This window comes from Haliotis rubra, unplaced genomic scaffold, assembly GCF_003918875.1.
Source record: "Haliotis rubra isolate DU_JTF1 unplaced genomic scaffold, ASM391887v1 Scf1393, whole genome shotgun sequence".
NCBI lineage: Eukaryota > Metazoa > Mollusca > Gastropoda > Lepetellida > Haliotidae > Haliotis > Haliotis rubra.
The window spans coordinates 26884-171062 of record NW_025765329.1 but is presented as its reverse complement, the minus strand read 5'-3'; the positions used below and the strand labels follow the sequence as shown (position 1 = coordinate 171062).

At 42.9% G+C, this 144179-nt stretch overlaps 4 protein-coding genes across 5 annotated transcripts; 3 read left to right on the top strand and 1 right to left on the bottom strand.

The window, feature by feature from the left end:
• The first annotated feature begins 72502 nt into the window (after positions 1 to 72502).
• Positions 72503 to 91109, top strand: LOC124268591 (sex hormone-binding globulin-like). Its single transcript, XM_046703588.1, has 5 exons — positions 72503 to 73045; positions 83266 to 83369; positions 86194 to 86395; positions 89345 to 89491; positions 89829 to 91109. Exons 1-5 carry the CDS (start codon positions 72944 to 72946, stop codon positions 89925 to 89927), a joined length of 654 nt encoding a protein of 217 aa, XP_046559544.1. The 5' UTR covers positions 72503 to 72943; the 3' UTR covers positions 89928 to 91109.
• Positions 91110 to 100852: 9743 nt separating this feature from the next.
• Positions 100853 to 115336, bottom strand: LOC124268590 (probable D-lactate dehydrogenase, mitochondrial). Of its 2 annotated transcripts, none has more exons than XM_046703587.1 (12): positions 115145 to 115336; positions 112989 to 113104; positions 111736 to 111877; positions 108325 to 108466; positions 107798 to 107957; positions 106868 to 106973; positions 106487 to 106580; positions 105725 to 105853; positions 105071 to 105198; positions 104444 to 104534; positions 103434 to 103545; positions 100853 to 102187 (listed from the first exon to the last, which is right to left on the bottom strand). In XM_046703587.1, exons 1-12 carry the CDS (start codon positions 115229 to 115231, stop codon positions 102019 to 102021), a joined length of 1476 nt encoding a protein of 491 aa, XP_046559543.1. In that variant the 5' UTR covers positions 115232 to 115336; the 3' UTR covers positions 100853 to 102018. The 2 variants fall into 2 exon arrangements, with proteins under 2 accessions (XP_046559543.1, XP_046559542.1); XM_046703586.1 differs by lacking the exon at positions 103434 to 103545 and adding an exon at positions 103583 to 103694 and having other exon boundaries at positions 100854 to 102187; positions 115145 to 115335.
• Positions 115337 to 119086: 3750 nt separating this feature from the next.
• LOC124268594 (60S ribosomal protein L14-like) lies at positions 119087 to 120777 on the top strand (the record flags this gene model as incomplete). The annotated part of the gene is made up of 4 exons (XM_046703590.1): positions 119087 to 119251; positions 119712 to 119906; positions 120366 to 120419; positions 120667 to 120777. Coding segments are annotated over 4 exons (483 nt in total), but the record flags the coding sequence as incomplete, so codon positions are not given.
• Positions 120778 to 123275: 2498 nt separating this feature from the next.
• Positions 123276 to 126694, top strand: LOC124268592. Its single transcript, XM_046703589.1, has 4 exons — positions 123276 to 123454; positions 124208 to 124348; positions 125913 to 126032; positions 126396 to 126694. The coding sequence occupies exons 1-4, from the start codon at positions 123356 to 123358 to the stop codon at positions 126552 to 126554; spliced, it is 519 nt and encodes a 172-aa protein (XP_046559545.1). The 5' UTR covers positions 123276 to 123355; the 3' UTR covers positions 126555 to 126694.
• The last annotated feature ends 17485 nt before the right edge of the window (positions 126695 to 144179 follow it).

The following is a 144179-nucleotide window of genomic DNA, read 5'->3' as shown; positions in this document are numbered from 1 at the left end:
CAGGTTGCACCTGCATGCAGATCAGATCAGCGTGATACCTAGTTACATAGACAGGTGTGATCAGGTGGCACCTGCATGTAGATCAACATGAGACCTAGTTACAGCCGCAGACAGCTGTCACCAGGTTGCACCTGCATGTAGATGAACATGAGCCCCAGTACATACACACAACTGCGATCAGGTGGCACCTGCATGTAGATCAGCGTGATTCCCTGAAGTTTGCATAGGCAGCTGTGATCAGGTTGCACCTGCATGTAGATCAACATGAGCCTAGTACATACACACAGCTGATGAGGTGGCACCTGCATAGCAGATCAGCTTGATTCCTAGTTACATAGACAGCTGTGATCAGATGGCACCTGCATGTAGATCAGCGTGATACCTAGTTACAGAGACAGCTGTGACCAGATGGCACCTGCATGTAGATCAGCGTGATAACTAGTTACATAGACAACTGTGATCAGATGGCACCTGCATGTAGATCAGCGTGATACCTAGTTAAATAGACAGCTGTGATGAGGTGGCACCTGCATGTAGATCAACATCAGCCCTAGTTGCATATACAGCTGTGATGAGGTGGCAGCTGCATGTAGGTCAACATGAGCCCTAGTTACATATACAGCTGTAATCAGATGGCACCTGCATGTAGATCAACATGAGGCCTAGTTACATACACATCTGTGATCAGGTGGCACCTGCATGTAGATCAACATCAGCCCTAGTTACATACACAGCTGTGATCAGGTGGCACCTGCATGTAGATCAACATCAGCCCTAGTTGCATATACAGCTGTGATGAGGTGGCACCTGCATGTAGATCAACATGAGCTCTAGTTACATACACAGGTGTGATCAGATGGCACCTGCATGTAGATCAACATCAGCCCTAGTTACAGGGACAGCTGTGATCAGATGGCACCTGCAATGAGATCAACATGAGTCCTGTAGCTGCGTATACAGCTGTGATCAGGTGGCACCTGCATGTAGATCAGGCGTGATACCTAGTTACATGCACAGCCGTGATCAGATGGCACCTGCATGTAGATCAACATGAGTCCTAGTTGCATACACAGCTGTGATCAGATGGCACCTGCATGTAGATCAACACAGCCCTAGTTACATATTACACATCTGTGATCAGATGGCACCTGCATGTAGATCAACATGTGCCCTAGTTGCATATACCTTGTAGCTGTGATGAGGTGGCACCTGCATGTAGATCAACATGAGCCCTAGTTACATACACAGCTGTGATCAGATGGCACCTGCATGTAGATCAACATGGCCCTAGTTACATACAATAACTGTGATCAGATGGCACGCATGTAGATCAGCGTGATACCTAGTTACATACAGCTGTGATCAGATGACACCTGCATGTAGATCAACATGAGCCCTAGTTAGTTACATTACACTAACTGTGTCCAGGTTGCACCTGCATGTAGATCAACATGAGTCCTAGTTACATGGACAGCTGTGATCAGGTGGCACCTGCATGTGATCAGCGTGATACCCAGTTGCCATAGACAGGTGTGATCAGATGGCACCTGCATGTAGATCAACATGAGCCCTAGTTACATAGACAGGTGTGATGAGGTGGCACCTGCATGCAGATCAGCGTGATTCCTAGTTCAATGGACAACTGTGATCAGATGGCACCTGCATGCAGATCAACATGAGCCTCTAGTTGCATATTGCACAGCTGTGAGGAGGTGGTACCTGCATGTAGATCAACATCAGCCCTAGTTACATGGACAGGTGACAAGGTGGCACCTGCATGTAGATGAACATGAGCCTCTAGTTACATAGACAGCTGTGACCAGGTTGCACCTGCATTGCAGATCAGCGTGATACCTAGTTACATTAGACAGGTGTGATCAGGTGGCACCTGCATGTAGATCAACATGAGACCTAGTTACATAGACAGCTGTCACCAGGTTGCACCTGCATGTAGATGAACATGAGCCCTAGTACATACACAACTGCGATCAGGTGGCACCTGCATGTAGATCAGCGTGATTCCTAGTTACATAGGCAGCTGTGATCAGGTTGCACCTGCATGTAGATCAACATGAGCCCTAGTACATACACAGCTGTGATGAGGTGGCACCTGCATGTAGATCAGCTTGATTCCTAGTTACATAGACAGCTGTGATCAGATGGCACCTGCATGTAGATCAGCGTGATACCTAGTTACAGAGACAGCTGTGACCAGATGGCACCTGCATGTAGATCAGCGTGATAACTAGTTACATAGACAACTGTGATGAGGTGGCACCTGCATGTAGATCAACATGAGTCCTAGTTACATACACAGTTGGGATCAGATGGCACCTGCATTTAGATCAGCGTGATACCTAGTTACAGAGACAGCTGTGACCAGATGGCACCTGCATGTAGATCAGCGTGATACCGAAGTTACATAGACAGCTGTGATCAGATGGCACCTGCATGTAGATCAGCGTGATACCTAGTTACATAGACAGTTGTGATGAGGTTGCACCTGCATGTAGATCAACATCAGCCCTAGTTGCATATACAGCTGTGATGAGGTGGCAGCTACATGTAGGTCAACATGAGCCCTAGTTACATATACAGCTGTAATCAGATGGCACCTGCATGTAGATCAACATGAGGCCTAGTTACATACACATCTGTGATCAGGTGGCACCTGCATGTAGATCAACATCAGCCCTAGTTACATACACAGCTGTGATCAGGTGGCACCTGCATGTAGATCAACATCAGCCCTAGTTGCATATACAGCTGTGATGAGGTGGCACCTGCATGTAGATCAACATGAGCTCTAGTTACATACACAGGTGTGATCAGATGGCACCTGCATGTAGATCAACATCAGCCCTAGTTACAGGGACAGCTGTGATCAGATGGCACCTGCATGTAGATCAACATGAGTCCTAGTTGCATATACAGCTGTGATCAGGTGGCACCTGCATGTAGATCAGCGTGATACCTAGTTACATAGACAGCTGTGATCAGATGGCACCTGCATGTAGATCAACATGAGTCCTAGTTGCATACACAGCTGTGATCAGATGGCACCTGCATGTAGATCAACATGAGCCCTAGTTACATACACAGCTGTGATCAGATGGCACCTGCATGTAGATCAACATGAGCCCTAGTTGCATATACAGCTGTGATGAGGTGGCACCTGCATGTAGATCAGCGTGATACCTAGTTACATACACAGCTGTGATGAGGTGGCACCTGCATGTAGATCAACATGAGCCCTAGTTACATACACAGCTGTGATCAGATGGTACCTGCATGTAGATCAACATGAGCCCTAGTTGCATACACAGCTCTGATCAGATGGCACCTGCATGTAGATCAACATGAGCCCTAGTTGCATACACAGCTGTAATCAGGTGGCACCTGCATGTAGATGAACATGAGCCCTAGTACATATACAGCTGTGACCAGATGGCACCTCCATTACATGCTGCATGGCGATGCACAATGATTATGTGACCTGAAGACCTGAGCCAATCAGGTCATCATGGCTTTACCTGTACAACCATGACTCACCTGAGCGTTGCACATATTTGACAGGACAGCGTGACATGGATCTATTATTAGATGTTTCTCTTTCTGTTTAAAGTACAAGCAGTCAATGTGCTGACCTCTGAGGAGTGAACGTGTCTAATGTTGAGATATACTTCTCCTATGTCCACGGAACTTCTCACTTAACATACAACACTAATCACAATGATTCCCTTGCTCTCTTATAATTAGTAGACAGAGTGGAGACGTAATATGAATATTCATAGAGGAACTACGAGACATACACAGTGTATCGTGTCACCTGCAGTGTGATAGATATTAGTGCAGTGAATGATGAAATATCGCCCATGATACCCGGATCAAACACATCGCCATCGAGTAACCATCTATTTTTTCATTTCAGCCACCAACATCAAACATTGTTGTATACATTCTTTTGCCGGACAGTTCAAGGCAAAATGCTGCCAATTTTGTGGTGGTAACTCACTGAGATACCAAGCCGCAGTTTAATATAGATGCTCCGATCAGATACATTACTTCGAGGCTAGTGCTTTGGTTGAACGCCAGATGGGGTAACTTAGCCCAACGTGTGTGTGGTGTCACACAGTCATGGGATCGAACCAGCGACCTTCAGCTCTCTCGGGCATACGCCCCACCCACTACCCCAAACAGGCGATCCACACAATTCAAGTATCTTATGTATAGGGAATATGGGTAATATTGAACAAGTAAATAATTATGTAAGCACATCTTGGACCCAAAAATATGTTCGCGGTACCCCTGAATTCTAGACAAGCAAATAAGGCTTTGATTATGATGCTCGACTGTAGTTAACACCCTCCAATGGCAATTTAAAAAAGGATAGCAACTGATACAGTGAGAGAGTGAGTATGGTGTTAACCCTCTTTTAGCACTATTCCAGCAATATCACGGAGGGGACACCAGAGATGGCAACTGATACACTGAGAGAGTATGGTGTTAACCCTCTTTTAGCACTATTCCAGCAATATCACGGTGGGGACACCGGAGATGGTTACTGATACAGTGAGAGAGTGAGTATGGTGTTAACCCGCTTTTAGCACTATTCCAGCAATATCACGGCGGGATGGCAACACCAGAGAGATGGCAATTCCAGATACACGGAGAACTGATAGTGACTGAGAGTATGGTGTAAACCCGCTTTTAGCACTATTCCAGCAATATCACGGCGGGGACACCAGAGATGGCAACTGATACACTGAGAGAGTATGGTCTTAACCCGCTTTTAGCACTATTCCAGCAATATCACGGCGGGGACACCAGAGATGGCAACTGATACACTGAGAGAGTATGGTCTTAACCCGCTTTTAGCACTATTCCAGCAATATCACGGCAGGGACACCAGAGATGGCAACTGATACAGTGAGAGAGTGAGTATGGTGTTAACCCGCTTTTAGCACTATTCCAGCAATATCACGGTGGGGACACCAGAGATGGCAACTGGCAACTGATACAGTGAGAGTGAGCATGGTGTTAACCCGCTTTAGCGCTATTCCAGCAATATCACGGTGGGGACACCAGAGATGGCAACTGATACAGTGAGAGAGTGAGTATGGTGTTAACCAGCTTTTAGCACTATTCCAGCAATATCACGGTGGGGACACCAGAGATGGCAACTGATACAGTGAGAGAGTGAGTATGGTGTTAACCCGCTTTTAGCGCTATTCCAGCAATATCACGGTGGGGACACCAGAGATGGCAACTGATACAGTGAGAGAGTGAGTATGGTGTTAACCAGCTTTTAGCACTATTCCAGCAATATCACGGAGGGGACACCAGAGATGGCAATTGAAACAGTGAGAGAGTGAGTATGGTGTTAACCCTCTTTTAGCACTATTCCAGCAATATCACGGTGGGGACACCAGAGATGGCAACTGATACAGTGAGAGAGTGAGTATGGTGTAAACCCGCTTTTAGCACTATTCCAGCAATATCACGGCAGGGACACCAGAGATGGCATCTGAGACAGTGAGAGAGTATGGTCTTAACCCGCTTTTAGCACTATTCCAGGAATATTACGACGGGGACACCAGAGATGGCAACTGATACAGTGAGAGAGTGAGTATGGTGTTAACCCGCTTTTAGCACTATTCCAGCAATATCACGTCGGGCTTACCTGCCAGAGATTTCTGATTTTGTTCATCGAGTGTAAATCTAATTAAACAGATGTATAAGCATAAGAGCTATAGAATATTTCATGACTTCAAGAATGTCATATTTTCAATCTTGGCTACGTCACTCGTGAAAACATCTCATTTTTTCATGTCACACTTTACACAGATACATATAGTTCACAGGGGTTCGAATCACTGTTTGTAGAATAATATATAAAAATCAAAATCTAAAAATTTTGCAACCGTATATTGTTTTGTATGTTATGAGTAACTTATTTCAAATTTGAACGAAATCGGTGAAGAAATGGATTTTTTAGAAAATTCTCCCGCTACACTCATTACATAAAATATTTTTAATGTCCAAACAGTGATTTGAACCCCTGTGCATGGAATATCCTTTAGTTCTCCAAGAAATCGCTGCAATGACATTATATCACAATACTGTGCAGATCACTGTGATGTCATCGGTTTCCATGACGTCACAATTAAATTACTAAGCTCTCTTCAACAGAAGCTGTTTCACACTCAAGATTCCGCATTTGAGTGAACGAACAGGAGAGCTTGTGTGGACTCGTGTTGATATATTTCATATAAAAAGACAATGGGCTGAGATTGCTTTTGTGCATATGCCAAATAGTTCGAGGGTCTTTGTTAAGTTTACGTAATTATCCGTCAAATTGCAACAACATCTAAATTGGGACAAGTTCATCCTGTGTACGCCTTGCGTCACAAAGCGTAGTCTTTGAGCCAAGATTGTCGCAAACGATTTACTTAAAAATATTGGCTTCAGGAAAGGTTTAGAGTTATGAAACATGTCAGTCCAATAGGAGTAAAGTGACCTTTGACCCCATCCTACTATGACGTCACATAGAGACAGCTGTCATTTGCATGGAAGTCGTACAAGACGTACGAAACATAGATTATCGGAGACAGTTTAATACGCGTCATGGGTTGTTTTCAGTCAAGAGTCAAACCCAGACCGTTCGCCCGACTCCGGCAGTTCATTCGGGATCAAAAGGAACAACGCAGAGAGCGAAAGCGGCTGAAGGAGCTGAAAAGATTGAACGTTTTGACGGGGTCAGATCCTAGGAGCCCCACCCCTAGCCGTGTTGTTTCCACCCACAGTAGCCTGCAAGCATCTACCTCTCTGGACATTGCAAAGGAGGGAAGCATGCAGTCTCTCAGCGACAGCAGCGGCTGCAGCGATAGCTTCAGCAGCCTGGACGTGTTTGAGCAGGAGGTAGGATCAACATATCTACATGACACCGGGTATGGTGAAAGAACAAAAGCGTTTGGGATATTATTCTCTACATCCCATGTCGTCAATAGCGGTTGGTCAAGTCTGATAAGACTCATAAGTGAGTGAGTGAGTGGGTTTAGTTTTACGCCACACTCAGCAATATTCCAGCTATATGGCGGCGGTGTGTAAATAATCGAGTCTGGACCAAACAATCCAGTGATCAACAGTATGAACATCGATCTACGCAATATGAATACGATGACATGTGTCAACAAAGTCAGCGAGCCTGAACACCCGATCCCGTTAGTCGCCTCTTACGACAAGCATGGGTTACTGAAGATCAATTCCAACCCGGATCTTCTCTGGTCAAACACTCATGGAACATGGAACAAAAACACGAACACGTGTTAAGTTGAAAGCCGTCCGGTATAACAAATATTCACATAAACGCAAGGATGTCCGCTACTTTACCACTATGGAAAATCCTAAAAGAATATTATGTGGCTACAACATCGAGAAAAATAATCAAGTCGAACCAATAATGGAGCCCATGATCTCTTACGTTCCTGGCAGCGCTAAGGGAAGCAATTCTGCACACTAAATGCGGCACGCATGGTATTGTGGAAACAAACCGAGACACAATCAAGGCGAACAAGTTCTCAAACCCACAATAACGGCATTCAGATCGCCTTGTGGAAACAGCTTCTTAGCGTGTCACAAAAGTTGTTTTGTGAACAAGTCACATATATAATGTTATGAACTTAAAATTACACACAGGAATATATGCACACCACCACAGGATCAGTACATAATATTCAGCATTTAGTATATTTGGTGAAATGTATTTGAAGCAGACTTATTTGAAAACCACTGTATTTTTAAGTAAAAAATGAGCTCCACACGTTTATTCACACTTCGTTGAAACCTCAAACATTCTTAATAATATATATGACCGCAGCTGGACCCGGTACAACCCTTCTCCATCCCTCATTCCCAATACAGGAATATGTAATAGCTTTATCATGCATATTTTATAATACAGACAGGTAACGTTCTCGATGGAGATGACGATGAGGAGGAGGACGATGTTCATCCTTTAGCGCCCGCCATGACCGCGACGACACTCAGTGACGCTGATGACAACGATGAGAATGGTGAGTGGCATAAGTTCTTCTTTCCCAGTTATGTCTGTTTTTTTGCAGATGTACTTAAAAGTATGTGTGCCGATTGTGCGTGTCGAGTTGATCTATATATTTATAATATACACACATATATCAACGCATGAAGTATTCCATCCAGCCGTTCACCTTTACATGTTCCGTTGAGAGTTACTTGAGTGGATGCCATGGGTTTTACAAACACGACATTAGGATCATGACAAACATATACGCAGTATAAAGCCATACTGCCCAACAACAACAAAATACAAAAAAACCCCAGAAAAACGTAAAGACGCTGGTTTTTTGCTTTCCAAAATATTTCAGCTTGGCTGTTTACATGTAACGAAACGTGATACAAAATTATCTTATCCTGCAGGAGTTCGTACCCTGTCAATGCGGAAGTCTAGGTCTGATCAGATCGAAGTGGTCAACAGGGCCACTGCTGCAGCAGCTGCCCGCCAGAGGGCGCTCAACCGGGCCACGGTGTCCATCACTGCTACAGGCATCAGGAGCAGGCTGCCAACCATACCAGAGAACGAGATTCCGTGCTACGACGGCCCTGCACCCCTACCCCTACCCCTACCCCTACCCCTACCCCTACCCCTACCCCAACCACGCCCAACACAAGCATCTGCACGAATGAGGCCACATGACTTCTGCCTGCCGGCCTTCATCCCCTAGGCAAGGGGGAAAGGGTGGGAGAGGGTTGGCCAAGGGGAGTGACGGGGTGTGGTGGAGACGAGTTGTTAGCAGATTGGAATCATGTGACAAGTTATTCCAGGAGATAGTTCCAGGAACTATTCCAGGCTTAGAAGACCACAAGTAAATCCCCTCGGGTGTAAATGTACCACGTGTTTCTGGAGGATGCCTCAGTTACTGGAGCCAGCAAAGATAGTTCCTATGGGAACCGAATACTCTACAGCTTTTAACTCTTGGGTGGACTTCACACAGCTGTGAGCTGGGCAATATGTTACTGGCAAAGGACTTCACGCAGCTGTGAGCTGGGCAATATGTTACTGGCAAAGGACTTCACGCAGCTGTGAGCTGGGGAATGTATTATCCTAAGATGGCTTGGTGCAGCTGTGAGCTGGGAAATATATTACTGTAAACGGACTTCATACAGATGTGAGCTGGTAAATATACTACTGGGAAATGTATTACCCCCAAAGGGCTTGATGCAGCTGTGAGCTGAAGACTGTATTACCCTAAGAGGGCTTGATGCAGCTGTGAGATGGGGAATGTATTATCCCAAAAGGGCTTGGTGCAGCTATGAGCTGGGGAATGTATTACCCCAAGAGGGCTTGATGCAGCTGTGAGCTGTGGAATGTATTACCCCAAAGGGCTTGATGCAACTGTGTGCTGGGCAATATATTACTGTAAACGGACTTCATACAGATGTGAGCTGGTAAATTTACTACTGGGGAATGTATTACCCTCAGAGGGCTTGATGCAGCTGTGAGCTGGAGACTGTATTACCCTAAGAGGGCTTGATGCAGCTGTGAGCTGGAGACTGTATTACCCTAAGAGGGCTTGATGCAGCTGTGACCTGGGGAATGTATTACCCAAAGAGGGCTTGATGCAGCTGTGAGCAGTGGAATGTATTACTCCAAGAGGGCTTGATGCAGCTGTGAGATGGGGAATTTATTATCATAAGATGGCTTGGTGCAACTGTTAGCTGTGGAATGTATTACCCCAAAGGGCTTGATGCAATTGTGTGCTGGGAAATATATTACTGTAAACGGACTTCATACAGATGTGAGCTGGTAAATATACTACTGGGGAATGTATTACCCTCAGAGGGCTTGATGCAGCTGTGAGCTGGGGGAATGTATTATCCCAAGAGGGCTTGATGCAGCTGTGAGATGGGGAATGTATTATCCCCAAAGGGCTTGGTGCAGCTGTGAGCTGGGGAATGTATTACCCAAGAGGGCTTGATGCAGCTGTGAGATGGGGAATGTATTATCCCAAAAGGGCTTGGTGCAGCTGTGAGCTGGGGAATGTATTACCCAAGAGGGCTTGATGCAGCTGTGAGATGGGGAATGTATTATCCCAAAAGGGCTTGGTGCAGCTGTGAGCTGGGGAATGTATTATCCCAAGAGGGCTTGGTGCAGCTGTTAGCTGGGGAATGTATTACCCCAAGAGGGCTTGGTGCAGCTGTGAGATGGGGGAATGTATTACCCTCAGAGGGCTTGATGCAGCTGTGAGCTGAAGACTGTATTACCCTAAGAGGGCTTGATGCAGCTGTGAGATGGGGAATGTATTATCCCAAAAGGGCTTGGTGCAGCTATGAGCTGGGGAATGTATTACCCCAAGAGGGCTTGATGCAGCTGTGAGCTGTGGAATGTATTACCCCAAAGGGCTTGATGCAACTGTGTGCTGGGCAATATATTACTGTAAACGGACTTCATACAGATGTGAGCTGGTAAATTTACTACTGGGAATGTATTACCCTCAGAGGGCTTGATGCAGCTGTGAGCTGGAGACTGTATTACCCTAAGAGGGCTTGATGCAGCTGTGAGCTGGAGACTGTATTACCCTAAGAGGGCTTGATGCAGCTGTGACCTGGGGAATGTATTACCCCAAGAGGGCTTGATGCAGCTGTGAGCAGTGGAATGTATTACTCCAAGAGGGCTTGATGCAGCTGTGAGATGGGGAATTTATTATCATAAGATGGCTTGGTGCAACTGTTAGCTGTGGAATGTATGACCCCAAAGGGCTTGATGCAATTGTGTGCTGGGAAATATATTACTGTAAACGGACTTCATACAGATGTGAGCTGGTAAATATACTACTGGGGAATGTATTACCCTCAGAGGGCTTGATGCAGCTGTGAGCTGGGGGAATGTATTATCCCAAGAGGGCTTGATGCAGCTGTGAGATGGGGAATGTATTATCCCAAAAGGGCTTGGTGCAGCTGTGAGCTGGGGAATGTATTACCCAAGAGGGCTTGATGCAGCTGTGAGATGGGGAATGTATTATCCCAAAAGGGCTTGGTGCAGCTGTGAGCTGGGGAATGTATTACCCAAGAGGGCTTGATGCAGCTGTGAGATGGGGAATGTATTATCCCAAAGGGCTTGGTGCAGCTGTGAGCTGGGGAATGTATTATCCCAAGAGGGCTTGGTGCAGCTGTTAGCTGGGGAATGTATTACCCCAAGAGGGCTTGGTGCAGCTGTGAGATGGGGGAATGTATTACCCTCAGAGGGCTTGATGCAGCTGTGAGCTGGGGGAATGTATTATCCCAAGAGGGCTTGATGCAGCTGTGAGATGGGGAATGTATTATCCCAAAAGGGCTTGGTGCAGCTGTGAGCTGGGGAATGTATTACCCAAGAGGGCTTGATGCAGCTGTGAGATGGGGAATGTATTATCCCAAAAGGGCTTGGTGCAGCTGTGAGCTGGGGAATGTATTATCCCAAGAGGGCTTGGTGCAGCTGTTAGCTGGGGAATGTATTACCCCAAGAGGGCTTGGTGCAGCTGTGAGATGGGGAATGTATTACCCAAGAGGGCTTGATGCAACTGTGTGCTGGGGAATGTATTAACCCCAAGAGGGCTTTGTGCAGCTGTGAGCTGGGGAATGTATTACCCCTAGAGGGCTTGGTGCAGCTGTGAGCTGGGGAATGTATTACCCCAAGAGGGCTTGGTGCAGCTGTGAGCTGGGGAATGTATTACCCCAAGAGGGCTTGGTGCAGCTGTGAGCTGGGGAATGTATTACCCCAAGAGGGCTTGGTGCAGCTGTGAGCTGGGGAATGTATTACCCAAGAGGGCTTGATGCAGCTGTGTGATGGGGAATGTATTATCCCAAAAGGGCTTGGTGCAGCTGTGAGCTGGGGAATGTATTATCCCAAGAGGGCTTGGTGCAGCTGTTAGCTGGGGAATGTATTACCCCAAGAGGGCTTGGTGCAGCTGTGAGATGGGGAATGTATTACCCAAGAGGGCTTGATGCAACTGTGTGCTGGGGAATGTATTAACCCCAAGAGGGCTTTGTGCAGCTGTGAGCTGGGGAATGTATTACCCCTAGAGGGCTTGGTGCAGCTGTTAGCTGGGGAATGTATTACCCCAAGAGGGCTTTGTGCAGCTGTGAACTGGGGAATGTATTACCCAAGAGGGCTTGATGCAGCTGTGAGATGGGGAATGTATTATCCCAAAAGGGCTTGGTGCAGCTGTGAGCTGGGGAATGTATTACCCAAGAGGGCTTGATGCAGCTGTGAGATGGGGAATGTATTATCCCAAGAGGGCTTGGTGCAGCTGTTAGCTGGGGAATGTATTACCCCAAGAGGGCTTGGTGCAGCTGTGAGATGGGGAATGTATTACCCAAGAGGGCTTGATGCAACTGTGTGCTGGGGAATGTATTAACCCCAAGAGGGCTTTGTGCAGCTGTGAGCTGGGGAATGTATTACCCCTAGAGGGCTTGGTGCAGCTGTGAGCTGGGGAATGTATTACCCCAAGAGGGCTTGGTGCAGCTGTGAACTGGGGAATGTATTACCCCAAGAGGGCTTGATGCAATGTGATATGGGGAATGTATTACTGTAAACGGACTTCATACAGATGTGAGCTGGTAAATTTACTACTGGGGAATGTATTACCCTCAGAGGGCTTGATGCAGCTGTGAGCTGGAGACTGTATTACCCTAAGAGAGCTTGATGCAGCTGTGAGCTGGGGAATGTATTACCCCCAAGAGGGCTTTGTGCAGCTGTGAGCTACGGAATGTATTACCAAGAGGGCTTGGTGCAGCTGTGAACAGGGTAAACACCTTGGGTCATTCAGCTGTCGACTGGTGAGAATTAACTTCTGCAGATTAATGAGAACCTGCCAGAAGAAGAATACGAAATACCTGTATTCCATCGTTGCAATTATTGTCTTTGAAAAACAATAAAGTGAATATATACTCAGACGTGCATTTATGTTTTAGCTTGGGAAAATGTAACCGAGAACAACAGTATTGTCAGTTCGAGACTTTGAGGTGACGGCGATAGTAGATGCACGACAGAGGCCCGTTTTATGACAGATGGTGTTTAAACGCTTGTTCAAACTGTAAAACAGAAATGTATCAACCAGGAAGGTTATCACACCAATTTGTGGGGCCTGTTATATGAGCGGCTATTTTCACACCAGTAAAGACAAAGGTAATAACTAAAGTACTGTCGGAAATAGAAAAAAATATAATATGTGAAAGTGTGAAATATCTGTTAAACTAAGTTCGGCCTAACTACAGTCTCGGTGGTAGGGAGATAGGAAACGTAGATAAAAAGGACTTTACTGAGGAGAGATTAGTGCAGAAATGAGCAATGTGGGGGGTTTTCAAAGTCCAAGTCGACTTATTTGGAACAGACCTTGGCTTTATGCAAATTAGTGTGCGATGATATTGCATTACAAAGGACGCTTTTTAAATGCCCATTTTGAAATTAGACTTAGCTTCATTAGAAACGATAGCTGACGTACAAAATAATATTTTTACTTGTGAAACTCTTAAGGATGTAGCAACCATGGAGTCTCACTACCACTATAAAAACAAACAGACATGTGGGGTCGTCTCAAAAGCAAAACCAGGTCGGGTGGCACAGACGATGGTTGGGGTCGGGCTGGGGGATAGTGATATCAGCTAAGATAAGATAATCCTTTAGGGGAATTAAACTGGGGAAGTAACTTACCGATAATATCCAGTCCTGTCGATCTTCGGGTGGCCATGCTACCTATGTATCTTGAGACATTTAATACGCTGGCTGATTTAAGCCTTTCTATGGGCATCATACTGTTTTACATATCTCAACATAAACTTTATGAAAAAAGGACACGTTAGATGTTAATCAATATTTGAGACATATTCAACACACAAGAAAACGAATAGAATATCCTGGAGATGACCTCTTGTGCGTGTAGGCAGCACGTGCATTTCATGCACGGTGTGTCGACGGTTCGTCATCATACCTGGCCGAGCGACTTAAAATTGTCATCTATAGTCTGATCTATTGTTTTAAGCAGCTATTCGGGTTTTTTCCAAGTTTTGGCCGATTTTACGAGTAAACATGCTTTTCTGGATATCCTATTACGCATCCCACTGAACCTCCAGTTAGGCCGATGTGGGTTATTTCGACATATGCTATTTGCAATTGTGTAAATTTTAGGGATACAGAGCAGTAGCGTACCTGCCATTAGGCACTTTAGGTAGTGCCTACACCTAATTATTTTTTTTACATGTGGTATGTTATAGATGTGTTATATTTCGAGAACAGTCTCCGTTTCTATAAAAGATGGATAACTCTCATGCTATTTTGACGCCAATATGGCGTCTAGCACATCAAAAACAACTGACAAGTATTTTAAGATGTCATCCGTGAAAGATGATACTAATGACCTTGCTCCTCAGCCAGAGGAAAAGAAAGTGTCCGTTCCAGAGTCCCATGCACCACCATATTTAGATCCGGTCAATTATAGAAATGGTTTGGCTGTAATATAACCGCATATCAGTATGAATACACATATAAAGTATTACATTGCCTATATAGATACCCCTTGACTCAAGAGATTATTGGGTTCACTGGTGTGAGACAGATGTTGGTTGGTTGTTTAACGCCGCACCCAGCAATATTCCAGCTATATGGCGGCTGTCTGTAAAAAAGCGAGCCTGGGCCAGACAATCCAGTGATCAACAGCATGAGCTTCGATCTATGCAACTGGGATACGATCCCGTTAGTCGCCTATATATATACTCATGCCAATAATGGTTGTAAACCCTCCCCCACCCCACCCCCCCACACACACCTCACACCCCCACCCCTCTCCAATTAAAAAATTGAAGGGGGTGACAACCATTATTGGCATGAGTATATATAGGTTGCTGAAGGCCAATTCTAAGCCGGATCTTCATGAGAAGATCGGTCCATGAGGCAGACTATGTCGGGTTTAACAACGTTTCTGAAAACGGAGGTTCTAGTGAGTGGAGGGAGCCCATGTTACTATGGTTCTTTTTTTAACAAACTGTTATATTTAAAAGTGTTTCAGCTATACGTCAGTGAATGTCGTGACACTACCTGACAACTGACGCCTAGCATGGACTGCTACACCGAAGTGGGGAACAGGGATTTTATCATACAGGCGTTTCAACTCCATATTCCTTTCTCATTTGGCTATATCTTTATTCGAGCTTTTTCTTATTCATTTCATCATTATCATCACTGCCCTCCTCCTCTGATTAAGCTTTAAGCGAGATATAGTTTTTCATCCGTTCCATCCGTTTGGCTTGGCTGCTGTGTGTTGAAACTGGTCGACCAGAAAGCTGCGCGGAGTAACTTGGTTTGCTGCATGTCAGCATGCTACGACGGTGTGGATCGGTGCTCGGCGTATCGATCACTGTTTCAGACAGAGGTGTAACACTTAGTGACTTCACTTGATGTATACAGACTCACATGCTGCACTACCAGTCTCGCACCTGTCGTCCTGAGGGCCTTTCGGTGTAGTAACCTGAAAGGACAAACAGGTTCACGTTTTAAGATGTTTTCTCACTGAAAGTAAACCATTCTACCCTTATGTGTATATATAGATATGTATACTCTGCAAGAACATGAAATAGATGATATGCAATATAGTGAATGGACTGTACAAGATGTGACAGTCACATGGAACTCTGGGTAGGAAAGTGAGATAATGCATAATTGACAGGTTGAACCAACTATCAATTTCTGACTAGAATGGAACGTTTATACAATACAAAGACGCCACAGATGTGTTTAAAAGTTCCGTATGTTTAGATATTATTTCCGTTTTTGTATTTCGTTTGTTTGCTTTAAGTGGTTTTGTACGTGATGGTATGAGAACGACTGTGATTGGTCACCTTGAAGGGGTCATGGTCACCATACCCGGATGTAGTCCAGTTCAAGTGTAGACTCGGTCAACAGATTCCCGTTGTCTCACGGGATTTCGGCCGTGGAGATACGGGTGGTGCTACGGCAGTGCACTACTTCATCATAGTTGATGTGAACAATTTAAACCTTAAATGATTACGTTACATTTCGTCTTGGAACATCGCCATCTTCCTTATTTCCCGGCGTGACCACGTGAACTGTGGAGCTGGAGAGTTTGTACCAATGCTCCAAGGGACCGTTCATAATTTATGGATAGGGGAGTGATGATGATTTTAAGGAGGGTGTTGTCATTGATTTTGTACATGACATGCGGCTTCCCCATAAAAATCAACATCACCCCTACCCCCCAGCTATAAATTATAAACAGTCCCTACGCCATGCAAATTCCCACCCGACCCCTTCCCAGTCCTTGTCTCACAGTCTCATATAATGTCTGCATATTGCTTCTGTTATGATTAGACCCATGAAGATCCGGGTTAGAATTGATCTTCAGTAACCTATGCTTGTCGTAAAAGGCGACTAACGGGATCGGGTGGTCAGGCTCGCTGACTTGATTGACACATGTCATCGGTTCCCAATTGCGCAGATCGATGCTCATGCTGTTGATCACTGGATTGTTTGGTCCAGACTCGATTATTTACAGACCGCCGCCATATAGCTGGAATATTGTTGAGTGCAGCATAAAACTAAACACACTTACTCACTCTGCTATGATTAATGGAATCAGCTTTCAAACCAATGTGATACAACCTCGAAGATATTCTCTGTTCAAATAGGCCCTATCAATATATGTGTAGGTGGGAACGCTTTGCAAGCCCTTCCCAGAAACACAAATAAATATATCCAGAATAGAGTCTTCTTTGAGATCAAGTGGACCTAAGAATCTCATCACAGACTTTCAAGCACTTGCTTTTTACCTGAGACAAATTTACCCTCCTGTTTCTGTACTTCAGTGATCGACCTGTTCTCCAGTATGCCATCGATATCTGCCATAACAGTCAAACCGAAAGCACGCATGCGCAAATATGGTGTGCATTGCAAACGTGTTTCACTCCCACGATCTCTATGACGTCATAATTGTGGTAATTATTGACCAGTATTGTCAATATATGGCTAATAACGGGAAGTGTTTTGTTATTCATATCCCTATCAAAACCTCTTTGTCCTCATTAAAAGCATGGGGCATGTTTTGAACTGTCGGCATAGCGCCCGGTTCGATACTATTTCACCAGACTTGGTACACTCTGATAGTGACAGAAATTCCAGCTTTTATAACTGTTAAAGACATATTTACATTGTATCCTTATTTCTGTACGAGTGCAATGCAATTAAATTGTCTATACTGCGAGCCTTACATGCTGTTCATTATTTGTAACCTGTTTGTTTGTGTGTTGCTTCACGCAGTGGTTATTAATACCCTAAAGTCCGTGATTTAAATATATATCAGTTTGACAACACACGATGATCGATATCCAGTTATATAAGCATCTTCAAATCATTTTTGGAAGAATGGTAAGGTAAGTATACCGATGGTATGTTTCTATAAAACACGGCATCATGTAGGTTGTCTATCCCCCTGTATTTACATTCAAATACTAACTGCTGTTCCGAGGACAGGCAGGCCGCATCGTCCTCAAAAACCTTGGTGTTCAGTTAACGTATTGACAATGTTTCCTCCGTGGGGATGGTCTCCCACGCCGGGATATTGCTGGAATATTGCTAAAAGAGGCGTAAAGCTAAACTAACTCACTCACTCACTCCTCCGTAGGGATGAGACACCTCTGCAGTGGCGCATATTACTTATGAATGATGAATGTTACCAATGTTTTTAATGGTACCAAGTATTGGGGCCAGTACTTTATTTGCGTGGCGTCTACAACAATGTATAACTATGTCTCTACTGTATCTACTGTAGCTCTAATGCCGACCATTTCGAACCACCGGCAAACAGCTCCTGCAGCTCCTGTAAACGGTCATCCTTGCATAGATTTGAATCTGTTCACCGTCTGAAAACTGAAAAGAAGACCATGGTTCATACATGGACGGGGAGTAGACAACTTGCATAGACTTACATACTGTGAGTTCATACATGGACGAGGGACAGAAAACCTGCATAGACTTACATACTCTGAGTTCATATATGGACGATGAATAGACAACCTACATAGACTTACATGGACGAGGGACAGAAAACCTGCACAGACTTTCATACTCTGAGTTCATACATAGACGGGGAGTAGACAACTTACATAGACCTACATACGCTGAGTTCATACATGGACGGGGGGTAGACAACCTACATAGTCCTACATACTCTGAGTTCATACATAGACGGCGGGTAGACAACCTGCATAGTCCTACATACTCTGAGTTCATACATAGACGGCGGGTAGACAACCTGCATAGACCTACATACTCTGAGTTCATACATAGACGGGGAGTAGACAACCTACATAGTCCTACATACTCTGAGTTTATACATGGACGAGGGATAGACAACCTACATAGACTTACATACTCCGAGTTCATTCGTAGACGGGGGATAGACAACCTGAATAGACCTACATACTCTGAGTTCATACATGGAGGGGGGTAGACAACCTGCATAGACCTACATACTCTGAGTTCATACATAGACGAGGGATAGACAACCTGCATAGACCTACATACTCTGAGTTCATACATGGACGAGGGATAGACGACCTACATAGACTTACATACTCTGAGTTCATACATAGACGGGGGATAGACAACCTGAATAGACCTAGATACTCTGAGTTCATACATGGACGGGGGGTAGACAACCTGCATAGACCTACATACTCTGAGTTTATACATGGACGAGGGATAGACAACCTACATAGACTTACATACTCTGAGTTCATACATAGACGAGGGATAGACAACCTACATAGACTTACATACTCTGAGTTCATACATAGACGAGGGATAGACAACCTGCATAGACCTACATACTCTGAGTTCATACATAGACGAGGGATAGACAACCTACATAGACCTACATACTCTGAGTTCATACATAGACGGGGTTTAAATAACCTACACAGACCTACATACTCTGAGTTCATACATAGACGGGGGATAGACAACTTGCATAGACCTACATACTCTGAGTTCATACATGGACGAGGGATAGAAAACCTGCATAGACCTACATACTCTGAGTTCATACATAGGCGAGGGATAGCCAACCAACATAGACCTACATACTCTGAGTTCATACATAGACGGGGGATAGACAACCTGCTTAGACCTACATAGACTGAGTTCATACATAGACGAGGAGTAGACAACCTGCATAGACCTACATACTCTGAGTTCATACATAGACGAGGGATAGACAACCTACATAGACCTACATACTCTGAGTTCATACATGGACGAGGGTCAGCAAACCTGCATAGACCTACATACTCTGAGTTCATACATAGACGGGGGATAGAAAACCTGCATAGACCTACATACATTGAGTTCATACATAGGCGAGGAGTAGACAACCTGCATAGACCTACATACTCTGAGTTCATACATAGACGAGGGATAGACAACCTGCATAGACCTACATACTCTGAGTTCATACATAGACGAGGGATAGACAACCTGCATAGACCTACATACTCTGAGTTCATACACAGACGAGGGATAGACAACCTACATAGACCTACATACTCTAAGTTCATACGTAGACGGGGAATAGAAAGCCTGCATAGACCTACGTACACTGAGTTCATACATGGACGAGGAGTAGACAACCTGCGTAGACCTACATACTCTGAGTTCATACACAGACGAGGGATAGACAACCTACATATACTTACATACTCTGAGTTCATACGTAGACGGGGGATAGAGAACCTGCATAGACCTACATACTCTGAGTTCATACATAGACGAGGGATAGAGAACCTGCAAAGACCTAGATACTCTGAGTTCATACATAGACGGGGGATAGAAAACCTGCATAGACCTACATACTCTGAGTTCATACATGGAGGGGGGGTAGACAACCTGCATAGACCTACATACTCTGAGTTCATACATAGACGAGGGATAGACAACCTGCATAGACCTACATACTCTGAGTTCATACATGGACGAGGGATAGACGACCTACATAGACCTACATACTCTGAGTTCATACATAGACGGGGGATAGACAACCTGAATAGACCTAGATACTCTGAGTTCATACATGGACGGGGGGTAGACAACCTGCATAGACCTACATACTCTGAGTTTATACATGGACGAGGGATAGACAACCTACATAGACTTACATACTCTGAGTTCATACATAGACGAGGGATAGACAACCTACATAGACTTACATACTCTGAGTTCATACATAGACGAGGGATAGACAACCTGCATAGACCTACATACTCTGAGTTCATACATAGACGAGGGATAGACAACCTGCATAGACCTACATACTCTGAGTTCATACATGGACGAGGGATAGACAACCTACATAGACCTACATACTCTGAGTTCATACATAGACGAGGGATAGACAACCTGCATAGACCTAGATACTCTGAGTTCATACATGGACGAGGGATAGACAACCTACATAGACTTACATACTCTGAGTTCATACGTAGACGGGGGATAGAGAACCTGCATAGACCTACATACTCTGAGTTCATACATAGACGAGGGATAAACAACCTGCATAGACCTACATACTCTGAGTTCATACATAGACGAGGGATAGACAACCTGCATATGCCTACATACTCTGAGTTCATACGTAGACGGGGGATAGACAACCTGCTTAGACTTACATACTCTGAGTTCATACATAGACGAGGGATAGACAACCTACATAGACCTACATACTCTGAGTTCATACATAGACGGGGTTTAAACAATCTACACAGACCTACATACTCTGAGTTGATACATAGATGGGGGATACACAAACTGCATAGACCTACATACTCTGAGTTCATACATAGACGAGGGACAGAAAACCTGCATAGACCTAGATACTGTGAGTTCATACATAGACGAGGGATAGAGAACCTGCATAGACCTATATACTCTGAGTTCATACATAAACGAGGGATAGACAACCTACATAGACTTACATACTCTGAGTTCATACATAAACGAGGGATAGACAACTTACATAGACTTACATACTCTGAGTTCATACATAGACGAGGGATAGACAACCTGCATAGACCTACATACTCTGAGTTCATACATGGAGGAGGGACAGAAAACCTGCATAGACCTACATACTCTGAGTTCATACATAGACGAAGGATAGACAACCTGCATAGACCTACATACTCTGAGTGCATACATAGACGAGGGATAGACAACCTGCATAGACCTAGATACTCTGAGTTCATACATAGACGAGGGATAGACAACCTACATAGACCTACATACCCTGAGTTCATACATAGACGGGGTTTAAACAACCTACACAGACCTACATACTCTGAGTTCATACATAGACGGGGGATAGACAACCTGCATAGACCTACATACTCTGAGTTCAAACATGGACGAGGGACAGAAAACCTACATAGACTTACATACTCTGAGTTCATACATAGACGAGGGATAGACAACCTGCATAGACCTAGATACTCTGAGTTCATACATGGACGAGGGATAGACAACCTACATAGACTTACATACTCTGAGTTCATACGTAGACGGGGGATAGAGAACCTGCATAGACCTACATACTCTGAGTTCATACATAGACGAGGGATAGACAACCTGCATAGACCTACATACTCTGAGTTCATACATAGACGAGGGATAGACAACCTGCATATGCCTACATACTCTGAGTTCATACATGGACGAGGGATAGACAACCTACATAGACTTACATACTCTGAGCTCATACGTAGACGGGGGATAGAGAACCTGCATAGACCTACATACTCTGAGTTCATACATAGACGAGGGATAAACAACCTACATAGACCTACATACTCTGAGTTCATACATAGACGAGGGATAGACAACCTGCATAGACCTAGATACTCTGAGTTCATACATAGACGAGGGATAAACAACCTACATAGACCTACATACTCTGAGTTCATACATAGACGAGGGATAGACAACCTGCATAGACCTACATACTCTGAGTTCATACATGGACGAGGGATAGACAACCTACATAGACTTACATACTCTGAGTTCATACATAGACGAGGGATAGACAACCTGCATAGACCTAGATACTCTGAGTTCATACATGGACGAGGGATAGATAACCTACATAGACTTACATACTCTGAGTTCATACGTAGACGGGGGATAGAGAACCTGCATAGACCTACATACTCTGAGTTCATACATAGACGAGGGATAAACAACCTGCATAGACCTACATACTCTGAGTTCATACATAGACGAGGGATAGACAACCTGCATATGCCTACATACTCTGAGTTCATACATGGACGAGGGATAGACAACCTACATAGACTTACATACTCTGAGTTCATACATAGACGAGGGATAGACAACCTACATAGACCTACATACTCTGAGTTCATACATAGACGGGGTTTAAACAACCTACACAGACCTACATACTCTGAGTTCATACATAGACGAGGGACAGAAAACCTGCATAGACCTAGATACTCTGAGTTCAGACATGGACGAGGGATAGACAACCTGCATAGACCTACATACTCTGAGTTCATACGTAAACGAGTGACATGTACAACTTAGGCTACGTGAAATAAGGCCCTGCCCATGTCAGTTGAATAAGGGGAGGTTACTGGTATAGCATGACCAGAAATTATCTAGAATTTTAGGAATATGTTTAATTGGATTTCTAGTATAAACAACCTTGACCAGCTATCAAGTGTTTGGTTTCATTCAAGAGAGACAACTCCGTTAATCCTTTTCATTAGATTGTGAAGAGTTGTCCCCATTTGTTTACTTGCTAGCAGACGACATTTTCAGTGATCCTCAGTATGGACGATTTAGAGAAGAGGAAGTTGAGTTTAGGGTATTATAACAAGGACATCAGATCATCTCAAGTGATTTCAAGTAGAACAGGCATCCCTTTGTTCACTGTTTATCGTGTTTTGAAAAATACTGCAAATGGATATGGCACTGAGCACCAGGGAGGCGCAGGTAGGCCCAGAAAATTGACTGTCGGTGACAGGAGGCGGCTTGGTATTCTTGTTTCTATAAACAAATGAAGGAGTTTAGAAAACTTAAGACTGGATATGATTGATAGAGGAACTGTGGCTGTCTGTAAGGAGACAATTAGAACTGAGCTGCATCCAGTGGGTTGGCAGAAATGTCGAGGAATCCATCACCGATCATGAAACCTGAAGAAAAGGAGCGAAGGTTGAACTGGTGCTTACAGCATAGAAATTTTAACTGGGACAATGTGATTTTCTTAGATGAAAGTTCTGTGTGGCTATTTCCTAATACACTGAAATTCTGGACCAAACAAACTGAAAAACCTTTGTATCAGCGCCCAAAGTACAGTCCGAAATTTAACGTGTGGGGTGGCATATCTGTGTTAGGGGCAACGCCCCTCTGTGTATTTGAAGGGAATTTGAACAGTGAGCGGTACACAGATATTCTCGAGGGACATTTACTTCCATCTGATCTCGTGTTCTATGGAAATGTTTTGATTTTCCAGCAGGACAACGACCCAAAACATCGTTCAAAGAATTTACAGGCCTGGTTTCGGACCCAAAATATGACATTATTAGATTGGCCAAGTTATAGCCCTGACCTAAATCCAATAGAAAATGTTTGGGGACTTATGAAGGAAAGTGTCAATAAGAAAAATCTGACAAATATTGCTGAAATGAAAGAAGAGGTGGTCCGATATTGAGACAGCATGGACCACGACTTTCTAACTTCTTTGATCAGTAGTATATGCCCCGCCGCATTGAAGCCTGCATTGCTGCCCATGGTGACTTGAAAAAATACTAACTGTTCACCTGTCTTTGAATTTGGAGTTATCTTCTGCTAATATTCACATTAATACGTGAGTAAAGAGTGAAAAAAATATAAAATTTACAATCTTTAAATTCTCAATAATTTCTGGTTGTACTGTATAACTCAGTTCTTCAGAATCATGATGATTGTGCAGCTGGATAAATAACGTTTCTATCCCTCTCAACGATGACAGAGTCTAGGAGCTGTCTATGACACTTGCAACCAATCAAGTCGACAGCTCCTTGGTATGCGTTCTATCCATTTTCCCATGCTTAAATCACGCACACACAACACACAGCTCTCCTTCGTGCAATTACTTTGTGAAATATAACCTGTTTGTTGCCAAGTTCATTCATAAGTTTGCTCTTTCCAACATCAAGTCCAAGACAATAGGCTAAGGTTAACGCACCACGTGACCTTAGATCAGATGGAGTGTGTAAATGGTGCCTTGCTGGTCGTCACTCATCCCTCTATACAGATATAGGATCCTATTTAAATGGTTCGTACATGGCCTTGCCTCGACTTTCAATCATGCAGGTGCGGCTGTGGCAAGGTCTGTGTAGTAATATTACAGCAGAGACTTGCAGCACGTCGACGGCTGTCTGTTCATTAAGGTGTGGCTATAGATGGCAGGAAAAATGTTAGAACGTGGTGCTGGTGAAGCAAGAGGTTATCACAAGATAATGGCTAGCCCTTAGGCCGGAACTGTGTTAAGCAGAAAGTCGTATGTGCAAATTACTTCGCTGTTTGTTTCCCAAACCCCAAAATATGGCTATTGGGTTACCAAACCGTAGCACTATCAGAGTCAGAATCCTTAAATGTGTTGCATGGTAGCAAGCTTAAGATAATGTATGTCTTCGCGTTTTGTTCAGCGTTAAGGTGCATTCACAGTCCTTCGTAATTACTCTAATGGTAAAAAACAGATTGTTATGAATTCTTTTCGGCGTATATATATAAGGGGAATTGCTAAAAATGGATCTTCCAAGTATGAATCGTAATACACAATAATGGAACAATCATGGAATTCGAACCAGCGACCCGCCAATCAAGGTACGGCTAATAGGGGACGTAACCGTGTCCAACGACTAGTGAGTGAGTGAATTTAGTTTTACGCTGGACTCAGCAATATTCCAGCTATATGGCGGCGGTCTGTAAATAATCGAGTCTGGACCAGACAATCCAGTGATCAACAGTATGAGCATTGATCTACGCAATTGGGATACCATGACATGTGTCAACCAAGTCGACGAGCCTGACCACCCGATCCCGTTATTCGCCTCTTACGACAAACATGGATTGCTGAAGGCCAATTCTAACACGGATCTTCACGGGTCTCCAACGACTACTCACAACCACATGGGCTGATGAACTCAGCACATTCCATGTCCACAAAGTATTGAACATGGTAAAATGTAAGGTGTGACAGTATCGGAATACTGTGTACATAGAAGTGATGGTGAGATTCAGACGAACACACACACATCGTCATTAGGGAACGCGGTGTCCGCAGAGCCCTCCATGACAAGCATACATTGTAAGGCCATAACTGTCGTTATATTGTTTCAAGAGTGGTATTGCCGAATTATCAACACAAAATCTCTCTTCGAAATCCAAACACATGTACCATTACCGGTTTTACCCTAATGAGACAGAAATCATGTGACTTCTCTGTTACCGGGGGAGGTGGAGTAGCCTAGTGGTTAACGCTTTGGCTCGTCACGCCGAAGACCCGGGTTCGAATCCCCACATGGGTACAATGGGTTAAACGTAGGATTCCGGACAAAGTGAAAGCCCTTAGCCCATGAGTTGAGGATGGGTCGTATAAACTGTCGACCGGGTAATTGGGTGTCACCCTTCAATACAGAACGTGTTGTTTTATTCTTTGGTAGCACCTGGTATTGTGCCAATGGTCTCCGTCATAACGCTAAACACTACTATATTCACTCGCACAAAACGTGCATGCAAACATTGAATGTAGACACCACGCAAGAGCACCTTATCCACGTCACGTAACGCCGCGGACAATCAGAGCTAGTTTACAGGAGACAATCATTTCTGTCCTGGAAAGATGCAGATAACACTACAGACAGAGCCAGGTTACAGGAAACAATCAGTTTCATTAACCGTCTTTGCATTGTCATGTGGTATTGTAGAATGTTATATACACTTCAGATCTAGACTAACAACTAGTCTCTGAAATGAACATATTTTACTGAAAAAAGTTCATAGTTAAAAAAAATATATATATAATGAAAAGGAGCCCTGGAAGATGAGGAAATCTAGACTTGCCACATTTTCTAGACTTGTGTGGGCTTTCTTGGATATATTTGCTTCAGGGTCTGTACGACAGACTAACTTCAGATCATTCGTAAGCCCATAATAAACTATTGAGTTCTGATAGATCGTAATTAATGTTGTGAACGCCTTACGAATGACATCCTCGATAATCTCCAGGGTATACGTTACGATCACTCTCCACTATACCCTGGATGCATCCACGACTTGACCAGATGATTTTATTACCTCCCTTGGCTGGCTTTTTATCCAATCAGGTGTCTACGCTGGGAAGTTGAGCGAACCAATCACAACTCACTTTCGCTTCGTAAATTATCCAACCGTTTAAACTTGGCAACACAATTGATGCAGAGGTACTCTGAAAGAGGTGGAAAGAGTTCTTTTATATATTTTTGATAGTTTCAGATCTGTCAATTTTTCTGTAATATTTCCTCAAAAATCTGAGTGACAATGCGAACAATCCTTCGCGACTGCGACCGGTATCTTTGTTGACAATGGCAAGCTCGGATGTAACGGCGGCTTAGCTGATTGGCTACTGTGAGAATGCGGAGCCAGCGAAGGGAGGTAATATAATCATCGGGCCAAGCCGTGGATGCATCCAGGGTGTAGTGGAGAGTGATCGTAACGTATACCCTGGAGATTATCGAGGATGTACGAATGAGGGCCCAGGTAAATCCACGTGGAAAGGTTTAGGTGTGTTTGTACTTCAGATAAGTATGTTTTAATGTTATCTAAACAGCGCCTCCCCAGGTAAGTCACACCTGGTTCTGACGGAAGAGGTATATGACTAAAGAATACCTTGGACAAAAACATGTATGTTTATATAAGGAATATAGTCAAGAAAGCCCTGGTCTCCCGAGCTCTAAAATAACCGCACGGATTTAGTAAATATTTTGTTGGAATTGGTTTGTCAAAATAATTAAGGAAAGCAACAGTGAACACCCTAGTGACGCATCGAACATTAAACTTGGACAATAACACCTCAGTGGCGCCGCGAACACCAAACCGGCGCAGGGAACACCCTAGTGAAGCAGCGAACACTAAACCTGGACAATGACACCTTAGTGACGCAGCGAACACCAAATCGGCGCAGGGGACATCCTGGTGTCGCAGTGAACACCTTTGAAGTGGATAAGCGAACGCCCTCACGACCTCGTCCCATATGAGCTGATTCACCGTGGACTTACAGAACTGCCTTTTTGCTCTGTGTGAACACCTATCTCACTCACTCAATATGCCGATGCATAGTAACTGTTTCGACATTCAGGTGCATCGCAAAGATGCCAGTATAACTGTCTATGAATCAGGTCAACCGGTTCCGTGCAGACGGGTCGTGTGTGTAACAAGATCAGGTGTTTAATTGTGTTTAGTGGATCCGTTTTAACCGACAGGGCCGATTTGGAGCCTGCTGACAGATCATGTTCCACCTGTTGGCACACACACCAGTTTGTGCGTCGTTACATATATCACACCCACGCCTGTACCCACACTCTCGTGACAACCTTGTAATTAAGCTTCAGAAGAAAGCTCTCGTCCTTCCAAGTATCCTCTTCATATTAAGTCTTGTGTGTTTATTGTCCTTATTCTTCCTCTCACTTCACACGCCCACCGATATTCCGGTTAAACGTTCAGTGCTTTGCAATATGCTTGTAATATCGTGAAGAGACCAACTGACTTGGCGGAAAATGCCGACACGGGCCGAATGTCATGCCTGCTGTTTTGATTGATGGACACACTGGCAGATTCCAGTGGGTAGCAAGTACTCCAATAGCCGCTGTGGCGCTTGTGTTAAAGACTTTACATTTTATTGACTGACAGTGTCTTCAGAAACTTGACAGTTGACTGTGAAATTCATCTGAATGTTTGTTTGAAAACCACAGCTAACAGGCTATTTTGTATTTAGCTGGTAACTGAAACACAAACGGGTGTAGTTAAAGCATACAATTTCAAGAGTCTGAAATAAAATGTGAAGATATCCCTGGGCTTGAATAAAAAACACGTGTGATATAAGTATTGTCGCTACACTTTAAACATTGCAATTACTGTGGAGCTGAAACGTGCAAACACAGCCCTATCTCGCTGTTTCTGGGATATATTGCTGACAACGGCAGGAGTGAACTCACGGCACACAACCGAAGCAGATGAGTTTCATTGACAAACGATGTCACATTTTATGAATGGGACGTCTGTAGGTCACGTGACTAGGAAGGAACCATGACTGACCTTCAACAATGACTCCGTTTCGGCGACTTTTATCAATCTGTGTACGTTTCATTATGATACAGGTTAGTTTGTGGTGTTTCTCATCCCGCAGTGGCAGTAAATCCTTTCTAAATCCTCTATGATTCTGCTGCCGTAGAACGGAAGGTTGTGACTTAATGCCTGTATGTCAGTGCACCTGGCTGTTTGAACCTTGTAATTACAGGCATTTCCGTTTGAGGTGAGAGACAAGTCATGTTTCAACTTTGCACTGTTTTCAAGAGCAAGGCCTTGTCAGATGAGGTCATGTCATGTAACACAATAATCCTGGACGCACTTTGTGTCTATCAAAGACTCGACATAAACCTGGTTGATTAAACGCATCCGAGACAGACTTCAGGAAATATTGGAACGAACTCAAAACAACGTTGATATAATCTCCCCGAAGGCAGCCTTACTAGTTGGTATTATATATTTGAACGAGACAACAACCAGAGAAAGTAAAGTTTTCGTTTCATTGTATTGTTATATATCTTGTGGCGTGATGAGTCACTCTGTAGCAGGTGTGCACTGACTCATCCCTGGGATCAAGTCCTCAACTGCCGTCACGTTACTCGCACAGCTGGCTTTAATCGCACCTCTATTAGGCTAGGCTAACCGACTAAAGGCATATATCGGATATAAGCGCATCTATTCATTCACATATTGACACAGATATAAGATTCAGAGATTATTGCTGGATGAGTTGACACTGAGAATGTGTCAAATATGTTCACCTAAATACCAGCAAGAAGTGATTGTTTTTGACAAACCGTGTATTTTCCTTCCGATGTCTTTTAACATGATGCACTTTTGCCATCAGTTTGATATATTTTTAACAGGTGTTTTCATGGCAACCATATGAAATAACATCATGCACATGCATGTCCCTGTTGGGAAGAGCATGGCCACGTGAATCTTCTCTGCAGACAGAGGCAACTATATGAAATAACATCATGCACGTGCATTCGGGAAGAGCATGGCCACTTGAACCTTCTCTGCAGAGATAGCCATTGTCACATGTAACCAACATCTGTGATACATTCTACCAACCCCGAATGAGATTTTGCCCACTACGCACAACGGAGGAACTAATTGAGACATAACGACAATAGATTAAGTTTTAACGACGATATATCGGCCATGCATTTCTAGTAAAGCAATACGAAGACGTAACCCGACACTCACTACGGACAAGGAGCTATGCTTGCACACGTCTTGAAGATTCACGAAACGACAATAAAAGGATTTTTTTGACATGAACAGCTCATTAAACAGACATGTTGCAAGAAGTCCGTGATGTCGGTCGCTGGATTATGGTAATCAAAGACTAACTGTATTATTTTTCATCCCGAAAACTTCTTTCGAAATAAGAATACATAAAGTTTCAAATTTCAAATAATATATAACGTATTATTGTATGAAAAACGATTCCATGTCAAGTGCTTTTGAATCTCACAGAAAAGAGTCACTGTTACACACTTTATATAAAGCTGTATAAATGTAATGTTATTTGAAAATAGCAACATAATCGTCTGATCAATATTGCATAATAAAAGATCATTGACCCAAAGTATACCTGATAATAGGAGACGAGACCGCCGAGAGGGGAGGGGAAACACGGGAGAGGTAACATGGGAGGAGGTACACGGGAGTCATACACGGGAGGGGTAACATGGCAGGAGTAACACGGGAGGGGAAACATGGTAGGAGGAACACGGGAGGAGGAACACGGGAGTCATACACGGGAGGGGTAACATGGTAGGAGTAACACGGGAGGAGGTACACGGGAGGGGTAACATGGTAGGAGGAACACGGGAGGGGAAACATGGTAGGAGGAACACGGGAGGGGAAACACGGGAGAGGTAACATGGGAGGAGGAACACGGGAGGGATACACGGGAGGGGAAACATGGGAGGTGACACATGGGAGGAGGAACACGGGAGTCATACACGGGAGAGGTAACATGGTAGGACGAACACGGGAGTCATACACGGGAGGGGTAACACGGTAGGAGGTACACGGGAAGGGAAACATGGTAGGAGGTACACGGGAAGGGAAACATGGTAGGAGGTTCACGGGAGGGGTAACATGGTATGAGGAGCACGGGAGGGGAAACATGGGAGTGGTAACATGGTAGGAGGAACACGGGAGGTATGCACGGGAGGAGTAACATGGGGGGAGGAACACGGGAGGGATACACGGGAGGGGAAACATGGGAGAGGTAACATGGTAGGGGGAACATGGGAGGGATACACGGGAGGGGTAACATGATAGAAGGAACACGGGAGGGATACACGGGAGGGGTAACATGGTAGGAGCAACACGTGAGGGATACATGGGAGAGGTAACATGGGAGGAGGAACACGGGAGGGATACACGGGAGGGGAAACATGGTAGGAGGAACACGGGAGGGGAAACTCGGGAGAGATAACAGGAGAGATGGCAGGAAAAATGTTAGAACGTGGTGCTGGTGAAGCAAGAGGTTATCACAAGATAATGGCTAGCCCTTAGGCCGGAACTGTGTTAAGCAGAAAGTCGTATGTGCAAATTACTTCGCTGTTTGTTTCCCAAACCCCAAAATATGGCTATTGGGTTACCAAACCGTAGCAGGAGGTACACGGGAGAAGTAACATGGTAGGAGGAACACGGGAGGGGAAACACTGGAAGGGGTAACATGAGAGGGGAAACATGGTAGGAGGAACACAGGAGTCATACACGGGAGGGGTAACATTGGATAGGTAACATGGGAGGAGGAACACGGGAGGGATACACGGGAGGGGTAACATGGTAGGAGGAACACGGGAGGGGAAACATGGGAGAGGTAACATGGGAGGGGAAACATTGGAGGAGGAACACCGGAGTCATACACGAGAGGGGTAGCATTGGAGGAGGAACACGTGAGGGATACACGGGAGGGGTAACATGGTAGGAGGAACACGGGAGGGGTAACATGGGAGGGGAAACATGGGAGGAGGAACACGGGAGGGGTAACATGGGAGGAGGAACACGGGAGGGATACACGGGAGGGCTAACATGGTAGGAGGAACACGGGAGTCATACACGGGAGGGGTAACATGGGAGAGGTAACATGGTTGGAGGAACACGGGAGTCATACACGGGAGGGGCAACATAGGAGAGGTAACATGGTAGGAGGAACACGGGAGTCATACACGGGAGGGTAACACGGGAGAGGTAACATGGCAGGAGGAACACGGGAGTCACACACGGGAGGGGTAACATGGAAGAGGTAACATGGTAGGAGGAACACCGGAGTCATACACGGGAGGGGTAACATGGGAGAGGTAACATGGTAGGAGGAACACGGGAGTCATACACGGGAGTGGTAACATGGAAGAGGTAACATGGGAGGAGGAACACGATAGTCATACACGGGAGGGGTAACATGGAAGAGGTAACATGGTAGGAGGAACACGGGAGTCATACACGGGAGGGGTAACATGGAAGAGGTAACATGGTAGGAGGAACACGGGAGTCATACACGGGAGGGGTAACATGTGAGAGGTAACATGGGAGGAGGAACACGGGAGTCATACATGGGAGGGGTAACATGGTAAGAGGAACACGGGAGGGGAAACATGGTTGAGGTTACATGGGATGAGGAACACGGGAGGGGAAACACGGAAGGTGTTCCAAGGGACGGGCTGCATGGTAGGGGTAACACAGGAGGTGTAATAGGGGAGGGTTTAGGCAGGTGTAGCACGGGATGTGTCTGAGTTGATACACGCGAGGCTTGTTAGTCCAACTGAGGTAGCTTTACCGGTTGGTTCTGATCCTGTCGTGGGTGTTCTACCATTTCATCCCAGACATGTTCTACAGGAACGAGGTCTAGAGAAACAGTCGTAACATGGCAGTACATCAATATAACGATTGCTCCAAAACGCCTGTTACATCACGCGCAACATGTGGATGTTCATTATCCCACTGTAGTTACGTCCCTGCATTTACATGAAGGGAAGAACATCCGGACATCGTCCCCCTAGCGTGCCATGAACAAAGCTGTGTTCTCCTATCAGGTGTGGTGCAGGGCGATACCGTTACACTTCCTGCCTCAAACGGAAATGTTGAGTAATGGTGGTGTCCCTGTATAGTCTACCTAAACTCCAATACACCATTGAGCGTGTTCGAGTGATTAAGTATGGTTTTACGCCGCTTCATCGGATTTGGCACGATTTTCTCAACACTGTCAGAACTTATATAAACATAGATCAACCGTGATGTCAAACAAGTTAATTTCAGGACGTCATTTTGCTCCAAACAAGGACAAAAGCTGCAGGTGTTTCATCACCACCTCGTGGAACACGTGAGAGAGTGAATGAGTATGGTTTTATGCCCCTTTTAGCAATATTACAGCAATATCACGGCGGGGAACACCAGAAATGGGTTTCACACATTGTGGGGAATCGAACCCGGGTCTTCAGCGTGACGAGCAGAAGCTTTAACCACTAGGCTACCCCACCGCCCCCTCATGGAAGACGACTCTCGTAAACCAGAACTTCAAGGATAAATGATACAAAAATCCCAGTGAGTTGCACCATGTATGTTGTCATACCGACGTTCGCTATGTGCTTTTACCAAGGGGCATCGCTTCATTTAGATCGTTATGTAAGCCAGTTGGCCTAAAATCGGGAATAAATCCAGGGGCTTAAATGCAGCAAATCCCGGTAGACCGTAATGATAGCACAAACAAGCACAAAAACATTACAGTTTTCTTTCACAGAAAATGTTTTACATATGGGAGACACGAGTCATCAATAACTGTGGTACCCATAGACCTATCTATCTTAAAGTATTGATAGACAAATATTCCAAAACAGCAGACGACTTATGTGGACAAAAAGTCGAGATGGAGTTCCTTCAGATACGCGCTGGATGCAGGTGATGGTATATTCAATCGTATTCAAATATACTGAAATACCTTCAATGTGAATTATATGTAGACTTCATAATTTAAAGAACACACACTTTAGATTTCTATAGATTTTGGATTCGTTTAAGTAGAGTTGGCCTTAAGGTTCAAATCAGGCGATGACAGTGCTATAGCGTATCTACGAGCGTATGAAGAGAGTGGTTGAATAAGGTTTTATGCCGCTTTGAGCAATATTCCCCAGAGAGTGTGAAGTTTAGAGAATCAGCTGACTATTTGTGGAGCAGTTAGGTCATTTATTATTTATGGAGTTGGAGGTTGAGACTCATGGATTATTTATGGAGTAAGGAGTGGAGCAAGGTTGTAAGTTAGGGAGACTCATGATTATTTATATGGAGCAAGGTTGTAAGGAGACTCATGATTCTTTATGGAGCAAGGAGTGGAACAAGGTAAGTTAGGAGACTCATGATTCTTTATGGAGAGTCAAGGTTGAAGTTAGGGGAGACTCATTATTATTTATGGAGCAAGGAGTGGAGCAAGGTTGTAAGTTAGGAGACTCATGATTCTTTATGGAGCAAGGAGTGGAACAAGGTTGTAAGTTAGGGAGACTCATGATTCTTTATGGAGCAAGGAGTGGAGCAAGGTTGTAAGTTAGGGAGACTCATTATTATTTATGGAGCAAGGAGTGGAGCAAGGTTGTAAGTTAGGGAGACTCATGATTATTTATGGAGCAAGGAGTGGAGCAAGGTTGTAAGTTAGGAAGACTCATGATTATTCATTTATGAGGAGCTGTCAAAGGAAAATGGAAAACGTGAACCAAGAAAAATACGATAAAACCCGACTTGCCTATGCATATGGCCTTGACGTAGTGAGTTTCTATGAGGGGCTGGAATGGTCTCCTCAAGATCCAGGATAACACTTGCTGTGTGTTAGTAAATATTGTAATCGATTAGTTTTGATGATTGTAAACAGGAAAGAGACGGTCTGTTTTGTCGTCTGCCCAAATCATCCAAAGGCAGACGACTATTCCTTTTCCATTTTCCCTGGCCGTGAATGCCCTACCGACAGTGATCACCCTACTGACATCATGAACACCTTTCCTGCGACCTCTATCGCCACTGTCACCGCAATAACGTTACAGTGAACACAATCTTGCAAACCAGGAACACTACACACGCTCCGTGAACACCCCTCGAAACATCTTATATGACAGCAAACATTGTGCTGAGTCAGTGAAGTGTGCTGGGCCAAACAATGATGGTGTTAATGATAAACTATTTCATGTTCACATCAAAGACAGGAAGACAATCGTACATCTAACATAATAAAACAATTCCCGTAATGCTATGTTGTTTTGTGGCTAGAGTGTGGCGCACTGTTGCCGGTATGTGTTGTCAATGCCAGACGTTGCAGCAGCACGGCGGTGGTTGTTCCGACGGTAGCAGTGGTGGAATGTGTCATCTTGTTTGTGAATGCTTCAGTTTGTTCAATTATTTATAACAGAGACAACTGCGTCGTTACCTGTGTTCCTGCTGCCAGGCAGCTGTCAATGAGATCTCTGAACAACTGTGTGTGAGATGTGTTTACGTTTAACCTGCACTGTTTAAATTATAAAAACGGTATTCTAATACACACAATGCTGAAACACAACGAGTGAGTTCGTGAGGTACAAAGTGAATGTTGTTTTGAATTGTAAACATTCCTGTCACATTGAGGGGCGGTGGGGTAGCCCAGTGGTTAAAGCGTTCGCTCGTCACACCGAAGACCCGAGTTCGATTCCCCACATGAGAAACAATGAGTGAAGCCCATTTTTGGTGTCCAACTCGTCGATATTGCTGGAATATTGCGTAAAACCATACTAACCCACTCACTGTCAAATTGATTGAGTCTGTGCTAAAGATGATGAAGCAGGAAGCATGGGCGTATTTGAAAGGTAGTAGTTTGAGGATATGATGTCTGCTAGGCTGGTGGTCGCCTGGCAATATTGTCTGTTGAGAGAAAAGTCTCTGTAAGTCATGATTCCATTCGGGTTACAATAGTGGACAGTGCGGGTACTGTTCCACACGCTGTAGCTTAACACCGGCATTTCTGCAGCAATATCTCAACATTTCCATATCAATATCAGCGTTCCTATAGCGGAATCTCAACATTTCTGCTGCTGATACCAACACTATCAACAGCAGAATCCCCTCAGAAGATACCAAATCTATCGTCAACAAAATCCCAACATTTCTGCTGCTGATACCCACACTATCAACAGCAGAATCCCAACATTTCTGCAGAAGATACCAAATCTATCGTCAACAAAATCCCAATATTTCTGCTGCTGATACCCACACTATCAACAGCAGAATCCCAACATTTCTGCAGAAGATACCAAATCTATCGTCAACAAAATCCCAACATTTCTGCAGAAGATACCCACCCTATCAAAATCCCAACATTTCTGCAGATGATACCAAACCTATCGTCACCAAAATCCCAACATGTCTGCAGGAGATACCCACACTATCAACAGCAGAATCCCAACATTTCTCCAGCAGATACACTCTAAAGCAACAACAGAATCCTAATATTTCTGCTGCAGATAAGCACTCTATCAACAGCAGAATCCCAACATTTCTGCCGCAGATACCCACACTATCAACAGCAGAATCCCAACATTTCTGCAGAAGATACCAAATCTATCGTCAACAGAATCCCAACATTTCTTCAGAAGATACCAAAACCTAATGTCAACAAAATCCCAACATTTCTGCAGCAGATACCCACATTATCAACAGCAGAATCCCCGCAGAAGATACCAAATTTATCGTCAACAAAATCCCAACATTTCTGCTGCAGATACCCTCTCTAGCAACAACAGAATCCTAATACTTCTGCTACAGATAAGCACTCTATCAACAGCAGAATCCCAACATTTCTGCAGCAGATGACAAATCTATCTGCAGCAGAATAACGCCATTTTTGCAGCAGATACCAAATCTATCGCCAACACAATCCCAACATTTCTGCAGCAGACGCCAAATCTATCAACAACATAATCCCATAATTTCTGTTCCAGATGCAAAGTTCATCAAGAGCAGATTCCCAACAAATTCCGAAGCAGATACCCATTCTATCAGCAACAGAATTTGTCTTTCTGTATACATGTGCACGTAACACTAATCCTTTTGTCATAAAGGATAAAAAAGCAGCGTATTTCTGACACTGCATCCAAGGAAGTACTGTTATTGCGGATTCTGTTCTACCTGGCAAGGTACTTTGACTTTGTACTTCTGAAGGCAGACAACAAGCTCTGTCGCCCTCGCCAGGCATCAACACTATTAATTAATGATGCTACACCAAGTGGGGCAAACTACAGTGCATGTGTAGGAGAATCGGTCTTAATATCCTCAGGGTCTGACAGTTAGAAGTCGCCATGGGAATTACGCACAGGTGAAAATCACTTTGAAGTCCCCCCTGGAGATTTAAGAAAGGGACTATTCTCACTGTGTGCTGAATGATGTGTAAGAAGTGAATCAAGATGACGAATTTCAAAACAACTGTTGTAAAACCTGTATGTCATCTGTATGCTTGGGGTGGGATGGGGAGGTGGGACACTGGGATTGGTGCAACTGCCCTGGCCTCCTACAATGCATGATATATCACACATGTATCTAGAGTGTGGGAAGTAGGATGGTTCCAATACACGGGGGAAACATTCAGTTAAATGGATACATCGTCGCCGGTTTTGTCCCATCTTGTTGCTGAGATAGTGTAACGTAACGCTAATTCTATAAATGTCTCACAACCAACAGCACTATTTTCACAAGCAAATATCCTTATATACAATATTAAATAAAAAAAACAGATAATACATAGATGAGGGTGACAGTGGTTAAGCAGGAGGGCAGTATATTGAGGCTGTCGGTATATGCGGAATGGTGATGGGAAAAGGCGGTATATCAGGAATATTGATATGGATGGTGGCGGTATATGCGGAATGGTGATGGGAAAATGTAGTATATGAGGAATATTGATATGGATGGTGGCGGTATATGGGGGATGGTGATGTGGATGGTGGTGGTATATGGGGGATGTTGATGTGGAGGGTGGTGGTATATGGGGGATATTGATATGGATGGTGGCGGTATATGGGGGAGAGTGATGTGGAGGGTGGTGGTATATGAGGGATATTGATATGGATGGTGGCGGTATATGGGGGAGAGTGATGTGGAGGGTGGTGGTATATGAGGGATGTGATATGGATGGTGGTGGTATATGGGGGATGGTGATGTGGAGGGTGGTGGTATATGAGGGATATTGATATGGATGGTGGCGGTATTTTGGGGATGGTGATTTGGATGGTGGCGGTATATGGGGGATGGTGATGTGGAGGGTGGTGGTATATGAGGGATATTGATATGGATGGTGGTGGTATATGGGGGATGGTGATATGGTTGGTGGTGATATATGTTGGATGGTGATATGGATGGTGGCGGTATATGGGGGATGGTGATGTGGATGGTGGTGGTATATGAGGGATGGTGATGTGTGGAGGGTGGTGGTATATGGGGGATGGTGATATGGATGGTGGTGGTATATGAGGGATGGTGATGTGGAGGGTGGTGGTATATGAGGGATGGTGATGTGGAGGGTGGTGGTAATGAAGATTATAAGTCGGGGATGGCAATAAATCTATGATGGAAGCATGTTGGTAATGAAGATAAGTGGGAGATGGCGATATATCTGTGATGGAAGCATGTTGGTAATGAAGATAAGTGGGGGATGGCGATATATCTGTGATGGAAACATGTTGGTAATGAAGATAAGTGGGGGATGGCGATATATCTGTGATGGAAACATGGTGGTAATGAAAGGTGGGAGATGGCGATATCTCTGTGATGGAAGCATGTTGGTAATGAAGATAAGTGGGGGATGGCAATATATCTGTGATGGAAACATGTTGGTAATGAAGATAAGTCGGAGATGGCGATATCTCTGTGATGGAAACATGTTGGTAATGAAAGGTGGGAGATGGCGATATATCTGTGATGGATACATGTTGGTAATGAAGATAAGTGGGGGATGGCGATATATCTGTGATGGAAACATGTTGGTAATGAAGATAAGTGGGGAATGGCGATATATCTGTGATGGAAGCATGTTGATAATGAAAGGTGGGAGATGGCGATATATTTGTGATGGAAGCATGTTGGTAATGAAGATAAGTGGGGATGGCGATATATCTGTGATGGAAACATGTTGGTAATGAAGATAAGTGGGGGATGGCGATATATCTGTGATGGAAACATGTTGGTAATGAAGATAAGTGGGGGATGGCGATATATCTGTGATGGAAGCATGTTGATAATGAAGATAAGTGGGGGATGGCGATATATCTGTGATGGAAACATATTGATAATGAAAGGTGGGAGATGGCGATATATCTGTGATGGAAGCATGGTGGTAATGAAAGGTGGGAGATGGCGATATATCTGTGATGGAAACATGTTGGTAATGAAGATAAGTGGGGGATGGCGATATATCTGTGATGGAAACATGTTGGTAATGAAGATAAGTGGGGGATGGCGATATATCTGTGATGGAAACATATTGATAATGAAAGGTGGGAGATGGCGATATATCTGTGATGGAAGCATGTTGGTAATGAAGATAAGTGGGGGATGGCGATATATCTGTGATGGAAACATATTGATAATGAAAGGTGGGAGATGGCGATATATCTGTGATGGAAGCATGGTGGTAATGAAAGGTGGGAGATGGCGATATATCTGTGATGGAAACATGTTGGTAATGAAGATAAGTGGGGGATGGCGATATATCTGTGATGGAAACATGTTGGTAATGAAGATAAGTGGGGGATGGCGATATATCTGTGATGGAAACATATTGATAATGAAAGGTGGGAGATGGCGATATATCTGTGATGGAAGCATGTTGGTAATGAAGATAAGTGGGGGATGGCGATATATCTGTGATGGAAACATATTGATAATGAAAGGTGGGAGATGGCGATATATCTGTGATGGAAGCATGGTGGTAACAGAGGTGGGTGTGGGTTGGCGATATATCTGTGATGTAATAGAGGTGAGTGGGGGGTTTCGGTGTGTGTTTGGTTGACTGTTAGCATGAGTCCGGACTAAAGGCGGTTTCATTGTGCTAATTCACTGTCTACGTCTCTGTATTACATGGATGCCAAACTCAGACAGTGTGTACGGACTCATGCCATTCTGTGGTTTATCCCGTAATGCCTAGCGTCAGGTATAGTAACAACTATCGCATGTTGACGTCCTTCGGTATGAATCGAACTACCAACCTTGCCGGGAAGCATGCACTCTTCCACTCAGCATTGATGTCCACCACTACAGTCACAATGTACTGAACCTTTGGTGTACGTGGGACAGGTTCTGTGGTAACCCAACTAGATTTTCTTTGCATGTGCCAGATATGTCTGAGGCGTTATTGTTATTGGTCTCTGTCCAGAAATAGGTAAGAACAATATGGTATTCTATCAATCCTCTACGTTGTAATTAAAATATCTTACATTTATTAATACTCTATTGATTACAGCGTTGGAGTGGCGATCAACATGGGTAGTTTCTGAAGACGGGGTAATTGCACTATGTGTAGTCCATAATTGGATTTGGGGAATTAAATATGGGACAATAATTGGACCTCAAGTATTCGAACAAATACTGCAAATCATTATCGGGAAAGGATGGAGATGGAAATCATTTATCATAACATGAGATGGTTATTTCTGACGCAAACGGCGGAAAAATACTCTTCCACTTCACCGTGTCAACCGAAGTGTTTGCTGCTCCAGAATTACTGACAGCTTATTACTGGAAACAGTGTAACAATCACCATAAATCTAACAGGTGGCAGCGGGACCGAAACACGCACAGTCACCAAGTGTCTTAAGAAAACGGAAAGTATTTCCCCTTTTTATATGCGGTATCGACAGTGACAATGGAAGACTGTTGGGGTGTCGGTGGAAGGTGAGTGACCTGGTTGGCTTTTTGCTTGGCTGGAAGACAGTGGAAGGTGGAGCGGATAGAGGTGTTGAGAGTTGGTTGGCTCTGTTGAAGACACTGGAGGTGATGGAGTTGGTTGGCTCTGTTGAAGACACTGGAGGTGATGGACTTGGTTGGCTCTGTGGAAGAGAGTGGAGGTGATGGACTTGGTTGGCTCTGTGGAAGACAGTGGAGGTGATGGACTTGGTTGGCTCTGTGGAAGACAGTGGAGGTGATGGACTTGGTTGGCTCTGTGGAAGACAGTGGAGGTGATGGACTTGGTTGGCTCTGTGGAAGACAGTGAAAGTGATGTAGTTGGTTGGCTCTTTGGAAGACAGTGGAGGTTATGGAGTTGGTAGGCTCGGTGGAAGAGAGTGGAGGTGATGGAGTTGGTAGGCTCGGTGGAAGAGAGTGGAGGTGATGGAGTTGATTGGCTCTGAGGAAGACAGTGGAGGTGATGGACTTGGTTGGCTCTGTGGAAGACAGTGGAGGTGATGGAGTTGGTTGCCTTTGTGGAAGTCAGTGGAAAGGATTGATTTGATGGAAAGAAAGGATACAACTGTTAGTTAAAGAACACGAACGCCATTTATGACACGGAAAAAAGACAGAAACGTCACATAACAGGCGAAAGAAACCGAACTTACATTTTTCCATTGCCATATTGAATTACATGTCACAAGACTCTCTCACACCCACAGTAACCAAACATCCTGCACAACACAAATCTCTAGAAAGTCAGTGCATATCATAAACGAATTAAACAATGTTATTGTTGAGACTGCAGATCTAAATCTGTGAGTTTTGGTCACCTGAAGAGAAGCATGGCGCCCATCTACTATCAACATGGCTGGATATCTTAGGTAATTAAATCAATTTCTGTTGAAGAGGCATCTTGTGTGAGGACGTGGGTGTCGTGAATGCGGACGTTTGCCCTTAACATATATATGCTCATAATATGATTACTACCATCACCATCAACCGATCTACGTCCACTACTACTACTACTACCACCATTACCATTCACCGATCTACTACTACTACTACAACTACTACTACTACAACTACTACTACTACTACTACTACTACTACTACTACTACTACTACTACTACTACTACTAACACTACTACTACTACTACTGCTACTACTACTACTACTACTACTACTACTACTACTACTACTACTACCACTACCACTACTACTACTACTACCACTACTACTACACTACCACTACCACTACTACTACTACTACTACTACTACTACTGCTACTACTACTGCTACTACCACCATCACCATCCACCTATCTACATCCACTACTACTATCACCACCATTTACTGATCTACATCGGCTACTACTAACACCACCGCCGCCATCCACCCATAGTTACTTTTAACTTTCATGGTCAAATTTTATTTCACATTCACAATTTGAAAAACAAGCATCGTGTTTTTCTATAATCTTGAAACGGACCATACCGCCCACGCCAAATCGATCTGTTGTCCGCCGACTTTGGCGGGAAACGTCTTTACATGACAGCAGATTAGGAGACGGTGAGCCTCACAATGGCAAGAAATCCATCATACGATTTCTTCCTCTTTATCAGCCATGGGCACGTTATGGCGGAGTAGACGACAACCAATAACATTACCTACGGCCGTGTATGCAATACGCTCCCTCATTACAATTCATTACAGTAATAACTTGTCAAGCTAGTGCCGTAACTCCGGATCGCTATACTGACTCCCTCAGCTCTCATTACTATCAATTTCATGTTAATTGGCACGGTTTAGAAAATAGGAGAAAATGGAGTTGGTTTAAGTCACCCCCGCATCTCAACTCAGAAACCTGCGTCGGTGACATAGTCGTCAGTTAGACTTGACAGTGCAGCTGCCCCGATGCAGTGCCCCCACGCCGTGCTACCTAATGTGTCTCTATACACAAGCCAGTTTTGGGAAAAAACGCATGCACGATTAGTAATAAATGGGCAGCACGCAAAGCGTGAAAATTGTGATTATATAAAGTAAACATAAACAGTAAAAATAGAGCCACCCACTAGCTGTCGATTCCAAGAAGTCGTTAGCACATTTCTTCAAAGGCATGTCTTTCGCCATGACTGATGACTCGTTGTAAGAGACCATTTATCACACTTAGCTGACAATTTCATAGAGATTTCCGCAGATTTCAACTGTTAAACAACACAGTAGATGGGTGTTTTTAATTAAATACGCTGTAAGTGACAATTTACGTGTTTACAATATCAGTGTGGGGCACTTTGGCCTGCTCCCTATATCACTAGATCGTGTTATCCTCACAATGCTACAAAAGCATATTTAAGAGAACATCTTAAAGACTACCATTTTTTACATAATTACATGTGATGAAAGACAGACACACAAATATTGGAATGATACACACGTATACTTTTTGTGGTTGGCAGTAGAATACCCGCAGTGCATTGAGAATGTTGATATGTTTTTTGTTTTGTTTTGGGCATAACGCACACATTCAAATACACTTCGCCAGGTAAAATATACTTCCTGGAAATGCATCTTATGTATGAGAACTAAAGTTTGGATGTTTCCATAGTGAAAAGGCATCTACTACAGAGTCTCACAGACAGTTAATGACACATATTGTGTTTCAGTACGAATAATCAGTTAATGACAAATATTGTGTTTCTGTATGAACAATCAGTAAGTGACACATATTGTGTTTCAGTATGAACAATCAGTAAGTGACACATATTGTTTTTCAGTATGAACAATCAGTAAATGACACATATTGTGTTTTCTGTATGAACAATCAGTAAGTGACACATATTGTGTTTGAGTATGAACAATCAGTAAATGACACATATTGTGTTTCTGTATGAACAATCAGTAAATGAGACACATTGTATTTCAGTACGAACAATCAGTAAATGACACATATTGTGTTTTCTGTATGAACAATCAGTAAGTGACACATATTGTGTTTGAGTATGAACAATCAGTAAGTTACACATATTGTGTTTCTGTATGAACAATCAATAAATGACACATATTGTGTTTCAGTACGAACAATCAGTAAGTAACACATATTGTGTTTCTGTATGAACAATCAGTAAGTGACACATATTGTGTTTCAGTACGAACAATCAGTTAATGACACATATTGTGTTTCAGTATGAACAATCAGTAAGTGACACATATTCCGTTTCTGTATGAACAATCAGTAAGTGACACATATTGTGTTTCTGTATGAACAATCAGTAAATGACACATATTGTGTTTCTGTATGAACAATCAGTAAGTGACACATATTGTGTTTCAGTACGAACAATCAGTAAGTGACACATATTGTGTTTCAGTACGAACAATCAGTAAATGACACACATGTTGTGTTTCTGTATGAACGATCCGTAACGTATTGTGTTTCAGTGTAAATGAAACCAGGGATGTGATTTAACACACTGTCTAATGACTAAGTTCCGAGTAGGTGGTACCGACTGCTTTCAGAAAAACACATTGAGATACAATGCGCCACGAGCAGGTTCATACACGTTGTTCTGACTATGAACCACGATGCGTGCGCTATTGAAACGTTATATTACATTTTCAGACCCTCGTTATATATAGATTAACAGACAGTATTCACAGATTTAACATAGTTTGTAAAGTAAAGTGTATCAATATATGCATGTCTGTTTCTTTTATAAGTGACTGTATTTCAAAACGTCGAAGAAATCCTATCTGGTAAACACTCTTGCGAACAACGTAGGCGTGAAACTAACTACACCTGCATGCCGGCGTGCGTGTGTGTGTGTTTGTGTGTGTGTGTGTGTGTGTGAGAGAGAGAGAGAGAGAGAGAGAGAGAGAGAGAGAGAGAGAGAGAGAGAGAGACAGACAGACAGACAGACAGACAGACAGAGACAGACAGAGATACAGAGAGAGAGAAAGAGAGAATTAGTTTAGTTTTACGCCGAATTCAGCAATATTCCATCTATATGGCAGCGGTCTGTAAATAATCGAGTCGTGACCAGACAAACTAGTGAACAACAGCATGAACATCGATCTACGCAGTAGTTATACGATGACATGAGTCAACCAAGTCAGCAAGGATGACCACCCGTTACCGTTAGTCGCCTCTTACGACAAGCATGGGTTACTGAAGGTCAATTCTAACCCGGATCTTCACTGGTGGTATGCCGGTGTACAAAACAACCTTAGTTCCATATGTCGTAAGTCTATCTTGAGAACTGGGATCCCCTTAGTGCTATGGTCGCTTTGTTCAAAGGTTCCCAGTTTGTATTCTATATAGTTGATGTCACTGTCCGAACGACCCTTGCATGACACTCCTTGTGTTTCTGTATGAACGACATGCAAATGACACATACTGTGTTCCTGTATGAACGACCTGTAAATGACACATACTGTGTTCCTGCATGAGGTTGAGGGTTGAGTTGGGCTTTACGTCACATCGGCATTATTCCAGCCATATAGTGACGAGAACAAGTCTGCATTAGTAAACATTGTAAGTACAGAGTCGAAATGAGTTTTATTTCAAAAATATATATTCATTACATTGTCATTTAAAAACAGAAAACGCCATAGCACTAAATTTAAAGGCAGGCAATTTGTTAGTCACATTACACAGTTACAATTTATGATACAGATCAACTTCCCTCAGGTAGTTCACTATCAGATGAGCGCTCACGCGGGAGAACATATGTTTCAGATTTGTTGCCTCATAATGTGAGTCCTTGCAGACGATAAGTCCACACAGTCAAGCAGAATATGCTTGATGGTGAAAACCTCATCGCAAGAGACACACATGGGGTCCATCCCCATCCGTTTTCAGCAGATAGTCATGAGTAAACCGACTGTGGCCAATACGACATCGTCGTAAAATTACCTCATCACGTCTTGACTGACAACCCAAGTAGGTATAACCAATTGTTGGCTTCAATTCATACAGTTTATTTCTTCCTACTTGAGTGTCCCACCTTTTTCTCCATGAGGAACCGAGTATAGCTTTGATAGTGGGTTTGTTCCTGTATGGACGACCTGTAAATGACACATACCGTGTTCCTGTATGGACGACCTGTAAATGACACATACCGTGTTCCTGTATGGACAACCTGTAAATGACACATACCGTGTTCCTGTATGGACGACCTGTAAATGACACATACCGTGTTCCTGTATGGACGACCTGTAAATGACACATACTGTGTTCCTGTATGGACGACCTGTAAATGACACATACTGTGTTCCTGTATGGACGACTTGTAAATGACACATACCGTGTTCCTGTATGGACGTGTTCCTGTATGGACGACCTGTAAATGACACATACCGTGTTCCTGTATGGACGACCTGTAAATGACACATACATGTGTTCCTGTATGGACGACCTGTAAATGACACATACCGTGTTCCTGTATGGACGACCTGTAAATGACACATACCGTGTTCCTGTATGGACGACTTGTAAATGACACATACCGTGTTCCTGTATGGACGACTTGTAAATGACACATACTGTGTTCCTGTATGGACGACCTGTAAATGACACATACCGTGTTCCTGTATGGACGACCTGTAAATGACACATACCGTGTTCCTGTATGGACGACCTGTAAATGACACATACCGTGTTCCTGTATGGACGACCTGTAAATGACACATACAGTGTTCCTGTATGGACGACCTGTAAATGACACATACTGTGTTCCTGTATGGACGACCTGTAAATGACACATACCGTGTTCCTGTATGGATGGACGACCTGTAAATGACACATACCGTGTTCCTGTATGGACGACCTGTAAATGACACATACCGTGTTCCTGTATGGACGACCTGTAAACATACCGTGTTCCTGTATGACACATACTGTGTTCCTGTATGGACGACCTGTAAATGACACATACGACCTGTAAATGACACATACCTGTGTTCCTGTATGGACGACCTGTAAATGACACATACCGTGTTCCTGTATGGACGTAAATGACACATACCTGTAAATTCCTGTATGGACACATGACCGTACAGTGTTCCTGTATGGACGACTTGTAAATGACACATACCGTGTTCCTGTATGGACGACTTGTAAATGACACATACTGTGTTCCTGTATGGACGACCTGTAAATGACACATACAGTGTTCGTGTTCCTGTATGGACGACCTGTAAATGACACATACCGTGTTCCTGTATGGACGACCTGTAAATGACACATACTGTGTTCCTGTATGGACGACTTGTAAATGACACATACTGTGTTCCTGTATGGACGACCTGTAAATGACACATACAGTGTTCCTGTATGGACGACCTGTAAATGACACATACCGTGTTCCTGTATGGACGACCTGTAAATGACACATACCGTGTTCCTGTATGGACGACCTGTAAATGACACATACTGTGTTCCTGTATGGACGACTTGTAAATGACACATACTGTGTTCCTGTATGGACGACCTGTAAATGACACATACCGTGTTCCTGTATGGACGACCTGTAAATGACACATACTGTGTTCCTGTATGGACGACTTGTAAATGACACATACTGTGTTCCTGTATGGACGACCTGTAAATGACACATACAGTGTTCCTGTATGGACGACCTGTAAATGACACATACCGTGTTCCTGTATGAACGACTTGATTTTTCCGATCTAGATGATAGTGATACTGACTGAATTAAGAGTGACCAAGTTGTATTTGTTAAATTTGTTGTTGCACATGTTTACTTTTCACAGGGAGAGTTACAAATCCCCTGTGCTCATTGCACTGAAGAACATGTAGAGAACATTCTTTCCAATGATACTGAGACTGATTCTGACTTTGCGTGGTATGTTTTTATTCAGATGACAGTGACACTAAATGAATCAACAGTGACCACCAAGTTATGTTTTTTAAAATTTGCTTTTGCACATGTTTAAGTTCACCTCACTACAAGTAATTCATTAATTACATTATTTTAACACCTTTTTTTAGGAGTTTCGTACACTGCTGATGACCTAATATAGAAGATGTACCGTAGTTCGTGTGAATGAAGTGTCTGCATGTGCCTTTTAGGACATTAACATGGCCTGTCGTTTATTGTAGGTTCAGTCTCCATGAGAGACCAAGGCTCCTCAAAATAGGGACAGTCAATTTTTATTGCTTCTAAATGTAGATAATTCATTTATTTTTTACGATACTCGGCGTTATAAATCTCACACACTGAGCTGACCTAAGTGAGCTGTTTATACACACACCCAGTCTGACAATGAAGGCTCATAAACCCAACACCGATCCCTTTAAACCGCAGAACTTAGAAACTCCGGGCATGTACAGATAAAGTTATCACCTTGAACCATAGTGCCAGATATATATTCAAGGACAGCGGGACGCTCTCAATGAGTGTGTACGTATCTCTGGGTGACCATCAGGAGTACAGTACATGTTTGTAGTGTGCGTACAGGTATTTCTACTGGATACACCACTACTGTACATTGTCACATGATAACACACCCGCTCCTCAGGATGTGTTGTACATACATTATCCGTATATCTGTGTATTAAACCAAGTATTGTAGAAACAGCCCATTCTTTCAACGATATCTCTCACATGATCAGAGTAAATATATTCGACCTGCAGGAAACATGTCTGGTATCAACAAATTATCCACGCCGCTGTTGAAATGGCCCCTCTTTCAGTACGAGTAAGTCAGCACAGCGTCAGGGTCAAGCCTTTCCACCCTACTGACCCGCAACGTTTTCAGAAAGTGTAAACCACATGTGGGGTCAGTGAGTTTATACCAACTGGAATATTCACCTCATAAGGTGCGTGACGACAAGAGGAGAGACTGAACTATATATGAGTGTCCACTCCGGTCTAATAAAGCTCCTTTTTATTATATTTCATGATTATTTTATTAGACACTTTTTGTGTAAAAAATGTTCATTTCAGAGACTAGATGTTAGTCTAGAAATCTGTTAACATCCTGCACTCCGTTTGAACAATGCGATATTTTAAACTGTACAGAATGTGTTAACATCCTAAAAACAAACGTCAACACGTTCATTTCCATTATCTTGACATTAAATGAATTCAATTTGTTCCTTAAATGTGGAAAAGACTAATGCTATTGGTCATACAGTAACACCATATTTATGAGGACACACATTTTTTAAGAATTCTGACCATGTTTAGATTTTAACATGTTTAATTATGGGGATGCTGTGTAGGGATGGTGTTTCGGCTGTGAGGCGATATGTGTCTAGATGAAAAACATGTTTACATAGAACACACCAAAAGTGTATTCGACTTAGGATTAATACACATGTATACACATTAATGCATATTACTAAACACCGTAGACTTAAACAACATACACGTAATGTGAGGAACTAAAGAGCTACTGGAGTAGGACGACAGTTTGTGTCATGCAAGTTAATATGCAATACCTTCACACCCATTACCTTCACACCCAATACCTACACTTAAAGTGGAAGGCCATCTTGAATAAGTTAGTTTGTGTCAAAAGTGGAAGTTTTGTGCCCGTTGTGAGCCCTTCATGAATAAAATGGTTTCTGTCAACATTGTGAGTCTATGGTGAATACCTTGTTGTGAGTTCATCATGGATAATGTTATTTCTGTCAACATTGTGAGTCCATCATGGATAAGGTTGTTTCTGTCAACATTGCGAGTTCATCATGGATAAGGTTGTTTCTGTCAACACTGTGGTGAATACCTTGTTGCGAGCTCATCATGGATAAGGTTGTTTCTGTCAACACTGTGGTGAATACCATGTGAGTTCATCATGGATAAGGTTGTTTCTGTCAACACTGTGGTGAATACCTTGTTGCGAGCTCATCATGGATAAGGTTGTTTCTGTCAACACTGTGGTGAATACCTTGTTGCGAGCTCATCATGGATAAGGTTGTTTCTGTCAACACTGTGGTGAATACCTTGTTGCGAGTTCATCATGGATAAGGTTGTTTGAGTCAACATTGTGAGTTGATCATGAATAATGTTGTTCTGTCAACTTTGTGACTTCATTATGAAGACTGTGCTTCTATCAACTTTGTGAGTTCATCATGAATAAAGTGGTTACTGTCAACATTGACGTCACAACACAGCTTGATATGCTCTTGTTCGATAAAACGTTGACACTTGATCGCGTGGAGCACAGGTGTGTCCCGATTATCATAAACTACACCAGATGATATGTGTAATGGACTGTGTGCTCCAGGTCCATTTCCTGAATATGTTTCATGTACTGTAGAATGTGTTTAGATCTAAACCTACATAGAATCGTGTTTAACAACTAAACATGTTTAGGGTCAAGTTTGGAGGAGTCGTAGACCGCCAAAAAGTTCATTGCAGATGAAGGGGCGTTTTCTCTGTGGTATTGGTTTTTATCTTAGTGTTTATTTATGATACAGGTGTAGGTAAAACGTTAAGTGTGCATGGTAGCGTCAGCTTCCGTTTCTTCTAAGAGACAAAATCTTTCAGCCAAACAATAACAACACGTTTATAACACCTTTATAAACCAGGCGCAGGCGGGATACTAATGTGCAGCCTCTTAGTTGTCGCCCTTCACCACCCCCGGATACTGTTGTCAGACTTCAACATCAGTGATCGGTGTACATCCAGGTTGTGTATGCGTTATGTAATTGCCTGTCAATCTGATTTCACCTAATGCCCAGTGATGTGCACTTTCTCTGAACATGTTTAAATTCTAAACACGTAACATATGTTATATTTGGGATTACACTTTCTTAGTAATTCTCAACACAAGACATGTTTAAATTCTGGACATGCTGAAACGTGTTTAAAAGCTAAACCTATTTCAACACTAAACGTGTAATTCTAAACATATCAATATTTTAAAATTCTAAACATGTTTAGATTGTGGGGATGTTGTGTTATAGTGATGTTTAGGCTGAGGGACGATAGCTTACCTCATGTGTTTAGACCCTAAACGTGTTTAATTAGAACAAGCGAAATGTGTAATCCGGTTAGGATTTTAAACACTTTCAGATCTAGAAATGTCTTGCATGTGTTTATAACCTAAACATTTTTTTTACAATATAACAGTTTTTAACGCATACAGTGAACTCGTAACAGTACATGTAATACACAGATACTACCGAAACGTTCGTCTTTGCATGGACGTGCAATTGTATGTCCGGACGCAGTAACTACGTATATCGTTAATATACTCAACAAAAGCAGTTAAGGACCACCCCAATATTCAATACTTAAGTTTTATATGGATCATAATATGAACTATTAAATACTTTAATAATGAAAATCAGGGTGGTCCTTAACTTGTCTTGTTGAGTATATATTGTCACTTGCCCCTTACCTGTACAAACGATCAGCAATATACATGTACAAGAAACACACATGCGAATGGGTTTCCATTATTCCTCACACATACGTGAACCTATGTTATTCTCAAACGGTTTTACGCAAGGTTCATTACAACCAATCACTCGCTTTCAAAATCACACTCAATCCCGACACAAACACACAAGTGACCTGTGACAACTGTCCGGCTGTTATCAGGGCGTGCAATATACGCAGTTACAAACCGGCTCTGTGAACACACCTTCGTATCTCATTTCAGTCATCAACATAGCCAGCATGGTGTCCCATTCATGCGATAGCTTATCACTTGAGTCAGCTTGGTGAATAATTAATATCAGTAATAGGAACATTGTGTCAATACACTGGGGGATTATCGTGTTATTTCTCAAAACGATAGGTCGCGAGATGTCCTTGCGACAGTTGTTTAAGACATTACGAAATACGTGAACGATTTTATGAATGAAAACACGTGACAATACAACCCAGTTATCAGCACCTACGCCTAAGCCATGTTAACCCGGACAAGGTTTTGTCTCACGTACAATATAGTGGTTTCCACATTGGGCATCGTGTTGTTAGGGACTAAGTCTCACTACTTTCAATACTTGAAAAGTTGTCATGTTTTATACAAGGATAACAAGAGCCTTCGAGATTCTTTGAAACAAATAGGGTACTTATGTTTGTCTTTGAGACAAATTGGGTACTTATGTTTGTCTTTGAAACAAATTGGGTACTTATGTTTGTCTTTGAAACAAATTGGGTACTTACGTTTGTCTTTGAGACAAATTGGGTACTTATGTTTGTCTTTGAAACAAATTGGGTACTTATGTTTGTCTTTGAAACAAATTGGGTATTTATGTTTGTCTTTGAAACAAATTGGGTACTTATGTTTGTCTTTGAAACAAATTGGGTACTTATGTTTGTCTTTGAAACAAATTGGGTACTTATGTTCGTCTTTGAAACAAATTGGGTACTTATGTTTGTCTTTGAACGTTTTCGCACTGACTGCAATCATCCATGTTAGATTTCATCAATGTGATCATTCAGTGATGAGGGTTGGGAGGTTGTGGGAGTGGATTAGGGGTGGGGGACACTTGAAGGACGATAATTAATGAATGACGATGACACATGAATGACGATGACACTTGAAGGATGATGGCACTTGAATGACGATGACACTTGAAAAGACGATGACATGTGAAGGATGATGACATATGAAAGACGATGTCAAATGACAGATGAAGGACTCAAAAAGGACACTTGAAGGACTATAACATTGGAAGGATGATGACACGTGGAGGACGATGCCACATTATGGACGACTACACTTGAAGGACGATGACACTTGAAAGACGATGACACTTGAAGGACGATGACACTTGAAAGACGATGACACTTGAAGGACGATGACATGTGAAGGATGATGTCACATGAAAGACGATGTCAAGGACACATGAAGGACGATGACACTTGAAGGATGATGACATATGAAGGACGATGTCAAATGACAGATGAAGGACTCAAAAAGGACACTTGAAGGACGATAACACTGGAAGGATGATGACACGTGGAGGATGACTACCCTTGAAAGACGATGACACTTAAAGGACGATGACACGTGAAGGACGATAACACTTGAAGGACGATAACACATGAAGGACGATGACACTTGAAGGATGAGGACACATGAAGTACGAGGACACTTGAAGGACGATGACACTCATGATGATGTTACTCATATTTTTCTTCTTTTATTTGCTGATGATCTTATTTTGTTTGGGAACAGCGTGAGAAGTCTACAGTTTAAACTAGATATTCTTAGCAGGTACTGTTCAGAATGGAAATTGTCAGTCAATATGCATAAAACTAAAATTGTAGTTTTTAAGAATGGAGGTGGTTTATCTCGGTTGAAAAATGGTTTTATAATGGTAGTGTTGTTGAAGTTGTTTCAGGATATTGTTATCTCGGATTGTATTTTAGTAATAGGTTACAGTGGTCGAAAGCGTTTGACAATATTTCTATTCAAGCCAGAAAAATGCTGTCATTACTTCTTAGCAGTATACATTGTTTGAAACCACACTCGCCTCATCTGTACTTCAAATTATTCGATACAAAGATAACACCAATTCTCCTCTACGGGGCAGAAATTTGGGGGCTTAATAATGTGGAAGAACTGGAAAAAGTACATTTATATGCTTGCAAAAGTTTTCTAAACGTTAAGTTATCAACGTCCAATAATGGAGTATTAGACGAGTGTGGTAGATATCCTATTCAATTATCTGCTGTTTTAAAATGTATTAAATATTGGTTAAATCTTCTTAACATGCCCGAATGCCGTTTGCCTCGAAAATGTTACAATATGATTCGTATGTATGATGAGCAAGGCTATGAGAACTGGGTTACCAAAGTTAGAAATATCATATTTAAATTAGGTTTTGGTGATGTTTTGGTATCACATACTTACGGAGATAAAAACGTTTTAGTTAAATTGTTTTTTCAACGACTGAAAGATAATTGTCGGCAAGTTTGGCACAGTGATTTATCTGAGAGCCCTAAAATGTTTACGTATTGTAATTTTAAATTAACGATTTCTTGTGACACATACTTAACTCATAATACTGTATCCAAATATAGATCTTGTTTATCACGATTTAGGTTAAGTTCACATAGTTTAGAAATTGAAAGAGGTCGTTACTATAACGTTCCCCGGGAACAAAGAAAATGCAAAATGTGTAACTTAACCGTAACTGAAAATGAATATCACTTCTTACTTATCTGTCCAGCCTACATTGAATTAAGATGTAAATATCTTTTGTTGCAATTCTATGTTTTCCCCAATATACTAAAATCAAATTCGTTGTTATCATCCAAAAATGTAGACATTTCCTTGAATACTGCTAAATATTTTTTTTATGCATTCGAAAAAAGGAAATCAATTTTGTCATATTAAGATTGTATATGTTGTACATGCTTTCATTGTTATCATTATATTTAATGTCTGCACTTGAAGGATGATGGCACTTGAGGGATGATGACACATGATAGAGGAGGACTCATGAACGAGGATTATACTTGAAGGACGACTACACTTGAGGGATGATGACACATGATAGAGGAGGACTCATGAACGAGGATTATATTTGAAGGACGACTACACTTGAGGGATGATGACACATGATAGAGGAGGACTCATGAACGACGATTATACTTGAAGGACGACTACACTTGAGGGATGATGACACATGATAGAGGAGGACTCATGAACGAGGATTATATTTGAAGGACGACTACACTTGAAGGACGATGACACGTTGAGGATGCATCCCTGTGGCATAAATACCTATGTTGGGAAGAGCAAACATGCATTAACCTAAAAAGAAACCCACGAACGTACGCAAGCGTAACGAGACAGGGGGCTCGCTTTGGACAATCTGGGGGCTTCACAACGTCGGCTAGCAAGAACCTTCAACTGCAGCCAGGCCACCATCAGTAACTTGATAAACAGCTACCAGCAAACACGCCAGACCCAAGATCGGGAAGACCGTCCGAAGACCGCTACATCAGGCAGATCCACCTCCGAAACAGATTCGTGACGGCGACGTCAGCGGCGGCGACTGCACTAAGACACGCCATCAGCAGACGAACAATCCTTCGACGACTGGGTATGGCTGGTATAAGAGCTTACCGTTAATTCAGTGGAATGGCCTTGACCCGTCTAAACTGTCAACGAAGACAGCAGTGGGCACGCACTGTCCGTCGGTGGCAACGACGTGATTTTGAGAGAGTGCTCTTTACAGATGAAAGTCGGTTCAGTCGGTTCAGAAACGATGGCAGAGTTTGACTTTTTCAACGTAGAGGAGACTGCGTTCATGGCATGAGGCGCCATTTGTTGCAGGAGAACAATATCATCCGAGGAAATCTGAATGCCCAGCAATACAGGGATGATGTGTTGAGACTTTTTGTGGTGCCCTTTATCCGACACCAGCCAAGAGAAGTAATTTTCAGCACGACTACACAAGGCCTCACACCACCAGAACTATTCGAGAATACATGCACAACGTTAACGTCAACGTATTGCCTTAGCCAGCGCGTTCTCCAGACATGAACCTCATTGAACATCTCTGGGATCATCTTGATCGTCAGCTGAGACAGCGTGTACCACATCCAGCAACTCGACAGGAACTTGAACATACTCTGTATGACTACATGACTCATAGAACAGGATTCCTGCTGACTTCATCCCCCGATGGAGACGTGTGTTGGCGTGTATGGATGTACAGGGTGGTCACACATTAGCTATTGATGACCTGACTGCTATCTCATTATGTCACTCATTATCCACTTTTGAATGAACGCTGATTTCAATTTTGACCCCTTGACTATTTATTAATGAATGGCGGAAAATGCAAGACCAGCATTGCAATGAATTGCAAATTATTGGAATCGGTCAAATTATTGGAAGATGATTTATGTTTGTAAAATAATTATGATAAATCTCACATACGTCTTTGTTTCTATTATCTTGTCAAGTGAAGTCGGTGATAACGTTCGTTTGCCCGGTAGTTTAGTTTGGTCATTACAAAAAGACCTCACTCTTTATAAAGCATTCACATACTTGAAAGTGTACACCCATGTTAAAAAGAAACCAAAACTGTTATGTTATAAAGAAGCAGAAAGTGTTATAGAAAATTTGCCGAAGGCCGTTTAAAAATTTTAATCACTTTGTTTGTGAAAAATATAGTCCTCGCGGCTAATAGAAGAACACAAAAATAGTAATCATTAGCACATATTGTATGGACAAAGGATGGTCTAGGTTTCAATAAGAAACGCTGAACAAAATATATTTCGCCGTGATCGATCAATCCATGAAGGAGACGCAAGCTCGGGGCATTCATTGGTTACCTTTCCACGTCACAGGAGAACTTGGCATCATGGAGTCATCCCATGCCTGGGCTGAGTCGTCATATCCAACACTGGAACTGGGTGATGGTTCGTCATGTAGGGCAGGATTCTATGGTTTGCACACCATGCCAACGGGAATGGGGAAAAAATCTAATTGGAAAGACGATCTGTTGTCTTTGAGAGAGACTTAAAAGAAATTACGTGGGTGTCCCTTACTGGTTAATATTTAACGTCACATCGGCAATATTCCAGCCATATTGTGACGAGTTGACCTATGAAATGCCTCACATCACCCCTACTATAACAGTATTGCCAGGACGCTCACATCACCACCACAATACAAGAGGCTCACATCGCACCTACAGAACCAGTATTGCCAGCACATGACACTCACATCGCCCCCACAATACCAGTATTGCAAGCTCAGGATGCTCACATCACCCTTTCAATGCCAGTATTGCCAGCTCAAGACGATCACATCACCCCTACAATACAAGGACTGCCAGCACAAGACGCTCACACCATGCACCCCCACAATACGAAGATTGCCATCTCAGGACACTCACATCACCCTCTCAGTACCAGTATTGCCAGCACAAGACGCTCACATCACTCCCACAATACAAGACGCTCACATCACCCCCATAGTACAAGGAGTGCCATCTCAAGACGAACACATCACCCCTACAATACAAGGTTTGCCAGCACAAGACGCTCACATCACTTCCACAATACAATGATTGCCATCGCAAGACGATCATATCACCCCCACAATACAAGGATTGCCAGCTCAAGACGCTCACATCACCCGCACAATACAAAGATTGCCAGCTCAATACGTTCACATCGCCGCCACAATACAAAGATTGCCAGCTCAATACGTTCACATCACCGCAACAATACAAAGATTGCCAGCACAAGAGGCTCACATCACCCCCACAATACAAAGAGTGCCATCTCAAGACGATCACATCACCCGCACAATACAAAGATTACCAGCACAAGACGTTCACATCACCCTCACAATACAAAGATTGCCATCTCAAGACGATCACATCACCCCCACAATACAAAGATTACCAGCACAAGAGGCTCACATCACCCCACAATACAAAGATTGCCATCTCAAGACGATCAAATCACCCGCACAATACAAAGATTGCAAGCACAAGACGCTCACATCATCCGCACAATACAAAGATTGCCACCTCAAAACGACAACATCACCCCCACAATACAAGGATTGCCAGCACAAGAGGCTCATATCGCCCCCACAATACAAAGATTGCAATCTCAAGACGCTCACATCACCCCCACAATACAAAGATTGCAATCACAAGACGATCACATCACCCCCACAATACAAAATTTTCCAGCACAAGACGTTCACATCACCCCCACAATACAAAGTTTGCCAGCACAAGACGTTCACATCACCCCCACAAAACAAAGTTTGTCAGCACAAGACGTTCACATCACCCCCACAATGCAAAGATTGCCATCTCAAGACGATCACATCACCTCCACGATACAAAGATTACCAGCACAAGACGTTCACATCACCCCGACAATACAAAGATTGCCATCTCAAGAAGATCACATCACCCTCACGATACAAAGATTACCAGCACAAGAGGCTCACATCACCCTCACAATACAAAGATTGCTATCTGAAGACGATCACATCACCCCCACAATACAAAGATTGCCAGCACAAGACGTTCACATCACCCCCACAATACAAAGTTTGCCAGCACAAGACGTTCAAATCACCCCCACAATACAAAGATTGCCATCTCAAGACGATCACATCACCCCCACAATACAAAGATTACCAGCACAAGACGTTCACATCACCCCACAATACAAAGATTGCCATGTCAAGACGTTCACATCACCCCCACAATACAAAGATTGCCAGCACAAGACGCTCACATCACCCGCACAATACAAAGATTGCCATCCCAAGACGCTCACATCACCCCACAATACAAAGATTACCAGCACAAGAGGCTCACATCACCCGCACAATACAAAGATTACCAACACAAGACGATCACATCACCCCCACAATACAAAGATTGCCAGCACAAGACGTTCACATCACCCCCACAATACAAAGATTGCCATCTCAAGACGATCACATCACCCCCACAATACAAAGATTACCAGCACAAGACGTTCACATCACCCCACAATACAAAGATTGCCATGTCAAGACGTTCACATCACCCCACCAATACAAAGATTGCCAGCACAAGACGCTCACATCACCCGCACAATACAAAGATTGCCATCTCAAGACGCTCACATCACCGCCACAATACAAAGATTACCAGCACAAGAGGCTCACATCACCCCCACAATACAAAGATTACCAACACAAGACGATCACATCACCCCCACAATACAAAGATTGCCAGCACAAGACGTTCACATCACCCTCACAATACAAAGATTGCCATCTGAAGACGATCACATCACCCCCACAATACAAAGATTGCCAGCACAAGACGTTCACATCACCCCCACAAAACAAAGTTTGTCAGCACAAGACGTTCGCATCATCCCCACAATACAAAGATTGCCATCTCAAGACGATCACATCACCCCCACAATACAAAGATTACCAGCACAAGACGTTCACATCACCCCACAATACAAAGATTGCCATGTCAAGACGTTCACATCACCCCCACAATACAAAGATTGCCAGCACAAGACGCTCACATCACCCGCACAATACAAAGATTGCCATCTCAAGACGCTCACATCACCGCCACAATACAAAGATTACCAGCACAAGAGGCTCACATCACCCCCACAATACAAAGATTACCAACACAAGACGAAAACATCACCCCCACAATACAAAGATTGCCAGCACAAGACGTTCACATCACCCCACAATACAAAGATTGCCATCTCAAGACGCTCACATCACCCCCACAATACAAGGATTGCCAGCACAAGACGTTCACATCACCCGCAAGATACAAAGATTGCCATCTCAAGACGATCGCATCACCCGCACAATACAAAGATTGCCAGCACAAAAGGCTCACATCACCCCCACAATACAAAGATTACCAGCACAAAAGGCTCACATCACCCCCACAATACAAAGATTGCCATCTCAAGACGTTCACATCACCGCCACAATACAAAGATTACCAGCACAAGAGGCTCACATCACCCCCACAATACAAAGATTGCCATGTCAAGACGTTCACATCACCCCCACAATACAAAGATTACCAGCACAAGAGGCTCACATCACCCCCACAATACAAAGATTGCCAGCAGAAGACGTTCACATCACCCCACAATACAAAGATTGCCATCTCAAGACGCTCACATCACCGCCACAATACAAACATTACCAGCACAAGAGGCTCACATCACCCCCACAATACAAAGATTGCCAGCAGAAGACGTTCACATCACCCCACAATACAAAGATTGCCATCACAAAACGCTCACATCACCCGCACAATACAAAGATTACCAGCACAAGAGGCTCACATCACCCCCACAATACAAAGATTGCCAGCAGAAGACGTTCACATCACCCCACAATACAAAGATTGCCATCTCAAGACGCTCACATCACCGCCACAATACAAACATTACCAGCACAAGAGGCTCACATCACCCGCACAATACAAAGAATACCAACACAAGACGATCACATCACCCTCACAATACAAAGATTGCCAGCACAAGACGTTCACATCACCCCCACAATACAAAGATTGCCATCACAAAACGCTCACATCACCCGCACAATACAAAGATTGCCATCTCAAGACGCTCACATCACCGCCACAATACAAAGATTACCAGTACAAGAGGCTCACATCACCCCCACAATACAAAGATTACCAGCACAAGAGGCTCACATCACCCCCACAATACAAAGATTGCCAGCACAAGACGTTCACATCACCCCACAATACAAAGATTGCCATCTCAAGACGCTTACATCACCCCACAATACAAGGATTGCCAGCACAAGACGTTCACATCACCCGCAAGATACAAAGATTGCCATCTCAAGACGATCTCATCACCCATCAATACAAAGAAAGATTGCCAGCTCAAAGGGCTCACATCACCCCCACAATACAAAAGATTACCAGCACAAAAGGCTCACATCACCCCCACAATACAAAGATTGCCTGCACAAGAGGCTCACATCACCGCCACAATACAAAGATTACCAGCACAAAAGGCTCACATCACCCCCACAATACAAAGATTGCCATCACAAGACGCTCACATCACTGCCACAATACAAAGATTACCAGCACAAGACGTTCACATCACCGCCACAATACAAAGATTACCAGCACAAGAGGCTCACATCACCCCCACAATACAAAGATTGCCAGCACAAGACGTTCACATCACCCCACAATACAAAGATTGCCATCTCAAGACGCTTACATCACCCCACAATACAAGGATTGCCAGCACAAGACGTTCACATCACCCGCAAGATACAAAGATTGCCATCTCAAGACGATCTCATCACCCTACAATACAAAGATTGCCAGCTCAAGAGGCTCACATCACCCCCACAATACAAAGATTACCAGCACAAAAGGCTCACATCACCCCCACAATACAAAGAGTGCCTGCACAAGAGGCTCACATCACCGCCACAATACAAAGATTACCAGCACAAAAGGCTCACATCACCCCCACAATACAAAGATTGCCATCACAAGAGGCTCACATCACTGCCACAATACAAAGATTACCAGCACAAGACGTTCACATCACCCGCACAATACAAAGATTGCCATGTCAAGACGTTCACATCACCCCCACAATACAAAGAGTGCCTGCACAAGAGGCTCACATCACCCCCACAATACAAACATTACCAGCACAAATCGCTCACATCACCCGCACAATACAAAGATTGCCATGTCAAGACGTTCACATCACCCCCACAATACAAAGATTGCCTGCACAAGGCGCTCACATCACCCCACAATACAAAGATTGCCATCTCAAGACTCTCACATCACCGCCACAATACAAAGATTACCAGCACAAGAGGCTCACATCACCCCCACAATACAAAGATTAACAGCACAAGACGATCACATCACCCCCACAATACAAAGATTGCCAGCACAAGACGTTCACATCACCCCACAATACAAAGATTGCCATCTCAAGACGCTCACATCACCCCCACAATACAAGGATTACCAGCACAAGACGTTCACATCACCCGCAAGATACAAAGGTTGCCATCTCAAGACGATCACATCACCCCACAATACAAAGATTACCAGCACACAAGGCTCACATCACCCCCACAATACAAAGATTACCAGCACAAGAGGCTCTCATCACCGCCACAATACAAAGATTACCAGCACAAGAGGCTCACATCACCCCCACAATACAAACATTACCAGCACAAGAGGCTCACATCACCCGCACAATACAAAGTTTGCCAGCACAAGAGGCTCACATCACCCGCACAATACAAAGAGTGCCATCTCAAGACGATCAGATCACCCGCACGATAGAAAGATTACCAGCACAAGACGTTCACATCACCCGCACAATACAAAGATTGCCATCTCAAGACGATCACATCACCCCCACAATACAAAGATTGCCAGCACAAGACGTTCACATCACCCTACAATACAAGGATTGCCAGCACAAGACGTTCACATCACCCGCAAGATACAAAGATTGCCATCTCAAGACGATCACATCACCCCCACAATACAAAGATTGCCAGCACAAGACGTTCACATCACCCCCACAATACAAAGATTGCCATCACAAGAGGCTCACATCACCCCCACAATACAAGGATTGCCTGCACAAGAGGCTCACATCGCACCTATAATACAAGGATTGCCTGCACAAGAAGCTCACATCGCACCTACAATACAAAGATTGCCATCACAAGAGGCTCACATCACCCCCACAATACAAGGATTACCAGCACAAAAGGCTCACATCGCCCCCACAATACAAAGATTGCCCAGCACAAGAGGCTCATCACCCCTACAATACAAAGATTACCAGCACACAAGGCTCACATCACCCCTTACAATACAAAGATTACCAGCACAAGAGGCTCACATCACCGCCACACAATACAAAGATTACCAGCACAAGAGGCTCACATCACCCCCACAATACAAAGATTACCAGCACAAGAGGCTCACATCACCCCCACAATACAAAGTTTGCCAGCACAAGAGGCTCACATCACCTGCGCACAATACAAAGAGTGCCATCTCAAGACGATCAGATCACCCGCACGATAGAAAGATTACCAGCACAAGACGTTCACATCACCCGCACAATACAAAGATTGCCATCTCAAGACGATCACATCACCCCCACAATACAAAGATTGCCAGCACAAGACGTTCACATCACCCCACAATACAAGGATTACCAGCACAAGACGTTCACATCACCCCCCCAATACAAAGATTGCCAGCACAAGACGTTCACATCACCCCCAATACAAAGACTGCCAGCACAAGACGCTCACATCACCCCCACAATACAAAGATTGCCATGTCAAGACGTTCACATCACCCCCACAATACAAAGATTACCAGCACAAGACGTTCACATCACCCCACAATACAAAGATTGCCAGCTCAAGACGCTCACATCACCCCCACAATACAAGGATTGCCAGCACAAGACGTTCACATCACCCGCAAGATACAAAGATTGCCATCTCAAGACGATCACATCACCCCACAATACAAAGATTGCCAGCACAAGAGGCTCACATCACCCCCATAATACATAGATTACCAGCACAAAAGGCTCACATCACCCCCATAATACAAAGATTGCCAGCTAAAGAGGCTCACATCACCGCCACAATACAAAGATTACCAGCACAAAAGGCTCACATCACCCCCATAATACAAAGATTGCCAGCTAAAGAGGCTCACATCACCCCCACAATACAAAGATTACCAGCACAAGAGGCTCACATCACCCCCACAATACAAAGATTACCAGCACAAGAGGCTCACATCACCCCCACAATACAAAGATTACCAGCACAAGAGGCTCACATCACACCCACAATACAAAGATTGCCAACACAAGAGGCTCACATCACCCGCACAATACAAAGATTGCCATCTCAAGACGATCACATCACCCGCACGATAGAAAGATTACCAGCACAAGACTTTCACATCACCCGCACAATACAAAGATTGCCATCTCAAGACGATCACATCACCCCCACAATACAAAGATTGCCAGCACAAGACGTTCACATCACCCCCACAATACAAAGATTGCCATCACAAGAGGCTCACATCACCCCCACAATACAAGGATTGCCTGCACAAGAGGCTCACATCGCACCTATAATACAAGGATTGCCTGCACAAGAAGCTCACATCGCACCTACAATACAAAGATTGCCATCACAAGAGGCTCACATCACCCCCACAATACAAGGATTGCCAGCACAAGAGGCTCACTTCACCCCCACAATGCAAAGATTGACATCACAAGAGGCTCACATCACCCCCACAATACAAAGATTGCCATCACAAGAGGCTCACATCACCCCCACAATGCAAAGATTGACATCACAAGAGGCTCACATCACCCGCACAATACAAGGATTGCCTGCACAAGAGGCTCACATCACCCCCACAATACAAGGATTGCCTGCACAAGAGGCTCACATCGCACCTATAATACAAGGATTGCCAGCACAAGAAGCTCACATCGCACCTACAATACAAAGATTGCCATCTCAAGACGCTCACATCACCCCCACAATACAAGGATTGCCTGCACAAGAGGCTCACATCACCCCCACAATACAAGGATTGCCTGCACAAGAGGCTCACATCACCCCCACAATACAAGGATTGCCTGCACAAGAGGCTCACATCACCCCCTTCTTACAATACAAGGATTGCCTGCACAAGAGGCTCACATCGCACCTATAATACAAGGATTGCCAGCACAAGAAGCTCACATCGCACCTACAATACAAAGATTGCCATCTCCAAGAGACGATCACATCACCCCACAATACAAGGATTGCCTGCACAAGAGGCTCACATCACCCCACAATACAAGGATTGCCAGCACAAGAGGCTCACATCACCCCCACAATACAAGGATTGCCAGCACAAGAGGCTCACATCACCCCCACAATACAAAGATTGCCATCTCAAGACGCTCACATCACCCCCACAATACAAGGATTGCCTGCACAAGAGGCTCACATCACCCCCACAATACAAGGATTGCCTGCACAAGAGGCTCACATCACCCCCACAATACAAGGATTGCCTGCACAAGAGGCTCACATCACCCCCACAATACAAGGATTGCCTGCACAAGAGGCTCACATCACCCCCACAATACAAGGATTGCCTGCACAAGAGGCTCACTTCGCACCTACAATACAAGGATTGGCAGCACAAGACGTTCACATCAACCCCACAATACCAATATTGCCAGCACAAGACGCTCACATCAACGCCAGAATACCAAGATTGTTATGTGTATCGTAATTTGTAGGTTTTTATTAAGGAAAACCAACATTTTTTTAAGTACAAAATTATCACCTGCTTGATCAGCTCTCTGACTTTCATAGGATGGATATTTATCTTAATGTAATGTCACACATGAAAGAAAGTCATGCTTTCAACATAGATTAACAAGAATTAAGCGTATTAAATGTCGAAGAAAATCCCATAGTAATATGTGAGTTCTACTAGTATCCTAAGACACAGGGGCAGGCATCTCAGCTGAACTGATTTACTGATATTAAAACTTTCGGATGCCACTAGACGATCGAAGCGCCACCAACAATGAAGTTATTTCCAGCACACTCTACATTTCACCAAACATCTAATGGCCAATATCTACGAGGCTTTTCCTTTTGAATTTGCTAAGAAATGATAAAAAAATGTTAGATCATGGGATGATCTCATACTTATTTTACTGTTGTAGTCGATTTGGTGGCCATTTTGAAAAATGTCCGTCAATTTACCCTTTTCCGGGTTGTCATGATATAAATTGACTTCCATAGACCTAACCATTAAAGATAGACAAGACATGTATGTATGGAAAATAATCAGCTATGAATATTCTACAATTTGATATATGATTTATGAGAATTGGAGAATATTAGAAAAAGTTATGATGAAAATAGTAGAAAAAATTATCATTTTTCACTTTTTTTTCCCAAAATATGAAAAATATAAAAAATCTGCGAGGCCTCTCGATCTTTATTTAATAAGAATGGTATAAGCTACAATCATGCCAAATTTCATGCTTGTAACACGAAGTGCACAATTTGATCACTTATCCGCTGGGCTAAAAGTAAACATTTAGTGAATGTCCTCATGACTGTAACTTCATTATCGGAGTTATGTGAATGTCTTCGTGACTGAAATTGTCCATTGGAGTTCTGTGAGTGTCTTCATGACTCTGGATCTGTGTGAGTGTCTTCGTGACTTCGTGACTCCAATTGTCTATTGGAGCTCTGTGAATGTCTTCGTAACTGTATTTGTCTATTGGAGCTCTGTGAGTGTCCTCGTGACTCTGGAGCTCTGTGAGTGTCTTCATTCTTGTTATTGTCTATCGGATCTGTGGGTGTCTTCATGCGTGTTATTGTCTGTCGGATCTGTGAGTGTCTTCATGCGTGATATTGTCTATCGGACGTCTGTGAGTGTATTCATGCGTGTTATTGTCTATCAGACGTCTGTGAGTGTCTTCATGCGTTATATTGTCTATCAGACGTCTGTGAGTGTACTCATGCGTGTAATTGTCTGTTGGACGTCTATGAGTGTATTCATGCGTGTTATTGTCTGTCGGACGTCTGTGAGTGTCTTCATGCGTGTTATTGTCTATCGGACGTCTGTGAGTGTATTCATGCGTGTTATTGTCTGTCGGACGTCTGTGAGTGTATTCATGCGTGTTATTGTCTGTCAAACGTCTGTGAGTGTATTCATGAGTGTTATTGTGTATCGGATCTGTTAGTCTCTTCAAGCGTGATATTGTCTATCGGATCTGTTAGTTTCGTCAAGCGTGATATTGTCTATCAGACGTATGTGCGTGTCTTCATGCGTGGTATTGTCTATCGGACCTTTGTGAGCGTCTTCATGCGTGTTATTGTCTATCGGACGTATGTGAGTGTATTCATGCGTGTTACTTTCTATCGGATCTGTGAGTGTATTCATGCGTGATATTGTCTATCGGATCTGTGAGTGTCTTCATGCGAGTTATTGTCTATCGGACGTCCGTGAGTGTCTTCATGCGTGTTATTGTCTATCGGACGTCTGTGAGTGTCTTCATGCGTGTTATTGTCTATCGGACGTCTGTGAGTGTCTTCATGTGTGACATTGTCTATCGGATCTGTGAGTGTCTTCATGCGTGATATTGTCTATCGGATCTGTGAGTGTATTCATGCGTGATATTGACTATCGGACGTCTGAGTGTCTTCATGCGTGACATTGTCTATCGGATCTGTGAGTGTCTTCATGCGTGATATTGTCTATCGGATCTGTGAGTGTCTTCATGCGTGATATTGTCTATCGGATCTGTGAGTGTCTTCATGCGTGATATTGTCTATCGGACGTCTGTGAGTGTCTTCATGCGTGATATTGTCTATCGGATCTGTGAGTGTCTTCATGCGTGATATTGTGTATCGGACGTCTGTGAGTGTCTTCATGCGTGATATTGTCTATCGGATCTGTGAGTGTCTTCATGCGTGATATTGTTTATCGGACGTCCGCGAGTGTCTCCATGCGTGTTATTGTCTATCGGACGTCTGTGAGTGTCTTCATGCGTGTTATTGTCTACCGTCACAACATTACTGCATAGGATCACATACAAGAGCGTTCAGGAACCGTATTCAGTTTTAGAGGACTTGAAGAAAAGCATTATAAGTATTGGACCAAGAACAATATTACAATACTGTATTTCAGAACTGAAGGATTCTAAGGCCTTTAACGTATACATACTAAATGCCCAGCTTGAAACCGACAAAAATAGAGATTTTATTTACAATACCTTGGTGAACGACTAGGCTCAAGTTTCAAACCCACACAAATGTATTGAATCGAGGGCCATTATCGAGGGTTCATAGTCCTCTTGATGCGAGATGTATTTATAAGACTGCATATTTTGACTTATTTGTCACATAGACCTAAGTGTCTCAGAAGGTATCAGTTACATACGATATTTGAAGGGTATATATACAGAGTCAATCGAAGTGTGTCAAAACATGAGTCACATACGATGTCAGTAACTATCATAATAATGTCACTGCTGCCAATAATTAGCATTAAAGAAACCAGATACACATGCGAGGAATCTGCTGTCTTAGTAGAAGGGGTGTCTCAAACATCACAAACGTTGAATCACTATACACATATAGGATAGAACTGATGGTGTCTCATGGATCACTAACCATATAGTATAGAGATGAAGGTGTTTCATAGATACCTCATTATATAGTACAGAAGTGATGGTGTTGATGGAGCACTAACCATATAGGATAGGAGTGATGGTGTCTGGTGGATCACTAACCATATAGTATGGAGGTGATGGTGTCTTGTGGATCACTAACCATATAGTATAGAGGTGATGGTGTCTGGTGGATCACTAACCATATGGTATGGAGGTGATGACGTCTCGTAGACCACTAACCATATAGTAAAGAGGTGCTGGTGTCTTGTTGATCACTAACCATATAGTATAGAGGTGATGGTGTCTAGTGGATCACTAACCATATAGTATAGAGGTGATGGTGTCTTGTGGATGACTAACCATATAGTATAGAGGTGATGGTGTCTTGTGGATCAGTAACCATATAGTATAGAGGTGATGGTGCCTGGTGGATCACTAACCATATAGCATAGAGGTGATGGTGTCTGGTGGATCAATAACCATATAGCATAGAGGTGATGGTGCCTGGTGGATCACTAACCATATAGTATAGAGGTGATGGTGTCTTGTGGATCACTAGAAATATAGCATAGAGGTGATGGTGTCTGGTGGATCACTAGCCATATAGTATGGAGGTGATGGTGTCTTGTGGATCACTAACCATATAGTATATAGGTGATGGTGTCTGGTGGATCACTAACCATATAGTATAGAGGTGATGGTGTCTTGTGGATGACTAACCATATAGTGTAGAGGTGATGGTGTCTTGTGGATCAGTAACCATATAGTATAGAGGTGATGGTGCCTGGTGGATCACTAACCATATAGCATAGAGGTGATGGTGTCTGGTGGATCAATAACCATATAGCATAGAGGTGATGGTGCCTGGTGGATCACTAACCATATAGTATAGAGGTGATGGTGTCTTGTGGATCACTAGAAATATAGCATAGAGGTGATGGTGTCTGGTGGATCACTAGCCATATAGTATAGAGGTGATGGTGTCTTGTGGATCACTAACCATATAGTATAGAGGTGATGGTGTCTGGTGGATCACTAACCATATAGTATAGAGGTGATGGTGTCTTGTGGATCACTAACCATATAGTATAGAGGTGATGGTGTCTTGTGGATCACTAACCATATAGCATAGACGTGATGGTGCCTGGTGGATCACTAACCATATAGTATAGAGGTGCTGGTGTCTTGTGGATCACTAGCCATATAGCATAGAGGTGATGGTGTCTGGTGGATCACTAGCCATATAGTATGGAGGTGATGGTGTCTGGTGGACGACTAACCATATAGTATAGAGGTGATGGTGTCTTGTGGATCACTAACCATATAGAATAGAGGTGATGGTGTCTTGTGGTTCACAAACTATATAGTATGGAGGTGATGGTGTCTTGTGGATCACTAACCATATAGTATAGAGGTGATGGTGTCTTGTGGATCACTAACCATATAGTATAGAGGTGATGGTGTCTGGTGGATCACTAACTATATAGTATAGAGGTGATGGTGTCTTGTGGATCACTAACCATATAGTATAGAAGTGATGGTGTCTTGTGGATCACTAACCATATAGTATAGAGGTGATGGTGTCTTGTGGATAACTAACCATATGCTAGTAGTATAGAGGTGATGGTGTCTTGTGGATAACTAACCATATAGTATGGAGGTGATGGTGTCTTGTGGATCACTAACTATATAGTATAGAGGTGATGGTGTCTTGTGGATCACAAACCATATAGTATAGAAGTGATTGTGTCTTGTGGATCACTCACCTTATAGCATAGAAGTGATTGTGTCTTGTGGATAACTAACCATATAGTATAGAGGTGATGGTGTCTTGTGGATCACTAACCATATAGTATAGAGGTGATGGTGTCTTGTGGATCACTAACCATATAGTATAGAAGTGATGGTGTCTTGTGGATCACTAACTATATAGTATTGAGGTGATGGTGTCTTGTGGATCACTAACCATATAGTATAGAAGTGATGGTGTCTTGTGGATCACTAACCATATAGTATAGAATTGATGGTGTCTTGTGGATGACTAACCATATAGAATAGAGGTGATGGTTTCTTGTGGATAACTAACCATATAGTATGGAGGTGATGGTGTCTTGTGGATCACTAACCATATAGTATAGAAGTGATGGTGTCTTGTGGATCACTAACCATATAGTATAGAAGTGATGGTGTCTAGTGGATCATTAACCATATAGTATAGAGGTGATGGTGCCTGGTGGATCACTTACCATATAGTATGGAGGTGATGGTGTCTTGTGGATCACTAACCATATAGTGTAGAGGTGATGGTGCCTGATGGATCACTAACTATATAGTATAGAGGTGATGGTGTCTTGTGGATCACTAACCATATAGTATAGAAGTGATGGTGTCTGGTGGATCACTAACTATATAGTATAGAGGTGATGGTGTCTTGTGGATCACTAACCATATAGTATAGAAGTGATGGTGTCTTGTGGATCACTCACCACATAGTATAGAGGTGATGGTGTCTCTGTGGATCACTTTACCATATAGTATAGAGGTGATGGTGCCTGGTGGATCACTAACCATATAGTATAGAGGTGATGGTGTCTTGTGGATCACTAACCATATAGTATAGAATTGATGGTGTCTTGTGGATGACTAACCATATAGAATAGAGGTGATGGTGTCTTGTGGATAACTAACCATATAGTATGGAGGTGATGGTGTCTTGTGGATCACTAACCATATAGTATAGAAGTGATGGTGTCTTGTGGATCACTAACCATATAGTATAGAGGTGATGGTGTCTAGTGGATAACTAACCATATAGTATTGAGGTGATGGTGTCTTGTGGATCACTAACCATATAGTATAGAGGTGATGGTGTCTTGTGGATCACTAACCATATAGTTTAGAGGTAATGGTGTCTTGTGGATCACTAACCATATAGTGTTGAGAGGTGATGGTGTCTTGTGGATCACTAACCATATAGTATGGAGGTGATGGTATCTCGTGGATCACTAACCATATAGTATAGGGGTGAAGGTGCTTAACTGCTTTGTTCGTCAATCGAATGCCAGGGAATCGCTTCTTCGATTCGAAAATAATTGTAGATAACGCCCAGTCCTGATCTAAAGCATGTAGTTAAACCACATCATGCATTTTCTCTTTTCATTTTCGCAGACGAGCGCTCTAAATCAAGAAAGCGGACATGTCTGTAATAAACGCACATATTTGAGTTATTCTTCATTTGCCTCAGCAGTCAGCAGTTATACACTTTGCTTTTCGATTTTTAGATAGGCTAACCTGATAAATCATTATCGTCAGTTATATTTCATTTGAGCGAATATTTGTATGTATAATTTCAGGCTGAAAGATTTAATCTGTATGAGGCCTTTGGTCCAAAATATGAACAGATTCAATATTCATGCGTAAAACCATGTGTCCTATTTTTAGATTTATATTGTCATGTTTTATTGAATTTCTAGCATTGATCATTTTAAAGACATAATACAGGCATCAACCAATGCAATAAAACGGCTTCAGGGTTTTCATGTTGAAACAGAGTAACTATGGTCACATGGTAACAGGTTCGGGAACACATTTACTAATACATTTTGGTTGACGTCGCCCTCCATAATTAAAGTCCAGTCACTATTAGCGGGCATATTCTGCTGACTCAGTGAGAATTCTACTGCGTGTAAAGTCTTATACGAAAATGAAACTTCTAATATTGTCAAAGTAGGAAATGCACCCTTAGTATAGCACTAGGTGGATCATGTCCGTCTCACACACGGCGAGCTTCCGGCGTGTCACACAACAGAAATGTGTCAAGATCACAGGACGTCACACCACGTGACGATGACTGAGCGCGCTCCATCTATTTAATCCCTGAAGAGGAATTCTTGTAGAAATTTATGAATGAGAGTTATAGCGGTGACACATTTTCGAGGAAATATCCCCTATATTCGTCAGTGAAAACCTTTGTTCATTGCGCAGTAAGCCCAGCTGATCGTGAGAGTGTTATATCATAAGTGGCGAGCCACTGTTTTTTAATCATAGTGCGTGGTGACGGATACAAAGTGAAAGCTAATTAGTATAGATATAAACCTGAATACGATTGCCGGATGGAAATATCTTTAGGTACTTTAAGTATACAATATTATATAATATATAATGATTATATATGGCCATATACAGAAGGTAATAATTCTCACAAAAACACAAAGAAATCTCTAATGTGGGCACAACTCACGGATGTAAAGTAAACAATACAAATGGGTACCTGAAAAATCTCAAAATACTTAGAAATAAATAAGGATTTCGGAGTAACTCGTTACTTGCTGTTTTATCGTTAGATTAAAGTGCGTACTCGAATACACGGGATGTACGTGTCAAACGACAGTACGACCAAACCTGTACCCGGTTTGGCAAGCCAGATAGGCGCACTTGGTGAGACAAGTATGCGATATTTATTAAGCTTAGCTGGTGACTTTCGTCCTTAATCCAGAACACAATCATACTTGGAATGCCAGAATTGCGTAAATACGGTCCTATTCCACGTGATCTGAGTTTGATTAATGATTGAAAAAAAGTTGTATTAAGTTAAACTTTAGACAGCGATGAAAGGAAGATTACAAAGTGATTATTAGATCAGAAAATGGCATTATTACTGAGATTAGGCTAACACGGCTGTTAGTACGAATATAATATTACAACTTTTTCTGTGTCTGTTTGTAAAACAGTGACGTCATAATTTCCTACGTAACTCGTCTCGGCACATTATCGATCGTATAATATCAACTGAACAAATGAATATTTAATCACCATTCAACCCAACTTCCATTTCTGTAACTGTTTCTACTGGTCAGACACATCTTATGATGCGATTCCAACAAATCAGTTAGATGTAGTGAAAAGTTATTGTAGTATTGAGAGTGGGACGGGCGTGTGGGCACTTTTTTAATAAAGACATATCACAGGAGCTAGTGTCTAGAGGTAAACGACAAAGCATTTTAATTAACATTGGTTTACAAAACAAATGTTGCAACACTTCTGTCTGAATAGAAACATTATGTAAACGGATCAATGGCAACAGGAAGCGGACGCTAAGTCATGAACGAGACTTTGGGGCAGATCCCGCTCGTTTCACGCGACAATTCACAGGCGAACAGGTGATCTTTTATTAAAGTTCACACAAACCAACGTTCGCAACAGTGATTTAGCGACATCGTGTGTTTTAGCTCTCTCTCGTTGCGACATGCGTCAAGTTACTGCCACAAACTGTCGAATGACGACACTCCGGGAACACGATAAACCGAATGCTCAGGTAAGATGTGGGTGACACGTTAGCCCCGCCCCGTCATATTTCACCTGTCAATCAACAAGCAGAGTTCCCGTGCCTTAATGTAAACACACGCTGTGATAGGTAGATGTGACTCACTCTAATTCTAATCTGTGGAAAGTTTCACTCAGGAAGGGCATCGTATTTTCCAGCTTTGCTTGAGTACTTTCAAGGGGGAATGTGTCGTCTGCTCAGTCAGGCGTGACGTAACGGCGCACGCGCAACTTGCACGCGGGATGATGAAACAAAGTTATAGGTGAGCAATCAATGAGACAGCCCCATTTCTCCAGCAGCAGGTCCGCCGTGTCACGTTTAGCCACGGTGACATCACCGTCACTGGGTAGTATATAAGACGGACTGGGTCGCCGCTTCCACCATATCCTCTCTGTCCACTCTGCAATTAACTCACAGCTCATTAATACTGCCAGGACTCGTCTGCCTCACACACTTCAAGTGAATCGGACTGATTGCGGACCTTCTGCCTGCTGTTAACAAGGATTTTAAAACAAACTTTTGACAGTTTCAAGAAGAGACAATGTCTGGGTTTACTTTGAGCGCATTTGTAAACTTTGCTGTGTATGTTGTCGTCTGCTGCGTTCTGCACGTGGAAGGTCGACACGTCAAAAGAGCATGCAAGGTAAGCACCTGTCATTAACAGTATTTACCGACAAGAGTATCGATCTCTCTCTCGATCAAAACATATTGATTTTTATCAACCTAACTGCCTTGTGTGGATTTCTCCTCTTTGTTCAGTCGACGCCGTGCATTTACATAAAAGTACCTCTGAACAACTTTTGTGTCACAACAAAAGTGAATGTGTCTCCCCCACTTACAGTAGACAGGGTATAAAGGGTGAGGGGATCATCACAGGTAAAATATAAAATCTGGTAAAAGTACCACACTGGTCCGTTTAGTTCCGATTGTGTCACGTTATATTCTTACACTATATACTTGGAATTAATAAAATAACATACAATACGCAGGGGCGGATCCAGGGTGTGAGTGTATATGCAGGAGTTGCCCCCCTCCCCCGAAAGGCATTTCCCCCAAAACTTTGGACTTCAGATTATTACTAGACTCTGAAGCTTCTGCTTCCAGGGAAACCCTCATTAATTCATCAATAAGACACACTGTTTACATGTACTAACTACACTTTGGCCTTACACTTTATTCTATAGGGAGATAAAGGTGTCACGTACGCCGCAGTGATTGCTTGTGTGTGTATGCTTCTCATTTGAACACACGTGCAGTTATACTAACTGCTGTCAGAAGGTAAGTGCTCTCGTATAACCCATGGCCCGAACCGGAGACTTAGCATACGTGCCTTGGACTGCTTTACAATTGTGACGTCCATTGCGCAATTCATCGTGACAGTAGTAGTCAAAGCGTACAGTACAGGCAGAGGACCTCGGTGACTATCTGGATGCCGTCCATATCAGTTGGTACACCCTCTATATGTCCCGGGGTCCAGGTAAACAGTGGAACAACGAACTGAAGTGTCCTCTCCTCACACGTACATGTCATTCTAGATCTACAGTAGTGAGTCAGAAACCAAACGTACATACCCCTGTACAGCGGACGCCTAGCACCTATAGTAATACCACACAAATCTATACATACAGACTGAGCGACTTCACAGCAGGTGGGATCAGGACTGCTGGCCAATAGCTTGACTGCGCCTACTGAGCAAGTCGGGTACTATCTGTTGTGTCAAGGCATCGCTCATGCTCAAACGTAACGCGTACGATTGACCTGTATCTTCTGGTATACAGGAAACCCCGTATATCAGGAATGTTAGCACATAGGGTAAATGCGCGGAATAACACATGAGTATGATAAACTATGAGTATAAGTAATATCCTTTATAAATATGTCTACGTTTCAAGCAGTAATCGTCCGGAAGTCGGGGTGTCCGGACTAATGAGATGATACTATAGTACTGCCAACCATTGATCTGCAGATGGTTGTAGCATAGTGGCTCACGGGTGTGAGGTAGATGATATCACCAGGGAGGTGATGTGGAGTGAAGTCAGCATGACATGTATATCACACGGAAGAGGTGTCAGCTGATGCACTGACGTGGGTATGGTGATAGTTTCACGTAAAGAGTCAGTCACACTTGTGCAACCAGTAGGTCTTGTACACGTCACATTTTCTACACAACAATAATACGTATTTGTCAGGTACGTCTACAGCACCGACGCAGTATAAGACTAGGTGAAATCAATGTAACCCCCGCACACCTGTGTCTCATCTGTTTTGCTGGTAATTCAAACCCATAAAGAGTATACACCTGCTCAACTCCACAGCGTCTGCAGGTGAAAGATGTCACCTACTGCGGAATGGGAATTCGACAAGTCGTCTCGTAATCACGGGAGTACAGGGTGTGTTGGGATTATCACTAGGAAGTTGGGGGTGGGGAAAGAAAGGGCTAGGCCCTGGGGTGATATATGATTCCTGCCAACCTGTGTCAGACGGACACCCGACTAAACCGACTCCAGTCATTTAATCCAAACAACCATATTTATGCATGCCTCAAGTGTTTTTCGGCGCTGTTGTCAAGTTTAGTCAACATTTATAACCATCGGAGTGTTTACTGTCTACTTATATGGGACAAAGGTCCCAACTTGAGTGATATATGTTGTTGAGAAAAGTAGAGGATCGTGATATATAGATGTTAATACCAAGTATTCAAACAAAGATGACTACCGACGACATGCATCGTTTAGCAAAAGAACACAAAGACGTGTAACACAAAGACACATAAATTTGTTTCCACGTGCTAGACATAATAGAGCCGCACCTCCGAGCAAGGTGGATTTGGACCATTATTTCTGTCAAGCTTTTGATTCTGCTTTCCATACAGTTATTTACTTGATTTCATTCATTGTTTGTGTACGAACTAGCAGTGCAGTGTCGGCAATGCGCGGAGCATTCGTGGGCTGTTGGCAGCCTGCAGCAGACTGGCAAAGACACTGCGCAGTGCCCATTACTGCATCGTTGTACAGTCTGCATCAGGAGACTATGGACCAGGTACCAGCAAACCCAAACTGCTGACGATGGACTCGGTTCACGGCATCCCAGCTCAACGACAAGTGTGAATGATCGGTTCATACGAAAGAAGCTCCAGTCAGGTGGCTGCACACTTATCACGGTGAAATGTATGAGTTATTGGTCAAAAGATTAGAACTTCTTTCAGTGGCATGTTTAGAAGTTGGTGAATCAGATAAGGACAAAACTTTATGGATGAACAACTTCTTCATTCGGATGATGCGACGTTTCGATACAGATTCTTGTGTTGTCCTTATCAAAAGATTAGAAATCGTCAACACGTAGCCAACAGTCGTCTAACCATGCTGCCAACTTGGGCAGTCGCTGCTGGTCACGTATCATGCTTTCTGATGAGTGCCGATCCTCAGTCCACTTCATAGAGGTGGTCGTGTCTGGCGACATAGCCCGCGTTATCCTGAAACTTCGACAGATATGGCAGTTATGGTGTTGGGTTGCATTTGTAAACGTATGACCTGCAGTCCATATTGTGCAAGGAAGGGTCACTGGGCTGTACTCTGATCGGTACCAGCAAGGAAGGGTCACTGGGCTGTACTCTGATCGGTACCAGCAAGGAAGGGTCACTGGGCTGTACTCTGATCGGTACCAGCAAGGAAGGGTCACTGGGCTGTACTCTGATCGGTACCAGCAAGGAAGGGTCACTGGGCAGTACTCTGATCGGTACCAGGCTGGGCTGTACTCTGATCGGTACCAGCAAGGAAGGGTCACTGGGCTGTACTCTGATCGGTACCTGATCGGTAGCAAGGATCGGTACTACCAACAAGGAAGGGTCACTGGGCTGTACTCTGATCGGTACCAGCAAGGACGGGTCACTGGGCTGTACTCTGATCGGTACCAGCAAGGAAGGGTCACTGGGCTGTACTCTGATCGGTACCAGCAAGGAAGGGTCACTGGGCTGTACTCTGATCGGTACCAGCATCGGGCTGTACTCTGATCGGTACCCAGCAAGGAAGGGTCAGCACTCTGGATCGGTCCAACAAGGAAGGGTCACTGGGCTGTACTCTGATCGGTACCAGCAAGGAAGGGTCACTGGGCTGTACTCTGATCGGTACCAGCAAGGAAGGGTCACTGGGCTGTACTCTGATCGGTACCAGCAAGGAAGGGTCACTGGGCTGTACTCTGATCGGTACCAGCAAGGAAGGAGTCACTGGGCTGTACTCTGATCGGTACCAGCAGCACAACATGCAGAGAATCACTGGGCTGTACTCTGATGGTCACCCATGAGTCCATTCCTTCAATGAATACATCAGGGGTATGATGTGGACGCGTATGCGTCAACGTCAAAGGCCGCCGATCACGTTGGCTGAACTGTGTCCGGCGCTGCAAGATGAGTGGAGTGGACCAGGCTCCATCAAATCACCATCGGAAGACTCTGAAGCAGTATATGCCTTGTCGAGTAAACGTATGGTTGTATGCTGTTCAGCTCCCCACTCAGCTCCATTCCAGCTTTTGAAGTGGTCAAACGTCTTGGTACGATAGCCAGCGGTAATGATCTTGGCCTTTTGTATTAATGACTGGTTTGCCTATCCCATTTACAGTGCGCCGCGATACTGCTGTGCTAATGCAGACAGTGGCGTATAGCAGCATTCTGTCACTCATAACAGCTGACTGCCGCTAGGATTGTTTGGCCACTACTGAGCTGCAAACGGTACCCATCCATGTGCATGTCACTTGGGAAGCCAGACTTCTTCCAGTGCCCGTCCCATAGCAGGTCATCTCTTGAAGGGTCACTGTCTTAAGAGTCGCCCTTGTGCCTACCCGACTCTGTATCTACCTCGTAGTTGCCTGTCAATTCAGTCACTTGTCGTTTATCTACGATCAAGAACATCATCAAACTGTGGAATTAGCAATACCGCGGGCCTAACACCGTGCCGTTATCCACCACTTGGCTCCGGCATGTCCCGTTCACGGCCTGCTGTGGAAATAACATGCGCAGATGTGCACAAACCCAGGTCAATAGTTTGGTTTGTTTGTGTTTTTCTGTTTTTCAAAGCTTGGCCGTGCAAGTCTATACTCAATACCCGCGGACTTGTACACCGGGATGGTGTATTACGTGTCCGTTTGTGTACCATAGTAGGCTTATCTCACATCGGCGGGTGCGTTAGCTAATTTCGAAATATCCTGGTGCAATATCCTTTTGATATATTATATGAGTTGACGTGTTAAGACCACTTTGGGTCCAATAGCCAATATTGAGAGTGACCTAGATACAACCCACTCCCTATTTACCCGACCTCCATCAGACAATACCGTAACTGTATTCCCTGGATTAACACGGAAGTCTTAGGAGTTTTGGAAGAGATGTATTCAATGCCCATTTCTTGCTTCGGTGACTTATCGGGACACTGATGAAAAGTTAGCATTTAGAAATTTGTTGCACGATATATCACGTTTAGGTAAAAAAAATTACAGTCGACATGTTTAACGATGATATAAGCGGGTAACACTTGACGAGCCACTGACCACATCTCGGCCGTTATTTACACCGTCTCGTCAAAGTCGTCACCGTCAGATGGGCGGAGGGCAAGGCGTTCTTCATTAGTCATACACAGGGGTTAGCGTCAATAAAGGGGCTAATGCACGACAGCAAAACTTCCCTAACCCACCCCACCCAACCACCACCACTGTCTCCGATATCTGATACTAGGATACAAGGTCTCCTAGTAACAAGGGTTATACTCTGGAGCAGAGAGTACATTGAAAGTTTACAGTCAAGTCTCCTTAGCAATTAAAATTTTACATTTTCAAATACTCCTGGACTTTTTAGATCAGATAATACATTTGACGACAGTGTGTGCGTGTTACATAAGACAACCAACTGTGGTCTGTTCTTTAGGCATGAGAAAGCGTGTTCTTCAGCTCTAAAACTGTGTTCTTCAGATTTATGAAAGTTAGCAATTGTGTATGAATTTCCCGTGACAGCCCAGCTCGCATTGTCTACAACAAACTAGCGAGGATGTTGAGTGTATGTCCGCAGTCTTCGTGGTGTAACACGGTGCACCGACGACCTCTCACGAGAACTGATCGACTACAGATCAGCCATTTTGTTTGATTATTACTTGAAAGAATAAGGCAAACGTACACTTGTTGATTAAAACACTGACGAACGGAAGAGGATACACGTATATATAGTTGATGGCTTTCTGTATGGGTGTCCACTAATTAACCCAGACTTGGTTCCGTCTAAGTTGACTGATGGGCGGAAGACAGACGTCCGCCCCCTCCCCTCGGAAATGAGAAACACACCCAAGATGCTGGATAACGATTCAGAAGTGATATAATTCAGAGAAAATTAATAGTTTGTAGTATGTGGAAGACTTGATGTTCGTGTGTAGTTAGTACAGGTTACTGCGTTTTGAAATTGATCGGTCTGTCAATTAAATTCTTCAGTCACCGCTGGTGAATGTACTTGAGATACACAACCCAAACTACCCCAAGTACGACTGTAGCGGCGTCACTACCACACGCCCAGGAGGAAACAAGCACCTCTAAATTAACACTTAAAGCTGACAGGACTGCTACATTCACACTTCAAACGTGTAACAATCGGTGCATTTACACTTCAAACATGATGTCTTCTAGTTTCACTCTTTGAGGACGACGTTCTTTTCATTTACAATTACATGAAAATATCTACATCAACTTAACAACACCACTGCAAAATCACTATATCTACACTCGAATAATTGAAAAAGACGACCCTAATACACTCCACACTCGGAGAGATCCCTTCAACCACCTGAGAAGATATGGGACTAGATGGGTTCTGTCAGTGGTGGTGGCCACGCGTAGGCAACTGTGTAACCTCTTGTACTTGTACTTGAAGTTAGATTGGGTTACATACTTACATCTCCTCTTGAATGGTGACATTAGCCATTATGTCAGTTCACATGTGACGTTATACGTTTGTTGTGGTCCCCACACACGTCAAGTGCCACATGGCCCTCTGCCACGAGATCCACGGCAGTACATGAACGGGAGTTAATCGCAGCCGTCACCAGTGGTTCCCACGGGGGAATTAACGCTGCTCTGTTACAGGGGAAAACATTACATGCCCAAACGTTTTGAAAATGTAGATTTGAGTCAGATATTATTTGTTCCTATGCACCGGTATCAGTGGGCCTGTAGCATTACCGAGTCTGTCATGGCTGTCAGCACCACTGGTATCAGTGGGCCTGTAGCATTGCCGAGTCTGTCATGGCTGTCAGCACCACCGGTATCAGTGGGCCTGTAGCATTACCGAGTCGGTCACGGTTGTCAGCACCACCGGTATCAGTGGGCCTGTAGCATTACCGAGTCTGTCATGGCTGTCAGCACCACCGGTATCAGTGGGCCTGTAGCATTACCGAGTCTGTCATGGCTGTCAGCACCACCGGTATCAGTAGGCCTGTAGCATTACCGAGTCGGTCACGGTTGTCAGCACCACCGGTATCAGTGGGCCTGTAGCATTACCGAGTCGGTCACGGTTGTCAGCACCACCGGTATCAGTGGGCCTGTAGCATTACCGAGTCTGTCACGGTTGTCAGCACCACCGGTATCAGTGGGCCTGTAGCATTACCGAGTCGGTCACGGTTGTCAGCACCACCGGTATCAGTGGGCCTGTAGCATTACCGAGTCTGTCACGGTTGTCAGCACCACCGGTATACGTTCCCCAATATGGCGCTATTTATACATCTAGAGCTCTCGTCATCTTTCGTGTTGCAAAGAAAAAGTTGATGCAGATTCCTTTTTTAACACCTTGTTATATGATTTCTTCATTTCTAGTTGTTGTTTTACCATTAATCGAACGTCTCAGAAGCGCCACGATTACCCTGCCATATGTCGAACTGTCATCAGCTGCAGATGCCTGATATTGTCCCAAATAGCATATAGCATGAGCCCAAACCAGACTTCTAGGTAGCTATGATATTGGTGAGACGTGTCTTCACAAGACCGAAGGTTTTATCAGATGATACCTTCAGGACAAGTGGTCTTTTAAGAACGTTATCAAACACAATTATATACATGTAATACGAATTACCTACTCACATTAGCCAAACCAAAACATGCTGATTACCGACAGTGTAAAGATGTGCAACTGTGACGTGGTAGACTAGTACGTACACGGCGACTAAGTTTACCTTGCCCCTGCTCGTGTGTTGCACGAATATTGCTAATAGGGGTCAAACGGTATCCGGTGGTGTTAGTAGAAGCGCGGTATTTTGCCTTCGGTTCAGTATACCGTAATGCAATCGAGAAATTCGATATTTTCAGGTTTCGTACCGTTCTTCTATCTAGTCATTAAGTGACATTTTTGTTCACTCAAAATAACAAATACAGTTATGGTTATTTTCTCCATGTTATTTTAAAATGTAAGGTTTGGCTCTTGTCAATTTTCTGCCTTATGATCATATCTCATATACCAAACCGAACCTTTGTACCGCAATACATACCGTACCGTATTATGAGCGTACCGTTTCATCCCTAATTGCTGACTGCGGCGATAAACTAAATTCACTCGGCGAATCTCCCTCACATGTATCATTGTAGGGAGTATTGCCATAAATCTACAGAATCTAAGTATTGTCGTAAAATGAAAGTCGTAGAACATAAACAGAGCTGGCGATGTTTAGTTGGATGTCTGATTGCCGTTAAATCTACATATACACAGTCAGGGAACCTTAAATATGTACAGTCGCAACGCAGTGTGGGGAAATTGATACCGATGCGGTACTAGTAACGTGAAAGTTCCTTTGTGAGACGTGTTGATTTATATTCTTTGTCATAACTCTGAATCGCCAACTCCCTGCGTGCCTGCTGTGGTTCTGGCAGTGGAAGTCCTGCCATGACAAAATGAGCGGGGCGTCAGTAAACGGAAACAGCATCCATGATTGGTGTTTAAACAGGGAGACTTCCATTGGTGGTTTCATATTCACCTAACTAACGACAAAATACTGGATTGCTTCATTTACGTAATTCAAACTATCCAAACCCTTTCATGTTGGTCGCTTTAATCAGATTTACCTTTGATATTTGTTACTGATTCTCAGTGCAGTTTTCATGGGTATCTGAATATGTCATGGCACTATAAAGACGATAGCACAGCTTAACTCCGGTTGGTTTGCTCGACTCCTGCACTGGTTAGACGATCCTTCACCTCAAAGTCTCAGGACATCGCGTGGGCGTGTGGCAGGGACGTGCCTTCACCTGCTGAAGTCAAATGTCAAGTTCACATCCCCGTGAAAAATGATGATGAGATTTACAAATTAGATTTCGGGGTATTGTGAAGAGCCCCGTTGATATTATCTAACAAGATAGCTCATGACGTCGGACTTTGTGTAGTCTGGAGGAAATTCCTTAAGTCTTCAAGTAACTCTGAGATAGTAATACATACACAAGAATTGTCATACTTGTACACTTTGGATGGAAACTGTATGCTGCATTTTTGTCATCACGCGACATAGGGATGGCATAAAGATACGTATACGATTTACGCAAAGCAACCTTTGTACATGCAGTGATAAACAATGATTATATTAACGTAAAGCATCTGTGTCTCAGTAGTGACACATAGCAATTGCATGAAGACAGCTACGGTTAACATATGGGATTTTGGCTTTTTTAACGCATGGAAACATATGGGATTCGCGTCTATATAGCTACTGTTAGCACATGGGATTTGCCTCCTGACAGCTATTGTTAACATATGGGATTTGCGTCTATATAGCTACTGTTAACATATGATATTTGCATATCGAAAACTACTGTTAACATATGGGATTTGTGTCTGAATACCCATTGTTAACATATGGTATTTGCAGCTCGAAAGCTACCTTTAACATATGGGATTTGCATCTCGAAAGCTACTGTTAACTTATGGGATTTACCACCAGACAGCTACTGTTAACATATGGGAATTGCGTCTACATAGCTACTGTTAACATATGGGATTTGCACCTCGAAAGCTATTGTTAACATATCGGATTTGCGTCTATAGAGCTGCTGTTAAAATATGATATTTGCATATCGAAAGCTACTGTTAACATATGGGATTTGCATCTAGAAAGCTACTGTTAACATATGGGATTTGCGTCTATATATCTATTGTTAACATATGGGATTTGCACCTCGAAAGCTACTGTTAACATATGGGATTTGCATCTCGAAAGCTATTGTTAACATATCGGATGTGCGTCTGTATAACTGCTGTGAAAATATGGGAATAACGTCTATATAGCTACCATTAACATATGGGATTTGCGAAGAGTGACTGCTAATAGTATATTTGAGCATAACTAGTTGCTGTTGACACATAGTGTTTGCCTTTGGCGTCTGTTTTCGTATGGTATTTGCATGTAATGACTATACAACAAGTATACTGGCTGTTAACATTGGGTATTGGAAAGAGTGAGTGAGTGAGTATGGTTTTACGCCGCTTTTAGCAATATTCCAGCAATATCACAGTAGGGGACACCAGAAATGGGCTTTACACGTCGTACCCATATGGGGAATCGAACCCGGGCCTTCGGCGTGACGAGCGAACGCTTTAACCACTAGGCTACCCCACCGCCCCCGGTATTGAATAGAGTATACTGATTTGGAATATGCATTAATATATACAAAATATGGAATAATTTGACATCGTGATAATTTTGCATGTAGTGTTAACTTGTGCTATTTGCATTAACATATAAAAGTACGGCTTACAGTAGCCTGGACACAACGATTCTTCAAGGATTATTTCGTTGAAAACAATTTCATCATCTGAAACTATATCTAACAACACTGATTGGTAATGTTTGATTTCAGAATTCCGAGATTGACATCATGTCCTCAACTGGAGCAAAGATCGAACCGTGGACTTTGAGCCGGATACAATTGCCTCGTCTGTCAAAAACCTTCAGCAGTGACGGGTGAGTGATAGATATTGGTACCTTGTCAGTAGAGACACACACACACAAACACACACCCGACGTGCAGCGACATACACCCGTACCTTCACAGTAGAGACACAGACTCCTGACGTGCAGCGACGTACACCCGTACTTTGACAGTAGAGACACAGACTCCCGACGTGAAGTGACGTACACCCGTCGCTTGTCAGTAGAGAGACACCCTCCCGACGTGCAGCGACGTGCACCCGTACCTTGTCAGTAGAGAGACACCCTCCCAACGTGCAGTGACGTGCACCCGTCCCTTGACAGTAGAAAGACACCCTCCCAACGTGCAGTGACGTACACCCGTACCTTGACAGTAGAGACACAGACTCCCGACGTGCAGTGACGTGCACCCGTACCTTGACAGTAGAGAGACGACCTCCCGACGTGCAGCGACGTGCACCCTTACCGTGTCAGTTGAGAGACACCCTCCCAACGTACAGTGACGTACACCCGTCCCTTGACAGTAGAGAGACACCCTCCCAACGTGCAGTGACGTGCACCGTCCCTTGACAGTAGAGAGACACCCTCCCAACGTGCAGTGACGTACACCCGTACCTTGACAGTAGAGAGACATCCTCCCAACGTGCACCCGTACCTTGTCAGTAGAGACACAGACTCCCAACGTGCAGTGACGTACACCCGTACCTTGTCAGTAGAGACACAGACTCCCGACGTGCAGTGACGTACACCCGTACCTTGTCAGTAGAGACACAGACTCCCGACGTGCACCCATACCTTGACAGTAGAGACACAGACTCCCGACGAGCAGTGACGTACACCCGTCCCTTGTCAGTAAAGAGACACCCTCCCAACGTGCAGTGACGTACACCCGTCCCTTGTCAGTAGAGAGACACCCTCCCAACGTGCAGTGACGTGCACCCGTACCTTGACAGTAGAGAGACACCCTCCCGACGTACAGCGACGTGCACCCGTACCTTGTCAGTAGAGAGACACCCTCCCAACGTGCAGTGACGTGCACCCGTACCTTGACAGTAGAGAGACACCCTCCCGACGTGCAGCGACGTGCATCCGTCCCTTGACAGTAGAGAGACACCCTCCCGACGTGCAGCGACGTGCACCCGTACCTTGTTAGTAAAGACACAGACTCCCGACGTGCAGTGACGTACACCCGTCACTTGTCAGTAGAGATACACCCTGCCGACGTGCAGTGATGTGCACCCGTACCTTGACAGTAGAGAGACAGACTCCCAACGTGCAGTGACGTACAACCGTACCTTGTCAGTAGAGAGACACCCTCCCAACGTGCAGTGACGTACAACCGTCCCTTGACAGTAGAGAGACACCCTCCCAACGTGCAGTGACGTGCACCCGTCCCTTGACAGTAGAAAGACACCCTCCCAACGTGCACCCGTACCTTGTCAGTAGAGAGACACCCTCCCAACGTGCAGTGACATGCACCCGTCCCTTGTCAGTAGAGACACAGACTTCCGACGTGCAGCGACGTGCACCCGTCCCTTGTCAGTAGAGACACAGACTCCCGACGTGCAGCGACGTGCACCCGTACCTTCTCAGTAGAGAGACACCCTCCCGACGTGCAGTGACGTACACCCGTACCTTCTCAGTAGAGATACACCCAACCCACGTGCAATGACGTGCACCCGTACGTTATCAGTAGAGATACAACCAACCCACGTGCAATGACGTGCACCTGTACCTTCTCAGTAGAGAGGGACGTGATAACCTTGCACTTAATCACTGTCCTGTTAAAAGGTAGCTAGCACAGTAACACGAGAAAGAGGTTTTCAACATCCGTTCATTATCTTTGATTTGGGGTCATTCTGGCATCGTCTGTATGTCTGTGAGAGTGTTTTGAGTCTAGAGTGTGGTGACACTTGCTGGTTATGTAAGGCTACTCATGACTAATGATAATGTTTCATCTCTCATCTACAGCCGAGCGTCCGTTATATATCGGATACCGACCGATTAGCTTCACTCTTAACTCTGTTAAAACATATAAGCGTCAAATTACCGCCGCCCTCGCGTCTTTGCAGAAATCATATGTCGTCCAAGACTGTTAATTCATTCTGTTAGTTATATATCTTAAAACATGGTTCCACACAAGGAAGTATGGGCCTTATATTGCCGTGGGACACACAAGGTAGGCGTTGACATATGAGCCAGCGTATGCCAGAAGCACTTCGCGTGGGTCGCCGGAAGTTCTCCAGCAACGGCGTTGCAGATTAGAATTCTTACAACTGGAGAATCCCTAAAATACTGCTCAGTTATTCTGGATGAACATTCATGTCACGATACATGTTGCCATTGTGTCACAAGTTACCATTAGAGTCACGGTTCTTTCAGTGTCTTTTACATATTACAATAAAGCCACGGTTCCTGACAGTGTCTGTTACAAGTTACAATTAGAGCCACGGTTCCTGACAGTGTCTGTTACAAGTTACAATTAGAGCCACGGTTCCTGACAGTGTCTGTTACAAGTTACAATTAGAGCCACGGTTCCTGACACTGTTACATATTACAATTAGAGCCACGGTTCCTGACAGTGTCTGTTACAAGTTACAATTAGAGCCACGGTTCCTGACAGTGTCTGTTACATGTTAGTGTTTTTTTCACATGTTACAGTTAAGACCACAGTTCTTGTCATTGTCTTTTATATGTTCATATGACATAGGTTCCAACAGTTCCATTGTCGTAACGGTTCCACTTTGCTCTGGCCATTTCACAAACCAGACGTGGCCTGGTTCACAAACCAGACGTGGTCAAAGCAGGACACCAAGAAATATTTCAGTTTAACTAAGGAGCCTCTCGTCTGTTGCAGGCACAAACTAACTTTCGAGTTCAAGACAACATCCCAGTCGGGGCTGTTGTTCTATGGCACCATGAGGAATCGGAGAGCGTCCAAGCTCATCGTGCTGCAGCTGGTCCGGGGCAAACTGTTCTACACCACCAGGTGCCCGTCAGCTGACTCCGGACTGCTCCTCCCCACACCCTACAGGTTGGACGACGGCAAGTGGCACACTGTGAGTACCTGGTGTATCACGACTAAATGGATGAAACAGTATGCTGGGTTGTAACGATAACAGTACATAGGACGTAACGGGACATATAGTAGTAACTGTATGTAGTTGGTAAGGGTACACAGGACATAACGGTATATGTAGTGGGTAAGGGTACACAGGACATAACGGTACATGGGGGATAACGGTATGTAGTGGGTAAGGGTACATAGGACATAACGGTACATGGGGGATAACTGTATGTAGTGCGTAAGGGTACAAAGGACATAACGGTACATGGGGGATAACGGTGTGTAGTGGGTAAGGGTACATAGGACATAACGGTACATGGGGTATAACTGTATGTAGTGCGTAAGGGTACAAAGGACATAACGGTACATGGGGGATAACTGTATGTAGTGCGTAAGGGTATATAGGACATGACGGTACATGGGGGATAAGTGCATGTAGTGGGTAAGGGTACACAGGACACAACGGTTAATGGGGGATAACTGTATGTAGTGAGTAATGGTACATAGGACATAACGGTACATGGGGGATAACTGTATGTAGTGGGTAAGGGTACACAGGACATAACGGTATATGGGGGATAACTGTATGTAGTGCGTAAGGGTACATAGGACATAACGGTACATTGGGATAACTGTATGTAGTTGGTAAGGGTACACAGGACATAACGGTACATGGGGGATAACTGTATGTAGTGCGTAAGGGTACACAGGACATAACGGTACATGTGGATAACTGTATGTAGTTGGTAAGGGTACACAGGACATAACGATACGTAGGGGATAACGGTATATGTAGTGGGTAAGGGTACACAGGACATAACGGTACATAGGGGATAACGGTATATGTAGTGGGTAAGGGTACACAGGACATAACGGTACGTAGGGGATAACGGTATATGTAGTGGGTAAGGGTACACAGGACATAACGGTACGTAGGGGATAACGGTATATATAGTGGGTAAGGGTACACAGGACATAACGGTACATGGACATAACTGTATATAGTGGGTAAGGGTACATAGGACATAAAGGTACGTGGGGGATAACGGTATGTAGTGGGTAAGGCGACACTTGACATAACGGTACATGGAGATAACGGTATGTAGTGGGTAAGGGTATATAGGACATAACGGTACATGGGGGATAACTGTATGTAGTGGGTATGGGTACATAGGACATAAAGGTACGTGGGGGGTAACGGTATGTAGTGGGTAAGGCGACACAGGACATAACGGTACATGGGGGATAACGGTATGTAGTGGGTAAGGGTATATAGGACATAACGGTATATGGGGGATAACTGTATGTAGTGGGTAAGGGTACATAGGACATAACGGTACATGGGGATAACGGTATGTAGTGGGTAAGGGTATATAGGACATAACGGTATATGGGGGATAACTGTTTGTAGTGGGTAAGGGTACATAGGACATAACGGTACATGGGGGATAACTGTATGTAGTGGGTAAGGGTACATAAGACATAACGGTACATGGTGGGTAACGGTATGTAGTTGGTAAGGGTACATAGGACATAATGGTACATGGTGGATAACGGTATGTAGTGGGTAAGGGTACACAGGACATTATGGTACATGGTGGATAATGGTATATATAGTCGGTAAGGGTACACAGGACATAACGGTACGTGGACATAACTGTATATAGTGGGTATGGGTACATAGGACATAAAGGTACGTGGGGGGTAACGGTATGTAGTGGGTAAGGCGACACAGGACATAACGGTACATGGGGGATAACGGTATGTAGTGGGTAAGGGTATATAGGACATAACGGTATATGGGGGATAACTGTATGTAGTGGGTAAGGGTACATAGGACATAACGGTACATGGGGATAACGGTATGTAGTGGGTAAGGGTATATAGGACATAACGGTATATGGGGGATAACTGTTTGTAGTGGGTAAGGGTACATAGGACATAACGGTACATGGGGGATAACTGTATGTAGTGGGTAAGGGTACATAAGACATAACGGTACATGGTGGGTAACGGTATGTAGTGGGTAAGGGTACATAGGACATAATGGTACATGGTGGATAACGGTATGTAGTGGGTAAGGGTACATAGGACATTATGGTACATGGTGGATAACGGTATGTAGTGGGTAAGGGTACATAGGGGATAACGGTACATAGTGGATAACGGTATGTAGTGGGTAAGGGTACATAGGACATAACGGTACATAGAGGATAACTGTATGTAATGGGTAAGGGTACATAGGGGATAACGGTACATACCCACTAGTGGGTTAGGGGACAAAGGAGATAACGGTACATAATGCACCTAATCCATGTCCTTGGTCGAATTTGCACCACGTTTTTCACCATCGAAAGTCACACTTACCCATTATGACGACACCATGCTAACTTGGTGAGCAGTAGATAAGGCTTCAAGTGACGTCACAACGACCGCGAGTGCAGTAGACCACACCTACAGCACGTTATTGCGTGCTGCCTGGGCCCCACGCAGGTATCACGACAGGACGTGTGGGAGGGATTGATAATGTGTTTCTTATGTGTAATAGGCGTACAGAAGCACGTATTGTGTCACAATCATCCGTTCATCAACTCACGTTAAAGATATAATGTCGATGGTCTATCATAGTTAAAACTTGCATATTGTTTTGTTGACAAAAGTGCTAGGCCCTAGAGTGAGTGGGTTAAGATTTACTCCGGTTTTAGCAATATTCCAGCAATATCACGGCGGGGGACACCAGAAATGGGCTTCACACACTGCGCCCATGTGGGGAATCGAACCCGGGTCTTCGGCGTGACGAGCAAACGCTTTAACCACCGCCCCGCTTGGCTCTAAATACTGTATCCATGAGTGATCAGATCTATCATAGTCGGGGTGTTGACGTACGTTTCCCATCCATTGTTCCAACTGTTTTCTTATGGTTGATCTTTTTTCGTCGAAGGTTGAATTTCGACGAGAGGGAAGAAAAGGTTACATCATTCTGGACAACCAACCCTACTTCAAAAGCTACCCAGTTACCTGCAAACTGACGTCATTTGTTTTCGGCGGTCTTGAACCGGTCGACGCTGCCACCGTCCTGCCTCTGTTGGTGAGTATGTCTTGCTCACAGATTGTCACGTGTGTATCGATGCTTGTCGTAACAGACGTTTAATGGAGATGAGGTATTCGAGGAGTTGTTTGATGCCGAGTCACCGTCCCGACGGACGTGGTCACTGGTTCCACTGTGAAGGATGGGGATGTGATCCACCCTGTTAAAGCAATGGATCGTCAAGCCGTAGAACCTGATTTTCTCTCCATCAGGGCACAATATTGGTGTCAACGTCAAATAAACGGCGTTAAACCTTCATTATTGTAAAATATAAAATAATACAAAGCCACCTGTTTTAGAAGTTACACATTGTATTTCAAATTTTATTTTATTTCAGCGAACGAGCACACATTTCGATGGCTGTATTCGGAATTTGAGTCTGAACATCGACCATGGTCTCGCTCCCCGGTACTACGCCGTGTCCATCTGCAGCTAAGATCTTGTCCAGTCAAAGTGGAACTTAAACGTAGAAGCCACGATTGTTTGTCACGTTGGCTGTTTTGGCGCCAATGCAAAAGCAGTCTGATCTGTTAGATTTTTGACGTCATCAGATTTTACTGACCAACCCGGGCAGGCGAGACCCGACAAGGGAGCGTGGTGAGTTTCCGACCTCTGACAACGCTTACCTGTTACAGCGCCACCCTGTTACAACCCCGTGTGCTTGACCACCTGTGTTCAGCTCGACCTTGACCTTGTGCACACCATCGGCTACATCAGCAGCATTGACCTGGGCCTTCGTTACAACATCGTCACAATGGCTATTCCATTATTCAACTTCAACCACTGCCGTCCATTACATTATAAACTTCACCCTTGACCTTGACCTTACATTACTGAAGGTCGCCTTGACCTTACATTACTGAAGGTCTTACATCCAGTCCCAGGCTACAGAGACATGATATGGCTCATGTCAAGCCTTTCGCAGAGCTCACATGTCTAAGACGTTTTCATTTGGGTTGTTTGTTGGGTTAGTTGGTTTTTTTAAATTTTGGAAGTAGATCATGATGTACTTTTTGTTTTGTCATTCAACCTTCCGCTTCCACTTCAATGACACTTGGACGTTATGGATGTTAATTTCTATTGTTGTATTAGCTGTTACCGCGGAGTCGGCGTCTTACCATGTGCCATCACATCAAGTAGTTCGCCAAGTCCAAGTAGTTCATGTCGCATTTCAAAGTTTGCTGTAGTAACTGTGTCCGTTACATCTAATGCGATATTGTTGTAGTTATTCATTTGAAGCTTGCCACACATTTCTGTTAATGCATTTGACATTAGTTTCATTGGCGAAACCATTTGGGAAATTTAACGTACAAAGTAAATAGTAATGTTCTGCGGAGATGAATGCGAGACTCCGGACCGTTGTAAGGTCGTTGCTATGGTCTACTTTAAATATAGACATACAGCCTGCTTGGCACTGATTCAGTCATTAACTTTACATTTAAGTATATATTACATATTGTTATTTATTTATCTGTGATACAGTGTCGTCGTCAGTGTCTCCGCTGTGCATGTCAATACTGCGTACTCTAGTTGTCTGTTCGGTAGCATAGGTTGTTAGCTTTCCTTGTTATTTTGTAAAATATTTACAATATTGCTAATAAATTTATTACAAATAATACATCATATGTTCATTTCATATCATTTGTGGTAAGTTGATCGCATCCCAGTTCTAACCACCGGCCCTCGTGTCTTTGCGATGAAATTGAGATGACCCCCGACTCGAAATGCTTCACAGTATAAGAAGACTTTAGTCACGATTTATTGTACTATGAAGCATTTCGAGTGAGGGGGTCATCTCAATTTATTTTATTTTAAAATTTTTTGTTATCTTTAATCCTCGCAAAGACGCGAGGGCATGTGGTCCTAACCTCTAGTAACTGAAGGTAGGCTAGTGATTAATCATTACCAGTCAATAGGAAGACCCGGGTTCAATTCCCGAGACGGGTCTGACACACAAGCCCTTTCTTGGTTTTCCCCGTGATGTCTGTTGCTGTCAACCACTTCAGTGAGGTAGTAGTATACCTGTCACAAAGAAGGTAGAGATTTGGAATATAGACCGAGTTTACCTTACAATCAAACATCTGCTTCCGTTTCACTGCGCCATCCCAGCCGGCGTGGTTTGCTGGTTGTTCAACACCGGTTTTTCACAGTATATCCTATTTGTGCGTCTACACAATGGGTGCAGTGGGTGGGGTATTGATAATGATTCCACAGAGCGTCACCCCATCGTCATTATAAAGAGCTGATATAACAATATATGGAGGATGTAATACTCCAGCGATAAAAGGAAAATCCCCGGCCACTGGGTAAGACTCACCATTTGTTCCACAAGAGATATTAAAGCCTGGCTGATGTCGGATATAATCATTTACCCCCTAATAAAAGATCATATTAAAATGTCAAGTCCCAGGTAATTGGGCACAGTGGGAGTATAGTCTGTTCCCCTCCTACTGTAGAGACAGGTCTTGCACGTAGGAAGACGGCCGCCATAATAGTAGTAGGCCTGAAGCTCCAACTGAGGATAATGGCAGATTTTCCTTGTTGTGTCAGTATAATAGCGAGAAAACTAGGTCAGGAAATGTAGATTTCCGTTGGTCTCTTTACTACAAGTTGTTCCATTAAAGGAATAGGGTATTACAACCATCCACGCTGCGGCGTCGTCACCTGGCTTTAACGCCAGTTTGAAACGTATGCAAGTCACATGACCACGTGTAGGCTTGAATATACTTTACAGGCTGTTCTGTTGGACTGGCATTTCAGAAGCTGGCAAGTAACAATAAGGACAAGATGTTACTCTGTTTTGACGGGACGTTGTCCATAACTCGTCATGCTTGACAACGGTATGAAGATCTATACCAAAATGGTAAAATAGAAATAGTTATTCCTAAAATAGAAATAGTCATTCCTAACATAAAAACAGTAATTCCTAAAATAGAAATAGTCATTTATTAAGTGCCTGTGTTGTCACACAGACTGTTGCCTCTTGCCTCAACACTCTTGAGTGGCAATTTGTTTCCCAACAAATATTCCAGCAATATCACGGTAGGGAACACCAGAAATGGCTTCAAACAATGTACATCGAACCCGAGCCTTTGGCGTGACGAGTGAACCCTTTAACCACTGGGCTACCCCACCGCCCCGGATATGAGTGCCATCTGCTTTATCAGTGAGTGAGTGAGTTGGGTTTGACGCCGCTCTTAACAGTATTCTAGTTTCATCACGTAGTGTCAGCCTAATAAGGGAGGAAGGCACAAGCACATCCATGTGTATGGGGCCGACAAACAAGCACATCCATGTGTATGGTGCCGTCAAACAAGCACATCCAATGGTGCAGACAAACAAGCACATCCATGTGTATGGTGCCGACAAACAAGCACATCCATGTGTATGGTGCCGACAAACAAGCACATCCATGTGTATGGGGCCGACAAACAAGCACATCCATGTGTATGGGGCCGACAAACAAGCACATCCATGTGTGTGGGGCCGACAAACAATCACATCCATGTGTATGGTGCCGACAAACAAGCACATCCATGCGTGTGGTACCGACAAACAAGCACATCCATGTGTATGGTGCCGACAAACAAGCACATCCATGTGTGTGGTGCCGACAAACAAGCACATCCATCCATGTGTGTACAAACAAGCACGTGTACACAAACAAGCACATCCATGTGTGTGGTGCCGACAAACAAGCACATCCATGTGTGTGGGGCCGACAAACAAGCACATCCATGTGTGTGGGGCCGACAAACAAGCACATCCATGTGCGACAAACAAGCATCCATGTGCCGACAAACAAGCACATCCATGTGTATGGGGCCGACAAACAAGCACATCCATGTGTATGGGGCCGACAAACAAGCACATCCATGTGTATGGGGCCGACAAACAAGCACATCCATGTGTATGGGGCCGACAAACAAGCACATCCATGTGTATGGGGCTGACAAACAAGCACATCCATGTGTGTGGGGCTGACAAACAAGCACATCCATGTGTGTGGTGCCGACAAACAAGCACATCCATGTGTGTGTGGCCGACAAACAAGCACATCCATGTGTATGGTGCCGACAAACAAGCACCAACTTCAAAATGTTACCATCCCAAAATGGATTTAACCAGACGAGACAATCCAAAGAAAATAGCTCACTTTTTAGTTACAATGAATTATTTAATGAACCTGAGACATGTATTTACGGTCTAACTGTCTATTCACGATAGCCATTTTCTCAGATGTATGGAACATGTTATCTAATATTTTACTAGACAATCGGGCTGGCGAGCTAAAAATTTAGACCTTCCATCAGAAATGTGTAGCCCGTCTCGGGCTGTCGGACGGGCCTTATTTCATTCACTGCCATTGTGCGTGACAGAGGTATTAACAGCACTTCTTCTGTGGTAAGAAATGAAAAGACTGAAATCTACGTCAGTCCTTTATTTACACGGGTATAATGCGATAATAACCCTCTCAACCCTCATATCAGTACATATTAGCCTAGGTACATAAACATATGGCTTCATAGCAAGTTGTGCTTTGCTTAGACTAACAGATAGTCTCTGAAATGAAAACCGTTCTTAAATTATAATCATAAAATATAAAATAAATAGGAGCCCAGAGACTTTCTTCATTTTCTGAAACTTGCCACATTCTCTGGACTTGCAAGGGCTTTCTTGGATATGTTTGTTTCAGGGTCTGTATGACAGACTATACTTTGCCGGGTTCAGCGTTTTACGGTTCCTTCGGATCTTCAGATTGGGTGTACTTGATCTGCTTTTCACGAAGGTGGCATTTTGTGTATTTTGTAAGGGTCGGTAGTCATTTCAAAGCAAAATGATACTAGCCAAGTGAGAAAAGAAACGTATAGTGCATTTGGCTCAAAAACGGACCGATGAATTGCAATTTAACTCGAAAACTAATAAATATATAATACTCAATGAAAGGCTGATCATAATCAAAACATCAGACCAACTCTGTGATTTGTGTGCAGAATTTATGTCCTAAAATTTAAAAAGTTGTTTAACAAACTATCATTAAAATATTGACACAGTTCGCTATTTTGCACGAGGGAGGAGTGCAGAGAAAGGGACAGCAAGGATGGAGACGGCACAGCACAGGTTAACTTTGTCGGCACTTTTGCATGTGCTTTTCTAACACCTGTCTGTCCCTTTCTTCTTCATACTCCCCTCGTAAAAAATCGTAATGAACAATATAAAATGATAGTTTGTTGAACAACTTTTTAAATTTTAGGACATAAATTCTGCAAACAAATCACGCTATTTTTGATGCAGCGTTTCATTGAGGGATGTTTATTAGTTTTCAGAGAAATTCATCGGTCCGCTTTTGAGCCAAGCGGACCAGGTGTCCCTTCAGTAAAAGTTTAGGCCCTGTTTCATCATGCTCACAAGGTGCATAGATTCAAGGAGGGAGAGGGAGAGAGAGAGAGAGAGAGAGAGAGAGAGAGAGAGAGAGAGAGAGAGAGAGAGAGAGAGAGAGAGAGAGAGAGAGAGAGAGAGAGAGAGAGAGAGAGAGAGAGAGAGAGAGATTTGCAAGGGGAACATAACACACAACTAACATAGAATATAATGTTTCATCTTTTAATCAATATACACATATCATAAATCAGTGTATAGTTAGCACAGATTATACACCAGGGCCTGCTTTCACAAAGCACTAAGGTGATCGTAAGTCACTAAGGTAACCTTAGTGCAATCTTAAAGAATAGGAGTTAAGGTTAACCTTAGTAAAGGTAGCTTCGTGAAAGTAGCCCCAGATTAACAAACAGGGAAAATCACTGTATATTCCATATAGATAACACAACATTGTATATAAAGACAACACAGTCGATCACCACAAACCAGAGTGGCAGGGAACAGTCTATACAAAACTAGCACCAATAATTCAAACTTTCATAAACAATTAGTGAGCAATCAACAAAAACAACAAGTACCTCCACAGGTAGCCCATCATTGTATTAAATGAGATGGAAATATGCTGGGTCTATGAACATGGGGGATATCTACAGCTACGCCTCACTGCTCAGCCATGGTAAAAGCTGTGCTGCATCTAGTCTAGACTTGAAGTATATGCCCTATTGAGGCAAATTTAACATCATGTCATGTTCAAGATTATGTCCTTTGTAAAGGTATATCAGATAGAGTACACAGACACAATTCTGACCAGGCATTGTGTTATCACCCTTATGGGTAGAGTGAGTGAGTGAGTTTAGTTTTATGCTGCTTTTAGCAATATTCCAGCAATATCATGGCGGGGGACACCAGAAATGGACTTCATACATTGTACCCATGTGGGGAATCAAAGTCGGGTCTGCCATGTGATGAGTGAAGTCTTTAACCACTAGGCTACCCCACCGCCCCTTTATGGGGAGAGCCAGGAAGCGGAACAATGCAAGCATCTTCTAATCTGTTTGGAAGTAAGTAGGCCAGGGGACCGAGCCGCTGACCATCCTCTCTCTACAATACTACAGAGGCGGGCCTGAATACCCCAGTGTTCACGAATGGTGTTTCAAAGTAACAGGACATTGGGTCCCATAAGTTTCAGATGTCTGTCTGACCCACTGAAAATTCACATTCCAGAGAATAAAAATTAAACACACATTTAAGATTTAACATTTCTTATTTTTGTCTTTGAAATTATTAATAAACGTAAAATTTAAACAGCAAACAAGTGTCACATGTCACATACAACAACCTCAGTCAAAGTCATCGTGAAATATAGTCAGTCACTGGGACTGGTGGGTTGTAGACTTCCATCGGACCGTGGGGAATCTGCCGGATTTGTCGGAGGGTCCGACACTAATCGTGATACCCCCGAGGACATTAAAGGTAACCCTTACATCAAGCCTGGCATATGCGCCACCTGTATACAGGAGGTTGCAAACCTGTCTACAATATTGACCTTTTTGTGTGTTTGTTGATAACGTAGCACTCAACTATTTTCCAGCTATACAAAGGCAGCCAATAACTGATTAAGCCCTGACAGGCAAACAAATGCTTGATATCATGAACCGCGATCCCTGCCACCAGGGCATGATGACACGCAATCACCCAAGTCACAGACAACTCCATCCCTTAAGCTGCCTCTCACAACCTGCATAGGGGTACCAACACTTGACAGGACTAATTTAAAAGGAGGGTATAAAAGAACTCTTCTTGTGATCACAGGAAACTTCCAGAGGTAAAATATGGTGCTGCTATGTGAGGTCAAGGGAGTATTGAGGGGAAACTTCAGTTAACAAAATATGCCTGTATTCAGTTCCTTTAACATACAGCTGCTCATGAAAACTGGAAAACTTTATACATGTATATATATATGCAGCAGAAAACATGTACCTGCTCAGTTAGACCTTGTAAGATCCTTACTGCTTTCAGTTTACCTGAGTGACATTGAGAATATTAACAATAGTACCCATTTTTACACTGACATTAGTATTGGATGTTTATAGATAGTGGTGTAAATATAATGGAAACAAATGTAAGACTAACAGTGATGAGCATTTCAAAACTACAAAGAATAAATTCAAATACCTTCTACATACATTAATACACATTTTTCTATAAAATAAAAGCAGTCAGGGCATGGCACTTTATAAATCATTTCAAACAGTAGCATACAACTGGCAAAAGTTAAACACATAAGGACATGTATTCCCAGCTCATAAGTCACAGCGTTTATCGCATAGAGGACTGGTGATGAGTAATGCTGAGAACATTCATATCTATGTAGTTAGGATATTTTGTGTGAGTCATATAATCAACAGTGAATCATGCCTCACACATCTGCATTGAAGACATTCATACAGCTGAATTATCACTACAGCAAAAAATATAGTACATGAATATGTGATATTAATTCTCACGGCCACCCTAATCTTATAGTCACAGTGAAAAAGTTCTTTATTGATTCTGAAAATACTGATCTGAGTGCATGACTGCATTTCTATCAATACTTACCTGCTCAGGTGAGAATGTTTTGGTATACCGACATTTACAAACTGAAGAGAAGTCAGGGTACACATTCCTATTTTCAAAAGCTCAATTTGAAGTCACCTGAAAGTATTCACACTTCATGACATCAGCACAACTCTTATACAAATTTTAACTATGATTTCATGTTACAATATTTGAATTATCACACAGAAATATTTAATTAAATGAGAATACTTGAAAGGAGTGACTGCATGGTGGTACTACAGCAATTAGATAAATCTCATCAAGTTATCTCCTGAAACCTCCATTGTGCAAGGTATACAATGATTCTGATAAATGAATGGTTCACTTGCAGGCAGTTATGTAGATCGTGTTAGTGGAGACAGAATTAACAACAGCATCTGCAAAATGTATGTGATCTCAGTGCCATGCTTCTGTAATGATCAGTATCACACAAGCAGTTTTCAAACACATCATAAATAATGGGGATTTGGTCTTTTATTAATTCATACATATTCCTCCTCAACTTAGCTATGAAATCATGGTTTTTAAAACAATCTCTTTTTCTTTCCTCTGTGTCAGTTAACAAATATTAGAAATGAAAAACACTTTGAAGTACAAAAATACTTTGATATTTCACGTTTGGTTCACTGTATGTATTAAATGCCATGAAAATCACGGGGAGTTTACTGATCTTATTTCTATCAACCACACTTCGTACAGTTAAGCCTGAAATCTTATAAGATAAGAGCCCAAGCACGATGAAAGGGGCAAAAGATTTCTGACATTCAAATGATAAATCTGGAAGTCTTTTAACATGATGCAATAATATTCTATGCATCCAAGTGAGAGATCCTGAAGTTGTTGAAAAAGAATGGATTACATTTAACACTTCCATGTTAGTGCACTCAGTGGTAGGACATAACAAGGTACCATTAACTATAGTCACAAGTAAACTCATATTCCTAGAACATAACAAGGCACCATTAACTATAATAACAAGTACACTCATATTCCTAGAACATAACAAGGCACCATTAACTATAGTCACAAGTAAACTCATATTCCTAGAAACAATTACCAGCCATAACATCAGCACATCTCTGCAGTCATATATACTTTACAGTCTCATCAGTTTTTGGTTTGGCCTGCTTCATTTTGTTCCAGTCCCGAGGTATTTTCCTTTCTGTGTTTGCACATTTGAATGTAAACCACCCAGATGATCATCAGTGCTGATATTGACATATTTCCTTCTCAACATGCTCTCCATCTGTCTGTTAATGGTTTTAATTTGTACCAAACCAACCTCCACAATTCATCCTACCAGCAGAAATGTTTGGTTGTAACAATATTTTCGGAGATCACTGTGTCTGTATGTTATCATGAGTACACAGGAAAGTATTCCTGATAATGACACACTGCATAATGACACACTGCATAATGACACACTGCATAATGACACACTGCTTTACATCCTCATGATAACATTGGGATGCAAACCCATAACCTAAACATGTACCTGTATAATATGATACTGACCACCAAGTCCTGATTCCTGGAGATCACATGCTATGACACGTTTCGTGTAACCAACAAGCTAGATGTCACACAAAAATCACTGGTCCCATAGAAAATGTGTAAGACAGAAAAGTATGAGCATTAAAACAACTGTGGCACAATATCCATGTCTTCGCACGCATACTCTTATCAAACAATGTTGTCTCTTTTATTTGTAAACAAAGTCACCTTGATATTTAGCACAGTCTATTTTCACAACCTTGACATCAGTTTCCTAAATTATGTCTACCTTTATCTGTGTTACTTAGCAGCATACTTGTCTAGCAGGTCAACATACTTGTCTAGTGGACCAACATACTTGTCTAGTGGACAAATACACTTGTCTAGCAGACCAACATACTTGTCTAGTGGACAAATACACTTGTCTAGCAGACCAACATACTTGTCTAGTGGACAAATACACTTGTCTAGCAGACCAACATACTTGTCTAGTGGACAAATATACCTGTCTAGCAGACCAACATATGTGTCTAGTCGACAAATATACCTGTCTAGTAGAACAATACACTTGTCTAGCAGACCAACATATGTGTCTAGTCGACTAATATGCCTGTCTAGTGGACAAATATACTTGTCTAGCAGGCCAAAATTACTTATCTAGTAGACAAATATACTTGTCTAGCAGACCAACATACTTGTCCAGGTGACAAATATACTTGTCTAGTAGAACAATACACTTGTCTAGCAGACCAACATACTTGTCTAGTGGACAAATATACTTGTCTAGTAGAACAATACACTTGTCTAGCAGACCAACATACTTGTCTATTCGACAAATATACCTGTCTAGTGGACAAATATACTTGTCTAGCAGGCCAAAATTACTTAACTAGTAGACAAACATACTTATCTAGTAGACAAAAATACTTGTCTAGTAGACCAACATACAAGTGAAATCCCGAACTCATGTAAAAAGGCGGCAAATAAAATATTTATCAACTTGATTATATATAAGCACATGACATGTAATCCTAGTAGAGTATACCTGTATATGTGCGTGGTATCATCCCGTATCTTCCCATACCCATGCCACAGAGGTAGATTAACTGGGGGGCATGTCTACGAGCTGAAGGTAGGCCAAGCCCTTAGTCTCAGAACACTATATCTCTCACAGTGTTAATATCTCAATACTGGTGATAAAATGCTTCAGAATAACTCGTTTGTGTGTTGAATATTTGAGATGAAATCCTTCACAATATCTCTGCTGTGTGTTTAATACCTGAGTGGAACTGTGATATATATGCTTCATCCTGCAGTTAACTGGGGAGTATTCAATTCAAGGGTTTTCTGTCCTGTGTTTCTCAAAAGCCAAAAGAAAAGCAGCTACACTGAAAGAACATAAAGCAGCAAATACTGTACATCATGAAATTAATGCGTCACAAATTTAATGCAAGTGCGAGGGTCTAGTCTAAAATGCGTCACTAAATTAATGCGAGCTCTGGAATCTGTGACACCCTGAATCTTTGGTGGGTTTTTTTTTCTTTTCACACTTGTTATTTACCAAATAACCTCAATTGAGCTTGTTAAGCAATAAATGGAAATGAGCTGACGATGTTTTGATTACGCTGCCATGTTTGATCATGTGATTGCTTGCTACTACTTGTCTTATGACAACATGTATAAACGTAATCCGACGTGAAAGAAACAAGTCATCTACCAAGGTACAACAAACAAGTGGCTGGAGAATGTCTGGCCTGGCTGATGTGCTTGAGTGACTATAAAAAATGACCAGTGATTGTAACCAGTGATAATTACATGTGGCTTGACATACCTGTAATGAGGAAGTGACCTGTATCGGTGTAATGTGTAGTGTCAACAGATGTACGTTTTCTGTCTTTTATCAAGTAGACATGGTCAGACTGAAATGCGTCATTATAATAATGCGAGAAGAGTACAGACGCATTGTTCGCATTAATGGAATGCTCGCATGAATTTCATGATTTACAGTACACAGAACCAACATACATCATGAGCAACGTGACAAGCATTTGAGAAAACAAATTACCTACAGAAAAAAATATCAGCACAACTGCTTCTCCTGCAAACACAAGGTTTTTGAGTATAATTACTTCCCAGTACATCGAGTTAAGTGTCAGGGATTTTAACAGCAATACATTTCTGGAAACATGTATGTAGGTCTTCCTGTACAGGAGTTGCCTACATTAACTCAGTAAGTAAGGATGTGCAATCATTAAATAATAATAATATGGATTCTTATATTGCGCTGAACTCCGCACCAAAGTATGTTCAAAGCGCTAACAGAGTTCCACAGTTCATTATTACCGCGGATAACCCAAGCTGCCTGTGAGGTGCTAGAAAGTTATAGTCACATGACTTATTCTACCGGGTACCTATTTTCTGCTGGGTGAACAGAGGCAATTTTGAACAAACTCACTTGCCTAAGGTGAGACCACATGTATCACATGTGCTTTGTTGTGGGGCAGGACTGAACAACAACTGAAAAGGCTACACTGGATAATAATGTATAGTACGTCAAGTGTTGTAAAACCAAGGAGTGCTTAACCTCTACATATCTATTTGTATACTCAAGTATGACAAACTATGCAGCTTATCAGGATCTCTGGGCTGGTGAAACAACCACTTCCATAGTTACCAGCAGATACATCAGTCTGGAGCCACTGATAACAGGTAGACAATGTCTATATTCATATACTGAAGTATTTACTAACACCAGTAAATTCCAACTGCAAACATATCCTATAAATATATAAATCGTTCTCATCACCTGTGTAATCTGGTCAGATACAAGTGAACGGTTTTAGGTACATCATCACAAAACATCCAACATGCAACGTCATTGTCACCCAATGGCTGAACTACAAACATTTCCAGCTGAAAGATACTGGATACATCTTGAGTATACATGTGCATAGCAAGTCCTCTGACAACCTGTATATAGTAACATCAAATGTATGATGCAATATCATGTGAAACAATTACTTATTGTACAGCTGAATATTCTTTGTAATCAAGCCTTAAAACAAGACCTTGCCAGGGTTGAGAATACCCTTGGGGTCAAAGGTTGCCTTCAGTTGCTGCATGACCCCGAGAGTTGTATCACCAAGCTCCTCCTGAAGCAGCGCCCTCTTGCCAATGCCAATACCATGTTCCCCTGTGCAAGTCCCATCCAGGGACATACCAAGTCTGTAAACATGAACAAAGGGAGGTAACTGCCTTTACTTTTCTAACAGCTGGAGCCCAAGGTCGCCCTAAAACCTTATCTACCTACCTACCTACCTACCTAACAGCTGGAACAGGCTAACACACTCCATACAATCTGTCACCATGGCAACACAGGCCAACATGCTTTGAAAATGTCTGTGTCAATATGGCAACACATGACAAAGTTTAACATACAATCTGTGTAACCATGGTAATAAAGACCAACATGCTTTGTACAGTCTGTGTCAATATAGCCACCCAGGACAAAATATAATATACAATCTGTGTCACCATGGCAACACACAACAACACGCTACAAACCAGGTAAAGCATGCAAAGGGAGGATATTGCAGTTGATGAACATTCTCAGGGTGGAACATGGAACAGAACTGGTTAGCCTTAAGTAAAGTTAGTTCACCATCAAGGAGAGTTAGAGCAGAGGAATGAAATCATCTCAGTGATAATGAAATCATCTCAGTGATAATGAACACCTTCAAGCACATTGGGGTTAACAAGTATGATGTCCCAAGTTAAAGTCTAATGTTTACCAGGATCACTTCAGGATCAGTTCAGGAAGAGTGTCTGATGATGAAGAAAGCCAATTTGCTAATTCACTGATGGAATCACAACAATATGATTTCCGAATTAATTAGTTTCCTTGGCACCATCCATGTTCTGTTTGATTTATGGTAAACATTAACACATGTATGACCTCAAGCTTTCCTCCCTGGCGAGGCCGGCATGGCATATCAAGGTAGTAATACTGAACGCTACATTACACCCCCCACACTCCCTACTTGTCTCTCTCACACTTAATATGTTTCCAAAATACCCCAAAACAAAGTATTTCTAACACTAGCACTGCTGAGAAATAGTAGAGATCTAAGAATAAACCATTTACAGACAAAGGGAACAAATTAATAAAGATTTCTAGTCTCTCACTAAATGACAACATCATACATTTCAAAATACTGTTTTCTTGCTTTAGCACATTTTATTTAGGACAAGTTATCATAATGTTTCAGTTTGACCTTGATACTTTGTGTTTGATCAGTTCATCTGTGGAGACAAAGCATGCACTTTGACAGGCACAGAAAGGGAAGATGGTGTGATTGTTCTACTTCCGTCCTTAGTTAGAAGCAAGGGAAATATGAAATGGTCAACAAGCCGCCATGTTAGAGTTAACAATTAGGTTTGTAAAGCCAGCAGCATGGACTTGTAAACTTACAGAGCTATTTTCTTTGCTAGCTCCATGGCTTGCTGCTTCTCCTCAATGCTGGTTTCAAGGGGAAGTAATGCACAGTGAAAATTGCCATCACCAGCATGACTGACTATTGGCGCTGAAAAGAAAATCACACATAACAGATTACTACTCACTCAGCCATTTTAACAGCAATGTCCTTGACCTTCTGAACTTCTTCAGCATTACTGCGGTCAACTGGGAAGAACACGTGGAAATTGCCATCTCCAACATGCCCAACTATTGGGCCTGAAACAAAATGTGTCTCTAGTTCAAATCCCACCTGTCTGACATTAGTTTTCAGGTCAAGCACAAAATTAAATATTAACAGATAATGCATATTTATGTTTGCCTAACCAATCCATCTTTGATGAATAACAAGAAAGAAAAATCTTTGATAATCACATAAAATTCGAGTAACTTGTATTGTATGCAGTCTCTGCAAACCTCTCATGAAGAGAACCGAACCTCCTTAGAAGTAAATACATACAGCAAAACTCTTCAACGTCTTTAACCTTAGGTATGACATTAGTTTACATTTTCCCATTGACTGACCCTAACATCATGCAAAATGAAATAAAGCACTTAGTGACATAAATATACTCTACCATCCAATCTGGGTACAAATCCCTGATTCACCTGGGTCATATTTCTTGGCTAGTCAGCATATGAGAGTGCTTGTGGATTCTACCAAAAGGTAACCATATAAGACCTGCATCGCTTCAGGCTTTCCTCCCCCATTAAGTCTACATACCGTGACATGAATGAATAGTGCACACTTAGCTCGCTCGCTCACTCATAACACAAATATCATCTATCACTGCTACAACTAAACCAACCTTCTGCTGTTGGACAGGGCAAACATTGATGCGGAGATAATATAGATAATTGTTCCCTAATGTGATTTCCACTTGTCAAGTCATGGCTAAGGAAAGTTGACTTACTTAAAGGAGGAATGTTCGGGAATAAATGTGAGTAATACTACATTACCAGCCTACCTATAACTCCCGCCTCCTTGATGAAATCCTTCGACCTGATTATGACTTCAGGCAGTTTGGAGATGGGCACACAAACATCAGTAGAATAGGGCTGTGATACAAAGACAAGTGATATAGATGTCAGCTGTCACAGATTTACAAGATATCTGGGTGCCAGTCCACTAAATGTTTGTAGCCTTACAAGCTGTCGTAACTAAATAGTATATCATAGGGTTACAAATGTGCTACGAAGACTTCATGAATCAGGACCCTGCATCTCAACTTGACTAGTTTGCTGATACAGATGAACAAAAATTATTCACAAACAAAGCAATGATCTCTCATTAAAAGTTGCTCTGAAGGATGTCCCTCTTAAGCTGAATGGTGTATAGTCAACAGTGCATATTGTGTAGAAAATTATCCCAAGGTACTTCCCAGAAACAGCAGATACATTGTTTTATCATGAACCATAAATATAATTACAACAGTACAGTGTCAGTCTGGCACATCAGTTATATAGTATATGTGCTGCTCACGTGTATTAAACCATATTTTTTACAATGGCTGTATATTGCAAAGATCTAGTAATCACTACATTCTTTCCCAGAAGCTGAGGGTATAATTATTCATTCAGTTTATTGATCACACCTTGGATCCTGGCTTCAGAGCCATACATGCATAGATGATGTCATGCCTGGCCCTCCATAGTCTGTTTCTCTCTTCAGCATCCTTGGCCCAGCGGAAGTCAGAACCGCCATTCATCTGACATAGTTCCTCTGTAAAGAAAACTTGCCTTGCAGTCAAGGGCATCTTAGCCATATTCCAGCCCCTGTTTCCATGTGCTTCATTTGGGCCAGTCACAGAGGAACAAGGACACACTTGACATTACTATTCTAACTTCCCAACAAAGTTTGAGCTTGCTATCAGCACATGATCCCCTGCATGTATCGTTACTTCCCCACCTTTCATCTTCCATCAACATAGGGTTCCCCTGAGGATTATACTCAGAACTATATCTGTTACAAATGCCAGAACTGGCATGAAATCTTCCCAACTCATGTACGTAAAAGAAAACATGATAAAGAGGCTTTTATGCTTTTTTATACATTATTGCCTAGAATCCAAAGTTGAGTATACACTGATAAATTAATGTTAAATGTAATAAAGTAAGAAATCCCAATGATGAGGGAGACAGTGATTTTTTCCAATATGCCTGCCAAGCGAAGTTCTTTTGAGTCCCTGACAAATCCCTGCTGACCTGAAACAAACCGTCAGATGTCGACAGGAGGACAAGCAACTCACCCACAGTACTGACTTGGTCGTCAAGGCCGTTGGCAGGCCCGTGGAACTCAAGGAAGAGAGAGGGTGCCACTTTCATGTCAAACTTGCTGTACTTGTTGAAGGCATCAATAGTCACTTCATCCAAGAATTCTGTGATGAGAAAAGAACAATTTGAGCATTGCACCATGTTCACATCTTCAACCATTGGGGAAACATACAGTCGAGCACCGTTGTGTCGAACTCTGATAACTCGATATCTCGGTTGTCTCGATATAACATCTCAGTCCTGGCAAAATCCTTCATAATTTATCATTATTCAAGCTCTTTTAACTCAATACGGATTTCTCGATATTTCGGATATCTCGATATAATTACATGGCCCAACAAGCAAAATTACCCTTTTAACTCGATATTTGCAGAGAAACTTGATATTCATCTACCTTTCATGGGCAAGTATGAACCTCCCACTGAGGTTGTTTCCACACGTTTACACACGGTGTGGCATGAATCGTACTGTAAACTAATTAGGGCTAATTGAGTTGAAGATGTCACTTGCTTGTTATCTAATTAGGATTAGTGAAGAAGGAATTAATTAGGAAGTACTCACTGTTACGACTAAACACAGTGATATGTGATGATATGCTCTGGTCTGACGTCTCGAAGTTCGGGTAACTCGATATTTTTTCTTGGTCCCATGAATATCGAGACAACGGTGCTCGACTGTATTTGTCTACAGGTATTATCACACATTCTCTAGTATTACATGGCACTATACAGCCTTACCTATCCTGGCCATGGGGATTCCACACTGCAGGACGTTGACTGTTGTGTCCACTGCCCCTTGGACTGTCTCAAAGTGGACGACAGCTGACACAGTCTGATGGGAAAATAGAGCCAATAAGCAACTCTAGAATCTTTCACAAATATAAGTCATTGTCAAAGCCTATCGGTAGTTTAATAAGTTCAAAGTAAAGCATATATTACAGTAAAGTCTGTCAAAATAGGTACCAGTCAAAATACAATGTACTCTTTTTGTCCTATCATCTTCAAATTTCAGAAAATTAAGTACCATAAGGTGCCACAATTTTAATGATTTATCATCCACAGTAAACATTTTCATTTCTAAAGCACAGTGACTGCAAGAAAGCTATGTCCCGTACATACTGCTTCAGGTATGCCATAGAGACGTAGTGTGGCCTTTGTAATGATGCCCAAGGTGCCCTCAGAGCCCACAAACAAGTTTGTCAGGTTGTACCCTGCAGACGTCTTCCTGCAGTATCCACAGAGATAAAGTATTAAGTTTCACAGATATTACCTTCCGGTAAGTCTACCTCTCATGGACTGAGATGTCTGTGAAAAGGTTTTTACTTGGGAAATACATTATGCCAGGCAGTTGATGGGTACATCCATTTGTTTCTGCACTTTGTTGTTGCACTTTCGAAAATTTCTATTTGGCTTCATTTAATAACTCCTGAGCCAATCAGGTATAATTCATGACATATAATCTCACCAAGAACTAGTGAGTCAGTAGGGGCTGAACACTGCTTTCAGCAGTATTTAAGTTGCAACACAGTATGTGATCTAACTGCTGGAGCGGGCCTTAAGAAAATCTAACATATTCATTTGTTTGATGAAATTACTGAAACTCAACTCCTGCCCTTGACAAACAATCCAGGGCTGTTCTCATGGCATCATGGCTAGGAATCAGGCACACTTAATGGATACACTGAAAATGGTGATGCATTAGATGAGTATGCCACCCATGATGGTTCACCACCAACAAGACTAGTAAAACCAGTACTCCAGTAAAACCAGGGTCCCGATCCACAAAACGTTCGTAGCGCTACGACATTCTTAAGTCTATGATAAACTACAGAGTTACGACAGGTCGTAACGTTACATGGTGCTATGCTAGTACGGATGCTTTGTGGATCGGGACCCTGTACTCCAGTAAAACCAGTACTCCATATGTTTGTGTGGTATTTCCGTTCTGCCTTCTCACTTCATCTCACACGTAGGTGTACGAGACAATGACTGGGTTCTGTAGTGCTGATTATGGGATTAACAGGTCCGTGTTTCAGTAAGTAATCTCACTTTGTGCGTCTGCCCTTGCCAGCTGTGTTGATGACCCTGCCGTCTGCCAACACGACCTCCATGTTGAGGACGTTCTCCCTCATCGTCCCGTACCTCACTGCATTGGTGCCTGATGCACTGGTAGCACACATTCCACACAGAGAAGCATCTGCACCCGGATCTGCATGTACGAGAGAAGATAAAATAATTCTCTCAGCTAAATCTATGACAAACATGACAAACATTGACTAAGTCACACATTCCATAACAGTGAGACTCTGCCATCACCACAATCATGATAAAGAAAGCCACGTCACAAGGAAATAATGTGGATCAGACCATGCATGATGAATGTAACCATCCACCCTATCTATGTCAGCTCTGGCAACAAGCATGGGGTAATCAACACCTATTCCACATTCACTAATATGTGGCTACTATTCATGGGAGATAAGTATCACAATGTAATCTCAGTAAGGTCTCTTGGGCAAGAGGGCATTAACAATATATATAACTGGATCGAATGTAAGACAGTTTTTGTATCGTACCAATTGGGAACATCAATCCCGTGTCACGAAGGTAAGCATTTAACCCTTGACGAGACACCCCTGCCTCCACTTGTGCATCAAAGTCCTCCTGATGCACGGACAGTATCTTATCCATCTTGCTCAGGTCCAGTGTAACGCCTCCCTGAAATTACCATAAACATTAGAATGATATTTCCAGAAATTCAGTGTGCAGTAATTCACATAAAAGAACATCTTATAAAATGACACAAATAAACCAAAGTATTTACTTCAAAGAAGGCTACAATGTGATAACATTAGAGCTGTCACATGGACAGACTGTAGCCTACCCTTAGTGACATGTCACTATGTAGCCTACCCTCAGTGACATGACACAATGTAGCCTACCCTTAGTGACATGTCACTATGAAGCCTACCCTCAGTCACATGACACTATGTAGCCTACCCTTAGTGACATGTCACTATGTAGCCTACCCTTGTAGCCTACCCTATAACATGACTATGTAGCCACCACTGTAGTAACATGTGACATGTCAATATGTAGCTTAGTGACATGTCACTATGTACATGCCTACCCTTAGTGACATGACACTATGTAGCCTACCCTTAGTGACATGTCACTATGTAGCCTACCCTTAATGACATGACACTATGTAGCCTACCCTTAGTGACATGTCACTATGAAGCCTACCCTCAGTGACATGACACTATGTAGCCTACCCTTAGTGACATGTCACTATGTAGCCTACCCTTAGTGACATGGCACTATGTAGCCTACCCTTAGTGACATGTCACTATGTAGCCTACACTCAGTAACATGACACTATGTAGCCTACCCTTAGTGACATGGCGCTATGTAGTCTACCCTCATTGACATGTCACTATGTAGCCTACACTCAGTAACATGACATGTCACCCTTATGTGACATGGCACTATGTAGTCTACCCTTGACATGTGACATGGTAGACACTATGTAGCCTACCCTACAGTCTACCCCTACATGACACTATGTAGCCTACCCCTCAGTGACATGTCACTATGTAGCCTACCCTTAGTGACATGTCACTATGTAGCCTACCCTTAAGTGACATGTCACTATGTAGCCTACCCTTCAGTGACATGACACTATGTAGCCTATGTAGCCTACCCTCAGTGACATGACACTATGTAGCCTACCCTTAGTGACATGGCACTATATAGCCTACCCTAAGTCACATGACACTATGTAGCCTACCCTCAGTGACATGTCACTATGTAGCCTACACTCAGTGGCATGGCACTATGTAGCCTACACTCAGTGACATGTCACTATGTAGCCTACACTCAGTGGCATGTCACTGTGTAGCCTTACCCTTAGTGACATGGCACTATATAGCCTACCCACAGTAACATGACACTATGTAGCCTACCCTTAGTGACATGGCACTATGTAGCCTACCAGCAGTAACATGACACTATGAAGTCTACCCTTAGTGACATGGCACTATGTAGCCCACCCTCAGTCACATGACACTATGTAGCCTACACTCAGTGACATGTCACTATATAGCCTACCCTTAGTGACATGTCACTATGTAGCCTACCCTTAGTGACATGACACTATGTAGCCTACCCTTAATGACATGTCACTATGAAGCCTACCCACAGTGACATGACACTATGTAGCCTACCCTTAGTGACATGGCACTATGTAGCCTACCCTAAGTCACATGTCACTATGTAGCCTACCCTTAGTGACATGGCACTATACAGCCTATCCTCAGTCACACGACACTATGTAGCCTACCCTCAGTGACATGTCATTATGTAGCCTACCCTAAGGGACATGTCACTATGTAGCCTACACTCAGTGGCATGGCACTATGTAGCCTACACTCAGTGACATGGCACTATGTAGCCTACACTCAGTGGCATGTCACTGTGTAGCCGTCCCTTAGTGACATGGCACTATAGAGCCTACCCACAGTAACATGACACTATGAAGCCTACCCTTAGTGACATGGCACTATGTAGCCTACCCTCAGTCACATGACACTATGTAGCCTACACTCAGTGACATGTCACTATATAGCCTACCCGTAGTGACATGTCACTATGTAGCCTACCCTTAGTGACATGACACTATGTAGCCTACCCTTAATGACATGTCACTATGAAGCCTACCCTTAGTGACATGACACTATGTAGCCTACCCTTAGTGACATGGCACTATGTAGCCTACCCTCAGTGACATGTCACTATGTAGCCTACCCTTAGTGACATGGCACTATATAGCCTACCCTAAGTCACATGACACTATGTAGCCTACCCTCAGTGAAATGTCACTATGTAGCCTACACTCAGTGGCATGGCACTATGCAGCCTACACTCAGTGACATGTCACTATGTAGCCTACACTCAGTGACATGTCACTATGTAGCCTACACTCAGTGGCATGTCACTGTGTAGCCTTCCCTTAGTGACATGGCACTATATAGCCTACCCACAGTAACATGACACTATGTAGCCTACCCTTAATGACATGGCACTTTGTAGCCTACCAGCAGTAACATGACACTATGAAGCCTACCCTTAGTGACACGGCACTATGTAGCCTACCCTCAGTCACATGACACTATGTAGCCTACACTCAGTGACATGGCAATATTTAGCCTACCATCAGTCACATGTCACTATGTAGCCTATCCTCAGTCACATGACACTATGGGGGCGGTGGGGTAGCCTAGTGGTTAAAGCGTTGGCTCGTCACGCCGAAGGCCCGGGTTCGAATCCCCACATGGGCACAATGTGTGAAGCCCATTTCTGGTGTCCCCCACATTGCTGGAATATTGCTGGAATATTGCTAAAACGGATACTATGTAGCCTACCCCATACTCACTCACTCACTCACATGACACTATGTAGCCTACCCTCAGTGACATGTCACTATGTAGTCTACCCTCAGTGACATGTCACTATGTAGCCTACCCTCAGTCACATGACACTATGTAGCCTACCCTCAGTCACATGACACTATGTAGCCTACCCTCAGTCACATGACACTATGTAGCCTACCCTCAGTGACATGGCACTATGTAGCCTACCCTCAGTCACATGACACTATGTAGCCTACCCTTAGTGACATGGCACTATATAGCCTACCCTCAGTCACATGACACTATGTAGCCTACCCTTAGTGACATGGCACTATGTAGCCTACCCTCAGTCACATGACACTATGTAGCCTACCCTTAGTGACATGGCACTATGTAGCCTACCCTCAGTGACATGGCACTATGTACCCTACCCTAAATGACGTGACACTATGTAGCCTACCCTCAATGACGTGACACTATGTAGCCTACCCTCAATGACGTGACACTATGTAGCCTACCCTCAATGACGTGACACTATGTAGCCTACCCTCAATGACGTGACACTATGTAACCTACCCTCAATGCATTGATCCCTCCCTCTAAGCCTGTTCCTGTGCCGAACGGAATGAGGGGGACCTCATTATCATTACACAGCTTGGCAATCTGGCTCACATGCTCAGTGCTCTCAGCAAACACAACAACATCTGGTGGGGAGCAGCTAAAAATAAACAAGGGAAAAAAATAAGACTTCAAAACACCTGAACAAGAAAGAATAGGTTAGAATTAGTATTACTGGTATACAGCAACACACTGTTCAAGCGATATGTATTTTATATGAATAAAACCAATATATTGGGTTAAAACTATTGTGTGATTATCTCTATGGTTTAAGCTAATTTAAAATCTACACAAACTATTATTCACAACAGATATTTCTGTTGGTAATTAATTGACAAAATGGCATACTTTATATACTGCAAATTGTATGAAAAAAAGAAAGAAAGAATCCCCAGCTATTTTATTTGGGCCTTAGTATGTAGAAACAGGATCTGCATGTACAATTATCGTCACTCACTGTCAAACCATTTAGCTAACAATATATAGCACAATATGTATTGCAATACACAGCCCTACTGGTCAGGATCAGTGACTAGAGCCAACAACACAAATCACACAAGCAATCACTTGACCACTATTTACAGCCAGAGACATAATACTGTTGACTGTGGCAGGAAACAACAAGAAAAGCCAATATAGAACAAACTTTATGGATAACAACTTCTTTTTATTTGTGAGTGCAACGTTTTGATACAGATTCTTGTACTGTTGTTAAACATGTTTGACAACGGTACAAGAATCTGTATCGAAATGACAACGGTACAAGAATCTGTATCAAAACGTTGCACTCACGAATAAAAAGAAGTTGTTATCCATAAAGTTTGTTCTATATTGTACTTCCCAACTTCTAAAATGCCACTCAAAGAAGAAAAGCCAACATATCCCATCTCATTTCCTGCATAGTTGACAGAATTTCCAAAAAGATTGAGCAAAAGTAGAGGGTTTCCTTTATACCCTTGCACATGTCCATGACAAGACTTTCAAATATTTCTACTAAACTATTCTATTTCAATCTAAACTAACTGATCAGATGTTAAAGAGTCCTTTAAAATGGTCATGTAATTCATGCCTATTGTGTTTCCACCATTATGGTCACTAGCTATTGATTAAGGAACCTCTTGTAATGATACGTATGGGTATTCAACACGGGATCTATTCATACAGAAAAGCTAGCTCATGAAGTTAAGAGAAAATGACAGTGTGTCACTCACTCGTGATATGACTCATCTCTCCCATGCTGTTCTCGCACTGCCGCAGCAGTAGAAACATTTGAACCTCCAACAACATCAGTTAGGGCTTGCACGAACCGATCTGACACTTCAGCTTTCTGTAATCAAACATACATTCATGATCACTGCTTAGACCTAGATCACATTTGCCATGGGCGCCGTAGTAGTCTATGATTTTTTGGCATTGTGGATGACTGCCGTCTACGACGTTTGTGTTCACATTGTCTACGGGCATCGTGCGATATTCTTAGGGACCGGGCCGAGGCAAACCTGCATGGCGGCTGCACAGAAATTGTACAGAGATCTTACAAGTGGATATCCTACGATCTGACAATCCTTTAGTTCCAAAATCTGTGCGTTTACTGCACCATGCGGTGACTGTGCGATGCAACCTATGGGCTGTGGGCTTAGGTTTTTCTCAAATTATTAAATTTCAAAACTTTGCTGTTTGACAAAATCGGAGAGGCCCGTAGGATCGTGCGATAATTACACGGCCACCGCATGGAAATGGAGCTACAGGCAGTTTACGGCTGCCGTAGACCCATTGCAGGCCAAATGTGAACCAGACATTAATCACTGACTTAAGCGCATTGTGCAACGGAATGTTTCAAAAAGTATCCACAAATCTGTGTTACAGCTCATCTAGTTTTATCATTGGCGAGTCAGATGTTACAAGTTGTAACAGAGGCAGCTTGAACATGTTGATATACAGTCAGTGGGTGGAAAGTTGCCATGGTTACAAATTTATTCCTAATCCTACAGCATTCAGCAGTATATGCTTTCCAATAGAGATTCCAAAGAATTGAGATTGTTGATGTCCCTGAAAGTTTACATAATATTAATATTTGCTCAAAGATCCTTCCAATCAAGTACATTTGTCCTCATAATTCAGTGATTAATTATGTTCAAATTCAGCAGTTCTAATTTAAATGTTAAAACTTTGTTGCATATATAAGACCCAAATATTTTATTCTTTCAATTTAGTATTCAAGTAACGGCGAATACAAATTTTTAGATAACAACTCCTTGTTTATTACACACAGCAATGTTTTGATGTAGATTCTTACACCTTTATCAAACTGAAATAGAATATACATTTATTTTATGGTTTGAATGTAATTTGACGATGATCTTCCCAAAAGTTTTCTTGCTATTAAATTCAGTTTGACAAAGTCAAAATCCTGCTGCTTTTCACAACATACTTACACTTCTCATCACCTGGCTGTAGTCACTTTTAATGACTTAAGAATCTACATCTACATCACTCTAATCAATCAACAAGGAGTTGTTATCCATAATGTCATATGCTACATTATTTACTTACAGAATGCAGATCAAAGATTCAAGTATTCAAACTAAGTTCAACACCTGTCCCTTTGGGGTCACAACGCACAAAGGATATATGGTGTAGAGTTCCTGGCATTTTACGTGGTGCTGGTCCGTAGAATATGCCCTTGTGGGTTACAGTAATTCAACATATTTTCCGGTTCATTCTCTTTAACAATACCTACTGCATTCTGTTTACTTTAATCTGTATTTGGGTGTCTATTAAGGCTGAAGGGGTCATTGTCATCACAGGTACTACAGATATGTACCCCAGGTATACAGAAATGTAACGTAAACAAAGTCAAAATACTGAAACGTACCGGTACCCTAAACTGGAGGCTAGTCCATATTCCGCAACCCAAAACAGAAACTGAACATTCGTTACTGTGTATGCTCATTACTCATATAACACAATCAAATCTATCTCATATAGCATTATCATTATAACAGTTTCCTGCAAGAAAACGGCACAATGTGGAATAGAATCGTCCTAGGGTACACTTCTGTATTCCGATTTTGCCTCAGGTACGTTTCTGTATACAAAAACGTACTTGGGTACACATCTGAAGTACCTGTGCCGACAACTATAAACACATGTATAACAACTATAGTTTACTGGAACCCAAAAAGCGTTATGGCTTGCTGACATTTGCACATGAATGTACTAGAGCAGTAAATTTTTAAATATGTTCTTCTGGAGTTCTTGACATCTGAGACTGATAACAAAACGCAGGACACGCAGTGTTGAAGTGATCCACCTGGTAAAGAACCAAGTGAAACATAAAGCCTATGATATTCAAAGGCAGTGTCACCTGTGCATGTGCATTCCTGCACGTGTAAGATGAAGTGCTCGACCGAACTAGTGCAAAAAGCTTTTGTGAGAATTGCCGTGTCCACATGGTGTTTCCAACTTTTATGTCCGTTCGAAGTTGATCAACATTCGCAGTAGTGTTTCCTCAACGACCTTGACCCGCACAACAACAAGGAAAGGTCAAGTTTACACCATCGCATTTTTCTTATTGTGTTTCATAAGACAAAGTATTATTTTGTTTCGTTATCATTTCTTTCCAAAGTCGTTGGGAATGGATCGCTTAGGAAAAATATTCTTGTCGATGGCGGAAGTGGAAGTCACGTGATCGTCCTTTCACCCGGCCACCATCATGGTAAGAGACATGTGGCTGTGAAAGTCTGCAAATATAACTGATTTCACCGTATTTAACGGCATTTTATTCAGCAAATCATGTCTCGGTTTTGAATTAGTAGACACTAGTTTAAATGTGAAAGTTTCATCTTCTCTTTATCGTCGAGGAATAAGCACTTGGGGTCAATATGAAAACATTCTCCAAAACCATGTGTACTTGCAGGTTGTCTCCCCTGGGTACTAAGTTTATTCTTGACTTAAAATCTTCAGACAGCTCCACTTTTATACATAAGAAAAAGATGGTTCTGGAATAAGCACCTTACAGATCATACTGTTTAAATCAAGTACAATTCTTAATATGGCCCACCTCTGCCCTTTAATGAGTATAACACTATTATATCTCATGACAATATGTAAAGAATAGCCAGCTTTTTCAATATCACTGATTGTTTAGTGTTATTTGATGCATTCTTGTCATTGAGTGTGTATCATGGATTTTCACATGAAATGATGAGCCTTGTATGATAGGAATTGCCGTCAGAATTGTATTGCTGACAATTTCTAATCTGAATCATGTGAATTATAGATGTACACATGTATGACATTATATCATAATTTCTTCGTACAAGACATCAAGATTGGAACAAAATTATTGGAAATGTGATCTTATCTATTTAAAGTGTTGCTTATTAGAAGACATTTTGTGTAACTCTGAGGAGTGGATCATGAATTCCATTCCAGAAGGTTTCTTAGTGTATGTTGTTCGTAGCTGTTTGCTTAAAATCATAGGTATAGATTATTGTGTAAGTTTATAACCACATGTACCCAGGAGGAGCAGTTCAACTCATCAAACTACCTCAATAATGTTTGTAAGAATGTAAGTGGGATATGTTGGTAATTCAAATTCCAGTTTCCTGAATGTCAGACAATGCTGACAGTTTACACAATTAGTTTTTAATTTGTTGGATATTGATGGATAGTTAGTCATTTAAAATATCCTGGAGATAATTATCAAATCTGATAATGATGCATCAGAAGTTGATAGATCATAAGAATGTATAAATGGCATTTGTCTCCTTTATAATCACTACAATTATATCTTAATGATCAGATTTAGAGTTACACATTGTTGTCATAATATCTTTAACCAGCCAGTTCGTCCACATGAAATGATGAGCCTTGTATGATAGGAATTGCCGTCAGAATTGTATTGCTGACAATTTCTAATCTGAATCATGTGGTATTGGTAAAGAAGAAATTGCAGATCTGTTCACTGTAGTTGACAAGTTTCACATTTGGACAAATTGCCCTCAAATATTTGACTGAGACACTTAAGAGAACACTAGGAAGTAAGTGTGCAGAATCAGACTAGCAATTCATGAATTTCAGGTAACACCATGAAGATACTTTACACAATGCGTTGACCTTGCTAATTGTGGGGTAGCCTAAAGTACTGTCAGAAATAGAAAAAAAATGTTTTTAGGCTGTTACTCTTATATGTCGAAATAACCCACATCGGCCTAACTGGGCGTTCAGGGGGATGCATAATAAGATATTCAGAAAAGCATGTTTACTCATAAAATAGGCCAAAACTTAGAAAAAATACGAATAGCTGCTGAAAACAATAGATCAGACTATAGATGGCAATTAGGTCGCTCAGCCAGGTATGACGACGGACCGTCAACTCACATGGCATGAAATGCACGTGCTGCCCACAGGCTCAAGGGGTCATCTCAAAGATATTTTATGTTTTTTCATGTGTAATGAACATGTCTCTATTGATTATCTTAGCTAATATCTCTAATTGTTACAAGAGTATGATTGTTGTGAACATGGTGAAATCTAATCCAATTATTACTTATGATACTACTAGAGTCCAAATTTCAAAACAGTTCTTTCAAAATTTTAGGTTTCCCAATCTCTTTGACCACATGAAATGATGAGCCTTGTATGATAGGAATTGCCGTCAGAATTGTATTGCTGACAATTTCTAATCTGAATCATGTGGCGTTGAGTGGACAGTGTAAAAGCTTTATTACTTTGTTTTTTAGGGTTTCTTTGGAATTTTGCAAATACGCTATGATCTCAAGGCTTGATAATCCAGACTTCTGTATTTTTCACTTGGTCTTCTCAAGATTAGAAATGGTGACTACTCTCCACTCACTGTCAGTGGCTTCGTTGACTCTGTGTTGTCATGTGATTGTAGGATGGTGCTTGTAATATCAGCCTCTTGTTTGTCTAAAAATTAGTTGTAATCTGCTATGATGCAGCTGGAATATTCCCACCTTATTTACTGATTTGAATTATTACTGTATTGCACGATATAGCCAGTTTATGCAAGCACCGTCATGGTACTGATTATTGTTGACTGTTAGGGCTTCTGGTGGCATTTGAGAAGTAACAACCAATAATTAGGTAGATTCTTGCCCCCTGTTCACACCTTCATGTCGATGTTCTTGGTGTTTATGCCTGTACAGCCCTGCTTGTTCATGATGAGCCTTGTATGATAGGAATTGCCGTCAGAATTGTATTGCTGACAATTTCTAATCTGAAACACATGGTTTGCAGGCATAATTATGATATAGTATGACCAGAAATTATTGAGAATTTTAGGAATATGTTTAATTGGATTTCTGGTATAAACAACCTTGACCAGCGATCAAGTGCTTGGTTTCATTCAAGAGAGACAGCTCCATTAATCATTTTTCATTAGTTTGTGAAGGGTTATCCCCCTTTGTTTACTTGCTAGCAGACAACATTTTCAGTGATCCTCAGTATGGATGATTTAGAGAAGAGGAAGTTGATTTTAGAGTATTATAACAAGGACATCAGATCAGCTAAAGTGATTTCAAGTAGAACAGGCATCCCTTTGTCCACTGTTTATCGTGTTTTGAAAAGTATTGCAAATGGATATGGCACTGAGCACCAGGGAGGCGCAGGTAGGCCCAGAAAATTGACTGTCAGTGACAGGAGGCGGCTTGGTATTCTTGTTTCTAAAAACAACCGAAGGAGGTTAGAAAACTTAACGGCTGGATATGATTGATAGAGGAACTGTGGCTGTCTGTAAGGAGACAATTAGAACTGAGCTGCATGCAATGGGTTGGCAGAAAGTCGAATTCCATCACCGATCATGAAACCTGAACAAAAGGAGCGGATGTTTTGGATTTTCCAGCAGGACAACGACCCAAAACATCGTTCAAAGCATTCACAGGCCTGGTTTCGGACCCAAAATATGACATTATTAGATTGGCCAAGCTATAGCCCTGACCTAAATCCAATAGAAAATGTTTGGGGACTTATGAAGGAAAGTGTCAATAAGAAAAATCTGACAAATATTGCTGAAATGAAAGAAGAGGTGGTCCAATATTGGGACAGCATGGACCACGACTTTCTAACTTCTTTGACCAGTAGTATGCCCAGCCGCATGGAGTTAAGTTCTGCTAATATTCACATTTAATACATGAGTAATGAGTGAATTTTTTTTTTTAATTTACAATCTTTAAATTCTCAATAATTTCTGGTTGTACCGTATGAGGATGTTTTGGTGACAGTTACATCACGTGACAATGAACAAAATGTCCAGCACCTAGTAATAGAGTATTCAGAACAATAATTAAAACCCTACTGGTATTTTGTTTCAGCAGATAACTGTGTTGACGTTTATTCTGTATTTCAGCCATTCAGACGATTTGTGGAAGTTGGTCGTGTAGCCTATATCGCCTTTGGCGATGACAAAGGAAAACTGGCTGTCATCGTTGATGTGCTGGATCAGAACAGGGTAAGGACTTTCACAGTATCTCGGAATCATCCATGTTCATGATGAGCCTTGTATGATAGGAATTGCCGTCAGAATTGTATTGCTGACAATTTCTAATCTGAGACATGGATGACCAAGGTTACAGATATCCTCTCGCATACCTGTAATGAAATACTTCAGATTATTTGTCATAAAGAAACTTGTTTTCACGTCTTGTTCTCAGTTCTTCATGTTGTTGTTGATGATCATCGTCAAGGAATACATTCAGTATTAAGTGGCCGTAGTTTCATGTCCTGAGAAGACATGTTGCATTCAAGGATGTCAGTGGAAACAGACCATAGTTTCTATGAAAAGTTTTGAGAAAGTAAATAGCTTCTCAGACACTTCATGACCTAAGCTGATCTATGGAACTGCATGCCCCCAAATACTGATGCATTATTTGGATACTTACTAATTACCTCTCACTGTTCTATTTCGGCAGTGTCTTATTGACGGACCCTGCTCCAACGTGACCCGCAACAGCATCAACTTCAAAGCTCTCCAGCTCACCCCCTTCAAGCTAAAGCTGGGTCACTCTGCCCGCACTGGCACAGTCATCAAGGCCTGGAAGAAGGAGGGCATTGACAAGAAGTGGAGTGACACTACATGGGCAAAGAAACTCGCAAACCAAGAAAAGGTAACTATGGAATGTCAAATATGAGCCACTGCTTTGTCTTGACACAAACACATAAACACCCATAGGAATGTGATGCCTCCTTCCGACACTGAAACATGTAAACAGGAGAACATAATTTATAACCCGCAAAGTACACCCTCATACCCAGACTGTCAGTGTTGTAGACGGGCAAAAGCAAGCACAGAGTTTAAATGGTGGGATGAAATGAACGGTGTTGTAATTTGTTTTTGTCTTTGGCTGCTGTTTAAAACCATCTTGACCAGCAATTTACCCACAAGTCCTGAAATGATTTAAGATTGTTGCTTGAAGCAAATTGGGAGTTAAAGAAATTCTCTCTGCAGTGGAGTAAATCTTTTTACTTGCAGAGGTAGTTTTTCAACTGGAAAAATAAAGCTCCTACATGAATCTGTCACCTAACATTCGTGTTTCTGCTCTTACTGGTTTGTTCTTCCTTCACAGAAAGCCATGTTGTCAGACTTCGACAGATTCAAGTTGATGAAGGCCAAACAAGCTGTAAGTGATTTTAGTAATGTTTAACATAAATTGAAATATATCTCTTTTGATTCATATTATTTTTTTTCTGGAATGGAACTTACACTGACAAATAAATTAATGTTAGTTATGATTATGAACAAGAAACATATGTAATAATGGTCATAACTAGAGACTATAAATTTAGAAACTGTATGCCACAATGGTTGTTTTGTTGTTGTACATGCGTATGAATTATGAAGTTCACTTATTGCTGTTCTTTTTTCAGAGAAACCGTGTGATTAAGGTTGAGTTTGGCAAGTTGAGGAAAGCAGCCAGAAAATCTGCAAAGAAATAAACTTGTATATTGTCAATAAACAAAGCTGCTGAGACTGTAAAATTGCGTTAGTCTTTTGCCGAAATTACATAATAGCTCGTTCAACCAACCTCATGCTTGGCTGTTGTTGACTGCTACAGATATAACCTGCACTCGTTGAATACTAGTTTGGCCAATCAATGTAGGCCAGGTTCTTGTGAATCACTTTGACGTAACACCAGTATTGGACCGCATTCCCTTTACCATGGTTGTAAAATCTTTGGATTCCTGACAGTCTCTTGTCACAATCTAATGTGCTGTCATAGATGGAACCTGTAGAGGTGTCGGTCCTCCTGTCACTGGGCTCGAGAGGCTCAACTGCCCAGTCAAGGGTGTAGAGGTATTGGTCCTCCTGCCACTGGGCTCCTGGAGGAGAGGCTCAACTGCCTAGTCAAGGGTGTAGAGGTGTCGGTCCTCCTGCCACTGGGCTCCTGGAGGAGAGGCTCAACTGCCTAGTCAAGGGTGTAGAGGTGTCGGTCCTCCTGCCACTGGGCTCCTGGAGGAGAGGCTCAACTGCCTAGTCAAGGGTGTAGAGGTGTTGGTCCTCCTGCTACTGGGCTCCTGGAGGAGAGGCTCAACTGCCTAGTCAAGGAGAGAGGTGTCGGTCAACTGCCACTGGGCTCAAGGAGAGGCTCAACTGCCTAGTCAAGGGTGTAGAGGTGTCCTCCTGTCCTCCTGCCACTGGGCTCCTGGAGGAGAGGCTCAACTGCCCAGTCAAGGGTGTAGAGGTGTTGGTCCTCCTGCCACTGGGCTCCTGGAGGAGAGGCTCAACTGCCCAGTCAAGGGTGTAGAGGTATTGGTCCTCCTGCCACTGGGCTCGAGAGGCTCAACTGCCCAGTCAAGGGTGTAGAGGTGTCGGTCCTCCTGCCACTGGGCTCCTGGAGGAGAGGCTCAACTGCCTAGTCAAGGGTGTAGAGGTGGTGGTCCTCCTGCCACTGGGCTCCTGGAGGAGAGGCTCAACTGCCCAGTCAAGGGTGTAGAGGTGGTTGAACATTATCAATTGTTTCTGAAAATCTTTGGTACATATTTTGTTTAAAAAAATAGAATACAAAGGCCAAGAAAGATGGGCAGCAGATTGTTTGGGTAGTGCCGCGGTTAAAGCATTTGCTTATGCTCTAAGGGGATTTGAATATCAGAAGCTAATTTCTGGTGTGTCCCCATTAGCCCCAGCCAAGATATTCCTGAAATACTGAAGTCAGTGTAAAACCGAACTCATTCATTCCTTCACTTTATCATTTTGCGAAAGAATATGCAAATGGAGGCATCCTCTTCAATAAAATGCCATATTTTGGTTGGCTTGGAGAAGAGCTGGGAGTAATATTACTGAGGTGAGGTGATCAGTATATAATCATAACTGAGGAATGTAGGCAACTGAGGGAACTTGACGATATAGCAATTTGACATCAAGAACTATCGCAAATAGTTGTATACATTATGTTTAATGTTCTTGTTTAAAAGAGATGATACATCTGAAGTACGAGACACTAGCATCAGCAACACATTCCCATGCATGCATCTTCGGCACAGGTACAAGCTGATTTTTACCTCACTGAATGTGGGATCTGAACCTTGAAGTAAGTAGGTTGATACAATATCCTTGGCGTGGATCTTGAGTCATGACTGGTTATCAACACAACATTCATTCTCTTAGAAAAGCAATGGCAAACACACACACTTGAACAACCAGAAAAAGCCTGCTATCTGCACTGGTGACAAAAGTAACATTTGCATTATAAGAATGTCTCAAATTCGGATCGTTGAGCTCAAAACAGCTTTGTGATTTTATGCATTCTGTTGTATGACGTACGGACGTAAAGCACAGCGAAGCACTCGTAAAATGACTGGGTATCGGCTACATATGAATTGCTGCTAATAATTTATGTTGCATTCTCGTTGAGAAAAAAAATGCATCCTGGCATCTATGCTTTGTTGGACTACATTACAGCTAAACGAATGTTCTTAACTCTTGACCTTTGACGTAATGGAATACTGATGGTTACAGTGCGGGTTAACATTACATTACGTGGTTAACACACCTCAATGTATCTGCTGTGGTATTACGGAATAATAAATAAAACGCACCTAAATTTAAAATATATAAATGTTCCCGGAAGTGACCCGGAAATTGTTTTCAAACTCTAAGGGGAACCGAAGATAAATTCTGTCTATTGTCTTCGGCGTGTAATTCTCTCAAACTCCGAAATATCGGAAGGTGGGGGGAGGAGACAGATACACCTATCATGTTAAATGATTCACACATGTTGTACACCAGTCTCTGGTCTGCGACACACACATCGTGCGAGTGTTCAGGAGAAATTAACATGCACGAAGTCGAGGCTTTTCTAGACAATATCGCCCAATTTTATCTTTGTGACCAACAAGTTTGAAAACAAGCTTGAGGGCAAAAAAGAATCGGAATCGTCTCGCCTTGTATTTATTTTTAAAAATTCTAAATACCTGCCAATCATTTTTCAGTAAGGCATTTATAGCCGAATGACATGCTTGTCTATGACGTCACAAAAGCCTGACGTCAGCGCTTGTTTGCGCATTGAAGCGTCTGTCGCTCTGCCATTTAGGTGCTACTGTCTTGAGGACAGCAGTTATGTCGGGCAACCTAAATGAAGGGACCCGTATGTCCCTGTACGGCAAGTCTTACCTCAGCCCAGATGCCAAAGCTGGATTGTGGAAAAATGCCCTCAGCGTATGTATACTATATGCGGATTTGGATTATTATGTGTTTCGTTTCCCCGTGCAGTGGTATGTCCAGATAAATACTTAGATATGCTAAGAACCATGTTTTAGCTGACGAGAAATGGCACGTAACATTCCATGGCTTCGTATCAGTGTTGAATTCTGTAGTCTTGACCTGTATCCATGGCAATCTACGTCAAACTTTCTTTTCATTATGAAATTTCAACTCTGTAAACCTCGAAGCTCTTGTTTTGCGCACAGTTTGAACAGAAGTTTTATACTTGATGCAATCTGTTCAAATCAGTATGTTTAGAAAGCAGTCGTCATAATATATCATATCACAAATGTCAGAACTGTTGAATATATGGCGTTACCTTTTTGGCCCACAAGGAATGTTAAATTATACTGTTACTGAAAAACCCCAAACACTTATGATCAGGTGGTCAGGCTCACTGACTTGATTGACACATATCATCGTATCCCAATTGCGTAGTACGATGCTGATGCTGTTAATCAATGGATTGTCTGGTCCAGACTCGATTATTTACATACCACCGCCATATCACTGGAATATTGCTGAGTGTAGCGTTAAACAACAATAAATCAATGCAAACATATATGAAACGGGTCGGAAATGTCTGTATGACTTGCACACACAGTTTTAATCACTTGCTTGTTCAGAAGTGCAGAATTTGTTTTCCCCTGCAATACAAGCTGTTGTTCTGTTAAACCTGAGATACACGTTGGTGTTATGTTTCCCCAGAGATACGGGTACATCCGGCGTCACCACCTGTCCATCAAGGGAGACGGGTCGGAGCTCTTCACCGGTGAAACCCTCTACAGTCAGGAGATGCTGGACAAACTGAAGACCAGCTGCTACGGTCCGCGGACACGTACGACCACGGTACGACACAATTTACTGAAATACATGTATGTTAACGTACTGAAGACACCATTTTATGGACGTGGAAGGGACAGCACAAGTCGTCGGATTTTTAGTGGAATTATTCGCCACTCCTGTAACGCGTTGGCAAGTTCTGCAAGTGACTGAGGACGATGGTGACGTTTACGGGCGCGTCGATCAAGTTCGCACCATAGATGCTCGATCGGGTTCAGATCAGGCGATTTGGAAGGGCATTGAGGGCGGTGGGGGTACTCTAGTGGTTAAAGCGTTTGCTCGTCACGCCGAAGACCCGGGTTCGAATCCCCACATAGGTAGAATGTGTGAAACCCATTTTTCTGGTGTCCCCCGCCGTGACGTTGCTGGAGTATTGCTAAAAGCGGCGTACAACTAAAACTCAGTCAGTGGAAGGACATTGACGTTTGCTTGGCGAGCTGTTTGGGGTCGTGTTGAACCAGCTCCCTCTGGCGGTTAAAAAGGGGAGTAGGTGAGGTCGCAGGATTTGGTCGATGTAGCGGTTTGCTGTAAGATTGCCTTGAATTACCACTAGTTCTGATCTACCCGTAAAGGACGTGGCTCCCCATACCATGACGCCTCTCCAACAAAACGTTCGTGTTGACGTCCATAGACACGTTGTCTCCCATCCTGTCTTTGCAGGAGGAAACGCGTTTCATCGCTGAACCAAACGCGTTCCATGCGTTCCCCAGGTTCCATGCATGTACCCTGTTGCACCATAGGACACGTCGTTGTGGGTGTAGTCGTGTCAGGACAGGTCCAACATGCTCGAATTCCCACTTCTCTCAGACGATTTCTGATGGTTTGGTCGGAAATTCTGCGAAGACCAGGTACCTGTCCTGCAGTGTTCGTTTCTGTAGCAAATCGGTGACTTAGGTATAACACCCGGATGAATCGAACTGAACTGCTGAAAACGCATATGCGTTTCTTTTTTTAGAAGAGTATACTTTGTGACAAGACATCTTTTATGCTCGTGGTCAGATTGTCACTAGGTTCGAGTTCACACATGGGTAACCTGATATTGCTGGGATATTGCTAAAAGTGGCGTAACACCAAACTCACTCACTCAGACTGTCACTACTAATATACTGTGTGATGAAACATTTTTTATGTTATTGGTCAGACCGTCACTACTAATATACTGTGTGATAAAGCATCTTTTATGTTATTGGTCAGCATCACTTTATGTTACTGGTCAGAAAAGTCTTTTATGTTATTGGTCAGACCGTCACTACTAATATACTGTGTGATAAAGCATCTTTTATGTTATTGGTCAGACCGTCACTACTAATATACTGTGTGATGAAGCATCTTTTATGTTATTGGTCAGACCGTCACTACTAATATACTGTGTGATGAAGCATCTTTTATGTTACTGGTAAAGTCTTTGCTACGAACATACTCAAACAGCGTCTCTATAGATACTACCAGATCTTGTTTTAGATATGGCACGACTATATATAAGGAGACCAACAATCATGGCGTTATCTCAGTTAGGCAACACTCCAGTAATTTGTTGGCCAGATGCAACGGCACCGTCGTCTCGTTACAGGCAGACGTACACGACAACATCTACGACCGGCTGTTTCACCAGAAGGAGGGATTCGACTGCAAGTTACACCGGGACGACAGGAGGCACATCCTGGAGATAGGCAGGGCTGTTCATGAAGAAGTACGTATATAGGTCCTGCTGTGGGCTAACCTCCCCATTTGAATATCTTCTTCCTATTTCCATATATGGTTACCGGTGGCACCAAAAACAGATGCATGTTTCAGAAACCAAGATGGCGACCTGGGAAACCGGAGAACCGAGAAATTCACTGAATTATTGGTTGAAGACTCAGTATGATTTTCTAGAGTAAAGTTATATGAAATTTTGTTTCTAATATTATCGAAACTTCCTTTCGACTGGCTGGGTAGCGTGTATGTTCAAAACCGCGTTTTTGTTTGGGTTTTTTTCATAATGAGCTAACTTTCAGGACTAAATATATCTGACTATAATTGACGTTTTCAGAGTCAATTCTTCATGTTTCAGGAAATCAAACGTGCATGTCCCATGCAGTCGTCATCAGAATTTGGCAGGAGACTTCACGCTCCACTTGAGCCTTTTGACCGCAAGAGGGCCCGAATAGACCACGTGGTGAAAGGTTTCTATTACCCACGAGGCACCGGGCTACCACCAGTTGACTCATGAACACATTCCACCATCCCATGTAAATCAGGCGTCTTTTCACTGAAATTAGTGAGCTTGTATGTTTGTGATTTTTTTCTTCCACAAAGGAAGATATTCAACTTAATATATCTTTATAGGAGCATAAAATGAGGCAACCATCAGTTATGTATTGCGTATGTTTTGTGTGAGTTACATGCATTGGATTCGCGTCGAATGCAGAGTTGTGTCCCTTAGTTGTGCCAAGATGTTTGGACTTTGGCTCGACTATGATCCTTAGCCATGAGTTTCCTGGTGTCTGTTGAAAACTTTATTTCCAAAACGCAAAGAAATTCAAGGTTATGACATTTTACTCAATGCCCAAAATAATCTTCAAGAGAAAGGCTCATAATTGTTGTCATTTGTCAGCTAAAGAGTGAACTGTGTGACTACTGCTATTGATGTAGACTTCCGTGAATGTGGAGGAGAGACCACGTCACCTAGAGTCACAGTTAGGTTTACGTTTCATCTCATTACTCTGAAACATCAAAGTTCAGATAAAGAAACGAGCCTTACTCCATCTGATTCCAGTGAACTTCTCAAGGCGCTACTTTGTCCGCTAACCAGAACTGTATGATGTCTGTAATTATCTTGCCTCACACATAAATGTCGTTTAATTTCTGATTGGCTGAGCGCTCTTCTATTATTTTCAATGTACCCCGTTTACAAGCGAGTAACGTTTTCTATGTACCCCTGGGAATGCCGAACTCATTTGGTACTTTGTAGTTGTAATTCTGTAGCTCGAATAACATTGAATCACGAATGATGTACGGAAATTACCGATGTTTTGCGAATGCAAATCGATGGAAGGCAGATAACTCTAAACTTGTTTTTCTTGTCGTCTGGTACGCCATGCTATGATCCGATACCCATGCTTCAAACAGTTCAAAATTGGTGTTCGGTAAGATAAATACGCTGTTCACTGGTCCCTCGGGGCCCATGGGTTTGATGTACCCTCGATGTTTGTATATGTACCCTCGATGATGGTACCCTCGATAACTTCTTTTATTCGTGAGTGCGACGTTTCGATACAGATTCTTATACCTCGATGTACACCACCCATGTCCCCCTGGAGACCAGTAAACAACTTATAATGTCTCTATGATCGTCACGATCATAGTAAGACGATCTCTTATATGGTATGTGGAGCTAAATGGAGTCCTGTGTGAGCTCAGACAGGCAGAAAAATAACTAAAAAAGTGGTCAAAGGCAGCGTTAAACCAATTCCCCAACTCACTCGTTTATGACGAAAATAATTACTCCAAGCATTCGTAAATTGGATTTATTGTATGTTTATGTCAAAATGATGACAGTCACTTTCAGATTATATGCAAAATATCTGTCCGAAATTTACATGACGCATAATGAAATGTCATCTCAAATTTCACAAAGGTGAAGACATTTAAAGACACAAAAAGAACCAAACCGACCAACATTAACAACATCATTGTTACAAGTGTATTCTTTAAATACTCCATTAACTGATATATATCATGACTAGTTTAAACAACCATAGGTTGACATAATTGTTGTCTAATTGACGCAGTTTGGTATAACTGAGATATCTGCATAATTCAGGCGTCTAGTAACAAGTGAGATAGCTGCATATTTGAGTACTGAACTTCAAGTTTCGAGTTATAAAGTGCAAAAATGGCATTAAGAATAACCTAAATACTGGCATGATTCAGGCGTCTAGTTATACAGATAGCAGTGTATGTGAGGGTATTACGAATAACTGAGATATCAGTTTAATTTAGCAGCGTAATAACTGATATAGCAGCATATTGGAGGCAATTGGGAGTATATGTATTTGAATTAGCAGTTGTAATAAGCGTCTTGTAATAATTAAGTGAAATAGCTGCATGAATAAGGAGATGGCTTAGATATCCTAAAAGGGGTTTACCCTTCACATGTAATAGTCATGGTTGTAATCACAGAAGGTTTACACTTTCAGCACATCTAAATAAATATAAATCACATCCTATTCACATTTCCCTCCCTTAAGGTGTTATTACCTAGGTGTATCGAGTTAAATCCCAGCACCCGCCCACTCCGTAGTACAACTCTCGGTATAGATGTACACACCTTTCTGTTGAACACTGTTCAACCGGAACATCCGGTCTCATGCACACCGTTAAACGTGACCTCATCATGCAGAGGAGTTCCATGGTGTGCTCTAGGCCACAGACTAACAGTCATATATAGAAGAGCCAGAAGGTTGCCAATGCAAAAACAAGTGAAACATGCAAAGAATATATAATCCAGCAGCCTGTCCAGGCGTACCTTCCTGTCCTTTCCCTGTATACCAGTCTCAGCGGGATGCTGTCCGCAAGCGACAAGATCAGAGTCGTCCTGAGGTGTGCATCCTTGGGGGCTCCATTGACCTGCACGTTCTGGCGACGCTGGTAGACATTCAGAACCAAGATGGTGGCAGCGATGGCGAGAAAGCCTTGGGTTTGGATCATGACGAGGAACATGGAGAGTTTTGAAACAGAATCAGACGTTGAGGGCGTGGAGTTGTGGATAAGGCTGAGGAAGAGAGCGTTCGACACAAACACGGTCATGAGAAAGCCCATCTTCTCCCCTGAGCTAGCCGGCAAGAGGAAGACGACGCTATTGAGGGCAGACACTAGACACGTTGGGAAAACCAGGTTCAATACGTGGAAAAAGTACTTTCTGGACAGATGTATGTAGAATGTGGCTTGATGGTAAACGGCTTCGTACGTTTGTTTGGCCGACGTCATGCCTACAGTTTCCCATTCCCCATTTGTTTGAAGGTTCAAGCCTTCTCTGTCCACATTGACCAGTGGTTCTAGGTTGACAGTGTATCCCAGCCCTGAAGCAAACGACACTGGGCAAATCTGACTATTTAGTAAGATCTGTTTTGCACAGGACAGATAGTATCACTGCCTTCTGCCAGTTAAGACCACCATCATATGTTAATGTGACAGGCATCGTCGTCGTCAAATGGCCATCACCCGAAGCTCTATTCGCCAGAATTACACTAGGGGTCCATTGGTCCTGCTGAGCAAATTCCACCAGATCTAAACCTGAATAGTCCGAGGTATTCCATACCAGAGATGCGTCTGTCCAGCTCAGGGTTATATAGAAACCCAGTGTCAGAATTTGGGTGGCATCATCTAGATCATGAACTTGCACTGGCCCAAGTGTGATACTCGCATCAACAGCGCGTGTCTGTGGACTGACCGGTGGCACTTTCGGATCTAGACGAGTATGGAGATAGGACTTCAACGTCTTCAGACTCCGTGTCCAGTCTTCCGGATTCTCGGAGACGCTACGTGACATTAAGGAGGCAACCATGCAGACGAACGTCAGACTAACGCAGGTCATCGTCGTACCTGGCCACTCAGGCTGGGTAACTCACAAAGACTGGTGCAGCTAGATATGTTATACGGTTCTACTGCGCAGATTCCACACGTTGACGTATGCCCGAACCCGACTCCATCGCTTTCATTGGGAGGAAATGCATACACGAACATATTAGAGTGGAAATACAGCGTGCCATTAGTGATTATTAACTGACAATGTACTTTCGGCACGAATTCCAACAATTTATAACCTAAAACCTTATCATGCCACTACATATATGCCGCGCTCGACAATCGTTATTGACATGCGGTGGACGATTGCATATTGATGTCAGCAATTATAATTTAGAAATATTCCAGACAAACCAAATAAATTACCAGCCACAACTGATGTCATACAGCATTCATGTATACGTGGAAAACCAAACAAAAACTAAATATCCCGCGTCTTTGATGACAGAAAGATTGTCTGTCTGGTAGGTGTTGTAAACACTGTTAATGCACATATATCGAGGACAAAGTGAGAGCATATAAATAATCGACGTTACGGAAGGGTTAAACCAATACTGACTAGATCTGCCTCTGACATTCAAGGGGTTCTGTCAAGCATCAGAACACCTCTATATCGTCTAGGTCTCCAGTCCCCCACAGTGATCATCAGTTACACCGCAGGTAACTCTGGGCCGATGATGGCCCCATACATATAAGAGTGAGTGAGTTTAGTTTTAAGCCACACTCAGCAATATTCCAGCTATATGGGGGCAGTCTGTAAATAATCGAATCTCGACCAGACAATCCAATAATCAACAGAATGAGCATCGATCTACGGAATTGGGATGCGATGACATGTGTCAACCAAGTCAGCGAGCCCAACAACCCGATCCCGTTAGTCGCCTCTTACGACAAGCATGGGTTACTGAATGTCCCCTATAGGCTGGAGGTAGGACATGTAAAACTAATACATCGTCTAGGTCTCCTGTCCCCTATAGGCTGGAGGTAGGACACGTAAAACTAATACATCGTCTAGGTCTCCTGTCCCCTATAGGCTGGAGGTAGGACATGTAAAACCCATATATCGTCTCGGTCTCCTGTCCCCTATAGGCTGGAGGTAGGACATGTAAAACTAATACATCGTCTAGGTCTCCTGTCCCCTATAGGCTGGAGGTAGGACATGTAAAACTAATACATCGTCTCGGTCTCCTGTCCCCTATAGGCTGGAGGTAGGACATGTAAAACTAATACATCGTCTAGGTCTCCTGTCCCCTATAGGCTGGAGGTAGGACATGTAAAACTAATACATCGTCTCGGTCTCCTGTCCCCTATAGGCTGGAGGTAGGACATGTAAAACCCATATATCGTCTCTCCGGTCTCCTGTCCCCTATAGGCTGGAGGGTAGGACATGTAAAACTAATACATATCGTCTAGGTCTCCTGTCCCCTATAGGCTGGAGGTAGGACATGTAAAACCCATATATCGTCTCTCCCTGTCTCCTGTCCCCTATAGGCTGGAGGTAGGACATGTAAAACTAATACATCGTCTAGGTCTCCTGTCCCTATAGGCTGGAGGTGGGACATGTAAAACTAATACATCGTCTAGGTCTCCTGTCCCCTATAGGCTGGAGGTAGGACATGTAAAAACTAATACATCGTCTCGGTCTCCTGTCCCCTATAGGCTGGAGGTAGGGACATGTAAAACTAATACATCGTCTCGGTCTCCTGTCCCCTATAGGCTGGAGGTAGGACATGTAAAACTAATACATCGTCTAGGTCTCCTGTCCCCTATAGGCTGGAGGTAGGACATGTAAAACTAATACATCGTCTAGGTCTCCTGTCCCCTATAGGCTGGAGGTAGGACATGTAAAACTAATACATCGTCTCGGTCTCCTGTCCCCTATAGGCTGGAGGTAGGACATGTAAAACTAATACATCGTCTCGGTCTCCTGTCCCCTATAGGCTGGAGGTAGGACATGTAAAACTAATACATTGTCTAGGTCTCCTGTCCCCAGTAGGCTGGAGGTAGGACATGTAAAACTAATACATCGTCTAGGTCTCCTGTCCCCTATAGGCTGGAGGTAGGACATGTAAAACTAATACATCGTCTCGGTCTCCTGTCCCCTATAGGCTGGAGGTAGGACATGTAAAACTAATACATCGTCTAGGTCTCCTGTCCCCTATAGGCTGGAGGTAGGACATGTAAAACTAATACATCGTCTCGGTCTCCTGTCCCCTATAGGCTGGAGGTAGGACATGTAAAACCCATATATCGTCTCGGTCTCCTGTCCCCTATAGGCTTGAGGTAGGACACGTAAAACCCATATATCGTCTAGGTCTCCTGTCCCCTATAGGCTGGAGGTAGGACATGTAAAACCCATATATCGTCTCGGTCTCCTGTCCCCTATAGGCTGGAGGTAGGACATGTAAAACTAATACATCGTCTCGGTCTCCTGTCCCCTATAGGCTGGAGGTAGGACATGTAAAACTAATACATCGTCTAGGTCTCCTGTCCCCTATAGGCTGGAGGTAGGACATGTAAAACTAATACATCGTCTAGGTCTCCTGTCCCTATAGGCTGGAGGTAGGACATGTAAAACTAATACATTGTCGCCTCGGTCTCCTGTCCCCTATAGGCTGGAGGTAGGACATGTAAAACCCATATATCGTCTCGGTCTCCTGTCCCCTATAGGCTGGAGGTAGGACATGTAAAACTAATACATCGTCTAGGTCTCCTGTCCCCTATAGGCTGGAGGTAGGACATGTAAAACCCATATATCGTCTCGGTCTCCTGTCCCCTATAGGCTGGAGGTAGGACATGTAAAACCTAATATATCGTCTCGGTCTCCTGTCCCCTATAGGCTGGAGGTAGGACATGTAAAACTAATATATCGTCTAGGTCTCCTGTCCCCTATAGGCTGGAGGTAGGACATGTAAAACCCATACATCGTCTCGGTCTCCTGTCCCCTATAGGCTGGAGGTAGGACATGTAAAAACCTCTGGAGGTAGGACATGTAAAACTATACATCGTCTAGGTCTCCTGTCCCCTCGGCTGGAGGTGGGACATGTAAAAACTCTCCTGTCCCCTGTCCCTATAGGCTGGAGGTAGGACATGTAAAACCCATATATCGTCTCGGTCTCCTGTCCCCTATAGGCTGGAGGTGGGACATGTAAAACCCATACATCGTCGTCTCGGTCTCCTGTCCCCTATAGGCTGGAGGTAGGACATGTAAAACCCATATATCGTCTCGGTCTCCTGTCCCCTATAGGCTGGAGGTAGGACATGTAAAACTAATACATCGGACATGTCCCATATCTAGGTCTCCTGTCCCCATAGGCTGGAGGTAGGACATGTAAAACTAATACATCGTCTAGGTCTCCTGTCCCCTATAGGCTGGAGGTAGGACATGTAAAACCCATACATCGTCTCGGTCTCCTGTCCCCTATAGGCTGGAGGTAGGACATGTAAAACCCATATATCGTCTCGGTCTCCTGTCCCCTATAGGCTGGAGGTAGGACATGTAAAACTAATACATCGTCTCGGTCTCCTGTCCCCTATAGGCTGGAGGTAGGACATGTAAAACCCATATATCGTCTCGGTCTCCTGTCCCCTATAGGCTGGAGGTAGGACATGTAAAACCCATACATCGTCTCGGTCTCCTGTCCCCTATAGGCTGGAGGTAGGACATGTAAAACCCATATATCGTCCGGGTCTCCTGTCCCCTATAGGCTGGAGGTAGGACATGTAAAACCCATATATCGTCCGGGTCTCCTGTCCCCTATAGGCTGGAGGTGGGACATGTAAAACCCATATATCGTCTCGGTTTCCTGTCCCAACAGGCTAGAGGTGGGACAAGTAAAATCAATATAAATGCATCCCATAAATCTTTGTAAAAATTCATTCAAAATGGCGCTGTATAGTGCTCTCCTCCTTGATAATTGCGATTCTCTGTTCGCATTCCTATCAAGTTCTACTGAATTTGAAAACTTTGAAGGCAGAAAGTCCTTCAGTTGATATCTCTTACAGGGAATCGGCCAGTGACGGCACCAGTCACTGGGTGGTAATGAATCATCCCTTCTTGACAAAAATAACCATTGTCTAGTATGTCTTGTAACTGTTATTTCAAGTCACGTGTTAGACAACCCAGGCTCTAACAAAAATAAAACCTCTACTTTACGGATTGACCATGCAGGGCATATGGTCAATGTGTGTTGACAGAATATGTACACTGTCCACCCGTGATGAAACCACACTTAATGGTGAGTGAGTGAGTTTAATATTCCAGCTATATGACGGCGATCTGTAAATAATCGAGTCTGGACCAAACAATCCAGTGATCAACAACATGGGCATCGATCTACGGAATTGGGATACGATGACATGTGTCAACCAAGTCAGCGAGCCTGACCACCCGATCCCGTTAGTAGCCTCTTACGATAAGCATGGCTTACTGAAGATCAATTCTTACCCGGATCTTCACGGGTCACACATTTAATGAAACGGCAGTAAAATCGAAATTATCGTTAAACATGTTCTGAAAAATGAAAGAGTTACATAAATAAAGAGTAAATAATGGAAACCTATTTCAATGCTGCACCTTCAGAACACATTTATACAACTCCATTTTAACATAATTTACAAACTTATCCCATGTAATGTGAACCTCCACAGGATCAATACATAAGAAGGAAGCGGGACAGGTGAATGTTGATGACTCCGTGTAACATCCTGAGGTTAGTGTTGTTGCAACATATCATGCTATTTTGGTTTACATTCACAAAACTGAGAACAAAACCTTTGTAAATCACCAATACCACGGAGTTATAGAAAAGAAACAATAACGGGGCTCCACATATAAATCTTGCTGAGGATAGTCGCAATTGTGTTTAAATAGCATTGCAAATAAGTGTAATGTAGTACAGATTACGCCGGAGTCTGTACTCAGATACACATCTTGCACACAGGAAATTCAAGGATATTCTAACTTATATCTCTGACTTGTCTCTTACTCTGACTCATCAGTCGTGTGTCAAAGCTAAAGTAGATCGCGCCTTTTAATCATTATACAGCCATCTTCTCCCAAATAACTGCTCAATAATGTTGTTACAGTTGTTCATTGACAAGCTGACCACGTGAATCAAGTCGTATTGAGAGTGACCTCCCTTAGCTCGTCCTGCATAAAGATCACGCCTTTCCCTTTTAAAAGCTACATAGACATCTTCTCTTCAGTTGCAAGCACACACGTCTTGAATAGCTTCAAACATGATCTCTCTATGTTGATTGTATAATGAACACTCTTAGAAATGATGATGAGCATTTTCGCATGGGTTACCACATGCGCAGGATTGATCAGTGATTAGCCCTACTCTGTAACGTAACTTAATCTACTAGCTCCATGACGCATTTGCGTATGTAGTATGTTAAATTGTCTGATACCGCAAGAAAAGTACAGTGAGCTTGATAGTGAAGGACGATTTCTTACTTCTGCAGATACATTGTTCCACAATCGAGCCGTCGAGGGGGAAAACGACTCGTTAGAAATGTTTATTCTTGTTCTTGGCAAGGAGATATTGCCTGAATTTCTTAGATTATAATGACTCCTGGAGCCTACCCAGTTTCCTCCCATTAGTTACACACCCTTATGAAAACAACTTTACAGATAATTGCACAACTAATCTCCTTCCCTATTACCGAGAGAGTTTAGAATGGAGGGACCCTTACTTGTGTAGGACAAAACAGACAAAGCTCTATATAATAAGCACTGGACTAAGATTTATCGTTGAAGTCCTCAGAACGGTTAACGTCAGGGGTCAGGGATCATGGATTCAAGCCACGAGTCTTGCACCAACTCTTGTGGAAGGCGCGGTACTCTTGCAGCAAGCCGGATCCATTGTTGAACATTGGCAATACTGTCTCGCTAGTCCTAGGTCTGACTGTAAGAACTGGCAATACTGTCAAGCTAGTCCTGGGTCTGACTGTAACAACTGGCAATACTGTCTAGCTACTACTGGGTCTGACTGTAACAACTGGCAATACTGTCTAGCTAGTCCTGGGTCTCACTGTAAGAACTGGCAATACTGTCTAGCTAGTCCTGGGTCTGACTGTAACAACTGGCAATACTGTCTAGCTAGTCCTGGGTCTGACTGTAACAACTGGCAATACTGTCTAGCTAGCTCCTGGGTCTGACTGTAACAACTGGCAATACTGTCTAGCTAGTCCTGGGTCTGACTGTAAGAACTGGCAATACTGTCTAGCTAGTCCTGGGTCTGACTGTAAGAACTGGCAATACTGTCCTAGCTAGTCCTGGGTCTGACTGTAAGAACTGGCAATACTGTCTAGCTAGCTAGTCCTGGGTCTGACTGTAACAACTGGCAATACTGTCTAGCTACTACTGGGTCTGACTGTAAGAACTGGCAATACTGTCTAGCTACTACTGGGTCTGACTGTAACAACTGGCAATACTGTCTAGCTAGTCCTAGGTCTGACTGTAACAACTGGCAATACTGTCTAGCTAGTCCTAGGTCTGACTGTAACAACTGGCAATACTGTCTAGCTAGTCCTAGGTCTGACTGTAACAACTGGCAATACTGTCTAGCTAGTCCTGGGTCTGACTGTAACAACTGGCAATACTGTGTAGCTAGCCCTAGGTCTGACTGTAAAAACTGGCAATACTGTCTAGCTAGTCCTGGGTCTGACTGTAACAACTGACAATAATGTCTAGCTAGTCCTGGGTCTGACTGTAAGAACTGGCAATACTGTCTAGCTAGTCCTGGGTCTGACTGTAAGAACTGGCAATACTGTCTAGCTAGTCCTAGGTCTGACTGTAACAACTGGCAATACTGTCTAGCTACTACTGGGTCTGACTGTAACTGGCAACTGTCTAGCTACTATGCTGTCTGACTGTAACAACTGGCAAGACTGTCTAGCTAGTCCTAGGTCTGACTGTAACAACTGGCAATGCTGTGTAGCTAGTCCTAGGTCTGACTGTAACAACTGGCAATACTGTGTAGCTAGTCCTAGGTCTGACTGTAACAACTGGCAATTTCAAACTGTGTAACTAATGGCACGTGTAACTAATGGGAGATAACCGCCTACGCACTGAGGAAATATTTCATTTAGGTTGATTTGACTTTTGCTGTTTTGAATATTATAGAACAAAGACAATTTTCTTATTGTTAAACGTTCTGATAGTGCTTCCAAGCCTGTTTTATAATATAGTGAAATAAAAGAAGAATATTTGGGAAGTCCTGTAATAATTCTTGCAGCTTCTATCTGGAGCCTTTCCAGTGTAAAATCTTTCCAATTTTAAACTTAGTTCTTTTCCACAACCATCCCAGACTTAGCATGCGTACTCAAAGTGAGGTCCTATGAAAACTGTGTAAATCTTTAGAAGTGTATTTCTATTAAGAAGATATTAAGTTTTCTCATTGAGTAATTCATTTTCGAGGTTATGGAAACAATATTAGATACATGAGAAGACCATTTGCCGTTCGATGATTTTCTGCTGTTTTAACATTCAACCATATCGTCAAATATTAAGTTAATCGAACAAATATCATCTTTAAGTGAGAAAAGTACTGGTTCTGTCTTATCTGGGTTGAATATCAACCACTTGTTTGCCTAATCACTTACCCATGTGAGATTTACGTTTAATGAGCTTTTATTCTGTTAAGATTTTCAGAAGCCTTGCCTAATGATGTGTCATCAGCAAATAATCGAGTTATGCATTCCAAATCATCAGCAATATCGTTTGCATAAACAATGAATAGAAACGGTCCCAAAACTGATCCCTGTGGGACGCCAGGTTGGAGTAGCCTTGGTTTAGATAGGGCTCCATTAACAAAGACTTTTTGATAGCGATTACATGTGTAATTACATAACCACTGTAAGAACCTACCTTTAATACCACACATTTCCAATTTATCTATAAGCCCTCTGTGCCAAACCCGATGAAAAACCATCGAACCATCAGAAAAGACCAATATTGTTCTTAGTCGTCTAGAGCTTGGCATATTTGATGATATATTTCACTTATTTAATGGACAGGTGAATTCCCAGCTTGAAAACCAGCTTGGTATTTATACCCTTGGTATTTATACCATAACTTGTTCCCTTCTTTGACAGGCTTTTTAGAAGTTGTGAAACCAAGTTCTATGGATAGTCAACTTCTTTATTGCAATGAGTGCGACGTTTCGGTGTAGACACTAACACCTTTATCAAGCAAGTGATGTTACAATACAGAAGTTGAATATTCAGAGAACTTGGTTTTCCTTCAACTTGTTCTCCTTGAAATAGTTAGATATATGCTTAAATACAACTCTCTCAAACAGGTTACCGTAGTAATGGATTTGTAAGTAATGGAATGAAGGCTAGACAAGGCTGGCCCAGCTGGGTGTGTGGGGGTCAGCTGTTTCACAGTAACCTGTAAGTAATGGAATGGAGGCTAGACAAGGCTGGCCCAGCTGGGTGTGGGGGAGTCAGCTGTTTCACGGTGACCTGTAAGTAATGGAATGAAGGCTATACAAGGCTGGCCCAGCTGGGTGTGTGGGGGTCAGCTGTTTCACGGTGACCTGTAAGTAATGGAATGAAGGCTAGACAAGGCTGGCCCAGCTGGTGTGTTGGGGGTCAGCTGTTTCACGGTGACCTGTAAGTAATGGAATGAAGGCTAGACAAGGCTGGCCCAGCTGGGTGTGTGGGGGTCAGCTGTTTCACGGTGACCTGTAAGTAATGGAATGAAGGCTAGACAAGGCTCGCCCTGCACAAGTCAATGTGTTTGATGTATGATGATACACATCAGTCACAATCACAATTAGGACTTTCTTGTCACTTTATTGTCACGTTTACAACCTGGACGAAGTTCTAGAAACGTTCATGCCCCGCTGATATGGATGAACGGTTGAATGTTTACAACCTTCATATTGTTGAGCCCATATACGCGAAAGATCATTTAGCCATTATTCGAGGGAAGTCATTGTTAGGCCACGAGTGATAGATTTATAATGCAGCCTTTCCTCCGCCTCCTTCCGCTCTGTCGGTCACCCGCACACTGGACAAAACTTACTGAAAAAAGAATTCAACTCTAGTCAAGTCTACGATGATTTGGCAGAAATGTTTCCCCGTGTCTGAAGTTAATCAATTTGATGGTGTCTCTTTGGATTATAGTTTATAGTTTATATTTGTAAATATGATATTTGTTTCTGCACTAGGACTAAATATCAGTGTGGGTCCAGCCGTCAAGCCAAGCCAAAGGCTCGTGGTATGTGACTACCGCTCTTTCACATTGTAGCCTGTGCTTACATCACATGACTGTGGACATCTTTGGGGTTTCATCATCACTCCTGACACCCCCACGGACATAATAGAACATTCCTGTTGCGACTGGCGATAAGCTTGAATCTGTGTTAATCCCGTCTTGCTTGCTTAATCCCGTACATTCAGTAGCCACGGTCTGGTGGGTCTTCACGGCTGTATCATATTGAAGACGAATCTCTGTTGTAGAACCGTATTGAACGCCAGGCGCTCTTCAACAAAGTGTCAGCCTTAACATGAGATCTTGGTGAGCGTCACAAAAACGTTAACCTTATATGTGCCAGTGAGCAGATAGATCGGTCGGGGCAGGGAAACACAGCCAACAATACTGTGACGGACGGAGTATGTGATTGAGTGCAGTGTCCTTGTGTGTTGTGTGTGTGGCAATGCAGTTGGCAATGAAGTGGGTGACTTTAGCTTTACGACGCACTCAGCAACATTCTAGCCATATGGCGGCGGTCTGTAAATAATCAAGTCTGGATCAGACAATCCAGTGATCAACATCATGATCATCGATCTACGCTATTGGGATACGATGGTATGTGTCAACCAAGTCAGCGAGCCTCTTACGACAAGCATGTGTTGCTGAGGACCAGTTCTAACCCGGATCTTCCCGGGTGCAGTGAAGTGAGAGATATGTATGTTGGTATCTGGGAGGTGTCATGATGTCAAGTCCTTCTGGTTATGTTTACCTAACACGTGCACCTACCGCCAGCTTGGTCATACTTGACCATGGCATCTTTTATCACACAACACATTTCTCTCATCTTAAGCAAGAATTAACTTGATGCTGGTGTGGAATTGAGCTAGCAAGACGTGCTTTTATAAAATTCTAACACTGAAGTCATGACTTAGTTGACACATGCCATCGTATATCAGATCGATGCCAACGATTTTGATCACTGGATTGTCTTGTCCAGACTCGATGATTTAGAGACCACCACCATATAGCTGGAATACTGCTGAATTCGACATTCAACAACAAACAAAGAAGTCAAGTTAAAGCTTCAATTGGTCAAAAGTGTTACCTCCCTTTCATAGACGACCCTTCTGATCATAGGTTTGAATCCCATATTCGCAATGAGTATTATTTTTGGTGGTTTGTCAGCAACACAATCCCGCTAACTAGAGTGGTTAACAAAGTGGTAAACGTCTCATTCCCGTATCCCGTGGGACCCTCCTCCGAAACACAAACCTGTTCAAAACGGAACTAAACGCATTCACTCACTATATTTTTCAGTCCAAGCAGTCCAGTTTGATGATAATGAAGTTGAAATCCATACACACTGTTATCACTGCATCAGCAGTTCGTCAATCCCACGCAAAGACATAAATCTTGGGTTTCGTATTTTAACCTTTCAAGGAGAATCAATCTTACAAAGAGTCATGCCAACAAACACGTCCTCTGACCGTAACTCAAACTTGCTCTGAGGTGTGTGGGGAGTTCCCTTATGACATCATTCATCATTCTCGCTCTAGTGACTGCCTCACAAACAGCCAGGTGACCAGTCCCGTGATTCACGTGTTCAAATGATGGAAGCTGAACCACGCAATTATCGTCTGCTCTTCCCGTATGGCTTTATCTTCACAATTTGTTGGCAGGGTGAAAACTCACCTGTGAGAAACCCATGTAAGAAAACGTGTGAGATCGATTTCCAAGTCCGTGATTGGCTACAGCATGATGATGACCTGAGGTCAAACTACGACGGACTAGTTTTCTGATTACGTTTCTAATTCCTTGATAAGTTACTCATGTCAAACACCTTTACACCTACCGGTTATATTCGTGATGGTAACGTTAACAGGTGTTTATGCAATAAAACAGAAGATATATATAACAACGCGAGTCTAGTTGGGTTTTTTTCTAATTCCCTTTATCGTTTGCAACTTTAGATTCTGGTCATGAATTCCAAATGGCTTATGATCAATCATTGATACCTGTGTAAACAACGACTAGGTTCCCTTGGAACATACACAATGTACAACATTTGTACTTTCACTGGAGAGATGCGACAAGTAACGTGTATTGTCGTGCAGCTGACACGATAATGTCAGTGCTTGTCCATTGTGAGATCGAGTTGTGGTTTCATTGCTGAACTGACCATGGGGACATTTTACACTGATAGGCACGATGATACTTTCGATAAAGACCCACTTTCAGCCCATGCTACTATGTGATTATTCCTATATTAACAAATTCACTCATGACAATCAGAACCAACACACACTCAGTGAAACAATGTACAACATGAAACGTTTGTAAGAGTTCATGATATGAGTGCAATTGGCAACACGGTCCTTTCGAATCAATATCCCACATCAAAAGGCACGGTACACACGAGTAACTACTTAAAAATCCCTCCGACGCATAATATGCAAATTTCAAGTCTTCGTAACATGAAGTCTGCAATCAACTCACATTTCATCCTCAGAACACCCGTCACTGTAAAATCAGTAACATCCCAAATGGCTTGGGGTTCCGGGAAAACAGGAAGACTGTGGCGAAGAAGAGTAGTCCCCCCTCGATAGTGAACGTAACCTCATCAATGTTGCATTCAAGCTCACAACACGGGTTACACTTCATTATAGACACTCAATATTTTTTGGCTCCGGTCTATGGAGGAAAATTGAACGTAAGCCTTTACCCAAGTACAGATCCCCAATGTACAAAGATATCTAAACAATCTTCCGATGACGACAGTTGAAGCGGCGACACAACTCGCCCCAGCAATTGTACCAAACGAGTACAATGACGTCACACTCTCAATTAGTTTATTCTGGCAATAAGTAAAATCATCGCCATATACGTGGCAACGTCGTCGTTTTTCGGTGGTTAATTAATTTTCTTTGATCTTATTCAGTTTACATTATCGTTATCGCCTTGATAATTCACAGATGTGGTAGAAACCTATTTGAATCTATTCCACCCTAAAGTGGTGCGAGTTATGGTGTCCAAGAAACACATTACACAGACATATCATTTTGCTCGTTAGATACGTTTTGAAACAACGAGGGGCGTAGCTACCATTATCAAAAATAGCCCGGGCTTACACATGATTGTTGCTGAAAAAAGCTTGGGCAAACACTCAATACTATCTAAATATAAAGCTTTGCAACCTATCGGGCTTACACGAAAAAAATGCTTTGCTACTCGCCTGACTACTCAATGTAAGATAAATGATATATGAGAGAAACCCGTGTAGTAATCTGTATTTATCATCCACAAATGGCTTCCAAAGGAGATATCGCTCGGGAGATTCCCAACAAAATGCTGTGCACGTCATTGTGACGTAATTGGGGACCATGATGCCCCAATCCAATGATGTACATCGCTAATCGCATTGCCACTGAAGCTGGTTTGCTGTACGGTTTCCGCCCATGACACCGGTAATTACAGTAACAAACTTAAACACAGTCACAATGTTTTTAAGTATAACTAGTCCAAATATCACCCGAGTGTCTGCTTATATTGAATATATCAGCACGGGTCATAGTTTCTAACTGTTATCGACTCGTGTTGTCATGGTTGATATCACAAGATACGCGGGTGAGTTTCTCCACATGTCAACTCGGAACTACTACTGCGTTAGAAAGGACGACATCTAGATTTTCCTCTACAGATTCCGCCCTAGTGCGGAATACAACACTTCGTCTTTGTTTAGGCTGAATATGAAATGATGGTATGAATAATGTTATTGCCGCTTTAAAAGTATTTGAGTTGCTATGACACTTAGGCTGAAATCAACACAGAAAAGACCAAAGAAGATCTGCAAATCCTGATGTAACTAGTTTTGTTAAGCTTTGCCTCTTTGACCGTTTGGTTCTCTCACCATTTCATCATGATTGCATGATCACGAACATAGTGGAAGCATGTCTAGATTTCCCCTGAATCTCCCAACTCACTGGGGCTCCTTTTCAATTTAAATGGGTTTAATATTTACTCTCAATATTATTTATATTCAGGGACTAAGCGTTAGTCTTTGACAAACAGTCAGCCAAGTTATCGAGCCACTGAGGCGCCCAATCTTACCTGTGTTAGAGTACGTGGTACACAGCTTGCAACAGCTTGCATATAGTACAGTAAATCGTGATTAGAACTAACTCAAAGGGACCACAAATATTAGTTCATTATAACTGTAGGTTTTTATACGCATTTCGACTAAAGTATACAGGAATTGGCAGAGACCAAAAAGCAGTTCGTAACATCTGTCAGTTCGTTATAGGAGTGTTCGCCATAAACGTAGATTACAGTGCAATATTCTCCATGCTAACACGCTGCATTGACCCACAATTCAACCAAATATACAATCAGCCAACACATTTCCGCGGGCATCAAAGTGAATCCATCTTATCTTTATTTATCAATATGGACGATATTGGCTCTGTGCTGTCTCCAGATGAAAGAGACTGCGTCCCTGGCGTGGTGGGTGTGCGTCCACCATCGCCAAAGAAAGATCTGAGAACATCCCACTTCGGGTCACGTTTCGTCCGACCAATCCAAACGTTGCCAAGCAATCGGAATGTTTTTCTTAATCATTCAACCTCGAAAGGGTTTACCCAGAAATTCCGAACGACAGTTACGAGCTGCACGACTGAACCCAAACATCGTTTATCTCTTGCTTAAATGGGATAAACACATGAAAGAGGACTGCCATACAATTTCGGTCATCCAGCAGACGTTTAAGAATGTTTTGGTTTTCAGTTTTCAAATTCAGAATCGAGAACTTTGGTTTCAAGCGTAGAAGTAGTCTGTCTCACAGTCCCTGAACCACATTATTTTCCCCACTGCCAAACCCTCTCTGCAGTGCTAAAGCCTTAAATAAGGCAAGTCACAGGCAGCTGTGAATCGGTTCCGAAGGGCTTGGTCCATAACATATCGTTCATCTGGCCTTGATGCTTTTCTGGGTATTCCAGAGCGACGTCTGTCCTGTACTCTACCAGTGGTCTGGAAACTGTCCCTCAGTCTGTGAATGACAGAGGG

Bases quoted from the DNA above. Each gene is read 5' to 3' on its own strand.
- LOC124268591 (XM_046703588.1), top strand. From the start codon at position 72,944: ATGTCTGGGTTTACTTTGAGCGCATTTGTAAACTTTGCTGTGTATGTT. The intron at 83,370-86,193 runs GTGAGTGATAGA...CGTCTGTTGCAG, and splicing joins AAAACCTTCAGCAGTGACGG to GCACAAACTAACTTTCGAGT. The intron at 89,492-89,828 runs GTGAGTATGTCT...ATTTTATTTCAG, and splicing joins CCACCGTCCTGCCTCTGTTG to CGAACGAGCACACATTTCGA.
- LOC124268592 (XM_046703589.1), top strand. From the start codon at position 123,356: ATGTCGGGCAACCTAAATGAAGGGACCCGTATGTCCCTGTACGGCAAG. The intron at 124,349-125,912 runs GTACGACACAAT...GTCTCGTTACAG, and splicing joins CGCGGACACGTACGACCACG to GCAGACGTACACGACAACAT. The intron at 126,033-126,395 runs GTACGTATATAG...TTCATGTTTCAG, and splicing joins GCAGGGCTGTTCATGAAGAA to GAAATCAAACGTGCATGTCC.
- LOC124268590 (XM_046703587.1), bottom strand. From the start codon at position 115,231: ATGTGGACACGGCAATTCTCACAAAAGCTTTTTGCACTAGTTCGGTCG. The intron at 106,974-107,797 runs GTGAGATTACTT...TGGATACTGCAG, and splicing joins GGCAAGGGCAGACGCACAAA to GAAGACGTCTGCAGGGTACA. The intron at 102,188-103,433 runs GTAAGTTTACAA...TCATGTTTACAG, and splicing joins CTAGCAAAGAAAATAGCTCT to ACTTGGTATGTCCCTGGATG.